Below are 144,179 nucleotides of genomic sequence, written 5' to 3'. Positions count from 1 at the left end.
AGTAGGAAATTATTTTTCCTAGTAATTTTGAGAAAGTCTCTAGAGCAGTCATCGCCAACCAGTGGCTCTTGAGTAGTGATGAGTGAAAATTCCAAAAAATTCACAAACCGCAAAAAATTCGAAAAGCATTGAAGTCAATGGGCATTAAAATTTTTGACGCACATCAATTTTGACGCGAGCGTCAATTTTTATATGTGCGACTATTTTGTCCAAGTGCATTAAAGTCAATGGACGTCTGAATAATTTTGACCCGCGACAATTTTATGCGCACTACAATTTTGACTCTGTTTGAAAGAAAAAATTGTTGCGGCAGATTTTTAGACAGCTAATTTCTGCTGCAGTTTCGCAAATTTATTTCCGGGCGGAGAAACGCAGAAATTCGTGCAAATTTATTTGCCCATCACTACTCTTGATCAACATGTTACTCACCATGCTGCTCTCACTGGCCTTAAAGCAGGTGCTTATTTTTAAATTTCAGGCTTGGAGGCACTTTTTAATTGTATAAAAACCAGGTGCATTGCCAAACAGAGTCTCTTGTAGGCTGCCAGTCCACATAGGGGCTACCAAATAGCCAATCACAGCCCTTATATGGAATCCCTAGGAACATTTTTCATGCTTGTGTTGCTCCCCAACTCTTTTTACATTTGAATGTGGCTCATGGGTAAAAAAGGTTGGGGTCCCCTGCTCTAGAGCATGCAGATGGACATATAGGAACCACCTAATCTGCTGGAAAAAAACATGTAGGGCAGTTGCTATAATTTAGTCCATGTTCCTGCACAAATTTGCATTTTTTATACTGAAAGTGTGGAACAGCTACGGGAATGTTTGCACTGACAGCATCTGATGTGAATGGTGTGCTGAAGTAAGTGAATGTTAAAGGAACAGTTCAGTGTGAAAATAAAAACTGTGTAAATAAATAGGCTGTGCAAAATAAAAAAATGTTTCTAATATAGTTAGTTAGCCAAAAATGTACTGTATAAACGCTGGAGTGAACAGATGTCTAATAAAACAGCCAGAATCCAACTTCCTGCTTTTCAGCTCTATAACTCTGAGTTAGTCAGCGACTTGAAGGGGGGCCACATGGGACATTTCTGTTCAGTGAGTTTGTAATTGACCCTCAGCATTCAGCTCAGATTCAAAAGCAACAATTATGACCCAAGTTTCTGATTGGTTACTGCTTGGTAACCAGGGTAACCAGTCAGTGTAAACCAAGAGAGCTGAAAAGCAGGAAGTAGTGTTCTGGCTATTATGTTACACATCCAGTCACTCCAGTCTTTATACATTACATTTTTGGCTAACTAACTATATTAGATACATTTTTCATTTTTCACAGCCTATCTATTTACCCAGTTTTTATTTTTACACTGAACAATTCCTTTAATTCCATCTGTATGAACTTATTGGATCCTGGCTGCTCTTATAGTATAAATAGAAATAATAATAATTGTATAAAACAAAGTCTTATTTAGTATCATGCTGTGGTTTTACTTTGTAGAAAACCTGTAGTATCTGTATGATGCTGCTTCCTAATCCGTGCAGTTATCACTGCCACCAGAGGATTCACCAGCACAAATCACCTTACACTTGTCCCGAGTGTGGCGCAATATGCCGATCCGCCCACGTCGCAAAGAACTGCCTGCACTATACTCGCCGAGTCGGCTACAGGTAAATGCTAATGATGTTATATGCTAGTTCCCAGTAATCCGTATTTTTTTTTTCTAAAATATAATTTAATGGTAAAGTCATATTTCAGACAGTGGTACCTGTGAATGAGGTAATTTTGCAGTGATAGGTGCTGTATTTTGGGTACTGGATTATCTCTGATGTGGCACTTTACACCTCTGGTGGTTTAGTTGTAGGCACTGTTAGTAACGTGATTGCTTTGGGATGTCTGGGATACAAAGGCAGTGCTATCATTGTCCATCCCAGGGACTGTGTATACAATAGTTCAAAGAACATAGATGATCAAGCACACCAGGTTTTTTCACCATCTGCTATTTGCTGTGCCTGGTCTTATGTTTTCCTAAATAGTCGTGGCTGCACAGTGAAACTGGACACTGGGGATAGATTATTACATCATACAGTATGTACAAAGGAGCAGCTAACTCCTTGTTTGTGTGCTGGTTCCCTTTGTACATTTATACATAATAGTATTTAATGTAGAGGTTAGAAGAATACTGATGCACCCTGAAGCTTCTCCTAGGACACATTTTCATTCAAGATATTGTCATCTTGCTTAGACTTCTGTAACTTACTGCTGTGGACCCCCCCTCCCCGTCTAAACTGACCCCACTCCAATCCATCATGAACACTGTGACCAGACTTATACCTCTCCTCCTGGTCCACAAGCATGGTCAGACTGGGCCCAGATCCATTCCCTGCTGAATCTTCTTGCAGAATCTCCCTGCCACGACCTCCCTTTATTGGGCAGGTTGCGGCAAATACAAAGTGCGCGCATGTGTGGTGCGCCAGGGCGCCCAGCTCAGCAGGGAACCCGGAGGGGGGGCTCTGCAACAGCAGCCCGGTGGGCCCAGGCCCCCCAGTCCGACCCTGTCTACAAGTGCCAGTTCCTGCACTGGCTGCCTGTCATGTACAGGATTCAATTCAAGATTCTAGTAAGATTTTGTACTATACAAAGTGCTCATCAGTGCTGCACCATTATATATATATATATATATATACACCCTGAAAAAATAGTCCACCCCCAGATGTATCCTTTGGTCTCCACATGAGCTTCTTTCTCTCCACCTCACCTCCTCTATTACTGTATCCAGGACTTTTCACTTGCTGCACCCATCCTATAGAAATGCTTTGCTCCATCCCATTAGACAAGTGATCCCCAACCAATGGTTTGCGAGCAGCATGTTGTTAACCAACCCCATTGATGTTGCTTCCAGTGGCCTCAAAGCAGGTGCATATTTTTGGATTACTGAGTTGGAGGCAAGTTTTAGCTGTGTAAAAACCAAGGCTATTGACAAACAGAGCCTCATGTTGTCTGTCAATTATTACCCAGCCCTTATTTGGCACCCAGAAACTTTTTTCATGCTTGTGTTGCTCCCCAGCTCTTTTTACTTTGAATGTGGCTTAAGGGTGAAAAAGTCTAGGCAAATCTGCATTAGACACTCTCAGAGGCTGTCACGTAAAACGTACCTCATCATCAGTGGCGTAACTAGACACCTAGGGGCCCTGGTGCGAAAATTTGCAACTGGGCCCCCCCCCCCAAAACTCATAGAAGGATGGCATTTCCATGTATAAATACACCAAAACTAATAGAAGGATGGTACAGTTGCAATTCCATGTATAAATACCCCAAAACTCATAGAAGGATGGTGCGGTGGCATTTCCATGTATAAATACTCCAAAACTAATAGAAGGATGGTGCGTTGGCAATTCCATGTATAAATACCCCAAAACTCATATGTAAATGACACAAATGCAACCTTACACATTACATCAAGGAAAGGGTTAAACAACAGAAGTCAGTGCAATACATGTGATTTGTATACTTACCAGGCATTCTTTCTACACTGATAGTCTGAGAGGAGGTAAATCTGTGACTCAGAGTAGAGAAGGACCATCCTTAAATCCTGCCTGTCAGCTGAGTCCAGGACGCATAACTGGCGACTTTTTCCCTGCCTCCCATTACACGTGGCGTGCAGCTGAGGTCACACAGGGCATCTCATGTGCACACGCGCTCTAATCCCCACCCCTCTTAGTCTCCCACTGTTTCCAAGTGCCTGTAAAGAACGGGAAAAAAGACAAAAAGAAAAGACACTTTTGACTGTGTACTTTCCCTCCCTGGACACGGGCCCCATCGGGGGTGCAGAGGCCATGGACCCTGGTGCACCCCTAGTAGTTAGGCCACTGCTTATCATTCAAGTCTATAACTTAAGCAACTTGACCACCCACCAGCCCTCTACTCTTTGCTCATATACTCACTACTGGTATTCATCTCTTACTCTGCACTTACAATCACTCTTACTATCTAACAGAAATCTTACACACTGGCTACCCTCACTGTATGTCTCACTTCTCTTCCTCTCCCTCTCTCTTCCTCTCACGAGCAGAGCCCTCTCCTTACTGTCTCCTGATATTATCCAATTTTATCTGTAAATCGCTTTTCCAAAATGTTTGTTAATATAAATTAACCATTTGGTCTTGTATTTGTATAATGAAAGCTCTATATATATATATATATATATATATATATACTGTAATAATAATAATAATATTAATTTCCTCATTTAGTAAGACAAAGAGAAGGACAAACAAAAGACAGCAGAGTATGTACATTTGCATGTCTAATTAGTGGGTTATAATCTAGTTAATCATTCACTCTGTATTTATAATTATTTTCAGGTGCTTGCACTGCAGTGCTGTATATTCAGAGTTGACTGCATTAAAATGCCATATCCAAGTGTCCCATTGTGAAGTCTTCTGTAAATGTCTGATGGCATTCAAGTCTGTGCCCAGCACACATTCCCACGCCTACACCCAGCACCCTGGTGTGAAGCTAGGAGAGCCCAAGTAAGTACGGCCATTTATATGTTGTTGGGAAATGGGGAATCTAATAAAAGGATTTACTGTATTGCAAGACCTTTGCTCCCAAATTGCATTTTGTTTTCATCTGCTGAACAGGCACTGAATAATGACAAGGGTCTATTTACTTACACCCAGCAAAGAAGTTCCATAACACTAGGGGGCACATTTACTATTGGTCGAATATCAAGGGTTAATTAACCCTCGATATTCGACCATCTAAGTAAAATCCTTCGACTTCGAATATTGAAGTCGAAGGATTTACCGCATTTACTTCGATCGAAGGAAAAATCGTTCGATTAAATCCTTCGAATCGAACGTTTCGAAGGATTTGAATCCATCGATCGAACGATTTTCCTTAGATCAGAAATTACTTAGAAAGCTTATGGGGAAGGTCCCCATAGGCTAACATTGGTGCTCGGTAGGTTTTAGGTGGTGAAGTAGGTGCTCAAAGTTTGAAATTCGAATAAAATTTATTAAGAAAATCTAAGTTTTTTTTCCGGGCCGAATAGGCCGTTTTCGTCGAATCGTACAAATCAAAGTAACATCCCATTCGATCGAATTCAATTCAAAGTTTTTCCTAAAAAAAACTTTGATTTTTCAAAGTCCAGCAATTGACTCCTAATGGGTTCTAGGAGGTCCCCCATAGGCTAAAACAGCAATTCGGCAGGTTTTAGATGGTGAATGGTCGAAGTCGAATTTTGTAAAAAGACAGTACAATTTTTTCAAGTTCGAATCGAATTGGGACTATTCCCTAGTCGAAGTACACAAAAAATAGCTCGAAATTCGAATTTTTTTTCAGACTTAGGGGACAATCCCCTCTGCTGATTTGATGCTCGTTGTGCCTGCACCCAAATAAATAGTCTTGACTTGGGTGAAGACAGATACGGCAGAGTTTTTTTAGTAGACTTAAGGTGTGGAGATACAAATTATGGAAAGATCCCTGATCCGGAAAACCTCAGGTCCCGTGCATTCTGGATAACAGAACAGAATTTATAGAACTGAGCAGAGAAGCATCAGGAGATGCTTCCTGCATCAGTTACTTAACCTTCTTTCTGTGACTGCCAGGATAGAACAGCTTACGTTGCAGACTTGGGAAATAATCAGTGTAAAACTGCTCATATAATGGAAATAAAATTAATGTTAATGCAAATGCTCAAAAGAGCACTCTTTTACAATTTTATTTATTTTTTTACAATTTTCTACAATTTTACAGTGAGGGGCAGATTTACATAGGGTCGAATATCGAGGGTTAATTAACCCTCGATATTGGACTGCCGAATTGAAATCCTTCGTCCTTGATTATCGAAGTCGAAGGATTTAACGCTATTTCTACGATCGAAGGAATAATCGTTCGAACGATTCGAAGGATTTCAATCCATCGATGGAAGGATTTTCCTTCGATCAGAAAATTGTTAGGAAGCCTATGGGGACCTTCCCCATAGGCTAACATTGGCCTCAGTAGGTTTTAGGTGGTGAACTAGGGGGTCGAAGTATTTTTTAAAGAGACAGTACTTCTACTATCGAATGGTCGAATAGTCAAACGATTTTTAGTTTGAATCGTTCGATTCGAAGTCGAAGTCGTAGTCGAAGGTCGAAGTAGCCTATTCGATGGTCGAAGTAGCCATATTCGACCATTCGAAATTCAAAGTATTTTTTCTTCTAATCCTTCACTCGAGCTAAGTAAATGGGCCCCTGCTTGGGTCCTATATATTCTTAATCTATTCTATTTTATTCTCTTTTTCTTTTCATTTTTCTATCTATTTATATCTATGGTATTGTATTATTTTTGTAAAATTTGTTTAAAAATAAAAAAAAAGTAAATGGGCCCCTGAGTGTTGTGTGTGGGTATATGTCCTGTTAAAACAATCACTTCATTTTAACTGTTTTTCTATAATAGCAATAATTCCTCTTGAATAAATACCCAGTTTCTGGAGTTAGTACCATTCCTTATCAGAGCTGGTGAGCAGTGCAGTCTGTTGTTTAACCACAGCAGAAAGATAATATGACCCCTTGGCATTTTGTGGGGCCATAGCTATTTCCTTATTACAACCTTTATATCAAAACCGTTGGAGGCAAAAACAACATTCAGAAGAATTAATTTTACACTGACGTGGTAAATGTTTATCTTTCTTCCCTCCGTTTGCAATTTAAGTTTGCTGAGGGCAAAAAGGCCATCTTAGCCATCTGTCTTTAATTGTTTCTTACGTTATAAGGGTGTTGTTCTCTCCATAATGTCCCTGATATGGAGCATGTGGAAGATGGGAGCTTTGGGAAATAGAATTAAATATATCTATATGCAATTAAGATATAAGGAAACGGTACCCGCCCTTCACAACAACACAGACACTGTCCCCTCACCATATCACGGGCACATGTCCCCAAGAAATAAAGTAACACACAAGCCCTATAGGGCTACAATACTGGCCACTCACAGTATATAAGGCACTGGCTATTGATAATACTATAAGCGCACTTTTATTAGAATAGATATCTGTCCCTTTAAGTAGTTTCACAAATTGGTTCTATACTAATAAAAGAGGCACTTCTTTTTCTTTTTTTGGACAACACAGATTTGTCCTACACAAAGCAGTAGCACATTTTTTATTTATTTATTTTTTTTTAGGATAAAGAAACACTAACACTACCCCTCACAACAACTGACACTTGCCCCACATAATATCACTAATACTATTCTTAGAGGAGTATAGGCACATGCCGCCTACATTAAAAGAACACCAAGAACTATTATAGGTACCACAGGTTTTCTGTTTTCCTCCGACCAATGTGTACAATAATGTGGATATTATCTATTTGTTATAATAATGAAGCCACGCTGGCGAAAATTAGTCACTTCGCCCTTTAGTAAATTTGCCCCTATGGGAGATAGCCTTTCCGTAATTCAGAACTTTCTGGATAATGGGATCCGGATAACGGATCCCATACCTGTACTTCTTTTCTATAGCTCTTTATTGTTTTAACATTCAGTAGAGCCATGGGCTTCTCTCTCAACGTGATGATTGTTTCCCTTGTGTTGGTTCTGTCACACAGTGTAGAGCTAATAAAACGATTCATAGGAAGAACTGCCAGGCATGCGGTGAATTAAATTGTATCTTTCTCTTTAAATAACTATTATACATCAAGATCCTGTTAGAAGAAAATGAGAATATTCATTTCCCCCAGCTTTACTGTGAGGAGAGAAATTACCAAGAAGCAAAGAACCTTCCTTTATCCTTTTGTTTCGAAGAGGAAACTTGTTCCTAATTCCCATTTAAGTGAACAGGAGGTGTACTGTGTTGCCATTATCCTTATAGCTAAATTAGACAAAAAGGCCAGACGCAGTCAAATAATTAATATAAATAAGTCTTGCAAATAACACAGTTAGGGGCCGATTCACTAACGTCGAGTGAAGGATTCGAAGGTAAAAAACTTCGAATTTCAAAGTTTTTTTTGGGCTACTTCGACCATTGAATGGGCTACTTCGACCTTCGACTTCGAATCGAAGGATTTGAAGTAAAAATCGTTCGACTATTCGACCATTCGATAGTCGAAGTACTGTCTCTTTAAAAAAAACTTTGACCCCCTAGTTCGCCATCTAAAAGCTACTGAAGTCAATGTTAGCCTATGGGGAAGGTCCCCATAGGCTTGGCTAACTTTTTTTGGATATTCCTTCGATCGTTGGATTAAAATCCTTTGAATCGTTCGATTTGAAGGATTTTATCGTTCGATCGAAGGAATTATCCTTCGATCGTTCGATCAAACTATCTGCGCTAAATCCTTCGACTTCGATATTCGAAGTCGAAGGATTTTAATTCCTAATCGAATATTGAGGGTTAATTAACCCTTGATATTCGACCCTTAGTGAATCGGCCCCTTAATCTATACTATTCTGACTCTATTTAGAGGCTATCAAAACCAGAATATAAATTATAGTTTATTAATATATTATTACATCATATGTAATAGCCTTACGCGTTTTTAGCACTTACGGACACTAAGGGGGTTATTTATTAAAGTCCGAATGGCAAAAACTCCAAAAATTTCGGGATTTATTATACCCCGAGGAAGAAAAAGGTCAGAATCCGAAAATCCTTCATCTCAGACCTGCCGAGGTTGTATATAAGTCAATGGGAGAAGTCTCGAAGATATGCTGATCTGTGCTGAGTTTCGTGCATAAATCGGAAGATTTTGTGGTATTTGGGCAACAATCTGAAAAGAAATCAGATTTTTCAGGTGAAAAATCCGAAAAACAGTATGATTCAAAAAATTGTTATGATTTGCACGATTTTTTCAAGTTATTTTCGGAACTGGAATTTTTTGGGAAAATGGATTAATAAATAAGGGGAAATACTCTGAATAGGTCGGAGTATATTTTAAAAGATAAATTCGGATTTTGATAAATAACCACCTTAATCATTAACTAAAATCATAGGTTTAGCCTATGATTAAGTGCCCGCAAGTGCAGGGGTGATCCTTACCCCAAGGCCGCCTCACGTGGCTTTCGACCTGCCGGCTACCTCTCCCCCCACTCATTTATTTATTTTTTGATGGGGGGATCCAGCACAGCAATTGCCCCTCGCCACCCCTCCCTTACTTATCAGTATGAAGGCAACAGAAGACACAAGCGTTAAACATTAAGTGCCCCCCTACAAGTTAATAAAATAAGAACTTTGGTGCCCAGGGCTCCCCTACAAGTTTTGATGGTCAGGGCCTCCTACAAATTAAAGAAAAAAATTGGCGGCCAAGGACCCCCTACAAGTTTAAGAAAAAATATTGGTGGCCAGGGCCCCTACAAGTTATTGAAAAAAAAAACATATTTGGCCAGGGCCCCTACAAGTTTTTTAAAAAAAACATTACTGGCCAGGGCCCCTACAAGTTATCAAAAAAAACACATTTGGCCAGGGCCCCTACAAGTTAGAAAAAAAGAAAACTGCACTTACCTTAGCCAGGGAGTTCAGATGCCGGTGCTCTGATTCGCCAGTGAAATGTAAGTCCCGGTAAAGCAGCGATTGAATATAGTAGAGGGGAGGTTCAAACTTCACCCATCCAATCCCCATGCAGCTTTGCTGGGACTTCACTTCATGGCGAATCAGAGCACAGGAAGCAAGATGCAGTTATCAGAGCTCCAGCCCGCCCCTTCCGAAATCTGCAGAGCACTGATGGCAGAGGTCCGGCTCTGCAAGTAAGTGCAGCGCTGTCCCCCCTGTCGGCGGCCCTCCCAACACCTTTAATGCTAAGCTTGTAAGGGGGTGAAATGTGAATTGTTTAGTAATGGTTAATATATAATTAGTTTGGCCACTAGGTGACAGTGAGTCATAAGTTAAACTGTGAAGTGTGAGATTGTTTGTAATGAAAAGTGATTAAAGTATACAGGACCAGGAAATACTGAATAGTGAATGACGATGTCCCTGCGGATTGGATCTCTGGCGAAAATTCGCTAGCGTTAGCCACTTCGCCCTTTAGTGTATTAAGTTTACAAGCTTATACCCTATTCCTAAATCTCACTGGAAATGATCCATATGTCTATACTGTATGTCTATTTACAGAGATTAACAATGCCCTAAACTGCTAATTGTAAAGCTTTTTAAAAAGGCAATTTACCCTGATTACAAAAAGAAAGATTGAGAAATAAAGGGGTGGGTGCCATACAATATTGTATTGTCATAAAACTGCAAAATTGTGCATAGTGTTGTTTTTCTGCAGCAAATAGAAAAGAGAAGCCTCGTACTACCTGTAAACTGTTATATTCAACATTTACACTCAAAATAAAAAAAAAAAGTCAATCCAGGATTGCGCCCAGTGGGCTGTGTTCTGTTTGACACCGCTATCATGAAACCTAAATGAACTGCCAAAGGCACGAAGACTTCTAAGTTCAGCTTTTTCACACAATTTCGATTTCCCAATTTTGTTTTAGCCCAGCAACAGGTAAAGATGAAACAACAACAACAATACGGAGGTTATTTATCAAAGTCCGAATTTATCTCAATATTTTCTGAAAAAAACTCCGACCAAATCCACATGGGTTTTTTGGGCTTATTTATTAATACAGTTTCCCGATAATTTTGTTTGCTGGAAAAAATCCAAAAAATCGTAAAAAAAAAAATAGTTTCTCAAGATTTTTTCGTATTTTTCATCCGTTTTTCACGATTTTTTCAGATTTTTCACTCGAAAACTTTGGGATACTGCCAAAAACCCAGCGCACATCAAAAAATCATTGGGACTTCTCCCATTGACTTATATGCAACCTCGACAGGTCTGAGATGCCGGATTTTCAGATTCAGACTTTTCCATCCTTGGTGATTTTTTTAAAAGTCAGATTTTATAACAAAAAAAAAAATCACAAATTTTTTGTGATTTTTGCACAGGAGTTTAGTATATAACCCCCTTAAATTGTAAAGATCCAAATTATGGAAAGTTCCGTTATCCGGAAAGCCCCAGGTCCCATTCAATCTGGATAACAGGTCCCATACCTGTACTAAACTAACTGTGAATGTTGGCCTTGGATATTACGCTTGGTCAAGAAATCATCCAAGCCATCGTTAATAGTATTTATAAAACAACTTGACCCCACAGAACAATCCACAACCTCCCTGTCCTCCCTGTTAAGAACCATTTTTGCTTCTTCCAATGAAATTTCAGTTATTCAAATCTAAAGGGGGGCATCTCTGATCTTTAATATTTCCTATGTGAAAAAGATCCCTTGCTATCCGTCTGTATCCCTTGCTATATGTCCTCTATTGCATAATTCCTATATACAGTATATTATTCCAACTATGTATTCCCCAGAAACCAAGTTGCAAAACTTTGTTTTGTTTTCCAGAATTATCTACAAGTGTTCTAAGTGTGACACAGTATTCACCATGCAGCATTTGCTGTTCCGCCATTTTGATCAACATCTAGAACACCAGAAAGGGTCTGTATTCAAGTGTCCGGACTTCTCGCTGATTTATGCACAGAAACAGTTGATGATGGACCACATCAAGGTAAGGTGAAGTTGGTCTGGTGTGACTCAGTTTGGAAGATGAGTTTAATTACTTTTAGGGACGGATTTATTAAGGGTCGAATTTAAAATTCTAATTCACATTCGAATTATGACATTTTTGTTCATGGTCAAAACTGTCAAAGTCTATGGGAGAGATCCAGTGACCAATTTGGAGATGTTTGTAGCCTTCCTGATATTTAAAACATTTTTTTGGAGAAAAAACTTGAAACAAGTTTGGTCGAATTCGATTTATTACATGATCCTGAAGGATTTCGAAGTATAGGAGTAGCTGGAAGTTGCTTCAGCATTAGGAAAACCACCAGTCATATTATATTGTAGTGCTGTGGGGGTACCCTGTTCTTCCCCCTTCATCAATAAAGTATAGTTTTGGAATCCCATTACTAAAACCTCTTAGAATTAATTCTCTATTCATAAACCCTCTAGGAAACCCTGCTCACCTTTTCTCCTACACCAACCCCCCCCCCCTTCATTTGCCTTTACCTACAGGTACACCCTTGAGAAAACTCCCAACCATAAATATTTGGGTTGAAGGTTTCAGAAAGATTTTTCAGGTTGGGGAAAGATCAATCAGTGTTTTGTTTTTGAATCTAATGAAGTGTCAAGGCAAGGCAAGGTATATTTCAATTAGACTATTATTAGACAATATTTTTCTGCACTATAATTGTTATATTTCAATCCCAGTATGGGTTATTTTTAAAAAAAATTACTGTTCAATCAAACTTTTGAATTGTGTGGTTTCATCCCTTTCTTTGCAGTCCATGCATGGGACACTGAAGAGTGTTGAAGGTCCTCCAAAACTTGGTGTAAACTGGCCTCTGAGCACTAAGCCCACCACCCAAAATTCAACTAGTCCAAGTAAGGCAGATCCCAAACAAGTGAATCAGACGGAGAAGCCAGAGGAAAAAAACATCTCCTTTTCTAGAAATGTTGACTCGACAGCGGTCAAGAAAACCTCAAATACAGGATGGACCTGCTGGCACTGTGAAAAGTTGTTCAACCAGCGAGATGTCTATATATCACACATGAAGAGAGAACACTGGAAGGTATGGGAATAACATTATCTTTTATAGTAAAAATACTGTTTCCCTGTGAACTCCACTCATTGCTTCAAGTCCCTGCCTGTGCTTCTCATTCATTGGACTGAGCTGTGCTCCAATTGAGTAGTTGACTAGGGCAGGCTAACTTCGCCTTCAAAGCAAGCATATGAATAGGTATCAGATAGTTTTGTGTTATTAAAGGAGAAGGAAAGTCATGGTCCACTTGGGGATGCCAAATGTTAGCGAGCACCACTGAGAGATCCTCTTCCGGCTTCGTCTTTCTTCTCAAAGCTGCGCATGCGCATTAGAGCGAAAAGCTGAACTTTAACGAAAAAGTTGGTTATTTCGTTCTACTGTGCATGCGTCTGCCCCGGGAAATTTGAAGAAAGAAGAAGCCAGAAGAGGATCGCTTTGTGGTGCTCAATGGAATAACCCCGGCCGGTGCAGTTTTCAGGTTTCAGGTAAATAAATACATTCATTGGGGCTGCCAAAAATTTGGCAACCCCAAGTGGGCTATGACTTTCCTTCTCCTTTAAACGTTTGTCTTAAAGGAGAAGGAAAGGTTAAAACTAAGTAAGCTTTATCAGAAAGGTCTATATAAATACACCAGTAAACCCTCAAAGTAATGCTGATCTGAGTCCTCTTTCAAAAGAAACACCACATTTCTTTCCTTCTATTGTAAGGTGACCAGATTTTCAGAGTGAAATCTGGGGACATAGCGGAAAATGGCGGCGCACGTAGTGCACGGCGGCAATTTTTTTAGGCCATGCCCACTGTGCAAGACACGCCCCCGCTAACCACGCCCATCTTACAAATACACCGTATGTCAATATATAAATGAACGCAGTGGCAATTCTGTGTATAATACCCCAGAACTCATAGTAGCTTGGCACAGAGATTATTTCATGTATAACTACCCTCAGAACTCATAGTAAATTGGCACAGAGATTATTTCATGTATAACTACCCCAGAACTCATAGTAAATTGGCACAGAGATTATTTCATGTATAACTACCCCAGAACTCTTAGTAAATTGGCACAGAGATTATTTCATGTATAACTACCCCAGAACTCTTAGTAAATTGGCACAGAGATTATTTCATGTATAACTACCCTCAGAACTCATAGTAAATTGGCACAGAGATTATTTCATGTATAACTACCCTCAGAACTCATAGTAAATTGGCACAGAGATTATTTCATGAATAACTACCCTCAGAACTCATAGTAAATTGGCACAGAGATTATTTCATGTATAACTACCCTCAGAACTCATAGTAAATTGGCACAGAGATTATTTCATGTATAACTACCCCAGAACTCTTAGTAAATTGGCACAGAGATTATTTCATGTATAACTACCCCAGAACTCTTAGTAAATTGGCACAGAGATTATTTCATGTATAACTACCACCAGAATTCATAGTAAACTCACACAGAGATTATATCTTTGATCCCTGCACTTCACGTGGAATTCTCTAATGCCAGCCAGCTTTGTGAGCAGTGCTGCTGCTGTGTCTTGCCACATTCCTTTCCTCCGTCCGTATCTGAAAGCAGTTCTGTGCAGCAGGAGGGGGCAGAGAGGAATTGAATTACACCACAGGAGACACGCAAGTGAAAATAATCATGCCTCAGTCCTTCGTCACAGCTTTCTCTGTGGTGGTGCTTCCGGATTGGCCAATTTGCATAGTGCAGTCTTCTGCTAGAAGGACCTGCAAAGCTGGCTGCCTGAATGCCTGGCGATCCAGGGATTTCACGGGGTCTTTTTTACCACACGGGGACGGCCAACGGGGACAATTTGCACGGGGACAGCAGCTCTGAAACGGGGCAGATCCCCGGCAAACGGGGACGAATGGTTTGTGTACTCATGGGCTTCTGTATCAGACTTCCTGTTTTCATCTTAAACCTCCAGGGCTAGGGCTTGAGCATGCTCAGTTTGCTCCTCTCTCGCTCCCTGCTGTAATCTGAGCCCAGAGCTATGAGTGAGCAGGGAGAGACTCGGGCAGGAAGTGATGTCACACCAAGCTAATATGGCAGCTGCTATCCTAAACAAACAGAGAACACTTCAAGAGCTGTTTATTCAAGTATGGTAAAGCATTATGCAGAATAAATATAGTGTTATAGCTTGTACTATTGTGGCTAATCTATTGGCAATAAACTGCTTCAGTAGCATTCCTTCTCCTTTAAAGTGTACACAACCATTAAATTAACTGAAGTATCTATGTGTTTTGGGAGCGTTTGGAAGTCTTTTTTAAGTATCGCTGAAAGTGCTAACATTTTGGACCAGATTCAGTTCAATAAGAGAAAGAGAATAATATCATGTGAAAATTCTATTAAAGTCTATGCAGATATTTGCAACTAAATCAGATGTTTTTCCTCATGAAATAAATTGAATGTGAGCCTTTATGGTTAGGGGCGTAACTACCGAGTAAGTAGACCCAGCGGCTGCAGGGGGCCCAGGAGGTATAGGGGCTCCATGAGGCCATGATTCATATACAAATTTCAATATATATTGGTAAAACCAGCCAAACTCTAAACATTTTGGGGGGCCTGAAAATTAATTTGCTGTGGGACCCAGTTATATCTAGTTACGCCACTGTTTATGTTATTTGTTCCAATATGCCAGCCACCCAATGAAATGAGTGAAAAGTTCCCCTTGTATATCAAAGGGGACATTGTATTACATATAATATGTTAACATGCTTGGTAACTTTACTGTAAATAAATCAGACAGGCCAGAATTTCAGCACAATTTTCTTTTATTTGAAAGTGCTCTGCTCATTTAAGGCAAAGTTGCCAAGGACCCATTATGCCCCTTTTAATGCTGTGACATTTTTTTCTGACATCTTACAAACTACGAAGTGCTCACATTTTCCTTTTTCCAGTAATTTGAAGCTATGAATATTTAAAAGAAAAGCCGAAATTAAGAGCTGGCTGACACTTTGATTACAAGCTTGCGGGCACATGTGGAATAAACCCGGAGAGCTCTGTCTCTCTGGATATCGCACAATATTTTACACAAATTTATAAAAAAAACTGTGCAGTTTGGCAGCAGCTCACAGCAATAAGGGCGCTATAACTCTCATATATATATAACACATGATAATACTGTATATATAAATTCATGCAAAAAGAAAGCACATTCCACTTTTGCCAATGAATTTGCATTGCCCTAAACATTGTTTCTGACACACAGGGCCGCCATCAGGGGGGGACAGGGGGGACAAGCGTACCGGGCCCGGGCATGAAGGGGGGCCCGGCAGCGCTGCATTTTTTTGAAGATCCGGGCCCCCCTTACGAGCGCCCGAGCCGTACGTCTTGCCTCTTCAGTGCCGAATGCGGAAGTGCCGAAAAGCCGAAGCCGATGCGATGAAAAGACCCGAAGTCACGGAAAAAGCCGAAGTCCCGAAGTCACGAAGCGCCGAAAAGACCCGAAGTCACGAAAACAGCCGAAGCCGAAGTCCTGAAGCAGCGCAAAGACCCGAAGTCACGAAAACAGCCGAAGCCGAAGTCCTGAAGCGGTGAAAAGACCCGAAGTCACGAAAGGAGGCGAAGTTGAAGTACTGAAGCCATGAGTTCAATTCTACTGAACACCAGTTTGTGTTTTTTTTTAATCCCCTGGCCACCAATGTATTATTTTAATATTCTATAGGCCCCTGCCACCAATCTTTTTTTTAAAACTTTTGTTTTTGGGGCCCCAATTTTTTTTTTAACTCGTAAGGGGCCCCTTGCCACCATTGTTTTTTTTTGGGTTTTTTTTTTAAAAAAAAATTAATTTTCTTTTTGGTGGCCCCAAATTTTTTTAACTTGTAAGGGGGCCCCTGCCACCAGTTTTTTTTTTTTTTCAAAAAAAAATTATTTTTTTTTTAAATTTTTTTTGGGGCCCCAATTTGTTTTTAACTTGTAAGGGGGCCCCTGCCACCATTTTTTTTTTTTTCAAAAAAATTTTTTTTTCTCCAAATTTTTTTTTTGGGGCCCCAATTTGTTTTTAACTTATAAGGGGGCCCCTGCCGCCAATGTTTTGTTTTTTTTTCAAAAAAAAATTAATTTTTTTTCAAATTTTTTTTTGGGGCCCCAATTTGTTTTTAACTTATAAGGGGGCCCCTGCCGCCAATGTTTTTTTTTTTTTTCAAAAAAAAATTAATTTTTTTTCAAATTTTTTTTTGGGGCCCCAATTTGTTTTTAACTTAGAAGGGGGCCCCTGCCACCAATGTTTGTTTATTTTTTAGTTTTTTTTACATTTTTTTTTGTTGGGGCCCCAAGTTTTTTTTAACAGGGGGCCCCTGCCACCAATGTTTTTAAAAAAAAAAAATTTAAATTTTTTTTTTTGGGGCCCCAATTTTTTTTATAAGGGGGCCCTGACCATCAATAGCTTTTTACAACTTGTGTGGGGGGGGGGGTTACTTTTTTAGCGCTGATGTCTGTGTGGTCTTTTAACTGCGATGTGGGCGGGATATGGGGCGGAGCTTGGTCGTCAGTGTGGGCGGGGCCCAGGGGGCCCCAAAAATTTTGTTGTACGGGGCCCCGTGATTTCTAATGGCGGCCCTGCTGACACCTGTCCAGGCAACTTTTACAATATGTATATTGTGTTCTGATCAGTGTCGGACTGGCCCACTGGGATACCAGGAAAACTCCAGGTGGGCCCAGGTGTCAGTGGGCCTCATGCTGCTAAACATTTGGCCTATTTCATGGTCATTCCCTATTTCTGAAGAGGCTAAATAGATGGAATAATAAATTATAGTATGAAAAGAAAAGAGAAAAGCCTGAATGCAAAAAACCTGAAAATTTTTAGTATAGAATCCAAATTTTTTATGGAAAAAAAACACACAAATTTTATTATATTTATTATTATTTATTATACCCCGAGGATGGAAATGTCAGAATCTGAAAATCCTGCATCTCAGACCTGCCGAGGTCAATGGGAGAAGTCCCAAAGATATATTTTGTGCTGGGTTTCATGTAATAATCTGAAAATGTCATGGTTTTTGGGCAAAAATCCGAGTTTTCGGGTGAAAAATCTGAAAATTTTGAACGATATGATTTTTTTCCCGCAAATAAAATTTTCCAGAAAGTGAAAAAAACCTGTGCGGATTTGATCGGTGGTGTTTTGGGAAAATATTGAGATAAATTCAGACTTTGATAATTGTATCTCCCCGAGAATAGAGGGTGATTGAGGAGAGGAAAAATAATATTATTGAGAGTGGGCCCCAGGTTTTTTGGTAGTCCTCTAATCTAAGGTTTTTTGGTGATAAATTTGTGTTTTTTTAGTATAAAATCTGAATTTTTAGTGGAAAAAAAAAGAATTTTTCAGGAAATATACCCCAGGATGGAAAAGGTCAGAATCCGAAAATCCAACATCTCAGACCTGCCGAGGTTGCAAATAAATCATTGGAGAAGACCCAAAGATATCTTGATCTGTGCTGGGTTTCAAGCATTAATCTTAAAATGTCATGGTTTTTGGGCAAAAATCGGAAAAAAAATCGAAAGTTTTCGGGTGGAAAATCTGAAAAATTAGTATGATTCGTTTTTTTCCCATGATTTTTTGGGTTTTTTTTCCACAAGCAAAATTTTCAGGAAAGTGTATTGATAAATAAGGAGGAAAAAAAACCCGTATTGGATTTGGTCGTAGTTGTTTTCAGAATATATTGAGATAAATTCGGACTTTGATAAATGGGCCTCCCCAAGAATAGAGGGTGATTGAGGAGAGGAAGCATAATAGTACTCAGAGTGGGCCCCTGGACTAAGGTTTTTTTGGTGGGTCCCTGATCTAAGGGTTTTTGGTGAGCCCCTGATCTAAGGCTTTTTGGTGAGCCCCTGATCTAAGGGTTTTGGTGAGCCCCTGATCTAAGGTTTTTTGGTGAGCCCCTGATCTAAGGTTTTTTTGGTGAGCCCCTGATCTAAGGTTTTTTTGGTGAGCCCCTGATCTAAGGTTTTTTTGTGGGCCCCTGATCTAAGTTTTTTTGGTGAGCCCCTGATCTAAGGTTTTTTTTGGTGAACCCCTGATCTAAGTTTTTTTTGGTGAGCCCCTGATCTAAGGTTTTTTGTGGGCCCCTGATCTAAGGTTTTTTTGTGGGCCCCTGATCTAAGTTTTTTTGGTGAGCCCCTGATCTAAGGGTTTTTGGTGAGCCCTTGATCTAAGGGTTTTTGGTGAGTCCCTGATCTAAGGGGTTTTGGTGAGCCCCCTGATTTAAGGGTTTTTGGTGGGCCCCTGATATAAGGGTTTCGGTAGGCCCCTGATCTGAGTTTTTTTTGGTGAGCCCCTGCTCTAAGGGCTTTTGGTGGGCCCCTGATCTAAAGTTTTTTTGGTGAGCCCCTTATCTAAGGGTTTCTGGTGAGCCCCTGGTCTGAGTTTTTTTGGTGAGCCCCTGATCTAAGGGTTTTTGGTGAACCCCTGGTATCCCAGTCCCAACTCTGATTTCGATGCTTGTGGCCTCGCTGCTTTCTTGATCTCTACCAGAAACGCACTGAAATTGTACATTTCTAACAACAAGTACATAGTTTACTAGATAAATGTGTATGAGTAGATCTTATTAATTAATAACATTGCCATTTTGCTGGAAGTCTGGCACACAGGCATAACTGGCACCCTATAACCCTGCTCTTTGTTAGTTTGTTTATTCTTTGATGCATTTCGACCGTTCAAGATGACATTACAAGTTTACTTCAGTTTGGAATATCTGATATCTCTCTCTGATATCTCTATGTTCCCTAGCGAATGAGGAATCACCCGTGTCCTCAGTGCTACAAGTCTTTCCGTTCTTCTCACAATCTGTCCCGGCACGACCGTATCAAACACAAAGGCATCAAGAAAGTCTATACCTGCACGTAAGTTCTGTATAAATATTAGCACATATGCCAATCAAAGGGGTTGTTTACCTTTGAGTAAATTTGTAGTATGATACAGAGAGAGAAATTCTGAGACAATTGGCAATTGGTTTTAATTTTTTATTATTTATGGTTTTTGAGTTATTTAGCTTTTTATTCAGCCACTAGCCATTTCAGCCATCTGGTTTCTAGGGTACAAATTCCCCTAGCAACCATGCATTGATTTGTATAAGAGACTGGAATATGAATAGGAGAGGCCTGAATAGAAAGAGGAGTAATAAAAAGTAGCAATAACAAGACATTTGTAGCCACACAGAGTATTTGTTTTTTAGATAGGGTCTAATTTAAAATACTATATAAAATAAATAATGAAGACCAATTTAAAAGTTGGCCATTCTATAACATACTTTATGTTAACTTAAAGGTAAACCACCCCTTTAACTTCTCATCCCATCACTCGGGTACTCAGTAACGTATTACCATGACCCGCTTGCCAGCTGTCAAACACTGTCAATATACAAACACCATTTCACCAATGACAAGTATATCAACAAAATCAAACCCAAAAATAAACATCTAAATAAATTTCCAATATACATTAAAGGAGAACTAAAGCCAAACTAAAGGCAGGGGCGTAACTACAGAGGAAGCAGACCCTGCGGCTGCAGGGGGCCCAGGAGGTACAGGGGGCCCCATGAGGCTCTCATTGATGAGCAATTTGAACATATATTAGTAAAACAGGACAAACACTGGATATGTTGGGGGCCCTAAAATTAATTTGCTGTGGGGCCCAGCAACATCAAGTTACGCCACTGACTAAAGAAGTAGCTAGAAATGTTGTATGTTATGTTTTGGGCTTCTGTACCTGCCCAAGGCAACCACAGCCCTTTAGCAGTAAAGATCTGTGTCTCCAAAGATGCCCCAGTAGCTCCCCATCTTCTTTTCTGCTGATTCACTGCACATGCTCTGTGCTGCTGTCACTTACTGAGCTTAGGGAGCCACTCACAATATACAGTACACATAAAATATTAATGTCACAATATAAGGCTGATTAGTAATTAATACAGATAATTACTACATGGCAGCACAGAAACCAGTGCAATTAGCATCAGAATTGAATAATCAGCAAACCTGTAGCATCAGCTTATATTACAGCCAGGGAAGCTCATTTTCTGCTGGATAATTAGTGACGAGCCCTAAGCTTAGCTTCTCAACAGCCAATCAGAGTCCACTGAGCATGTGAGTGTCACAGACTAGGGATGTAGCGAACGTCGGAAAAAAAGTTCGCGAACATATTCGCGAACTTGCGCAAAAATGCGAGCGGTTCGCGAACGGTTCGCGAACCCCATAGACTTCAATGGGAAGGCGAACTTTAACATCTAGAAAAGACATTTCTGGCCAGAAAAATGATTTTAAAGTTGTTTAAAGGGTGCAACGACCTGGACAGTGGCATGCCAGAGGGGGATCAAGGGCAAAAATGTATCTGAAAAATCTGCCTGTGTGTGCTTGGAAGAGATAGTGTAGGGGGAGAGCTGTTAGTGATTTCAGGGACAGATGATAGTAAGTTTGCTGGCTAGTAATCTGCTTGATACTGCTCTGTATTGGAGGGACAGAAGTCTGCAGGGATTTGAGGGACATTTTAGCTTAGGTAGCTTTGCTGGCTAGTAATCTACTGTTCTCTTTAAACAACTGCCATACGTTGACCTTGTAGGCATTGTTTGCCCAGTTTTTTTGGACGCAGCCACTGAAGCACAGTTGCCAGAAAAAATATGCCATATAAATGCTGAAAATAGTCATTTTTCGCCATACGTTGACCTTGTAGACATTGTTTGCCCAGTTTTTTTGGACGCAGCCACTGAAGCACAGTTGCCAGAAAAAATATGCCATATAAATGCTGAAAATAGTAATTTTTCGCCATACGTTGACCTTGTAGACATTGTTTGCCCAGTTTTTTTGGTTGCAGCCACTGAAGCACAGTTGCCAGAAAAATATGCCACATAAATGCTGAAAATAGTCATTTTTTGCCATATACGTTGAGTCAACGTATGGCAAAAAATGACTATTTTCAGCATTTATATGGCATATTTTTTCTGGCCTCTGTGCTTCAGTGGCTGTGGCCAAAAAAACTGGGCAAACAATGCCTACAAGGTCAACGTATACACTACTACAGCGGTGGATACGGATTACGTAAAATATATGAATGCTGCTTGAAAAAAGTGACTCCGGTGTTTTTTCTGGAGACGGTAATATTATGGATATTTAGACAGAATGGGAACAAGGTCACACAGCTCGATGGCGGGTTGAAGAAAACAGTGTGCAAATAATGCCTACAAGGCCAACGTATACACTACTACAGCGGTGGATACGGATTACGTAAAATATATGAATGCTGCTTGAAAAAAGTGACTCCGGTGTTTTTTCTGGAGACGGTAATATTATGGATATTTAGACAGAATGGGAACAAGGTCACACAGCTCGATGGCGGGTTGAAGAAAACAGTGTGCAAATAATGCCTACAAGGCCAACGTATACACTACTACAGCGGTGGATACGGATTACGTAAAATATATTATGGCTGCTTGAAAAAAGTGACTCCGGTGTTTTTTCTGGAGACGGTAATATTATGGATATTTAGACAGAATGTGAACAAGGTCACACAGCTCGATGGCGGGTTGAAGAAAACAGTGTGCAAATAATGCCTACAGGGCAAATAATGCCTAAAAGGTCAACTTATACACTACTACAGCGGTAGTAAAAAAAAAAAAAGGAAAATAAAAAAAAAATGAATATTAAAAAAAAAAAATTAAAGTTGGTGCTGCTGAACTACTAGGAGCAGCAGATTAGCACACCAGTCCCACTCCCCAACACTGCTAGACTAATAGCACTGGGCTCTTATAGTAGTAGTAGTAGTAGTAGTAAAACAACAAAAAAATAAATAAAAGCAGTCCTTACAAGGACTACTGTTATTGCAGCAGTCAGCAGATGAGATCAGAAGCAGGACAGCTGCCCACTGCAGCTACATACAGAGCACTGCAGTAGAAGGTAGATTACTAGCCAGCAAAGCTACCTAAGCTTAAATGTCCCTCAAACCCCTGCAGACTTCTGTCCCTCCAATAACAGAGCAGTATCAAAACGATTACTAGCCAGCAAACTTTCAACTGTCCCTGAAATCACTAACAGGCAGCAGCTCTCTCCCTACACTATCTCTTCAGCACACACAGGCAGAGTGAAAAAACGCTGCAGGGCTTCGGTTTTTATAGGGAAGGGGAGTGGTCCAGGGGAGAGCTTCCTGATTGGCTGCCATGTACCTGCTGGTCTGGGGTGAGAGGGCAAAAAAAAGCGCCAACAATGGCGAACCCAAAATGGCGAACGTCGCGCGACGTTCGCGAACTTCCGGCGAGCGCGAACACCCGATGTTCGCGCGAACAAGTTCGCCGGCGAACAGTTCGCGACATCTCTATCACAGACACAGGCATGGATCATTGCTGCTATTGACAAGCTGAAACTTTAGCCTCGTGCAATAAGTTCACTATATAAAATATGGTATTTTTATCATTATTCATTTTTAGGGTTTAGTTCTCCTTTAATTAAATACAGATATGGGACATGTTATCCAGAATGCTTGGGACCTGGGGTTTTCTGAATAAAGCAGCTTTCTGCAATTTGGATAGTCATACATTGTCTATTGGAAAATCATGTAAACATTAAATACCCTACAACAATAGGCTGGTTTTGCCTCCAATAAGGATTAATTATATCTTAGTTGGGATCAAGTACAAGGTATTGTTTTATTATTACAGAGAAATTTCAAAATTTGTATTATTTGGATGAAATGGAGTCTATGGAAGATGGCCTTTCTATAATTCGGAGTATTATGGATAGTGGGATTCTGTATAATGAATCCCATACCTGTATTATGATTTTGGTTTTAGGGCTCTCTGCTGAAACCCAGTATCTGTTTATTCATTTCTGATCTCTGGATCTTAAAACAGTCGAGCAGAAACCAGTTCTCCTCCAGATCTGTTAGTCGGCTGGCTTGTGCTCGATTGTTTCGGGGGTCAGAACCACGAGTGCAGAGAATATATACAGTCAGATATTGATACTGCTGATTATAGCAATTACACTTACAAATAACCTTAAAACCATTGCAGATTTGCACATAATGGGGGTTATTAAAGTAAATCAAAAAAAAATTTTTTTTGCTATAAAATATGAATTTTTAGTGGGAAAAAAAACCCTTACATTTTTCGAGATTTATTATACCCCAGAATGGAAAAAGTCAGACTCTGAAAATCCTCCATTTTAGACTTGCTGAAGTTGTATATAAATCAATGGGAAATTTAGCCCAATTTCCACGATTGGACCTTATTTATTATCAAAAAATCACGATTTAATCAGATCGGGGACAAACTCAATAAAAACGAGTGAAAATTCGAATCAGGATTTTTTTCCCCCTGAATTGCTCTATCTTTTCGGGCTTTTTCCCGAAAAGTCTGAATTTTTCGGATTTTTGCCAGAAAAAAACTGGCGATTTGGGGGGGGGAAATCACAATTCGTATTTTAGTCCCCAATCCAATTAAATCATGCTTTTTAATAATAAATAAGTTGCAATCATGGATTTTAGTTTGGTCAGATTCCCATTTTATAGATACGGCAACTTCAGCAATGTCTCTGAACTTTTGGGTCCGATTTAAGCTTTTCAAAGTTCTTTGTCAACTGGAAAAAGGCCCCGGGAAGGTCCGAAACATTGCTGAAGTTGCCGTATGTGATTTATTTCTAGTAAATGGGAGTGCTGCTACTTTTCCACTTTGAGAAGAAGGTATGTCAAGGTGAATACATTTCTGAGTGCACCCCTTGGAAGAAAATACAAAAAGTATTGTGTGTATTGGAAAGTGATTTAGAATTGCATTCATTTCATTATGTAGAATAATTTGTGCTGCGCAAAGCGCCACATTTTATGATTGTCAGTATTTACAAGTCTGTGTCTCCTTTTAGCCATTGCCCTGACTCAAATCAAGTGTTTGCCAAACAGATTTTGTTAGAAAAGCATATCCAGTTAATGCATGGTATCAAGCACCTCCATGATAAAGAAACCCCAGAGCCTGCTACAGAGCCTGGAAGGAACCAAAGGACAGGAAGGAACCAAAGGTACATTTCATATACAAATAATCATGTATTAGTTCAACTGGAATTACTGATATAGTATCACTGTATTATTGAGTGTGATGTATAAATACAAAGGTGTATGTCAATATATATACACACACACACACACACACACAGAGGTATGGGACCCATTATCCAGAAAGCTCCGATTTAGGGAAAGGCCATCTCACATAGACCTGATTATCTTTTTCTCTGTAATAATAAAACAGTAGCTAGTACTTGATCCCAACTAAGATATAATTAATCCTTATTGGAGGCAAAACCAGCCTATTGGGTTTATATGGGGGCAGATTTATCAAGGGTCGAAGTGAATTCGAGGGAATTGTCGAAGTAAAAAAATTCAAAATTCAAAGTAATTTTTTTTGATATTTCGACCATCCAATAGGATACTACGACTTCGACTTCAATTCGAAGTAAAGTAGTTCGAATATTCGACCATTCGATAATCGAAGTACTGACTCTTTAAAAAAACTTCGACTTCAATACTTCGCCAAATTAAACCTGCCGAAGTGCTTTGTTAGCCTATGGGGACCTAAGTTTTCTAAGTTTTTGGAAGTCGAAGAAAATCGTTCGATCAATGGATGAAATGATTTTACTTTGAACGCAAAACGGTCAAATTTGGTGAAAAATTACAACAGTGTCGAAGTAAAGCCATTCAATGGTCGAATTTCGAAGTATTTATCACATCGAAATTCGACCCTTGATAAATCTGCCCCTTAATGTTTATATGATTTTTTTGTAGACGTAAGGCATAAGGATCCAAATTACAGAAAGATCCATTATCCGGAAAACCCAAGGTCCCGAGTATTCGGGATAACAGGTCCCATACCTGTATATCATTAATTAAGAATTCCCTAAAGGAATATGTTCTTATTGTGTCAGTTTCATGCAGTCAACCTCTTTCATGTATTATTTAGGGGTTGTCTTACTTTCATTACTTCATGTTTTATTAAGTCAATTAGGTTGCCTCTGTTTGCTAAATGAAATTCTGTTATCCAAAGAAAAAATACAATAGAAATAAATAATACCCCTTAGTTACTGAAATTAAAAATGGGTGAAAGCATTTTATACACTGATAGAGCTACCACAGTCAGGTACTAAATAAAAAGTATTTGAAGTGGTTTTTGATATATAACCGTTTTTAATTCTGGGGCCTCATTTATTAATGACCTGGGTGCAAGTACTAGAGCTCCTTAATGCCCATTCAGACATGCTTCTGGGGCATAAAAAAAAATTCAAGGCGAAGAGTGCAATGCTGGCTGACTGACGCTTTACCAACTGTCAGAGGTGAGTTCTTAAAAGAGAACTAAACTCTAAAATTGAAACTGGCTAAACTGGCATATTTTATATACTGAAGTTATTGCACCAGCCTAAAGTTTGAGCTTGTCAATAGCAGCAATGATCCAGGACTTCAAACTTGTCACAGAGGGTCACCATCTTGGAAAGTGTCTGTGACACTCACATGCTCAGTGGGCTCTGATTGGCTGTTGAGAAGCTAAGCTTAGGGCTCGTCACTAATTATCCATCAGAAAATGAGCTTCCCTGGCTGTAATATAAGCTGATGCTACAGGTTTGCTGATTATTAAATTCCGATGCTAATTGCACTGGTTTCTGTGCTGCCATGTAGTAATTATCTGTATTAATTACTAATCAGCCTTATATTGTGACATTTCTATTCTATGTGTACTGTATATTGTGAGTGGCTCCCTAAGTTCAGTAAGTGACAGCAGCACAGAGCATGTGCAGTGAATCAGCAGAAAAGAAGATGGGGAGCTACTGGGGCATCTTTGGAGACACAGATCTTTACTGCTAAAGGGCTGTGGTTAATCAATTTCACAATTTTCACAGTCAGCACCCTCACCTCCAAAGTACTTTAATGTGATGCACGTCCAACGGTTCCCAACCTCAATCCGTTCATCAATTCAAATTGTAGTAATAGACGGCACCAGTCATTGGTTTGTTGTCTTAAAATGCCTTTATTGGGACATAGGCTCTGACCCCACACACCCGGCAACGTTTCAGACCTCTCACGGTCTTTTCTCAAGCTTGAGCTGAAACGTTGCCGGGTGTGTGGGGTCAGAGCCTATGTCCCAATAAAGGCATTATAACACAACAAACCAATGACTGGTGCCGTCTATTACTACAATTTAAAGGGCTGTGGTTGCCTTGGGCTGGTACAGAGGCACAAAACATAATGTACAACATTTCTAGCTACTTCTTTAGTAAGGCTTTGGTTCTCCTTTAAATACATAGGTTCTTTGCACCTTGCACACAGTGGTGCTCCCTAACTTGCTCATCAGGGGATGGGTGTGGGAAGGGAGAGGGGATGCCTATGGTGGTGCGGTAGAGGAGGGCTGTATTCTAGTCCTGTGCCACCCTAGGCATCGGCCTCTTTGCACCCATGCACAAATGACAAAAGTGACTACAAAACTTTACCCTCCATGACCTGCACCTGATTCCCCCAAAGCCCACAGGAATAAATCCAGTGGCAGGGGGAGAGGTGTTTGTTTTTTAACAAAAAATATATTTACCATATAGGCATCCGAAGGCTGTCTCCTTAAAGTTGCTGCCTGAGGGACAGGCCATCAAGTGTCTATACAGTAAATATGGCTCTGGGGTACAGCAAAAACATGGTGACCTTGCACCTGTTTTTTGCTTTCAGCACCTTGCCCCACTCCTATTTTGTACAGGTATGTTCTGTTCTAGATCTGTTATCCAGAAATCCGTTATCCAGAAAGCTCCGAATTACAGAAAGGTCATATCCCATAGACTTGATTTTATCCAAATAATCCAAATTTGATTTCCTTTTTCTCTGTAACAATAAAAACAGTAGCTTGTACTTGATCCCAACTAAGATATAATTAATCCTTATTGGAGGCAAAACCAGCCTATTGGGTTTATTAAATGTTTATGATTTTCTAGTAGACTAAGGGCCGGATTTACATAGTGGGCGCCCCTAGGCCCACTACTGTTCGTCGGCGTCGCCCCTGTCCCCTCCAGGGGGACAGGAGCAATGGGGATTGGCGCAAGGGAAATTAAAAAAATTATTGTGTCTCCAGCACATCCCCAGTGTTTTTGAACCAATGTGGGTGTGGTTGGACAGCATGCCGCCCCCCTAAAATCCTGCCGCCCTAGGCCCGGGCCTAGGTGGACTTCCCACAAATCCGGGCCTGAGTAGACTTATGGTATAAAGATCTAAATTACAGAAAGATACATTGTCTGGGAAAAATCCAGATACCGAGCATTCTGAATAACAGGTCCTATACCTGTAATATAAGGAGAGGAGAAGTCAGCTGGGAGTCTTGTAACCCAGGAGTGCCCATACTACATTTATTTTACATTTAGCGATGTCCCATTATGATCTTCATCCATTATATCACTTTTAGCATTCTGTTCCATGGAAAATATTTCTTAAATATTGGAATGTAATTAAAGTCGCAAAGAGAAAAATAATTCGCACCAATAAGAATAAAAATACACCTCTCGCAATGTAATATTGTTCCTTAAACTGTTATTGCATTGCAAATTTTAATTGCGCACTCTTAAGAAGTGTTTGAAGGTGTCGTAATCTTTTGGAGCAAACATCGCAACTTTTTCAGTAAGAAGTTTTATTACATTTACTGCACACACTATAAAATTCGCAAACAGTCTTCCACTGTCGGACGTGGTCGATAAACAGTTTCCGGGTTCGCAAAAGCTATATTAAATTCGCGCAAAGCAAAATTTGTTCGCGCAAAGGCATAACTTTTCGCATTGCGAATAGTTTTTCCGTTAACGACTTTTATTACATTCCCCCAATATTGTTTTATAAGAGAATTTATATAATGAATAAAGTACCCCCTTTTGTAAAATATAAGGATATTATAAGTTACCGAGGAGTTTCATGACCATATAAAAGTACGAGGCCGAAGGCCAAGTGTTTTTATACAGGTCATGGAACTCCGAGGTAACTTCTAATATCCTCATATTTCACAACTAGTGGTACTTTATTTATTATAATACACAAGTTTCAGTGAGTCATGTGACAGAAATGACATCAGAACTCACCGTTTATAACTGATGACATCAGAACTCACCGTTTATAAGGATATAATTAACAAGATATTCATGGCTTTTGTGTATTATATTACTATAATTAGGGATGCACCGAATCCAGGATCCGGTTCGGGATTCGGCCAGGATTCGGCCTTTTTCAGCAGGATTTGGATTCAGCCGTATCCTTGTGCGTGGCCGAACCGAATCCTAATTTGCATATGTAAATTAGGGGTGGTAGACAAATCACTTCAATTTTCATCACAAAAGAAGAAATTTTTGCACTTTTTCCTTTGCTGCCCCTAATTTACATTTGCAAATTAGGATTCGGATTCGGTTCGGTATTCGGCCGAATCTTTCACCAAGGAATCGTGGGTTTCGGGCGAATCCCAAATAGTGGATTCGGTGCATCCCTAATTATAGTAATATAATACACAAAAGCCATGAATATCTTGTAAATGATATCCTTATAAACGGTGACTAGTGATGTCATCAGTTATAAATGGTGAGTAGTGATGTCATTTCTGTCGCATGACTCACTAAAACTTGTATTATAATAAAAAGTACCCCTTGTTAAAAAATATGAGGATATTAGAAGTAACCTCGGAGTTCCATGATCTGTATACAAGCTCTCGGCCTTCGGCCTCGTGTTTTTATATGGTCATGGAACTCCTCGGTAACTTATAATATCCTTATATTTTACAATAGGGGGTACTTTATTCACTATATATTTAAAAACAACTATTTACCTTTACTCTTATGTAACCTTAACAGAATAAATATCTGAATGAAAAGAATAAAACGGAATGGTAATTTAGTCAAGCTGTTTGTTGTCTTGAGATCTAAATAAAGGTCTACTGGTAGATCCCAATCTACATTTTGGACACCCCTGTTGTAACCCATCCCTGCAGCCTTGTGCTTGTGGTTAGATAAATCCCTGTTGGCTTCTAATACCCTTATACCTACAAACAATATGTTAAGAATTGTGTGTCTGTGGCAGTGATCGCCAACCAGTAGCTCATGAGCAACATTTTGCTCCCCAACCGCTTGGCTGTTGCTCCCCAGTTGCCTCAAAACGTTCTTATTTTTGAGTTCCAGGCTTGGAGGCAAGTTTTGGTTGCATAAAAACCAGATGTACTGCCAAACAGAGCATTTTGTAGGCTACCAGTCCTCATATGGGCTACCACAGCCCTAATTTGGCACCATCCAGGAACATTTTTCATGCTTGTGTTGCTCCCCAACTCTTTTGAAAAAGGTTGGGGACCCCTGGTCTATGGAATGTAGGTAACAGGGCCATAATCTTATTCAACTCAGTCTTGCTTTAAATTTATTTTTGTAACTAATAAATTATGTTCTCTGATGATTAGGTTCCCACTGCGAAGCGCAAGTTAGAAGAGGTGGAATTCAGACCCCCGAGGGGAGCCATCACTCAACCTCTCAAGAAGTTAAAAATTAATGTCTTCAAAGTGCACAAATGTGCTGTCTGTGGTTTCACAACAGAAAACCTTTTCCAGTTCTACAAACACATACCCTAACACAAATCCAACGGCTCCTCGTACCAGTGCAGAGAATGCGGCCTTTGTTATACGTCGCATGTCTCACTCACAAGGCATCTCTTTATTGTTCATAAGTTAAAGGAGCCTCAACCTTTGTGGAAGCAGAATGGCTCTGGAGAGAACAAACCAAATGCAGAAAAAGATGCAGCAGACCCCATCACCTCTGACAGAACATGCAAAGTCTGCAGGAAAACATTTGAAACTGATGCTGCCTTAAACACTCACATGCGGACTCACGGCATGGCTTTCATTAAGTCCAAACGAATGAGTTCAGTCGAGAAGTGAAATGAAACGGGGAACGACATTAGAACTGATATATAATTGTACATTTCGGAAACCTTTTTGGAAAAACTCAAGTTTGTACTGTTTAACCAAACAGGGAAGGTAAAGATTCAGCGAGGCCCGAACTCGTGATTGGTGGCAATATGTAGTTTAATAGTATATCATCTTCTACATAGGACGCCTAATTGTATTCAATGGGAAATACGATGTACAACACAAGTGTAAATGTTACTTAATTTTGATACTCTTTGTAAGGCGCTTGTATGGATGTATATAAAAAAAAAATTTGTTTCATTTATATAATATATATATATGTAACACCTATTTGGGCTGCATAGCACACAAATAGTTAAACTGTCCAGCTAGCAGTAGAAGCATGGGTTACACTGCGACTCACACAACAGGGTCAGGGCCTTCGCCATGTGGAAGTGTTCCCTCTATGGTGTAGTGCAACTACATCCCCCCAGGCTACTGTGCACACAACAAAAGATGGGCGCCAGGAGGTTCTTGCAGTAAAACAGAAACGGTTTATTTAACTATGCACAAGGCAAGTGACCACAGGTTTAGTAGTCACACAGGAGCTGAGGCAATAGCACATTTCTCACACAGAGCTGCAGCCATTAGGCATTTCTCACAGAGGAAAGGTCTCCATTAGGCATTTGCAGTATTCACACACATTCCCTCCTGGAAGTTGTCAGGAAAGCAGCTTCTACCCTACAGTCCCTCCTCACTGAGGTCCCTGACTGGAGGCAACACACAGAGCCTCTGGGAAGCTCCTCCCTTTCTGCAAATCCTTGTTGGAGCTTCAGCTGCTCTTTCTCTCTCACCTCTCTGCCTTTCTCTCCTAGAGAGACTATGACAAGTCTGCCCTAGTGTATCTGTTCCTCATTCACGGGGTTACCTGGTCCCCGACTTCTTCTCCAAAGCACATGGGCCTTTCTGGGCCTAACTGTACCCAGGCTCCCCTGAGCACACCCAGCTGGATCACCATCCACAGGCCAAAGAGGAAGTGGCCACTCCCTACACTCACTATATAGCAGTGTAGCAGGGGAGTGTCATTCTCTCCTGGCAGATCACTCGAAGAAAAAGGTGGGGGCCTTAAAGCTGCACGACAGATTACCCAGTAGGGGCCCCTACATATATATATATGTGTGTGAAATTTCCATGGCCATGTTGCACCTTTGCTAGTCTGATTTTCTGAGACTAAAAATAAACACACTCAAAGGCAGTTTCGGGGTGATAGAATAGTTAAAGGGGAACTAAGATTAAGATTTAATACAGTATAAACTTCAGCATACTGAAATAAGAAACTTTGTAAATAAAATCAATTGAATATTCTGCATAGTTTTTGAAATAATCAAGTTTATCTTCACTATTCCTCTCTCATCATCTGTTTCTCTTCATTCTCTCTTCATGCAGCAGTTGGGTGTCAGATATTCATTGACTGTTAGATCCAATATATCTTATAGGGGGGCTAATTTTCCTGGCAAATGTGCGTTTGAATCCTATATTAAGCATTGCTGCCATAGTGACCATAGAGACCAAGAAAAGTGCACAAACTACAGCTGGCTGACTCCTTATTTCCACCATTGCTAGTTAGTAAAAGCCTAATCGTGTTTTTTCATGATTTTGTTTAATATCATGTAAAAGGAGACTGTCCTATGGACCCTGGGACAACAGTGGGTCAGTCTGACTTGGCCCAGTCTGATTTGGTCCAGCTTGAGGGCAGCCAAATGTGGCAAAGATTGTTTTATTTGGATATTTTGATCTTGCTCACAGTTAATTATGTCAGACCAGGCAGAAGCACAGTAAATGTTCCCAACAACCCTTGATTTTCAGTGCCATTCTCAGACTCTGTTTAAAATATTCAGCCACTGATAACACCATTAGAAAAGGTGAGGCCTTAATAGGGTAAGGGAGATAAAGACTGAATCTGTGTTGGGCAAAATATAACTCTATAACTCTAGCATGTGTTAACTGTCAAACAGCATTAGGACTATGTGATGGTAGTTTCCCTTAAATCAAATCGATTTATTTTATTTGAAAACCCTCAATTTTTGCTATGACGTTTCTAATTTAATTTATTGTCATAAAAATAGGAATGTTGACAATCTTCTGTTAACTGAAATGCTTTTATAATCGAAAGAAAGAAAGAAAGAAAGAAAGACCCATCTATCAAAGCAAATAAAATACTTTCAGAAGGAAGAGAAAGAAAGAAAGGAAGAAAAAGAGATGGAAGGAAGGAAGAAGTAATAACGAAAGATGAAGGAAGAAAAAAAAAGTCCAAACCATGCCTTCCATGAGTAGAAGAATTTAATAAGGGTAACATATATGTGTGAGTGTATATATTGATTGTATAGAGGTATATCATGGAAACCGTAATAGAATGTTGTATGTTGTACATTGTAAATGTTTTGTTTATTTGCCATAGAATTAAGCTTTCCTTTGCACACCTTCATGCATTGTTCCTTAGTGTTCTCTATGCAGCTTCCTGCTCAAAGATTGAGCTCAAATGCACAAAGTAATGGATAGCACTCCCAATATCAAAAAAATAATAAAAAAATGTATTACAAAAAATACAAAAAAATTATACAAAAATAATGAAACAAGGAGCCCAACGCGTTTCGACCTTAAGGGTCTTCCTCAGGGGCACAAAATAGACAAGATAACTGGGGGATGCTTGGGAAATACAATTTTTTTACAATTTCCTGTGTGCTAATCCCCAGTTCTCCAGACCTGCTTAAAATTTGCATATGTGCATGAATAAAGGAAAGGGGGCGGGCAACGAACGACAGCAGGCCTAGGGGCACCCATTATGTAAATCTGGCCATGCCCCTGACGATCACTTGTGGTACATTCCAAATGCATATATACATATAAATATGTCCAGTCCAGTGGATTCCAGAACCATTCCAGTATCCATGTTTTCAAAGGCTAGCCGGCACATTGACTGAATTGTACAACAACTGGTACACACCACATATGATACACAACCTGCATTATGGCCCAGTTATATTTTGCCAATATTACTGAAGGCTGTGGACAATATAATGTTGTATAAAACCAAGTGAAGTAATAATTATAAAATATGCTGCCTATTAAATTAAAATGCATTTTAGAATCTCTGTTACTAGCTGTTAGCCATCACCAAATATACAAATTAGGACAGGACAAATTTTCCATCAGTGTAGTACAGTCGAGGCTTCACCTTTTGTAGGTTTATGTTGTACCATAGCACAGGGGCTCAAAGCTATATAAACTCCAGCTACATTATAACAGAGGCTCCATATCCTTTGCACATTTCTTGTGAAATTAGCTCTTCTGTTACTTAATTAACCTGCATAATTCGGAAGATGAAGAGGTACAGTATTGTTATTGGATACATCTATTTCTCTGTGAGAGTTCTAGGGTTTCTTTTTCTTTTTTTTAACCCATTTTATACCTCTTATATATATATATATATATATATATATATATATATATATATATATATATATGTATATAGCTTGAAAAACGTTTTTGTAATTTTTTAATATATATATATATAATACACAAAAGCCATGAATATCCTGTAAATTATATCCTTATAAACGGTGAGTTCTGATGTCATCAGTTAGAAACGGTGAGTTCTGATGTCATTTCTGTCACATGACTCACTGAAATTTGTGTATTATAATAAATAAAGTACCCCCAGTTGTAAAATATGAGGATATTAGAAGTCACCTCGGAGTTCCATGACCATGAAACTCCTCGGTAACTTATAATATCCTTATATTTTACAAGAGGTGCAAAAATGGTTGCTTAAGCTGCAGTTTAATTTAATCAAGGGCTGCCTTATTCTTAACGCGTTTTGTTTCAGGTCATTTTATTTGCACATCCAAGTTGTATTAAATTATGTGGAAAACAGGAAACCAGAGACGAGCCTTATTCAGTGGAAAGCTAGTGTATAAATTGTTTTACTGCCTTTTCTTTTAGGCTTTCCAGCTGTCTGGGTTAACAGGTAGTACGAATGTAGTGGATCATTTGCCTAATACCTCTCTCTCTTTATGGGGGTTATTTACTAAGCTCCAAATACCCGAAATTCCCAGAAATCCGAAAAATTCACGATTTCTTTTTATAAAATCAGACTTTTAAAAAAATCACGAATTTTTCGGAATTTATTAAACCCTGAGGGCTAAAAAGCCCGAATATAAAACCACGGCATCTCAAACGTGTCGAGGTTGCATAAAAGTCAATGGGAACTGTCCCATTGCTTTTTGGTTGTGTCGGGGGTTTTGGGCAATTTCACAATGTTTTCAGAGCTTTTGGGTGAAAACTCACGAAAAAATCGTGAAAATCTGAGCTTTTCCCGCAAAGCAAATTTTCGGGAAAATGTAATTAAAAAAATGTAATTAATCGGGTTAGATCGGAGTTTGTAGCAGCCGATATTGAGATTTCGGACCTTTATAAATAAACCCCTATAAATCACACTGCCATGCTTCTGGATTCACCCAATGAGTTAGTAAGGAGTAGCATACAAATCAATGGCGGGATTAGGCTGCTGGTATTGCTGCTGTGTGATTTCCCATCTCTGTGTTTTTAGCCAATGTTTTCTTAAAATGTTCGAAAGACACAATGGAGTACCTGTCCCATTCTGAGTAAGTCATCTCTACTATATTATTGTCAACACTTCTTTGGTTGTCATATAATTCAAAGAGCTTTTCGTATTTATGTTTTGAAATACACAAGGGGTTCTCTACAATACCACGGGTTGCAAGTGCTAGAGCACTACTTATTCAATAAACCAGGCAATAATTAATAGTTTTAATTAATAATTACAAAATGGAGAACTGCTGAAAAAAAAAGTTAAATACTTAAAAAAAAAACACAAAAAACAAAACATTGACAATTGTCTCAGAATATCACTCTCTTCATCATACTAAGGGGCGTATTTATTAAGCCTCAAATTTTTCTGGTCGAGTTTTTAAGGGAAAAAAATCCACATTTTGAAAGGAAGATAAAACCCCAAATTTTTAAAGGAAGATAAATTATGCTCCAAACCTGCTAAAAATCCAAAAATAATCCAGCTAAAACTTCTTAAGGTCATGTAGAAGTCAATGGCAGCTGTATCTTTTATAATTATATTGTCATTCAGTGGCATAACTAGATATTACCGGGCCCCACAGCAAATTATTTTTCAGGCCCAGAAATGTTTAGAGGTTGACTTGTTTTACCAATATTTATTGAAATTGTATATGAATTAGGGCCTCATCATGAAGCCCCTATATCTCCTGGTAGTGATGTGTGGGTCAGGGTTTTCCTGATCCCCATTCGACCCTAACCCGCCCTGCTGCAGCCCGCACCTGGGCTTCCGGGTTCCTTTTATATACCCGCCCCCCAATGATGTCACAATGACGACACAAAAGGGGCGGGGCGAGCAGACGCGAGACAATAAAACCGGAAGTCGGGTGCCAGCATTTGAAGGTGGCGGGTGGGGGGAGCAGGAGAGTGAGTAGCAGTGCGAGGTTGACCCGAACCCTCCCGGCTGCGGGCCTCCCTGCAGCCGCAGGGTCTGCTTCCTCTATAGTTGTTGTCATTCCTTTCTCTTTTTTTGTGTTACTGTTCCTTTAATCCTTATCGGAGGCAAAACCAGCCTATTGGGTTTATTTAATATTTACATGATTTTCTAGCAGACTTAAGGTATGTAGATCCAAATTAAAAGATAGCTTATCCAGAAAACCCAGGTGCTGGGTATTCTGGATAACAGGTCCCATACCTGTATAACGGCACATGGTGTACACTGGCTGAGACACATGAAAACCTTGGCAGCAAACCCTCTAAAACTTTGGACTTTTACTAGTCAGAAAAGACTTCTTGGCAGCAGACAAAGAAAGGGTTAATAACAACTGTTCCCTTGACATTAACAGTATAATTAGCCTTTTTTTGTTTGTGCAATTTAATATTTGTAAGATTAGCATTTTCTGTTGAAGGCTGTTATCCAATTTGCATTGATTTACTCCCAGTGCATAACATGGCAGTACGTTTAATGTATTAAAAAAAAAAAAATCTACTATAATTGACTGATATGATTTTTAATAGAACGGCAATGTGGCTTCCATTCCAAACTTTTTATCTGCAAAGCAATCTGTCTTTAATGCTTCAATCCATCGACTTCTTTAGCGTCTGTCTACAAGTGAGATAAGTGAGATCCATGAGAAAACAAAACAAGTTCATTTTATAGCTTTTATTATTGCTGAATTTATGTGGACACCTGCCTGCCCAACGTTTCATTTCAAAACCAAGGTTATTAATATGCAGTTGCTCCTCTTTGCTGTGATAACTCTACTCCTCTGCTTTCTGCTACATTTTGGAATTGGAATCGTTTGGGCACTGATGTTGGGCCTGACTTGCACTAGGTGTTCAGTTGGGTTGAAGTCAGGGCCAGTCAAGTTATTAAACTGCCATCTTAGCAAGTCAATCCTTTATGGGCTTTACATGGAGTGCATGGAGTTACTCTTCTACTGAAAAAGACAAAGGGACTTCCCGAAAGAAGGAAACACTGAAATATCATAGAATGTCATTGTATGATGTAGTGACACCTGTGTCACGTATGGTGGGTGTGGCTTAAAAAACCAATACAGGTTATCTGAAAAGCCATTATCCAGAAAGCTCCGAATTATGGAAAGGTTGTCTCCCGTAGTCTCCAAAATAATCCAATTTTTTTTTTTTTAGAAATTATTAACTTTTTTCACTGTAATAATGAAACAGTAGCTTGAACTTGATCCCAACTAAGATATAATTAATCTTGATTGGAGGCAAACAATTGTGTTGGGTTGGTTTATTTCATGTTTACATTATTTTCTAGTAGACTTAAAGGAGAAACAAATGTGCTGTTCTCCTCATAGTTAATTGCTTACATTATTATTAATCCTTTTTTATCTATGTTATTTTCTGTGCATTGTTGTACTGCTGCCTTCTGCTGGACAAAATTTGCATGCTGCACGCCTCTGTTCTTGTTAGTAAAGTTTTTCCTCTCAGGGGCGTGGTTTTCTGCAGCTCAGTCCTTCTCACTTCCGGCAGCCATTTTCAGTGCCTCATTACTGTGTGACTGGACATTCAGACATTTTGGGCTTGTGAAGGCATCAGTTTTTGACCAGCAGTTAGCCTCAGGAAAGTCATATACAGGACAGTATTGATACCACTACTACAGAACAGTATTGTATCACCGTCTATTGCTGTATTCTGGATCAAATAAACCCAGGCTGATTTCATCCCTGTGTCTAAGTTGAATCCATCCAACCTGAGCGTCTGCCGGTCTGCCCCACTGCTTGGATACGAAGGTAGGAAGTCACACAGCTATTGTTAGTTATACCTTCATTCGCCTTCATGTGGGAACAGAACAGTCAAAAACTGCCTTAATGCCCATACCCTGGCCACAGATTACCTCACAGTTCAGTACCACACTCAGGAATCTCCCTGGCAACAGGCCCACCTGCAGCAAATCTGCCCAGATACAGTGCACGTCACAGAAGCCAAAGAGCAAGCACCACGTGTCTGCAGTATCTATACTCTCACCTGAAAGTCCTCCACAACCCATCAAGCCATTTTCTACATCCTGTATTAACCTTTGTTCGCATAGTACAAGAACTGTTAATGCACGTGGGGTCCCCCTCCATCCAAACCCCACAATTCACTGAAAACACTTTAGGAACCTTGTCAGGGTGCCTCGGCGGAGCTGCACTGCTATTTACAGCCCCCAATTCAAAAGTTTATTTTCTTAAAGAGACAGCGCACCTTAAATCAAAATGGCCGAAAAAGACCTCGCACAGTTTCCCAGTGATGAAACAATGCTAATGCAACCTGATACTGATCATTATGAAGAACAGGAAGCAGATTCCACACTTCCAGCAGACCAAGTCGTGCGACCAAGACGCTCTCTCAAACCTACAATAAAGGTCAGAGAAAACCATCAAACCAAGAAAGAGGAGCTATGCGATAGCCTGGAAGAGCTATGGGAACGAGTCTCTTCCATCATGTCAGGACTTAAATCCTCAGGTGATGCCACAAGTTTACAAGTTGCTATAGGGCGGCTGAATACAGCTCATGAAAGATATAAGAGACTGTCCACAAGGTATATAACCTTTCTAAAAGATGCTAATAATGATGAAGCCCCGTCAGAACTAAGCAAGGCAGAATTAATAGACGGACAAAGAGACGCCATGGTGCTGCGCGCTAAAGATAAAGCGGAACTCCGTATCTCCCATCTGCAAGAAACTAGATCCCACAGATCAAATTCATCTAAACATTCCTCTCGGTCATACAGATCATCGTGCTCAAGAAGCTCAGCCCTAAGCGACCGACTACTAGAGGCCCGCATAAATGCAGAGCAATCCAAGGTGAGACGTTCCTTCACTGAAAAAGAAGCTCTCGCAAGGGCAGAAGCAGAGACAAAAAGAGTAGACGCAGAGGCTAAGAGGGCAGAAGCAGAGGCGGAGGCTAAAAGGGCCATAGCAGAAGCAGAGGCGGAGGCTAAGAGGGCCACAGCAGACGCAGAGGCTAAGAGGGCAGAAGCAGAGGCTCGAATAAAGATTCTTGAATCAGAGATGGAAGAGGAAATTGCATTAGCTAAAGTAAGACTACTTGAGCAAGCATTGAGCCAAGGCCTTGACCCAGTCTGCTTGCCACCACAGGAGATAGATGATCCAGCTGATCGCACCAGTGACTATGTACTGAAACAGTTACCTGTACCACCCCCAGTTTGCAGTCCTGTCCAAGCCGACAACACTGAAACGCTCAAGTCGACTCTACCTACAGTGCCAGTGCCACTCACAGCACCTGAGCAACTTGATGACGTTCACCCAGAGGTGCCCTCTCAAGGACAGGTGTTACAGCAAAAAGGCTACCCGGCATTTCCCGGCCTACCGCCACAGCTCAAGCAGCAGTCATCACAATCTACAGAGGCTAGACCACAGCTCAACCCTGCAGCAACATCATTCTACCCGGAAGCATCTCACCCTTTCACGCCACGCAGCCCACACGCCCTGGGGGCATCACAAGTTGTCATGGCAACAAGCAGTGAGAAATCGGATATGTCCGAGTTTGCCAGGTTTATGGTGAGCAGAGAGCTAATTAACACAAGTCTCTCAAAATTTGATGACCGTGCAGAGAGCTACAGAGCCTGGAAAGCAACCTTCGAAGCCGCCATTGCCAACCTCAACCTGACCGCAGAGCAGGAGCTCGACCTCTTGATCAAATGGCTGGGCCCAGGCTCCACAAGTCGTATTAAGAGCCTCAGAACTGTCTATGTGGGACAAGCAGAAGCAGGTCTCGCTGCCGCCTGGCAGAGACTCGAACGTACATTCGGCAGTGCAGAAGCAATAGAGAAAGCCCTATTCAAGAGACTGCAGAACGTCCCAAAGATCAATCTCAAGGATGTCCATAAGCTTCAGGATTTGAGTGATCTCCTCATGGAATTAGAGCTTGCCAAAAGAGACCCTCGCTTGACCGGCCTGTGCTACCTGGATACAGCCCATGGAGTGAACCCAATTGTCGTGAAGTTACCCTACAGTCTGCAAGAAAAGTGGGCGGCATCAGTCTCAAGGTACAAAAGAGGGCATAACGTCACCTTTCCCCCATTTATTCATTTCTGCAGATTCATCGATGAACAGTCCCAGATGAGGAATGACCCCAGCCTCGATTTCCTGGAGTTCAACACTACAGCTTCAGCGACACCATCTTCAAGGTATGAAAGTGTCTTGCATAAAAACAGAGACTTTAAGAGCAGCGTGAGTGTCAGAAAGACTAACCTACCACCACCTGCAGCACCCACGGGTAAACAGTACAATACCTCATCAGTAGACAAGTCCTTCAATCGTGAATGTCCCATTCATAAAAAACCACACTCACTGAACAAATGCAGAGGGTTTAGATCTAAAACCATGCAGGAGCGGAAGAAAGTTCTCAGCGAGCTTGGGGTATGTTTCAGATGCTGCGCTTCATTGGAGCACATGGCTAAGGACTGTAAATCCATCATCAAGTGTGAGGAGTGTCATAGTGAAAGACATGCCTCAGCTATGCACCCAATTCCGCTCACCAGAGACTCATCAGCTGTCTTCACCACCAGTCCTGCTCCAAGTCATGGCGGGGAGCCTCAGAATCACGCTAACACAGCCACTGCCGTTTCCTGCTCATGTTTGGAAGTATGTGGCGACAGCCAGAGTGAGAAATGTTGTGCCCGAATATGCCTAATCAAGGTCTATCCAGAGGGACTACCAGAAAAGGCAGTAAAAATGTATGCTATCATTGATGACCAAAGCAACCGGTCCCTAGCAGGACCTAAATTCTTCGATGCCTTTGGAATAGAGGGACCATCAGAACCCTACATCTTAAACACCTGCTCGGGCCGCATAGAGACTAGTGGAAGGAGGGCACAAGGATTCATTGCTTCTCCCATCAATGGGAATACAGAAATACCCCTACCAACACTGATCGAATGCGATCAAATACCTAACCATAGGGATGAGATCCCTACCCCAGAAGCTGCATTTCACCAGCCACACCTAAGGCACCTTGCCAACGTTATCCCACCTATGGACAACAACGCAGAGATTCTACTCCTGCTCGGCAGAGACAATCTAAGAGTGCACAAGGTGCGCCAACAATGTAATGGTCCCGACTACGCGCCATTTGCCCAGAGACTGGACTTGGGATGGGTAGTCATAGGAAATGTATGCTTGGATCAACCAAGAATTAACTCCTTCAAAACGTACGTGCGTGGAGATGGACGCACAACTTGCATTAAGCCGTGTCCTCATCACTATGAAGTGAAAGAGAAGTCTCCAGACCTCATACAACCACCTGACATAATTTCTCCTCTCTTTGCTGACAACTTGGGGAGATCGGTCTTTCGCACAACCAAAGATGACGATAAAGTAGCCTTGAGTTTGTCAAGATAATGGACAGTGAGTTCTTTAAAGACAAAACCAATCACTGGGTCTCTCCATTACCCTTCCGAGCCACCAGGGTAAGACTCCCGAACAATCGAGAGCAAGCGCTATCCAGATTTAACTCTCTTCAGTGTACCATGAACAGCAAACCTGAAAAATGGCACTATGTACCATCCAAACTCAATCCAGCAGATCATGCCACTAGGCCTATGTCTATAGGTTCTTTTACTAACTCTTCTTGGCTTACAGGTCCAGAGTTTCTGCTACGAGAGGCGGATGAACGTGTACAGGAAGACTTCAGCATCCAGGATCCGGATAATGATCCAGAAATCCGCGCTGAAGTTAGTGCATTAGTCACTGAAGCAAGGCAAGCCTCCAGCCTCCATTGTCATCGCTTTGAACGTTTCTCCAGTTGGATGAGACTCATCAGAACTATTGCAAGGTTAGTGCACATCGCTAGATGTTATCACAATACCCAGGAAGATAAAGATTGTCATGGTTGGCATGTCTGCCATAAACCCTTCTCTGCTGAGGACATTTCTCATAGCGAGTCTCTCATAATACGTCACGTCCAGCAGGGAGAATTTAACGTAGAATGGAAGTGCTTGTACAACAGACAGCAGATTACCATAAAAAGTCCTCTTGCCAACCTAAATCCATTTATAGACAGTTTTGGCCTGCTCAGAGTTGGTGGTCGTTTGAATCAAGCCCACCTAGGAGTTGCAGAACAAAATCCTCAAATTATTCCCAGCAAACATCATATCACCGTGTTGCTGATCCGATATTACCACAAAAAGGCTGAACACCAGGGCAGACAAATCACCGAAGGCAAATTAAGGTCTGCAGGTCTTTGGATTATAGGTATGAAAAAACTTGTAGCCCGAATACTGCATGACTGTGTGCACTGTCGCAAAGCAAGAGGGAAATTGCTACACCAACAAATGGCTGATTTGCCTGCGGATAGACTATGTTCAGAACCGCCCTTCACCTATACTGGCCTGGACGTCTTTGGGCCATGGATGGTGTCCGCACGCAGAACCCGTGGCGGTCACGCAAACAGTAAACGTTGGGCTGTGCTATTTACTTGCATGAGTGTGCGAGCCGTTCACATAGAGGTGATAGAATCCATGGACACATCCAGTCTCATTAATGCCTTAAGACGGTTCTTCGCAATCAGAGGACCAGTGAAACAGTTGAGGTCAGACCAAGGAAGTAACTTCATTGGAGCCTGTAGAGAACTGAACATCGACACTAAGCCCATTCAAGATCAGTTGGCAGGGAAAGGTTGCACCTGGATCTTCAATCCTCCTCATAGTTCCCATATGGGGGGTTCCTGGGAGAGAATGATCGGGATCTCACGCAACATCTTAAATTCTATGTTGATGGATGTAAACTCTTCAAGACTCACACATGAGACTCTTGTCACCCTTCTTGCCGAAGTTTCGGCTATTATCAATTCAAGACCCCTTGTGCCAGCGTCTATGGATCCTGAAACACCAGCCATACTGACTCCAGCTACTCTACTTACCCAAAAAACCGAGAATATACTAATGCCTAGTGAAGAATTTACTCACGCAAATATCTACCAAAAACACTGGAAACGTGTACAATACCTGGCGGATTACTTCTGGAACAGATGGCGAAAGGAGTATCTCAATATTCTTCAAGGAAGAAGAAAATGGCAACACCAAAAACCAAACTTGAAAGAAGGAGACCTTGTATTGATGAAGGAGCAACAAACCGAAAGGATTGCTTGGCCTATGGGACTAATTACAAAGGTTTTCCCTAGCAAGGATGGCAAAGTCCGAAAAGTGGAGTTGAAGATCTTCAGGAAGGGCGAGCTTAAAACGTTCGCAAGGCCAATTAACGAACTCATTTTAATATTACCAATTGAGAACGTTCCTGCAGGATGAACAGGACTGAAGTTGAACTATAGACATCTTCTCCATTACAAGCCAAGAAAGCCAACTATATTGTTATGTTTATTGCATTCTAACATGTTTTTGTTGCAGGTTTGTGTTATATTTCATGGACATTCGTCATAGTGAAATCTCCAAAGTAAATTTCAGACGGGGAGTGTGCTGTTCTCCTCATAGTTAATTGCTTACATTATTATTAATCCTTTTTTATCTATGTTATTTTCTGTGCATTGTTGTACTGCTGCCTTCTGCTGGACAAAATTTGCATGCTGCACACCTCTGTTCTTGTTAGTAAAGTTTTTCCTCTCAGGGGCGTGGTTTTCTGCAGCTCAGTCCTTCTCACTTCCGGCAGCCATTTTCAGTGCCTCATTACTGTGTGACTGGACATTCAGACATTTTGGGCTTGTGAAGGCATCAGTTTTTGACCAGCAGTTAGCCTCAGGAAAGTCATATACAGGACAGTATTGATACCACTACTACAGAACAGTATTGTATCACCGTCTATTGCTGTATTCTGGATCAAATAAACCCAGGCTGATTTCATCCCTGTGTCTAAGTTGAATCCATCCAACCTGAGCGTCTGCCGGTCCGGTCTGCCCCACTGCTTGGATACGAAGGTAGGAAGTCACACAGCTATTGTTAGTTATACCTTCATTCGCCTTCATGTGGGAACAGAACAACAAACCCTTAATAAAAAAAACCCTACCCTACATAGAGCCCCCTCCCTCCACCCCCCATCCTAGTTGCTACCCCAGACAAAAGCCCTAAGATTCTTTCCTGCGGAGTTCACGGGCGCCATCTTCAGCCGCTTCGGAGATCTTCGGAATGAGACCGGTGCTTCTGCAATTTTCGTGAGTTTCGGCTCATGCGCAGTTGTCGCAAAACAGAAAATTGATCCAACTGTGAATGCGCTGATATGCCCATCTCATTTAGGGTTGGACTGGGTCCAGATCCACAAACTGTTTTCCTTCCTGCCGCAACTGTGATTGTACGCGCATGCTTGCGTGCTCTCGCTGTGACGCATGTGTGCGCTTGCGCACATGCGTGGCGGGGGATTGCTGGACAGGAGGCCCTGAGGCAGTAGCCCTGGTGGGCCTGGGCCCCTCAGTTTGACCCTGGTCTCATTCCGAAGAGAAGAAGATGGCTGCCGTGAACTCTACTGGACAGAATCTGCCAGGAGGGGTTAGGAGTAAAGAGTTAGGGGCATTTGCCCGGGGTAGGAGCTAGACTGGGGGGAGGAGGGTGGGGGTTTATGTAGAATAGGAGTATAGGGTTTGTTTTTCCTTTAGGATCTTAAGATCCAAATTACGGAAAGATCCATTATTCGGACAAACCCAGGTCATGAGCATTCTGGATAACAGGTCCTATACCTGTACCAATAATTAGAAGGGGTGTCCAAGTACTTTTGTCCATTTAGTGTTCGAGGGAGGTCCTATTGTGGCATAAAATGTTGCTACTGCTCAGATCACAGCCCCATTTTTTTCTATAATAAAGCTCTTTTAAACTTTACATGGTGCAGTCTATCCCGTTAAGCATTTACTGGTCATCTATTTAAAAACAGACATATGTTTGGTTGGCATGGGTCAACACCTGGGTAAACTTTGAGCCTTTTCTTACAAAGCCCTTTGCTAGGATTTTACAATCCAGGGCCTTGTCATCATTTGCACACTGCAAGAATGTAACGTTGTACAAGAATAGAGAGACAAACTCTATCCAGGATAAATCTTAAAATCTTAATTGAGAGGCGAGGAAAAGAGGGACAAAGACAAAAAGGCAAAAAGTAAATTCCCACAGGTAGAATCTAGGGAGTCCTTGTTCTAAGTGCCTGATTGGTTTGCCACCTAATGCTTGATGTAAAACATTGTGATAAAACTCTTTCTAGAACCCTAGTGCCTGTAGCTTGTGTGCAAGAAGTGTCTACCTATGACTCTTAAGTAAAATACCATTTTTGGGCAATGCTAAAACTAGCCATAGGTTTGGCCACATTCCGTTTGATCATCTAGGCATATATTGCCAGTTGGAGAATGATTTAGACCAATAATCCTATGATCCTGGTGGTCCAAGGATTATGGTTCCTGATGCAAAATTTCCATCTGTTGGCCAAAATTGAGTGAAGAGGAGCTGCATGTCTACTGCTTTCTGTTGATCGATCAGGCTGAACAAATGGAATAATGCAAACGCAAAGAACAGCAAAAGAAGGATGCTGGCAATCGTAGCTCATTAAAAAACAGGGTTTAGTATAAAAAAGTATAAATCAGATAATTGATAAAATAGTCTGTGTAAATAACAGAAACAGCTTCTTCCCAAGGGAATCATTAATAAATAATACATATTAATTGCTGGCGTTTTGATGCAATTGAAAATAGTCATACGATAACATTAATGAGCATATGTGATTAACAGAGCAAAAGAAAAGGGCAAAGGTTATTCAATTACCATCAGTTATTCATGAACACATATTTGGCCTTTGTGACACACACCAAATCATCTGGACACAGATCATTATGGGTAAAGCTAAGATGGTTCTGGTATAGATGAAGGAAGAAACTATACTGCCAGTACATGGGGAGTTGCACACATTTGGCCATGTCACCAACTGAGTAGATCTTTGGTTGCTTTGGCTAAGCAAGTGGTGGATTTAATTATTCATAATGGACAATCCAGCCAAATGGAAGGCCCAAGGCTCTAACCATGGACCCCAGCCAATGTTTGAAAGGTTTTCTGCCCCACCTGATCTATATTTGAATGAAAGCGGATTGTAGTAGGCCATCATGCCAAGCAAGAGGTCATTACCTGCCCAAGTCAACACCTTGGGCCTCAGGCACATCTAGAGACACATTTATTAAGGTTCGAACTGTAAATTTGAATTCAGAGTTGGGAAAAATCTCACAAATTCGAGTTGGGAAAAATCCAAACTCAAATTTAAGATTTATCATATCTCGACCCTGGAAGTAACACAAATTTGATAGGTTGTCACCTAAAACCTGCCGAGTTCATGTAGAAGTCAATGGCAGAGATCCGTTGACCCATTTGAAGATGTTAATAGCCTTCCTGACATTCAAGTTATATTTCAGAAAAAAACTATTTGAATTTGATTCAAGTTTTTGGGACTTTAGACGTTCAACTTTTTTCTTAAATAAGATACTGTCAAGGATTAGGTAGGGAGGGACTGGCTGTGCTCACAAGGAACTGAACGACAGCACAGTAACAGGGTGATGAGGACGTAGAATCAGAACTGGACCGGATGAAGAGGGTGATGAGTCAGACTAGACAGGATAAAGAGGAGTCAGAACACAGGAGCAGACTGGTTAGGAGCAGGATGGAGCAGGCATAGACAGGAGCAGACTGGATAGGACAGGACAGTGCATGCATAGATCGGAAGCAGACTGGATAGGAACAAGGACAGTGTGGGCGAAGAGTCAGATCAGGATGGGGACTGGATTGCAAGAGGAATGGATAACAGGGGGTCTAGATAGCAAGGGAAATATAAGGATCAGGCTAGGTAGACGAGATTCAGACAGGAGAAGGAAAGAAAGGGCAAGGTGCAAGATAAGGTCAAGGTCAGGATTAGAGCGAGGAGCAAAGCAAGATTCAGAATAGCAAGAAAGACAAGGCAGGGTAAGGTCAAGGCAAGGACTGGAACAGGAGTAGGAACAGGCAAGGCAAGGTCAAAGCAAGGCAGATCAAGGTCAAAGCAGGGCAGAAACAGAAGTAGGAACAGGCAAGGCAAGGTTTAAAGCAAGACAGGATCAGAACAAGGTAAAGTAAACAAGCCAAGGTTCAGGGTAAGGCAGGACAAGGCAGAGAAAGGTTCAGACAAGACAATGCAGAATAAGGAAGTTGGCTAGAGCAGGAACCTTAGTTAGGGGCAATGCCACAGTGCTAGTGTAGCTCAATGCTCAGGGAAGGAGGTTGAGGAGGGCTGGCCTTATATAGGGTAGGATCAGCCCTGATTGGCTGACCTCAACCCACCAATCAGACTGTTGCTGGGATAAGGCGGTAAAGGCCAGTTAATAGATCAACAACCCTGCAGGCTGTTCACCTGGCCCAATGGTTAAGCCACAGAGCCCAAAACCCAGCAGAGCCCTTTACTGTAGGAGTAAGATCAGTATTTAGGCTCCCATTTATCCCAGCTGGTTGAAGTAAGAAAATGTTTGGGTCTTCCTCTGTGCACCCCTTTACTGCCATCTGCAAGTGACGGCTGTATCTGGTGTACCAGGCTTACTCAACTGCCATGTGCACAGCATCCTTTAAGGTACTTTACATTTGTTAAGATTACGCTAATTGTAACTAATTTGCTACTTATTTGGTATGTGGATGTGCTGAATCTCGTTGATCTTAAAGCCTTTAGTATTAATTAATGACACAGACATTTTTATATTCCCATCTTACCTTGATGTCTTAAACATGTTGAAAATACAAATGTTAATGCATGTTAATTATGTGCATTTGTTACAAAGATTTCATGGACCATCTTTTGAAGTGTTTTTGCTTGCAAGAAAATATTCCTGCTGTCATATTAGTGAAGTCCGACGTGCGTGAAATATCCGACATTGGATGGAATCAGAGTTCTGAGTCTCCTCTGGATCATATCGGGTCATACTTGCCAACTTGCCTTTGTGTTCAACATAGGTAATTCCTTTTTCTCTTCTAAAGGGGCATTTGTTCAAGCGAGTGATGCTGAATATGAGGGTGCTTGCCATATTTTGCCTTATTAATAGCCACAGTACTAATATCTCCAAATGTAAATGTTATCATGGGACCCTGGCATATGAAGCTATGATTTGGCCAGTATGAATCTCATTGTATCTCCAAAGAACTATCAAGCCATTGGTGGTGTTATATCATTATGAGGGTCTACCTCTGTAAGATCTGATATTCTTGTTGATGTCTCTCCTATGGTGTTTTCCTGTGTTAGTGAGAAAAGGAACTGCTTCCATGATGCATTCTGCCATTATACCCAATATTTATATATAAATTCCATAAATTCTCATGTATTCTATAATAATTGTTACTGAAGTACACCTCTAATCTTCAGAACACACTGTAAATGGCCCATTTAATAAAGGGGAGCAAAAAAAAAATTCTAACCACAATGCAGCATTCTTTCCAACACTTTGAGCATGTCTGAAGCCACTGCAATCAGGTGCAACATTTTGCACAACATAACCAAGGTGCAAAGTTTGCCCAGGTTAGCAATTGTGTTGGAATGGGTGCAAACTGCGAGGTTGGAAAGGGTGGCACATCTGCAAGACAAGGTGCAGCACCTATATTCCTATCAACTGAATGCAACCCAAGTGGAACAACATGAAGCTCCTACAGACACAACCCTTCCCTGCAAAAGTAAGCAAACCAAGGAAACATAGGGTAGTCAGTGTAGTAGGCACAATATGGCATTGAAATTAAGGTGGCCATACACGGGCAGATTAAAGATGATGATATCAGTCCTTTGGACCGATTCAGAAGCTCATCTGTCTGTGTTTGAGACTTCTAGGCTTCCAAGGAGTCTCCCCGATTGATCTCTGGCCAAAAATTGGCCAGAGATCGATCGGGTAGGTTTGATTTTTCTATGTGATCTAGTACCGCATTGGCTAGTTAATGCGTCCTCATCCGGTTGGCACACATTTGCTTCATTATAATCGTTTCACCCTAGGACCAAACCTCTCGAGCGGATCTTATCATGTATGGCCACTTTTAGTGAAATTCGGTGGCTACCTTTGAGTCATTTTACCAAACAACTGCACAGTGCATATTTCCAATAAGACACAGGCTACATTCCTAATAGAATCTGTACAGCAATGCTCCACTGGATCTTGAATTCTGTTAAAAGGGCTGATCAGACTAGCTCAGTTGTGGAAGTATCTAACATTGCTTTGGCCTAAACATTCAGTAGGCCACCATGTCCCCAAATGTTACCCATCATCCTGTGACATATATATATATATACACAAATTTACTGTGAATTTAATGAATAAAGTTTTATTTTTGCTTTCAGACAATTCATTTGAATGGAGAGCAAAAGTGCTGGAAAGTCCCATGCATTTCTACACACTAAGTGGGCCTGTGTATTTGGGAGTTCCCACTGGGAAACCAGGAAAACTCCCGGTGGGCCCAGGTGTCAGTGGCCCTCCTGCTTCTAAACATTTGGCTTATTTCATGGCCATTCCCTATTTCTATGAGAATAAAGAGGGTAAATAGATGGAATAATAGGTTATAGTATGTAAAGAATAGAGACTAGGAGAATAGAGGTTGTGTGAGCAGAGGAAGAAAATAATACTTAGAGTGGGCCACTGGTCTAAAGGTTTTTGGGTGGGCCCCTGGTCTAAGGGTTTTTGGTGGGCCCCTGGTGTCCAAGTCCGACACTGGAGTTGATTCCTTCTTTCTTTTAAGGTAAAAATGAATACTTGGGGGGGGGCACATATTATAATGTATACTCCATTTATTTATTGAAAGTTTTGCTTACATATCCTCAGAAAGCCGGCCCATCCATACGTCTTGCAAAGTCAAATTTGGGAACTTGATATGAAACATTTAAAGCAAATTCGACAGTTAAAGACAATTATTTGCCTGATCAGCCAAAATTCACCGTCCTCCTGGCACCTATTCAATGTTGCGCATGCCATTGGGCCACAATAAATAAAAAGAAAAACTAAATGGAGAAATAATTTCAAATAAAATACAGATGTAAACACTGATGTGATAGAAGTACTCGGTTCTTTAACTAGGGTTTCTGCTGCCTAATTAAAAGCTGCTTCTGAAAGCTGTGAGGACATTTAGCAAGTAAAGTGGCATCATTATCAAGTATTTGACCTGCACATTTTAATAATTGTCTCCTGTCACGATTTGTCATTTAACTATCTGCTCCATGTGGCACGGCTTGCGATGGAGGTGTCATTTATGCGATGAAGTGCAAACCGTGGGTGGGTAAAGTCTGGTTTATCAGCTGTTCAGTAGAAACATTATAGAGTGAACCAACATGGATTTGGAGTTGAGGTACTAAGGGCTGAATTCCACGGTGCGGCATGCTCCGATGCGATGAGAGGAAGCGGATGAAACTAGATGGATGCGCCAATTATAATGTAATAGGAATGTCGGACCTACAAGCTGCGTGCATGCGACATGACAAGACTGTCGGATGAAGATGCAACGTGCGGCGTTCGCATCGAACAGTCGTGTCGTGTCGGATGCATGCAGCTTGTAGGTCCGACATGCCTATTACTTACATAATATTAGACGCATCCGTCTCGTTGCATCCGCTTCCTCTCATCCCGTCGGATTGGAACAAGCTCCACCGTGGAGTTCAGCCCTAGGCTCAACCTTATGCCACAAGCAGGGGGTGATTTTTACCTTGATGAGGAAAACATCTCCATTACTTTGATAGGGAAAGCTCAGGCATCACTGGATCCAAAGTGATCAAGGCCTGCAGCAAATTACACAAATGTGGGAAGCAGTACAAAATAAAGGTAAATTGAGGTCTATTTTTGCACAAATGACCCCTAACGTCTGTGGCAGATGCAACTTCTCCAAGACCGTAGGCCAAGACTTACTAGGTCCCCGGCAGTTGTATCAACCACAGACAATTATTTTTCTAATTCAAGTAAATGGGAAGCAGGTGGTGGGTATTATGGACAGGATAGGACCAGTCATACATGGAAGGTTGGTAGGAAAGATATTCAGTAAGGAAAATACTATTACTGGAGTACTACTGACCTGACAATCTACAACCAGACCTGGTCTGGATACTGACCAACCTATTTGTAGAAGTGCAATTCCAATAACACCCCCCCCAAGATCTAGGGATGTAGCGAACGTCGGAAAAAAAGTTCGCGAACATATTCGCGAACTTGCGCAAAAACGCGAGCGGTTCGCGAACGGTTCGCGAACCCCATAGACTTCAATGGGAAGGCGAACTTTAACATCTAAAAAAAAAATTTCTGGCCAGAAAAATGATTTTAAAGTTGTTTAAAGGGTGCAACGACCTGGACAGTGGCATGCCAGAGGGGGATCAAGGGCAAAAATGTATCTGAAAAATCTGCCTGTGTGTGCTTGGAAGAGATAGTGTAGGGGGAGAGCTGTTAGTGATTTCAGGGACAGATGATAGTAAGTTTGCTGGCTAGTAATCTGCTTGATACTGCTCTGTATTGGAGGGACAGAAGTCTGCAGGGATTTGAGGGACATTTTAGCTTAGGTAGCTTTGCTGGCTAGTAATCTACTGTTCTCTTTAAACAACTGCCATACGTTGACCTTGTAGGCATTGTTTGCCCAGTTTTTTGGACGCAGCCACTGAAGCACAGTTGCCAGAAAAAATATGCCATATAAATGCTGAAAATAGTCATTTTTCGCCATACGTTGACCTTGTAGACATTGTTTGCCCAGTTTTTTTGGTTGCAGCCACTGAAGCACAGTTGCCAGAAAAAATATGCCATATAAATGCTGAAAATAGTCATTTTTTGCCATACGTTGACCTTGTAGGCATTGTTGCCCAGTTTTTTTTGGTCGCAGCCACTGAAGCACAGTTGCCAGAAAAAATATGCCATATAAATGCTGAAAATAGTCATTTTTTGCCATATACGTTGAGTCAACGTATGGCAAAAAATGACTATTTTCAGCATTTATATGGCATATTTTTTCTGGCCTCTGTGCTTCAGTGGCTGCGGCCAAAAAAACTGGGCAAACAATGCCTACAAGGTCAACGTCGTTGACCTTGTAGGCATTGTTTGCCCAGTTTTTTTGGCCGCAGCCACTGAAGCACAGAGGCCAGAAAAATATGCCATATAAATGCTGAAAATAGTCATTTTTTGCCATACGTTGACTCAACGTATATGGCAAAAAATGACTATTTTCAGCATTTATATGGCATATTTTTTCTGGCCTCTGTGCTTCAGTGGCTGCGGCCAAAAAAACTGGGCAAACAATGACCTTGTAGGCATTGTTTGCCCAGTTTTTTTGGCCGCAGCCACTGAAGCACAGAGGCCAGAAAAAATATGCCATATAAATGCTGAAAATAGTCATTTTTTTGGTCGCAGCCACTGAAGCACAGTTGCCAGAAAAATTATGCCATATAAATGCTGAAAATATGCATTTTTTTGGTTTGCAGCCACTGAAGCACAGAGGCCAGAAAAATTATGCCATATAAATGCTGAAAATATAAATTTTTTTGGTTGCAGCCACTGAAGCACAGAGGCCAGAAAAATTATGCCATATAAATGCTGAAAATATGCATTTTTTTGGTTGCAGCCACTGAAGCACAGAGGCCAGAAAAATTATGCCATATAAATGCAGGAAAATATGCATTTTTTTGGACGCAGCCACTGAAGCACAGTTGCCAGAAAAAATATGCCATATAAATGCTGAAAATAGTCATTTTTTGCCATACGTTGACCTTGTAGACATTGTTTGCCCAGTTTTTTTGGTTGCAGCCACTGAAGCACAGAGGCCAGAAAAAATTAAACCAGTAGGGTTTGCACCCTAGTTTGTAACGGTGGCGGAGGGAGGAGGAGGACGCTAAAGGACAGCTGTGTGTGGAGTCATGAGGCTTGAAGAGAAGGACAGCTGCATAGAAGTCAGAACAAGTCTTCCGGCGTGCAGTAACCCTCCGAGATCCACCCCTCATTCATTTTAATAAAGGTCAGGTAATCGTCACTTTTGTGACCTAGGCGAGTTCTCTTCTCAGTTACAATCCCTCCTGCTGCACTGAAGGTCCTTTCTGAGAGCACACTTGAGGCTGGGCAAGACAAGAGGTTCATGGCAAATTGTGACAGCTCTGGCCACAGATCAAGCCTGCGCACCCAGTAGTCCAGGGGTTCATCGCTCCTCAGAGTGTCGATATCTGCAGTTAATGCCAGGTAGTCCGCTACCTGCCGGTCGAGGCGTTCTTTGAGGGTGGATCCAGAAGGGTTGTGGCGCTGCCTTGGACAGAAAAACATTTGCATGTCTGACGTTACAGACTGGCCAAAGGGCTTTGTCCTTGCAGGTGTGCTCGTGGGCAGGATTACTGGCACCTCTGCCCCTGGAATGTTGATGAGTTCCTGAAGTGACATCACCCTTAAAAGCATTGTACAACATGTTTTGCAGGCTGGTTTGTAAATGCCGCATCTTTTCGGACTTGTGGTATGTTGGTAACATTTCTGACACTTTATGCTTGTACCGAGGGTCTAGTAGCGTTGCGACCCAGTACAGGTCCTTCTCCTTAAGCCTCTTGATACGGGGAGTCCTTCAACAGGCATGACAGCATGAAAGACCCCATTCTCACAAGGTTGGATGCAGAGCTATCCATCTCCGCTTCCTCATTATCAAGGACTGCATCATCCACGGTCTCCTCCCCCCAGCCACGTACAAGACCAGGGGTCCCCAAAAGGTCACCACTAGCCCCCTGGGAAGCCTGCTCCTGTTGGTCCTCCTCCTCCTCCTCCACAAAGCCACCTTCCTCCTCTGACTCCACTTCTGGCACCTCTCCCTGCGTTGCAGCAGGTGCCTGGGTTCGTTCTGGTGATTCCGACCAGAAATCGTGCGCTTCCAGCTCCTCGTCACGCTGGTCTACAGCCTCATCTGTCACTCGTCGCACGGCACGCTCCAGGAATAAAGCGAAGGGTATTAGGTCGCTGATGGTGCCTTCGGTGCGACTGACCATATTTGTCACCTCTTCAAAAGGTCGCATGAGCCTGCAGGCATCGCGCATAAGCACCCAGTAACGGGGGAAAAAATCCCCAGCTGTGCAGATCCAGTCCTACCACCCAGTTCAAAAAGGTACTCGTTGACGGCCCTTTGTTGTTGCAGCAGACGTTCCAACATAAGGAGCGTTGAATTCCAGCGAGTCTGGCTGTCAGAAATCAAACGCCTGACTGGCATGTTGTAGCGCTGCTGAATGTCAGCAAGGCGTGCCATGGCTGTGTAGGAACGTCTGAAATGGGCCGACACCTTTCTGGACTGGGTGAGAACGTCCTGGAATCCTGGGTACTTGGAGACAAAACGTTGGACTATTAAATTTAACACATGTGCCATGCAGGGCACATGTGTTAAATTGCCTAGTCTCAACGCTGCCAACAGATTGCTTCCATTGTCACACACCACTTTTCCGATCTGCAGTTGGTGTGGGGTCAGCCACCGATCGGCCTGTGACTGCAGAGATGACAGGAGTACAGATCCGGTATGGTTTTTGCTTTCCAGGCACGTCATCCCCAAGACAGCGTGACAACGGCGTACCTGGCACGTCGAATAGCCTAGGGGAGCTGGGGGTGCACAGGTGTGGAGGAGGAGAAGGAGGACCCAGCAGCAGAGTAAGAAGAAGAAGAAGACGAGGTAGAGAGCGATGGAGGAGTAGAGGTGGTGGCAGAACCGCGTGCAATCCGTGGCGGTGACACCAACTCCACTGTTGTTGTTGAGCTACCCATTCCCTGCTTCCCAGCCATTACCAAGTTCACCCAGTGGGCAGTGTAGGTGACATACCTGCCCTGACCATGCTTGGAGGACCATGCGTCAGTAGTCATATGGACCTTTGGCCCAACACTAAGTGACAGAGATGCGGTAACTTGGCTCTGCACATGTTGGTACAGGTGTGGTATTCCCTTTTAGAAAAAAAATTGCGGCTGGGTACCTCCACTGCGGTGTCCCCAATTGCTACAAATTTGCGGAAGGCCTCAGAGTCCACCAGCTGGTATGGTAAAAGCTGGCGGGCTAAGAGTGCAGACAAGCCAGCTGTCAGACGCCGGGCAAGGGGGTGACAGTCAGACATTGGCTTCTTACGCTCAAACATGGCCTTCACAGAAACTTGGCTGGTGGCAGATGACTGGGAATGGGAACAGGTGGTCAAGGTGGAAGGCGGAGTGGAGGGTGGTTCAGACGGGTCAAGGAGAGCAGAGGTAGAGCAGTAAGATGCTGGACCAGAAGGAGTGTGGCTTTTAGTTTGCCTGTTGCCTTTGAGGTGTTGCTCCCAAGTGCTTTGTGCTTGCCGCTCATGTGCCTTCGCATAGAAGTTGTACCTATGTGGCTGTTGGGCTTACCAAGGCTCAGTTTCTGACTGCACTCATTGCAAATTACAATGCTTTTGTCAGAGGCACACACATTAAAAAAATCCCACACTGCTGACTTTTTGGAAGTGTGCGATCTGGCGGTAACAGTAGAAGTTGGCGGCATTGGCGGCAATGGCGGGTGCGTTGGCCGGCTGAACACAGGTGCCGATACATGTTGTTGCCCTACTGATCCCTGCGGGCTGTCCTCCCTGCTTCTTCTAAGTCTTATTCTCCTACTGCCTCTCTGACTCTCCGTCTCTCCATCTGAACTACCCTCCTCTTGCTCTCTTCTACTAGGCACCCACAAAACATCAATCTCCTCATCATCATTCTCCTCAGATGCATCAATTTCTTCTGACACATCACAGAAGGAAGCAGCAGCGGGGACCTCCTCCTCATCACTCATTATGTCCATCTCTGTCGTGTTCTCTGCCAGAATTAAATCTGGTGTAAGGTCCTCATCTCCTTCATCTTCTTCTGGCAATAATGGTTGCGCATTACTCAGTTCAAGAAACTCATGGGAAAATAACTCCTCTGACCCCAGTGAAGAAGGGGCACCGGTGGTGGAGGAAGTGTTACGTGGGGTGGCCATAGCAGTGGAGGATGAGGAGGATGTTGTGGTAAAGTTAGAAACGGTAGAGGATGGGGTGTGCTGTGTAAGCCAGTCAACTACCTCTTCAGCATTTTGGGAGTTCAGGGTCATTGGCTTTTTAAAACTGGGCAATTTGCTAGGGCCACAGGATTGCATAGCAGCACGGCCCCTAGCACGGCCTCTGCGTGGCGGCCTGCCTTTGCCTGGCATTATTTTTTAAAAAACAACAACAACAACAAAAACTCAGTTGGTTTTTCTGGAAACGATAATACACACAGCTAGATGGCGGGTTGAAGAAAACAGTGTGCAAATAATGCCTACAAGGTCAACGTATACACTACTACAGCGGTGGATACGGATTACGTAAAATATATTATGGCTGCTTGAAAAAAGTCACTCCGGTGTTTTTTCTGGAGACGGTAATATTATGGATATTTAGACAGAATGTGAACAAGGTCACACAGCTAGATGGCGGGTTGAAGAAAACACTGTGCAAATAATGCCTACAAGGTCAACGTATACACTACTACAGCGGTGGATACGGATTACGTAAAATATATTATGGCTGCTTGAAAAAAGTCACTCCGGTGTTTTTTCTGGAGACGGTAATATTATGGATATTTAGACAGAATGTGAACAAGGTCACACAGGTAGATGGCGGGTTGAAGAAAACACTGTGCAAATAATGCCTACAAGGTCAACGTATACACTACTACAGCGGTGGATACGGATTACGTAAAATATATTATGGCTGCTTGAAAAAAGTCACTCCGGTGTTTTTTCTGGAGACGGTAATATTATGGATATTTAGACAGAATGTGAACAAGGTCACACAGCTAGATGGCGGGTTGAAGAAAACACTGTGCAAATAATGCCTACAAGGTCAACGTATACACTACTACAGCGGTGGATACGGATTACGTAAAATATATTATGGCTGCTTGAAAAAGTCACTCCGGTGTTTTTTCTGGAGACGGTAATATTATGGATATTTAGACAGAATGTGAACAAGGTCACACAGCTAGATGGCGGGTTGAAGAAAACACTGTGCAAATAATGCCTACAAGGTCAACGTATACACTACTACAGCGGTGGATACGGATTACGTAAAATATATTATGGCTGCTTGAAAAAAGTCACTCCGGTGTTTTTTCTGGAGACGGTAATATTATGGATATTTAGACAGAATGTGAACAAGGTCACACAGCTAGATGGCGGGTTGAAGAAAACAGTGTGCAAATAATGCCTACAAGGTCAACGTATACACTACTACAGCGGTGGATACGGATTACGTAAAATATATTATGGCTGCTTGAAAAAAGTCACTCCGGTGTTTTTTCTGGAGACGGTAATATTATGGATATTTAGACAGAATGTGAACAAGGTCACACAGCTAGATGGCGGGTTGAAGAAAACACTGTGCAAATAATGCCTACAGGGCAAATAATGCCTAAAAGGTCAACTTATACACTACTACAGCGGTAGTAAAATAAAAAAAGTAAAATAAAAAAAAATGAATATTAAAAAAAAAAAATTAAAGTTGGTGCTGCTGAACTACTAGGAGCAGCAGATTAGCACACCAGTCCCACTCCCCAACACTGCTAGACTAATAGCACTGGGCTCTTATAGTAGTAGTAGTAGTAGTAGTAAAACAACAAAAAAATAAATAAAAGCAGTCCTTACAAGGACTACTGTTATTGCAGCAGTCAGCAGATGAGATCAGAAGCAGGACAGCTGCCCACTGCAGCTACATACAGAGCACTGCAGTAGAAGGTAGATTACTAGCCAACAAAGCTACCTAAGCTAAAATGTCCCTCAAACCCCTGCAGACTTCTGTCCCTCCAATAACAGAGCAGTATCAAAACGATTACTAGCCAGCAAACTTTCAACTGTCCCTGAAATCACTAACAGGCAGCAGCTCTCTCCCTACACTATCTCTTCAGCACACACAGGCAGAGTGAAAAAACGCTGCAGGGCTTCGGTTTTTATAGGGAAGGGGAGTGGTCCAGGGGAGAGCTTCCTGATTGGCTGCCATGTACCTGCTGGTCTGGGGTGAGAGGGCAAAAAAAAGCGCCAACAATGGCGAACCCAAAATGGCGAACGTCGCGCGACGTTCGCGAACTTCCGGCGAGCGCGAACACCCGATGTTCGCGCGAACAAGTTCGCCGGCGAACAGTTCGCGACATCTCTACCAAGATCTTGGGGTCTGTGAATGTTGTAGTTTAACAATATAGCAAATAAAGTTCTGTCTTGCATAAAAAAGGACATTAACTCAAGAGATGAAAACATAATTCTGCCTCTTTTTAGGTCCCTGGTGAGGCCTCATCTGGAGTATGCAGTGCAGTTTTGGACTCCAGTCCTTAAGAGGGATATAAATGAGCTGGAGAGAGTGCAGAGACTAAGGGGTATTTTATCAAAGAGTGAAGTTAATAGTGAAGTTCTGCCACTAGAGTGAAATTCCGCCACTCTCCATTCATTTCTATGGGGTTTTTATAGGCGTATTTATCAAAGGGTGAACTTTCACTTTCACCCATTGATAAATACGCCTTTCAAATCCCATAGAAATGAATTGAGAGCTGCGGAATTTCACTCTAGTGGCGGAACTTCACTCTTTGATAAATTTACCCCTAAGTGCAACTAAACTGGTTAGAGGGAGGGAAGAGTTAAATTATGAGGGTAGACTGTCAAGGTTGGGGTTGTTTTCTCTGGAAAAAAGGCGCTTGCGAGGGGACATGATTACACTTTACAAGTACATTAGAGGACATTATAGACAAATAGCAGGGGACCTTTTTACCCATAAAGTGGATCACCGTACCAGAGGCCTCCCCTTTAGACTAGAGGAAAAGATCTTTCATTTGAAGCAACGTAGAGGGTTCTTCACAGTCAGGACAGTGAGGTTGTGGAATGCACTGCCGGGTGATGTTGTGATGCTGATTCAGTTAATGACTATAAGAGGGACTTGGATGATTTCTTGGACAGACATAATATCAAAGGCTATTGTGATACTAAACTCTATAGTTAGTATAGATATGGGTATATAGAATTTAATTAAAAGTAGGGAGGGGTGTGTGTATGGATGCTGGGTTTTCATTTGGAGGGGTTGGACTTGATGGACTTTGTCTTTTTTCAACCCAATTTAATTATGTAACTATGTAATAGCTAAAGAGTAAAAAGTAGGACAGTCCAACCTTATGTAAATAATTGGGCTCACAAAGTATTTTTTACACTCATCCCTACAGAAGGCCCTAGAGACCTTTTCAGAAACTAAAAACGAAATGGAAGATAATCAAATTATCCAGAATGTAAACAGCGTTTGTTCCTCAATGGCTGCTGGCTGCTCTCTGCAGACCCTTTAAAACAATAAGTGACAATTTACATTTTCCGTTCTGTGAATCCTCTGCCCACCGACACCTTGGAGTCCAGTATAACCGCCCGTTAATTGCTCCTGTTAAGCAGAGTGAAGCGTTGTTCCTTTGCAGATAGGAAGATCAAATAAACATTTATTGCGTCCCACTGTTTCATAGAGGAATGATTATGTACATTATGATAATGTCTAACCTGAAATGTCAGCCAACTGCCAGCCTCATAGGGGTTATAAGGGCTGGAAGGCAATTGTACAGAACCGTCTGATTTCATTATAATAATGACTTAATTGCTGCTCTGTCCCAGAAAACATTGGCGAGGCTCCTTCTGAAATTCAAGATGGCATTTTGATAAATGGAATACAGCAGCTGAGACAGTAAATGCAGTCCCAAGACACACTAATTAAATTGTAATAACTTTCCCTGGTGCTGCTGGATTGTTTTTTACAGCTGGGATATCCTACTGCAAGTCAAGATTCACTTTAGCTTTAAGTAGGACAAATATATCCACCAGGTCACCACCGAAACAGACTAATCTGTGTCACGACCGGCACCCAATACCAGAACAAGTGCCAAGCACCCTGGTCTCGGCTTCACCAGTAGTGTGACCACCGTTGGGCTTCGGGAGGAGCCCTCAGCTTACTTGGGTGCCACCTGGACTTAACGAGGGGTGCAAGGCGAGATGTTCTGGCTGGCAAAGGGGCACGGCTTTTAGCAGAATCTTTTGGGCCGAAGGTCACGGTACAAATGGAGCAGGCAAGAGAATCGTCAGACAAGCAGGGTCAAGGCAGGCAGATATCTAGAATCGTCAGGCAGGCAAGGGTATCAAACAGATGGGATCAGGCAGAAAGAGTAGTCGAGATGCAGGCAAAGGTCAGGATTCGGATATCAGAATTGTCAGGAACAGGCAGGGATCAAAACCGGAATGGAACAGACAGCACAAGGCTTCAGGAACCACTAGAATCAAGATTCTATCACGGGCACTGGCTGGGGGTCAGAATGGGCCTTAAATACAGTCAAAGTTCGCGCCAAAACGGGCGCCAATGCACGCTGGCGCAATTACGCCAGCGGGCCTGTACCTTTAAGAGGCGCGCAGGTGCCACACGCGCGCCCTAATAATCAATATGGCGCCTAGGAAACACGCGGTGGGAGTCCCCGCCGGTGGACCGGCGGGTATCCCGCCGCGCAGGTAATTTTATTACAATCTGATTGTTCAGCCCTCATGGCAATTGTAGCCTTCAGACATAGACCATGTCCATAGTCGATCTTGTTCCTTGACCAACATGTCATGTTTGATCAACGTCTAAACTAGCCCTAGATATCATTCAAAACTATTTGGACGCCCTTTGACTTTAATGCATTTGGACAAAATAGTCGCGCGTATAAAAATTGTCGCTTGCCTCAAAGTTGTCCCGTGTCAAAATTATTTTGACGCTCGTTGACTTCAATGTGTTTTTCGGCAAACCGAAACGGCACAGATTCCCACATCACTAGCCATTACAGGTTATTAGGAATCTCTGGGTGCTCTTGAGGAACAATCACCTGAAATCCATAGATTATTTCCCAGCTGGAGCACTTTGGAAGGGGAGAGCACAGACACCTTCTGCAGAGCAACTAAACTGTGAATATTAGAAATGACTCACTGGTTTCCAATTTTATTTCTCCAGTGGATTTCTCAGTGCAGTGTCCTTTTGGAATCAAAGTGAAAAGACAGGAAATAACATAACTCCTAGCACAATGCTAAAGTATCTCTACTGGAGGCTGATAAGGTAGGCTTGCCTTGTGTCATTATCTGTTATCTACTGTGTAGCCTGTGCTTGAATGGCTGCCCCCATGGCTACACAGCAGCTTGTTTATATAAACTATAGTAGTACTTATCTATTATCTACTGTGTATGCTGTGCTTGAATGGCTGCCCCCATGGCTACACAACAGCTTGTTTATATAAACTATAGTAGTACTTATCTGTCATCTACTGTGTATCCTGTGCTTGAATGGCTGCTCCCATGGCTACACTGCAGCTTGTTTATATAAACTATAGTAGTACTTATCTGTCATCTACTGTGTATCCTGTGCTTGAATGGCTGCCCCCATGGCTACACTGCAGCTTGTTTATATAAACTATAGTAGTACTTATCTGTCATCTACTGTGTATCCTGTGCTTGAATGGCTGCCCCCATGGCTACACTGCAGCTTGTTTATATAAACTATAGTAGTACTTATCTGTTATCTACTGTGTATCCTGTGCTTGAATGGCTGCCCCCATGGCTACACTGCAGCTTGTTTATATAAACTATAGTGGTGTTTCTGAAGCAAACACATCAGTTGTACAGGTATGGGACCTGTTATCCAGAATGCTCGGGACCTGGAGTTTTCCTGATAATGGATCTTTCCATAATTTCTTTCTTCATACCTTAAGTCTACTAGAAAACCATGTAAACATTAAATAAACCCAATAGGCTGGTTTTGCTTTCAGTAAAGATTAATTATATCTTAGTTGGGATCAAGTAAAAAGCTACTGTTTTAGTATTACAGAGAAAAGGGAAATCATTTTCAAAAATTTTGATTATTTGCATAAAATGGAGTCAATGGGAGACTAGTCAGAGCTTTCTGGATATTGGGTTTCTGGATAACGGATCCCATACCTGTACTAGGGCAGGGAAACCGTACAATATATTGTAACAATTTCATTTATTGGTGTTACTGTTATTTTAGGTAAATGATTAATCTTGTAGCTGCGCCTTCTTTTCTTTGTTACAAAAACTTAGCAGTGGTGCTGACTCTCTAGACCAGTGATCCCCAGCCAGTGGTTTGTTAGTAACATGTTCCTCACTAATACATTGGACATTGCTCCCAGGGGCCTCGAAGCAGGTGGTCATTTTTAGATTCCAGGCAAGTTTTTGGGGCATATTGACTATGTGCACTATGGAACGGAGTTTACACGGTGCTACCAAACAGCCAAGCAATTCCCTTATTGTGCACTGCCTATTAGTTTTTTTTCATACTTGTGTTGCTCCCCAATTTTTTTTATACATTTGAATGTGGCTCACCCATAAAAAAAAGTTGGGGATCCTGCTCTATACATAAGGCAATAATAAATACACTTGAGTCAAAAGCAAATATGAGTTGCACCATCGATGTTTCCACCAATGTACCATCAAGGTTTAGGGAGGGATATACCTTCACTCCAGAAAAATGATAAAGCACAAAAAATATGAATATTAAAAAAAAAAATGCTGGCAAATTTATGTACAAGTTGTAGGGAGTTGTATTTGCAAAATTCCAGCTATTCCAGGTTTTCAAGAGTAATTTTAAATTTGCAAGACTTGTTGAAAATAAAGGGTAGAATTTGATATGACGGCAACTGAGTTTTTCACATCTTTAATTCATCAAGTTTTTTTTACTAAATGAGAACACATTCAAATTAAAAAAAAAAAAATTCAAATTAGATTAGATTCACTAGCAAAAAGAGCTCAGTACTAACTACGCTTCACGTCCTTTCGCCAGGTGAAATTTTGCTCAGGCGAAATATCATTACTCCACAAATGCGAATTTTCCATTACGTTTCCCCTTTCGAACTAAGGATGAAGCGACAGCCTCCTCAATGTGATGTCAGTGACATCATATCCTTGTAGAGACCCTGAGATTTGGGTGTATTTATCTCAGGCATTCCTCTTTAGTATTTGGACACCTAAGGGTCCTTTAGTTAACTAAAGGCAGCTATGTCCCTTGCTGGGTCCAAATAAGTTCATGGAGATTGTCCACTAGATGGCACTGTTTGTCAAAATAAAAGGGTTTAGCACCATGAGGTCTGGGTCTGTCCTGGGACTTTGCCTCAGTGTGAGGTACTACAGGTCCAGGTCTGCCGGAAAAGTTAGTGAAGCATGAGATAGGGATAGTACTACAGTAATAGTCGCTCTAGGAGTGAAAGTTAGCCCAGGGTAGCTAGAGAGCAGACGTGGCTCCAACGAGGAGAAATAGTGGGGTTAGGACCCCGTGGTATTTGAACCACTAGTGCAGGGACTACAGTGGGTGAGTTGAGGACCAGATAGGATACCAAGACCCAAGATCCCAGGCTGAATACAGTGGGTGAGGTGAGGATCAAGTCCGGTGCCAAGATACAAGACCCCAGGCTGAGAAACCCATGCCTTAGTGTTCAACCATAAGGATAGTGCCAGTGAGAGTGGTAACTATTTCCCAAGTCTATTGTTACTGATCTATATTGATTTCTACTCCGTCTGTTGCATCTTCTACCCCCTGGAGGGAATATTGTTGTTGGAGGCTACGCTATAACTGCCGTGAACATCAAAGTGCTGTAACTTATGATCTTGCCGGTGCTCTGTTAATAAACCAGTTATAATTTACTGCAAAGGACTTGTCTGGCTGAATATCCTGCTGCATTGATCTACTCCAGGTACCGGGAGTTGCAGGGAGTTGCACGGGTACACTGGGGGTCTGGAGCACACTACAAGAAGTGTTAGCCTGGTCACACACAGCCTTAATACACAGCAAAAGTACACTCAAGGGTGTGCTACATTTGGTCCGGGATCATCTTTATTGAACTCATTGCTGTGTGAGAGAAAGTGTGACAGGTGCTGCAGTGCCGGACCAGAGAGGAAAAAGGCATCTTGGCCTAGCGCAGTTAGCAGCCTGAGTTCCGACCGCCATAAATTTACTGTTGCCTGAAGGAGAGGGCTGACTGGAAAGTTTTGTGCCCACCTTTCCAGATTGGTGGGGAGAACCAATCAGGATCGTGTAAATTGGCGCCAGAGAAAGGCGCGAAACAAGTGTGAGTGACGTGGCCCTAATTGTCTGCAGTACCACCCTGTTTAGCCCAACCCCCTCTGACACCAGGAGGTGGGGTATTAGCCAATCTGACGTGCAGAATTCGGCGCCAAAAGGGAGCAGGGAGGAGCCCCTGTGATACTGACGTCATGGCGGCCATTTTGCGAATGAGTGCGAGAGTAGCTGGCCAGAGGAGAAGACGTATGCAGCGAGCCTTGCAGTTGAAACTTCAACGAGCGTCAGAAGGGTCCAGTATGTCTGACAGTGACCAGGGTAGCTTTCGATCTACCTCAGCAATGATGTCGCTTGGCGTGCTGAAAGACACGAGCCGCCGCTATACCTGGGGTGGAGTGTTTGCTCAAAAGGTGAGCGACTCGGGTGATTCGGTGATGGTCCCCGTCTGCGGCCGATGTCGACGTGAAGCTTACGCAGCCTTCCATGATGTTAGGGTCGATGTCCACATTGCCAACAAAGCTGCTGGATCGGACCTTATGTGGATGACAAGGTTCAAGGATCACCCCAGGCTGTTCTTGGACTGATCGCCCTCATGGCCAATGAGGAGCGCTACTTTACGGAGGGTGCCAGTCAGTCCGAATCGACAGATCCAGAGGCGGCTAACCCTCACCGAGAGCTAGCAGTGAGAACCGCCCTCCTGACGATTACCGACCGTCCAGAGGAAGAGACCCCCCTGGAGGGCAGCACCCCGCATGTTCGTGCAGTGACGGAGGCCTCCGTCCCACCTGAAACAGCACCAGTTCTGCCCGCGGCTGCGGAGAGCATTATGGTGCCAGTGCAAAGCAAGCCGGAGGAAGGGCCCAAGCAGGGGATCCACTCCAGAGGTTCCCAGGAAGCGGAGGATGCCACCCGCGAGGAACGACGCCCACCTTCCCGCCGCTCCAACCGCCCAGAGGGGGTAAGTGTTAATATCCCCAGCCAGGGCCCCCAAGAGCCACCCGTGAGGGAAGAACCCCCCCCATACCCCGAGGCTAGCAGCAAAGAGGGATGGGCCCGCAAGGGAGCAGTTATGCCCAGCAGAGGGGTCACTCAGGGTGCGTCAAGCGGCAAGGAGGGAACAGTGGATGAGGCGGAAGATGATGGAGCCACCGACCGGCCTCTGTTCAAATTGCCCCATAGTTTCTGGGCCCCTAAGAAAATTACCCGGGCTGAAGAGAAACACTTCTGGGTAGTACCCGGCCGAGCCAATCCTGAGATTTTCTGCAGGGTTTCCCGGTACAGCGGGTCATAAACTTCCGTGTGTACAGGAAATGGGGGTATTATATGCCCTACGCACCGCTGTGGGTTTACGAGCAGGTGGAGGAAAATCTGGATGAGTGGGTGGTGGAGGAGATTGTGGCGAAAGAGAAGACAATTGGAAATACTCTCTCCCACCCTGATCAAGCCAGGCGTGCAGCTGCCTGGAGCTTTGTGCGGTCGCTGGAGAATGAGTGGTGGTGGGGACTCACCATTTTGCGCCATGCTGTCCACAGCTGTGGGAAGAAAAACCCTACTCCACGTTATTTCAGCGTGGATGTTCCAGTTCCAGAAGGGGGCACTGTGGAGAAGCCGCACCCCAAATATTATATCAGTTACGAGGACACTAAGATGCGGTTCACCTACATGATTTAAGCCGGCATCTGTGGGACTTATCATTTGTAGCCTCGTGCTAGGAGTTACACCCAGGAGGGTGCTGTTTTCTGTTGTGGGGGGCAGGGTGAAGTAACCACCCACAGTAAAAAAGTTAAAGTTGACCACTGGAGGTCTTTTGTTGCATTTCTATTTTTTTCCCAAGTGACTTCAAGGAATGGAGTTTTATTTTTGTTATTCATCTCTGGTTTGAGACTCTTCAAGTTGGGGAGGCTTCCCCTGGAGTCAGGACACATAAAGAACAGAGACTCAGGTTTGACCTGCAGCATGACTGAAACCATGTTGGACTCTGTAGTGGGTTCTTTATTTTAGCCACTCTAGGGGTGAATCGCACCCACCTGGAAGGAGGATTTTGGCAAACAACCCAGAGACTGTAAATAGTTAAGGGACACTTGTCCCAAAATCCCAATTCCCTTTTTCCCTCCTAAGTGCATAAATAAAAGAAATGTGAATACATGATTTAAGTACAGTGTTGGTAATAGTAGGGTTAATCCCGAGGTAATAGGATCTAGGGCCACGGCCGTGGACCCAGTATGAGGTTGCATTTTAAGTATTGATACAGTGCTCAGGAAAAATGCATGTTTGCAATATTTTGTTTAAAGGATCCATTGTATCATGGGCAGTCCTCTGGAGAGGTTGTTGAAGCGTGAAGTACAAATGGTAAATGTTATTTAAAATGTGATTTATTGTGCACTTGAGAGTAACTGTTTAGTTTGTCAACGGGGACGTTGACGTTTCTAAGTGGGGGGAGAATGTAGAGACCCTGAGATTTGGGTGTATTTATCTCAGGCATTCCTCTTTAGTATTTGGACACCTAAGGGTCCTTTAGTTAACTAAAGGCAGCTATGTCCCTTGCTGGGTCCAAATAAGTTCATGGAGATTGTCCACTAGATGGCACTGTTGTCAAAATAAAAGGGTTTCGCACCATGAGGTCTGGGTCTGTCCTGGGACTTTGCCTCAGTGTGAGGTACTACAGGTCCAGGTCTGCCGGAAAAGTTAGTGAAGCATGAGATAGGGATAGTACTACAGTAATAGTCGCTCTAGGAGTGAAAGTTAGCCCAGGGTAGCTAGAGAGCAGACGTGGCTCCAACGAGGAGAAATAGTGGGGTTAGGACCCCGTGGTATTTGAACCACTAGTGCAGGGACTACAGTGGGTGAGTTGAGGACCAGATAGGATACCAAGACCCAAGATCCCAGGCTGAATACAGTGGGTGAGGTGAGGATCAAGTCCGGTGCCAAGATACAAGACCCCAGGCTGAGAAACCCATGCCTTAGTGTTCAACCATAAGGATAGTGCCAGTGAGAGTGGTAACTATTTCCCAAGTCTATTGTTACTGATCTATATTGATTTCTACTCCGTCTGTTGCATCTTCTACCCCCTGGAGGGAATATTGTTGTTGGAGGCTACGCTATAACTGCCGTAAACATCAAAGTGCTGTAACTTATGATCTTGCCGGTGCTCTGTTAATAAACCAGTTATAATTTACTGCAAAGGACTTGTCTGGCTGAATATCCTGCTGCATTGATCTACTCCAGGTACCGGGAGTTGCAGGGAGTTGCACGGGTACACTGGGGGTCTGGAGCACACTACAAGAAGTGTTAGCCTGGTCACACACAGCCTTAATACACAGCAAAAGTACACTCAAGGGTGTGCTACATCCTGTATGCTGATAAGTCATTAAAAAAAGACAAAACGCTGGGATTATGTAACCTTGTAACTGTCACAGTCCCCTGACTTGAATATCATGGAAATTCTATGGGATGATTTGAAGCAGACTGTCCATGCTCGGCAGCCATCAAATTTAACTGAACTGGAGAGATTTTGTATGGACGAATGGTCAAAAATAGCGACATCCAGAATCCAGACACTCATCAAAGGCTATAGGAGGCGTCTAGAGGCTGTTACATTTGCAAAAGGAGCTCAACTAAGTATTGATGTAATATCTCTGTTGGGGTGTCCAAATTTATGCACCTGTCTAATTTTGTTATGATACATTATTGCAGATTTTCTGTTAGTCCAATAAACGTTATGTCACTGCTGAAATACTACTGTTTCCATAAGGCATGTTATATATTACAATCCAGTTGCTACTTTGAAAGCTCAGCCAATGATAAACAAAACTCCAAAGAATTAAGAGGGGTTCCTAAACTTTTTCACATGACTGTAAAGGAAATGAATAGGCAGATATAAAGTATAAAGGTTTATAACACGTTTATATCCCTAAGGCAATACTAAGCTATGAAGGTGTTTATGAGTATTCATGGAATGCAAAAGCATTCACACAAACGTATGTTAGTGCAGAGATCCTATGGGGAATTAACATGGTGTTTTGGAGAAAGACATGCAAACAGACACTGTCAATCAATTGAACACTCACGTGCATTGATTTTCATTAGCAGTAAGTGAATCAGGACAGAGCAATTTTGATGGAATTAATGCTGCACCTCAACCCTAGGGGAAATCAATTCATTTCAGAGTTCATGGAAAACAATTAAATGCAGAGGCATAAAATATAATGTAGCGTTTCACTAGGAATCTTTATTTTCCTTGGAAAGAACATTCAGGGAAACCTAGATTTTAAGTACCCTAATTTTAGAGGGGAACTATTGCAAAAATAAACAATTAATATAAGCGTCATCATACTGAAATAAGAAACATTCTTAATACAATCGATCAAATATTTTGCATCATTTCAAAAATAATCAAGTTTCTGTTCACTGTCCCTCTCTCAGGATCTGTTTCTCCTCATTCTGTCTTCATTCAGCAGTTGGGTGTCAGATATTCATTGACAGGTACATCCCTTATATCTTATAGGGGGGCTCCTTTTGTCTAGCAGATGAATTAGAGCTCACTCAAATAACTGATTCCAGTACAGATAAAATCTAACAAAATAACTGCCTTTTGCACAAATCCTGCATGTAGAGAGACATGATGTCTGGTGATTTTAATAGAGCGAGCTCTAATACATCTTCTAGGCAAAAGGAGCCCCCCTATTAGATATATTGGATCTAACTGTCAATGAATATCTGACACCCAACTGCTGCATGAAGACAGAATGAAGAGAAACAGATGCTGAGAGAGGGATAGTGAAGATAAACTTGATTATTTCAGAAACGTTACAGAATATTTAATTGATTGTATTTAGAAAGTTTCTTATTTCAGTATGCTGAAGCTTATATTAAATTTTCATTTTCGCAATAGTTCCCCTTTAAGTTTTCCCGCATTTTACATTTTTTATTTGTGGTCCCACCAATTTATATTGCATTTCAGTGGGTGCATTTCCCTGGTTTTAAGTCATGTTTTCCGGATTTTACATAAAAATGTTGCCCGATGGTCCCCAAAATTGCCATAATCTGCCATGGTTCTGCCTGTAAGTAGTAAATTCCGATTAGTCTGCCCCTCACACAGTCCTGCACCAATCACTTGGTTTAGGTTGTGCATGTGACTAACAGAGAGGTCTTGCACATGCCCCCCATAATGTAAAATGAATGTTGCAATATAATGCTTTGTTATTAACCAGTAAATATTGTATCTCAAAGTAAAACTGGCTCCTGTGCTTATATCCTTTCAGAACTTGGAGAAAAAGTTGCTTTAACAAATTTCCCTGATTTTACAGTTTCCTAGATTTTACATCAATTTTTCCTGGTCCCCTGAAAAACATAAAATGTAGGTCCTACTGTATATAGCACAATAAACATTGCTTTTGGCTGACCTCTTGGTATTTTCATTTGTTTCAGTGCAGCGGATGGTCCTGGTATCTCTCTAATGACTTCCAGTTCCATCTTACGACTCCTCTTCTCATCTTCTTGTATGTCAACTAAGTGTTTCTTCAAGTTCAGTAATTATTACGCCTTCGATGCTTCTTTGGGGCAAAATGGATTGGAAATCCCTGGAGGCTTCTGTTATTAAAAATATAGATCATTGGAAGAAGGACATCACGCAAAAAATGTCATCGCTGTTCGGACGTATTGTCTATAAAACAGACATAAGATTTATTCCCTTAAGAAAAAGAAAAAAACATTGAATCTATTGACATCCAGAGGACGATGACTAATTGATATCCCTGTAAACTCATAACCTGAGCAATTACCTAAATGTATAAATGTTACAGCCTACGTGCAGTTTGCAGATTGTTCGCAATCATAACCTTTCAACGCTGCTGATATTTAAAACAAAAAAAACCTTGCGATGAATCAGCCTGGGTTCCACATTTCCACTGATAACAGAGTGGCCTCAAGTAGGAAAAAAAGTAATTTGTTGTTCATTTACTTTGGGAACATGGGAACCAATTGATTTGTATCTCTTCTTTTCATGTGTATGAGGTCAAGTTTCAAGTTTGGACAATCATCACTTGTGACAGATGAGTTTTCAGTTTCATTCATTTATGGCTTTAAGATGAAGGGGGATCTATCAAGTGTGTAAATAAGGTCCATCTGAATACTAATAAAGGCAGGCACAAAAACAGAAATGGGAAAATACAAAGACCAAATGCAAAGTGGCTTCGATTATAGGGCTCATTTGCAAGCACAGCAGCAATTTCGTTTACACAAATCTTTAAAAATCTCATTGATACCATTTATTGAAGGTATTTGTGCCTAAACATGCTCCTTACACGTATTTGCATCAAGCGCCATTGCATCTTACTTTATTTAAATGCTAAGGGGTGGTGAAAAGTGTTTTAGGCACTTAATGAGTTGCACAGCCTCTATGTGCCTCTTAAATTAATCTGTAAATTTGCCCCCTTCTTCCCCATCAGGAGTAGAAGAAACTTCTCTGCAGATGACTCCCCCAGTTCAGATATGCACCCTGGCTAAATAAGAAACTTGGTCAGCACATGGCATATTATACAAATCCTGCAGTGCCCCTAAATCATTTGTGGTATGTGGCTATACCCATAGAGACCTTTTCATTTGTTGGATCAGCATCCAAGTGGTCAGCCCAGTCTGACTTGAGTTTCTTCCAGGTGTCTTCAAAATCTAAACAAACCTGTCACGATCGGCACACTAAATCCAGAACCAATGCTAAGCACCCTGTTCTCGGCTCTTGCTTCCGCCTTCAACAGCCGCCTTTCACCTCGGGAGGAGACCTCAGCTAATCTGATGCCACCAGGTCTTATTAAGAGAGGTGCCAAGTGAAGGGTTCTGGACGAGCAAAGGGGCACGATGGTAAAGCAAAGTCTCTGGGCAGAAGGTCGCAGTAAAAGGCGTAGACAAAAGGTGTAGTCAATCAGGCTGGGCCGAGGCAGGCAGAGTACAAGCGGAGTCAGACAGGCAAGGGTCAAACCAGGAGATCAATCCGAGGGGATACGGATACAGAAGAGTCGGTTACCAGGCAGGGTCAGGATTCCAGAAGTCAGGATAGTCTTTAGAACAGGCAGGGGTCACAACAGGTAGTCAGATCACAGAATTCAGAAGCTTTAAACAGCACAGAGGCACCAGGAACTCACAATGAGGAAACCTATAACGGGCAATGATCTACAGTCTGAATGCACCTTTTAAACCATTTGAATCACGCGCCATTGTGAACACGCCAGCTTCAATGCGCATACAAATTGCAGAAATGCGCGCATCGCACCCTAAGAGACTGGCAGTGTGGATGAAGAGGAGCGGCATGGTGGGCAACCCCGCCGATAGCACGGCGGCCATCCCCACCGAACCACTAGACCACCAGGGTGAGTACTGATTGTTACAAAACCCCAATAACCTATCAGACAGAAAGACTTTGTTTTAGTTCCATGGGGGCAAATTCCCTAACTTCGGGAAATTCGCCAGTGACGGCTTCGCTCTCATCGCCACACTTCACCAGGCGAAAATTCGCCAGGACAACGCTAATTCACTAAAATGTGAAGTTGCGTCCAGGACGCTGAATGATGGCGAAGTTTCGCTAGCGTTAATTCGGCAAGCAAAGTTGCGCTAGCATTGGCTAATTTGCATACGGCGGGAAGTTAAATTTCAATGGACGTATATGTAGCAGCAAATACATTACACTACACAAGCCCAGGGAAGCTTAATAAAATAAAATACAGTTGTTATATTGCCCTTCACATGAGCCCAGTGTATAGTTTATGTGCCATATGTAAGGAAATGTAGGGGGGAAGCTGGGTACCCTAAAAAAATGTACATTCCTTTGCAGCCTATCATCCTGAAAAGCGGAAAAGTCGCCCATCGTTTTTTGGGACTTTTTTTTTTGAGGAACTCCTATCTACTCTATTGCACTTTGCCTGGTCTGAGGTGGCAAAGGCAAGTCTGGCGCAGTGAATTTACGTAGTTACGTCCATTCACCACAGCGAAAATTCGCCTGGCGTTAGAGTGCAAAGTAGCGCTAGAGTCTATCTCTTTTTCGCTAGCGAATTTTTGCACAGTGTTAGTCACTTCGCCCTTTAGTAAATTTGCCCCATGGTGTCTCAAACCATGATCTAAACAGGTGCTAGAGCTTAACAGCACCAGCTTCAGCTCCACCATCTCTTGGATGCCTCTCAGGCTTGAAGGTAGATGGTGGATCTCAAGAGCCAATCTGGTGCTGTTAGGGCAGCTCTAGCACTTGGAACAAAGTAATAAAAAGCAAAGACATTGAAAAAAGTATATAAGGAAGCTTACCGCTTTCCATATGGGGTCCGGGTGCTCATGCTCCAAACCCTCAGCAAGGGGAGAAAATACATACAATACCAGAAAAATAGAGCTGGCACTACTCCGATACCCCAAAAATATGATCAAATTAAGTAGAATCCAGGAGTCTCAAAATATTTGTAAAGTAGTACAAAAAAGTTTTATTGCATCTTGTATAAAAAATAAAAGCAGATGCGTTTCGTGTCCACACAGGACACTTAATCATCCTGTGTGGACACGAAACGCGGCAGGCTTTTATTTTTTATACAAGATGCAATAAAACTTTTTTGTACTACTTTACAAATATTTTGAGACTCCTGGATTCTACTTAATTTGATCATATTTTCAGCTCTAGCACTTGTCTAGATCACATTTGGAGACACCATGAATGGAACTAAAACAAATGCCTTTCTGACACCAGTAGGTGTACCTGCTGACCCTGAATGCAAATAGGGGCTCCATTCTAATATGGTGAATTAACAGACATGAACACACACAACAAAAATAAACTGATTAGTTACTTTTGCCTGTTAAGTGTCTACATTTTCATTGTTAATTAACAGTTGTTTAAATAGTCACAGGTTTATGATCATACAGTTGCTAAGCCTTCAACACCCATGCCAAGATCATATTTTTATATTCATATATTCCTAGGCTATGACCTACCTGCCTGTTTGCAATATACTGGGAAAAGTGTCTCCTGTTCAAAGCATTTGGTCAACAGGCTGATACAACATTTCTGTCATTTTTTTTTGCGCCTTCCCATTGTCAGGTATTACTGGGATTCAAGCCATGGACCTTTGGGTTTCGGCTCAATACCTTAACTATTTAGCCAGGTGAGTAGCCTGTAGGGTTGCTTGTTATGTGTTGTCTGGCCTCTACAGCCCCAGCCCAGCTGCAGCCTGATTAGTTGCAATCAGCCAATAAGGGCTGACTCTGCCCTATTAAAAGACAGCCCTCCAAGCACACCTGGCCAGAGCATTGTTTCCCAGACTAGCAGTGTGGCATTGTCCCTAGCTAAGGGTTTTAGTTTTAGCCTCCTTTCCTTGTCTTGTCTGAACTCTTCCCTGTCTTGTCCTGCCTGGCTCTGAACCTTGTCTTGTTTTGCTTTACCTTCCCTTTCTAGTTCTGCTCCGGTCCACCTTTAAGCCTTGATCTCTCCTTGCTTTAACCTTGTCTTAACTTTGCCCTGCCCAGCTTTCCTTGCTATTCCGAATCTTGCTCTGTTCCTCATTCCAAACCTGATCTTGCCTTAACTTTATTCTACCTTGACCTGACCCCAGCCTTGCCTGTTCCTGATTTCTGCTTCCTGTTCTACCTTGTACCTTCCCCTGACTTCACCTTGTACTGACCTTGCCTCGCCTGTTCCTGATTCTTGCTTCCTGACCCTACCTTGTGCCCCCTCATCTTGCTCTGCATCTTGCCCTGCCTTTTCCTGCTATCCTGCTCTCCAGTCCTCTCCTGCTATCTGCGTAAGTCTCCTTCTGCACTCTATCCCCAGTTTGATCTGATCTACGCCCGCACCATCCTGTCCATCCAGTCTGTTCCTGTTCCACTCCTGCTCCATTCAGTCTGTTCCTGTCCTAAGTCATCACCCTCTTCATCCTGCCTAGTCCAGTCCTGATCTTCACCCTCTCCGTCCTGTTCTGCACCTGATCCAGTCTGACTCTTCGCCCTCATCAACCTGTTCCTGCATTCCCTTTACGTGTTCCCTGGGCACATACAGCTCCTGCCTCAAGGACTCACCCTTTCCCCATGAGTCTCCACAGCACCCCCTACCTAATCCTTGACAGACATAAGGTATCAAACAGGTGTGCTCATTAGTTATTATATTTTGCCAGCACATAATACAGGTGCCTTTTTCAGCTCAAGCCTCTCTTTGAGATCCAACATTAAAGGAAAAGTAACACCAAAAAATGTAAGTGTTTTAAAGAAAAGACAATATAATGTACTGGTGCCCTGCACTGGTAAAACTTGTGTGTTTGCTTCAGAAACTCTACTATAGTTTATATAAACAAGCTGCTGTGTAGCCATGGGGGCAGCCATTCAAGCACAGGATACACAGTAGATAACAGATAAGTACTACTATAGTTTATATAAACAAGCTGCTGTGTAGCCATGGGGGCAGCCATTCAAGCACAGGATACACAGTAGATAACAGATAAGTACTACTATAGTTTATATAAACAAGCTGCTGTGTAGCCATGGGGGCAGCCATTCAAGCACAGGATACACAGTAGATAACAGATAAGTACTACTATAGTTTATATAAACAAGCTGCTGTGTAGCCATGGGGGCAGCCATTCAAGCACAGAATACACAGTAGATAACAGATAAGTACTACTATAGTTTATATAAACAAGCTGCTGTGTAGCCATGGGGGCAGCCATTCAAGCACAGGATACACAGTAGATAACAGATAAGTACTACTATAGTTTATATAAACAAGCTGCTGTGTAGCCATGGGGGCAGCCATTCAAGCACAGGATACACAGTAGATAACAGATAAGTACTACTATAGTTTATATAAACAAGCTGCTGTGTAGCCATGGGGGCAGCCATTCAAGCACAGAATACACAGTAGATAACAGATAAGTACTACTATAGTTTATATAAACAAGCTGCTGTGTAGCCATGGGGGCAGCCATTCAAGCACAGAATACACAGTAGATAACAGATAAGTACTACTATAGTTTATATAAACAAGCTGCTGTGTAGCCATGGGGGCAGCCATTCAAGCACAGGATACACAGTAGATAACAGATAAGTACTTTTATAGTTTATATAAACTATAAGAAAATCTTATCTCACTGTTTATTGAAGTTTGGGCCAGATTCAATTCAGTGAGAAAAAGATTTATCACGTGAAAACTCATGGAGGAGAATAAATCTGAGATGAAATTGAAATTCAGAAAATCTTATCTCCGTAGCGCAGTTTCGCGTCCTAACTCCAAAAATTCTCTGCAAAAGTAAATTTTACAGAACGTTACCTCTTTCGCCATAGTTTCCTTCGCCACTATAGACCTGGTGAACTGATAAGATGAAGCTACAGCCTCCTCAATCTTATGTCAGTGACATCATATCCTGTCTGCAGAAAGTCATATTTTAAAAAAGGCTGGCGTTTTTCCATATTTAAAAATTGGGATTGCCTTCCAAAAGTCCTAACTATTAAATATTTTTGTGTTAACATTTTTTTTTAACCATTTGAGGGTTATGCCACATTTGTTTGAGGGTGGGCTGATGTCTAGGACATTAAAGAATCTCTTTTCTCTTTATTTTGGACATGTGTAATAATAAGTGACCACTTCAAGTATTTGCGCCACCAACATCTCTAATAAAGACAATTATATGACATACACTAACTTCGTTAGTACTCTTACACTTAGGTCAATTTGAATAGGCAAATTGATCTAAGCCTAAGAGTATTAACAAAGTTTCGCTAGGCAGAAATGAACACTACTGAAACTTTGCTATGAAATGCTCAGGCTGATGAATAAACGCTAGTGAAACTTCACCAGCGTTCGTCTACGGAGACGCAACTTCGCATTTTAGTGAATTAGCATAGTGGTAGCGAATTTACGCCTGACGAAGTGGTGCGAAGTGTGGCAGACCCTGCGCTGGAAAAAATTCGCCCTGAATTCTTCCCTAAAAAGGTTGAGTGAGGAGTGGAGGAATAATAGTTTGGAAAGTGGACCCACAGTCTAAGGGGTTCTGGCAGGCCACTGGCATCCCAGTCAGACATTTCTGTACTTTTTTGCCAAATTTTGCCTTTCCGTCTTCTCTAACCCTGGTCCCTAAACGAAAAGACAATCCCAATCCTAAGAATAACGAGAAAATTGAAAAAAAAAAAATCAGAACTTTAATAAAACCTCATTTTGCACAAAGGTTACCTCTCCAGGCTGCTTTTCATACAAACCAAACTATTTTCACTTCAAACTTTCTCCTTGTCCACATATTATCCAAAGACCATCTAAATGTTATGTTTCTGCTTGCGCCTATCGATATATCCCGCCGTGAATTCTGTGCGTTGGGAATCCGTGAGAAAAATGACCGTGTTATCTCTGTGACCTTTCCCTTTTAATAGCTAAAAACACACAGAGGGTTTATTGCAATATCCAGTGTTGCCTCTTCCTAAAACCTTGTCAAACACGCCAAGTGCATAAAATATCCACTCAGTCTGGAGCCATTTAACCTTTCAATGTATCAGACAGATGTAGTCAATGGAAAAATCATTTCACAGATCTAATTTGTGGGCTGTGAACTTTATATACAGTATGTTCTCTGCAAAGTGGTCGCCACTCCACGGTAATATTAAAGGCATTACTTTGCTAGACAGTATGGGTGCTCAGGTCCGTTGGGATAGGTAAAAAGATGGCTTTATTAGCAGTAGCAGCACAGAGTGGGTTAATATAGGGAATAATGTACCCTCATGGAATTTCAAGTTGATTTCTAATATCCTCACAATTTACTACAGGGGGTACATTATTTGTTACTGTATGTGCATGTGACAGAAATGACATCACTAAGCACCAAATATAATTAATGACATCACTATGCACCATTCATAAGGTCATAATTTACAGGATGTTCATGGCTCGTGTATTATAAAAGAATGATGCGCAATGCATCCCCCAGGGGCCCCCACACCCCTCTAGGGGCCCCACCACCCACCCACACACACCAACAGCCTCTCCCCCACCCACCTTAATTTCTGGGCATCACTTTAAGGGCAGAGACACACGCTGTGATTCGGCGAGATTAGCCGCCCGGCGACAAGGTTCAATTTACATTCTAGCCGTCAGGAGAGAGTTTGGGGAGATTAGTCGCCCCGAAAAAGAGATTTGTCGCTGGGTGACTAATCCCCCCCCCCGAATCGCAGCGTGTGTCTCTGCCCTTAAGCTGTTAAAAGTTTCTTTGTATCTTTATTCAGAAAATCTGTCTCAAATGAAATTCCAACATATAATGAAATAGGTCAATACAGGTATGGGATCTGCTATACGGAAACCCATTATCCAGAAATTACAGCAGGGCCCTCTTGCGGAGACACCATTATAATTAAATAATCCAATTTTTAAAAATGATTTCCTTTTTCTCTGTAATAATAAATCAGTGATTTAAATCAGTACCTTGCAATTGTTCCAAACTAAAATATAATTAATCCTTATTGGAAGAAATGCCAAGCTATTGGGTTTATTTAATATTTAAATTATTTTCTAGTAGAGCTGCCAGAGGCACAGATCTTCTCGGCTACAGGGCCTTATTATTTGTTAAACTTTTAGCTCGGACTGGCCCGGCGCGACAATGGGAAAAAACCCACCGGGCCTGACCCTCGTGAGTCCCCGCTGAGCCAGAACCCCTCTCCGGATCTCCTGGGCCTGAAAAATTTTTTTTGCAAAGCCGCACAGTGCTCTGTGGCTCCGTGCACTGAAGTGCGGCTCCATGTGCGCCTTCTTGTGCGCATGTGCGGCGTCAAGTATGGAGGCCAGGGGGTCCGGAGGGGGGCCTTGGACAGCAGTCCCTGTGGGCCCTAGGCCCCCCCAGTCCGACCCTGTGAATACAGGTATGGGATCTGTTATCCGGAAACCTGTTATCGAGAGAGCTCCGAATTACGTAAAGGCAGTCTCCCATGGGGCAAATTTACTAAAGGACGAGGTGACGAACGCGGTCGAAAATACGCCAGCGTGACATTTCGGTACTTCGGTACTACTAGTGAAAGAGATAGACTCTAGCGGTACTTCGCTCCATAATGCCTGGTGAATTTGCATTCTGGCGAATGGACGTAACTCCGCAAATTCACTAAGATGCGGATTTTACTGAACGTTACCACTACTCAGACCAGGCGAAGTGCAATAGAGGATATTCTTTTCCTTTTCATGGTGATAGGCTGAAAAAGAGTATAACATTTTTTTGTTATACTCCACCCTACATTTCCTAACAGAAATATACCAACCAGGTTGGTTGCCAGAGTAGGCATGGCTGGGAAAACTTTACCGACTGAAGGCAGCATGGCAGAAGGGAGACTGATATGAAGCAGTTGGATTGGAACATTCAGTTGGGCATGTTTGCAGCTTTCATATAACTCACACTATATACTATATACAGCGGCTTCTTCACCAGCTTGAATAATTATTAAAGGTTTTTTTAGGTCTTTTTTTTTTTTGCTCCATTTCTTGTGCCAGGACCCACTGTCTCCCACTGAGTATAATTTGGCAGGACCCACTGTCTCCCACTGAGTATAATGTGCCAGGACCCACTGTCTCCCACTGAGTATAATGTGCCAGGACCCACTGTCTCCCACTGAGTATAATGTGCCAGGACCCACTGTCTCCGACTGAGTATAATGTGCCAGGACCCACTGTCTCCGACTGAGTATAATGTGCCAGGACCCACTGTCTCCGACTGAGTATAATGTGCCAGGACCCACTGTCTCCGACTGAGTATAATGTGCCAGGACCCACTGTCTCCGACTGAGTATAATGTGCCAGGACCCACTGTCTCCGACTGAGTATAATGTGCCAGGACCCACTGTCTCCGACTGAGTATAATGTGCCAGGACCCACTGTCTCCCACTGAGTATAATGTGCCAGGACCCACTGTCTCTCACTGAGTATAATGTGCCAGGACCCACTGTCTCCCACTGAGTATAATGTGCCAGGACCCACTGTCTCCCACTGAGTATAATGTGCCAGGACCCACTGTCTCCCACTGTGTATAATGTGCCAGGACCCACTGTCTCCCACTGAGTATAATGTGCCAGGACCCACTGTCTCCAATACATTTAATATATTTTGAAAAAAAAAACCTACTGTTTAACCCAACCGGTGTGCAAGCTGGGGTGACTGGTTCCCTTTAAATTAGCTAGAATATGGTCAACTTTAGCCTCTCCAAATAAAAACATCACCCTCCGCCTATGGATCCAGATATATAAATATTGCAATGCAATGTCATAAACATATATGAACAACTTCATAATTTTTGGCCAATTATGAAATCATAAATGTATAATTTGGTACATGAAAATATTTCACCTTCCACTATACAACTTTAAAGGGGAGCTATCACAGAAATAAAAATGTAATATTAGCTTCATCATACATAAATAAAAAACTTTATAAATACAAAATTCTGTAATCTAAAATAATCAAGTTTGTTAACTATCCCTCTCTCAGCATCTGTTTCTCTTCATTCTGTATTCAGGAGCCCATACAGTCACAGATATTTTCTAAATTGCCTCTGTATTTTTTTCATTTATCTCGAATTCACCGTAATGGTTTAGTGCTGTATCACTTATCTGTAACGAACAACATCATTTTTCTAGAGCTGAACCCAAACGGATTTTGAAATTAAACAGAGAAAACCATTTGATACTAATGCAAATTATTTATGTTAAACTAATAAATGCATATTTTTATCAAGATTATGTGCCATGGTGGGATTTGTAATATACTTGTCAAAGGTGAGATATTTTGCTACTTTTATAAATGGGGGAAACTGTCAGAAGTCCTGACTGTCAGCAGACACAGCTTGGATGGAGGTTGCTGCAATGGTAAGCAGCCAATGAAACGCCTACATGACTTATTCTCCTTACAGACGGAGAAACCCGTAAAAGGCCTGTTGATAAAAATTCAAATTTATTTAGTTTTAAAGGTCTTTTTACAACCAACAACTAAACTCAAATTAAAAAAAAAAGCACAAACAAATAGAAACACAGAAAAATTCTAAATATGAACACGAAAACTTCAAAATCCTAATTTTTGTTACAATATTCCTGAGATTGCAAACAAAGAAAACCCAAAAACCTTTAATAGCTTAAAGCAAAGAAAGATTTTACAGTTTGCTCCCATTGACTTCTACATGAGCCCTCACCAGCTTTTAGATGGAGAAGTTTTGTATTAGTGTTGCTTGTGGTATTTACACGTGGAGGCCCATTAGAAGTATTTGAGCTTCTTGAAAATCATTTTCTTTAAAAAAAAAAAAGTGCCATGAAAGTTATTAAAGGAACAGTAACACGAAAAAATTCAAGTGTCAAATTCAAGAAAATATAATGTACTGTTGTGCTCCGCAGATACAATTGGTATTTTTGCTTCAGAAACTCTGCTATAGTTTATATAAACAAGCTGCTGTGTAGCCATGGGGGCAGCCATTCAAGCACAGGATACACAGTAGATAACAGATAAGTACTACCATAGTTTATATAAACAAGCTGCTGTGTAGCTATGGGTGCAACCATTCAAGCACAGGATACACAGTAGATAACAGATAAGTACTACTATAGTTTATATAAACAAGCTGCTGTGTAGCCACGGGGGCAGCCATTCAAGCACAGGATACACAGTAGATAACAGATAAGTACTACTATAGTTTATATAAACAAGCTGCTGTGTAGCCATGGGGGCAGCCATTCAAGCACAGGATACACAGTAGATAACAGATAAGTACTACTATAGTTTATATACACAAGCTGCTGTGTAGCCATGGGGGCAGCCATTCAAAACTGAAAAGGGAAAAAAGGCTCAGGTTAAACAGCAGTTAATAGATATAGATAATGGCTCTATAGCCATAGTATATAGTCTATAGTATCTGTTATCTACTGTGTATCCTGTGCTTGAATGGCTGCCCCCATGGCTACACAGCAGCTTGTTTATATGAACTATAGTAGTACATATCTGTTATCTACTGTATATCCTGTGCTTGAATGGCTGCCCCCATGGCTACACAGCAGCTTGTTTATATAAACTACAGTATATCACTGTATGTTCCTGGTAAGTTCTCTGCTCCTCTCAGAGCCACCTTCTCTTCACACCATTCCACATCCACTGCCCCCTCTTGTCTCATTCTATCTTGTTGCTCGTTACCTCTGGAACTCCATCCCTGAATTCCTCTGTAAGGAGTGCTCTCTTAATCTCTTCAAGAAAAAAAATAAAAGTCTACCTTTTGGAGCGATCATTATTCTAGTCCTGGTAGCCAATGGACAATGCCTTCACCTTGTGCCCTTTTCCCCTCCAATTTGTGCCTGTATGTTATCCACTCACCCACTAAGACTGTAAGCTCTACAGGGCAGAGATCTCCTTTCCACTGTGTCTCTTACCACATAGCACTTAAAGGGCACCTGTTGGCTAAATATATTACATAGTAACATAGTAAGTAAGGTTGAAAAAATACATGTCCATCGAGTTCAACCTTTTTTTTTTTTTAACTACCTATCTGCCAGTTGATCCAGAGGAAGGCAAAAAACCCATCTGAAGCCTCTCCAATTTGCCTTAGAGGGGGAAAAATTCCTTCCTGACTCCAAGATGGCAATGGGACCAGTCCCTGGATCAACTTGTACTATGAGCTATCTCCCATATCCCTGTATTCCCTCACTTGCTAAACACCATCCAACCCCTTCTTATACCTATCTAATGTATCAGCCTGTACCACTGATTCAGGGAGACAATTCCACATCTTCACAGCTCTCACTGTTAAAAACCCCTTCCCAATATTTAGGCGGAACCTCTTTTCTTCTAATCGAAATGGGTGACCTCGTGTCAGCTGGAAAGACCTACTGGTAAATAAAGCATTAGAGAGATTATTATATGATCCCTTTATATATTTATACATAGATATTATTCCCAATCAAAGGTAGGGGCTAATAGAGCCCACACTCTGGTTGGGGGAAAATTGCCCCCTGTCAGCACTAGTACACTCCCTCCTGGTGCAGTTGGCCTAGCGCTGGCAGGGGACAATCAGAGTGTGAGCTCTATTAGCTGCACCTTTGGTTGGGGAAAATATTTAGCCAACAGGTGCCTGGAGAGTTGCTGAATAAAAAGCTAAATAACTCAAAAGCCACAAATAATAAAACATGAAAACCCATTGCAAATTGTCTCAGAATATCACTCTCTACATCATACTAAAAGTTAACTCAACGGTGAAGAACACCTTTAAGTAATATTGATTTTTTTTTTTTTTGTGGTTTACAGAAATTTGTTGAAAACACAATTTTTAGCTCTAAAACGGTAAATTCAGGGGTATTAAAAAAATATGAACATGAGAAATCCGAAAAGGGGTGAGTTCAGTGGAAAAAACACCAGCAAAACATGAAGAAGTAGAATACTACAGCAGGGATATTATGCAGCAATTGAGCCAAGGAAAGAAGCTCAGACGAGACAAGATTAGAACTTACCCTTTACATGGTCTGCACATAACAATGGCACTACACAACCACAAAGCTAAGGAACAGGGGTTGTTATAGTTACAAGGCACTTTATCCTTAACCTTAGTGGGCCTCTAGATTTTATATGACAAACATTCAGACTTTACTGGAGCTTTCAGCACTATGACTGAAACACATATAGAGAATGAGTGGTGGCAGTTGCAGGTGGCTCTCTCCAAAACTACAGGGATTACAATGACTGGCACAGCTGGCACATATGAAATAATGAAACCAATTAAATTCTTATTGATAAATCAATCACACCCAAGATGTTCCTTTTAGCCCTGGAGAACAGACAGATGTCTCAGCTCAGCAACACGACACTCACTTCTCTACCATGTGCCCCGTGTCACGCGTTACCTGTGTGGGACGACATTATACAAACCTGCTTCATCTTTCAGTCTTGGGGGGAATGTAGGTAATGTTCCTCCTAATAGTGACAGCAGCCGCTACACAACCAGAGCCTGTGAATCTGGTTACGGTGCCCCTGGCCTTGCAGGAAGGACCCACGGATAATTAATTTTCCCTGTTCTCTAACCCTGGATGGACACTTGGGACTCACTTCTCCCTTTCTGTACCACCGGGTCACTATAATAATATTATAATAATCATTAGTGTAAGGCAGCTGCTAAATTCAGCCTCGGGATATTTCTAGGGCTCGCCAGGCCAGGGTTGCCAGGTATAATTTTCAAAACCAGCCAAAGTCGGCTACAAAACCCGCCAAAACTATCCGAGAGGCACTTGAAAAGTAGCCCAAAAAAATAGCACAATATCTGCAGTGAAAAAAAAGTCTTAAATGTAAATAAATAAATGTGAAAATACACCATTTTCACTGTTTCATATTTTTTTCCATGAAGCAAAATTGGAGAGATTTGCCCGTCACTAGGGGCGTAACTACAGAGGGGGCCCAGGAGGTATAGGGGTCCCATGAGACCCTAATTCAGATACGATTTCAATAAATATTGGTATAACAGGTCAACCTCTAGACTTTTTGGTGGCCAGCAGATTTTTGGCCCAAAATTGTCTGAAATTGAGGAGTCACCAGAAAACGCAAGAATGTTTAAGAGGGATGGGAGACTGAGGTTAGGGTTGCCACCTGGCTGGTAAAAATGATAGTTGATCCCAATGTTATTAATAGGGGAAAAATGATAAATCTATAGGAAGGACGTATTTTTTTTCCAGAAAGGTGGCAAACGTAGTTAGGGTTGTCATCTTTTCCATAAAAAAAATACTGGTCTTCCCATAAATGTATCTTTTTTCACTATTAATGACATTGGGATCAACCATCGTTTTTACCAGCCAGGCCTGTAAAATACGGACCAGGTGCATACCTCCCAACATTTTGGAAGTAAAAAGAGGGACAAAAAATTTTTTTCCGCACGTAGCGCAGCATTTTTTTGGCCACACCCTTTTCTGTGGCCACACCCCCTAATTACCGTGTTGTTTTACAAAATTTGCACCTGTTAGCTGTTCTGGGCTCTCTGCTAAAAGCCAATTAAGTGAGAAACGTTGTTTCTTTCTCTGGCTGTTCAGGGCAGAGAAAAGAGGGACTTTCCAGTACAAATGGAGGGACTGCAGGTTGAGCTGTCAAAAGAGGGACTGTCCCTCCGAAAAAGGGACAGTTGGGAGGCATGCAGGTGGCAAACCTAGATACAGAGCCCCAAATGTGGCAACTGCCGACTTCTACACAAATCAGTCCCATTGCATGCTGGGTACTGTAGTCTTACATTAAACTTGGCATTCAGCAAATTGTTGAACAAAAACAACATTACCCAAAATGCATTGGGAGACACAGGCTCGGCATATTAGGGCAAGAAAAGACTTTGGCTGGTTTTGAAAGTACAAACAGTTGCCCAAATCCGTACCTTGGCTAGTTTGTACTTTCAAAACCAGACAGGGCTTTAAATTAGTAGCCCAATTTGACTAGACACCCGCCAACCTGACAACCCTGCGCCAGGCTCTCGCTGTGTTTATTCCCCGCCTCCACCCGGAACACATCAGGTCTCCTGGGGACAAAGCAGGCGCTCCTCAGAGACACAACACAACGTGCAAAACTCTATTCAGCGCGGGACCCGCGGTGCATGACGGGACTGGTAGTCTCAAACGGCCAGATTTTCGGCGTAAAGCGGCGGCTCGGAACTACACGACCCAGGCTGCTTTGCGGGCGCCCTATGAAAAAGAACCACATGGATGAAGCGAAAAGCCAGAAGGGAGGGCTGAATGTTGGCGGCGGGCAGGCACCTCCCATTCCCCTGACGTTGTGTAGTGGCAGCAGCTGCCGCCCAGTCTCGGGTCCCCCTCGGAAGCCCCCGTATGCCCAGCGCCAACATGGACCTGTTCGGGGACCTGCGGAGGATGAACAAGAGGCAGGTGAGTAAATCCGCGGGCAGCGGACTGTCCCTAAGCAGTAGAAACAGCCTGTAATGAATGTTCCGTGTCCTCTCCTTATCCCTCTCTAATTAATCAGCAGCCACTGATTGACAGCTCCCTCGTTCATTCACTGCCCTTCATTAATTAGCACTTTATTATCCCACCAGAACCACCGCAGCTTCTCATTGGCTGAAGCCCCTCAATAGCTGCCCCCTCATTGGCTATTCCTCCTGCTCCACTAACTTCATAACTTTCTTATTAGAATAATAATGGACATTTAGTTCTAAGCTTTATTATAATACTGCCACAATCATTTGCTCAAGTGCTCATTCCAGCATGTCGGGCATCCCTCCAGCCTCTGACAGGTTCAGCCCTCCAGCCTCTGACAGGTGCAGCCCTCCAGCCTCTGACAGGTGCAGCCCTGCTGGTGATACTGCCATAAATAGCTCAGAGATGGTTTTACTTGCTTGGCATTGTCTGTGTGTAGTAAAAGAGGGAAATATGTGTTATCCCTCCCAGTTCCAAGCTGTCTTACTTATGGTTTTACTTTATATTATTTGAAAAATAAGAAATTATACAGTTACATGTTTGTATTGTATATAAAAACAAAGTAAAATACTTCTGCATGTGTTCCTGTATCCTAAACCACTCTACATTCAACAAATATCCACTTTAATCCATTTTAGGTTACCATATGGCACTACTAGACAATGTATTACATTGTTTTACAGTAAGCTTGTGCTCCTCAACTGTCCTGTCACAGGGTAACTGAAATGATGATAAAAAGTCAGCAGTAAGAAAATCATGTGACAGCTTTTATAGTAGAGAGAAATGGTGTCTTCAGTAGCAATGGGATAATAGTCTCTGGGAAGGGAGTGTGACTGTGGGATAGCAGGTATAGTAGGGAGAGATGGTGTCTATAGTAACAGTGGGATAATAGTCTCTGGGAAGGGAGTGTGACTGTGGGATAGCAGGTATAGTAGAGAGAGATGGTGTCTATAGTAACAGTGGATAATAGTCTCTGGGAAGGGAGTGTGACTGTGGGATAGCAGGTATAGTAGGGAGAGATGGTGTCTATAGTAACAGTGGATAATAATCTCTGGGAAGGGAGTGTGACTGTGGGATAGCAGGTATAGTAGGGAGAGATGGTGCCTATAGTAACAGTGGGATAATAGTCTCTGGGAAGGGAGTGTGACTGTGGGATAGCAGGTATAGTAGGGAGAGATGGTGCCTATAGTAACAGTGGGATAATAGTCTCTGGGAAGGGATTGTGACTGTGGGATAGCAGGTATAGTAGGGAGAGATGGTGCCTATAGTAACAGTGGATAATAGTCTCTGGGAAGGAAGTGTGACTGTGGGATAGCAGGTATAGTAGGGAGAAATGGTGCCTATAGTAACAGTGGGATAATAGTCTCTGGGAAGGGAGTGTGACTGTGGGATAGCAGGTATAGTAGGGGGAGATGGTGTCTATAGTAACAGTGGATAATAGTCTCTGGGAAGGGAGTGTGACTGTGGGATAGCAGGTATAGTAGGGAGAGATGGTGCCTATAGTAACAGTGGGATAATAGTCTCTGGGAAGGGAGTGTGACTGTGGGATAGCAGGTATAGTAGGGAGAGATGGTGCCTATAGTAGCAGTGGATAATAGTCTCTGGGAAGGGAGTGTGACTGTGGGATAGCAGGTATAGTAGGGAGAGATGGTGTCTATAGTAACAGTGGGATAATAGTCTCTGGGAAGGGAGTGTGACTGTGGGATAGCAGGTATAGTAGGGAGAGATGGTGTCTATAGTAACAGTGGGATAATAGTCTCTGGGAAGTGAGTGTGACTGTGGGATAGCAGGTATAGTAGGGAGAGATGGTGCCTGTAGTTGTGGAATGTGGGGTACTCTGGGAACAGCCTTTGGATAGCAGGCTGATATGATACAGGGTATTTTTGCTACAGCTGGACCAGCACTGGGCAAGCAGACACTGATGTAGAATGTCACTGTGTTAATTAGCATTTTGACAACATATTGCGAGAACACATTTCAGTGCAGAACTGCTGGTGCCAACAATATGCCTTCCCCCATGCCCAGCATTAGATTGATTTAACAACCGAGAGTTAAAATGGCATGAAACGACGGAAAGGAGTGTCTTTATATCAGCAATGATCTCCTTAATGTAGCCATATATGGGCCTCCCCCGCACCGTATACAACTGACTGGCCCAGTGGACAGATATATAGAACGAGGGGACATATATGTGCTTGGCCACATTTGCACCTGTGTAGGTTTGGCCCAAATACTTAGAACAGAAGGTAGAGAAAATGCTCTTTCCAAGATGCAGCTCTTCTTCACTTCCAACCAACATATATTTTCCATCCTGACTGATCATCCTCAGTCCACGACTGGTCATTCATGCCAGATATATAGAAAACTGCCCAATCTTATATGGCCATCTTAAGTCTAAATCCATGCTATTTGGGTTGGCCCAGTATATATCTGAGAATCGGCTGTATGAACCAAAAATTGGCTTGGAATCCGGTATGCACCTTATTTTATAGAAAGAAGTAGTGATGTGTAGTAGTAGTGATACCCGTGGGTTCGGGCTGACCTCGCACCCCCTTTCCGGGTTGCGAGCAGGAGCTTGTTGAGCTCTTCTGACTGCTCTCCCTGCCCGTGACCTCACAAATGGAGGCTTCCGACTTCCGGGTTAAACTTTTATAGACGCACGCATGCTTGACCTGCCTCTTTTGTGGGGCAGGGCGGCGCAAGTCTATAAAAGGAGCCAGGAAGTCGCGCGGGTGGAGTGAGGGCGGGTGGCGGACGGTTGCGGGTCAGGAAAAACCAGACCTGCACATCACTAGAAGGAAGATCTTTATTTCATAATTAAAGATAATGGTGACCTATCATAAGCAGCATGGGGACCCATTTTGGAATATGATCCGTTAAGAATCCCTAGTCCAAGGGCTCTCTGGTTCTTTTCATTGGTTATTTTGTAGCCTGCAAATATGATCATTGGACATTCCCTGGCCCCATGTTTTACCAGTCATTAAATTATTGCCATGGGCATTCCCTTCTGGTTTCATTTATACTTTTTAGCCTGTGGTTGATATTCTTGGAAAGGTACTTAAATATATATAGTCAAAAAGAGCAAGTTAAAGGAGAAGGAAAGCTTCAGTAGATTAGTCACAATAGGGCAAGCTATAACACTTTGTTTATTTTGCAGAATGCTTTACCATACCTGAGTAAACAGCTCTAGAAGCTCTCTGTTTGTTTAGGATATGCAGCTGCCATATTAGCTTGGTGTGACATTACATCCTGCCTGAGTCTCTCCATGCTTACTCATAGCTCCATATTACAGCAGAGATTAGAGGGAGAGAGGAGCAAACTGAGCATGCTCAAGCCCAAGCCCTGGAGGTTTAAGCTGAAAACAGGAAGTCTGATACAGAAGTCCATGAGTACACAATAGAAGGAAAAAATGCAGTGTTTCTTTTGACAGAGGACTCAGAGCAGCATTACTTTGAGGGTTTACTGGTGTATTTAAATAAAGCTTACTTAGTTTTAACCTTTTCTTTTCCCTTAAATGAACATTTTAACTGAGCAATGAGGTAGAAGCCAATAAATGTGTTTTTAAACTAAAGGAGTTAACCAATGTAACTCACATAGTGACAGAGCCTTGAGCCCTGATGAGGAGTTCGTGATGAAGCTAATGTATGAGGATCTGGCCTAGCTGAGGCGGTGCCAGAACATGGACCAGGTCAGATTTGCTGGTGTGTAAGAGCCAAGGTGAACATGGCTAGTGGGCTCATGAGAACCTAAAAACATAGTAACATAGTAAGGTTGAAAAAAGACACGTCTATCAAGTTCAACCTTTTTTTTTTTATCTGCCTAACTGCCAGTTGATCCAGAGGAAGGCAAAAAAAAAAAAACCATCTGAAGCCTCTCCAATTTGCCTCAGAGGGGGAAAAATTCCTTCCTGACTCCAAAATGGCAATCAGACTTGTCTGTGGATCAACTTGTACTATGAGCTATCTCCCATATCCCTGTATTCCCTCACTTGCTAAACACCATCCAACCCCTTCTTATACCTGTCTAATGTATCAGCCTGTACCACTGATTCAGGGAGAGAATTCCACATCTTCACAGCTCTCACTGTAACAAACCCCTTCCCAATATTTAGCTGGAACCTGTTTTCTTCTAATCGGAATGGGTGACCTTGTGTCAGCTGGAAAGACCTACTAGTAAATAAATCATTAGAGAGAATATTATATGATCCCCTTATATATTTATACATCGTTATCATATCACCCCTTAAGCGCCTCTTCTCCAGCGTGAACATCCCCAATTTGGCCAGTCTTTCCTCATAGCTAAGATTTTCCCTTTACCAGCTTAGTTGCCCTTCTCTGTACCCTCTCTAATACAATAATGTCCTGTTTGAGTGATGGAGACCAAAACTGTACGGCATATTCTAGATGGGGCCTTACAAGTGCTCTATACAGTGGAAGAATGACCCCCTCCTCCCGTGACTCTATGCCCCTTTTAATACAACTCAAGACCTTATTTGCCCTTGATGCTGCTGACTGGCATTGCTTGCTACAGCCAAGTTTATCATCTACAAGGACTCCCAAGGTCCTTTTCCATAATGGATTTGCCTAGTGCAGTCCCATTAAGGGTATAAGTGGGTATTGTTACATCCCAGGTGCATGACTTTACATTTATTAAAATTGAGTCTCATTTGCCACTTAGCTGCCCAGATTGCCAGTTTGTCAAGATCGTGTTGCAAGTGCCACATCCTGGATGGAATTAATTGGGCTGATAATTTTGTGTCATCTGCAAACACTGATAAAAAAAACAAATGCAGATTTTAATAATAATGACATTAATTAAAGGGGTCAGAATGTAAGAATTGGTTTTGTTGAGAAGAATTTGCACAAAAATTCCAGCAAAACGCTTTATTTAATAGGGAAAAAGATTTATCATTGATGATTCCATTCATGCAGTGTAAGTCAGGTTACAGAGTGCAAACTTCCTAGCTATCGCTTTATCAGCTCTATAATAATCCCCAATAGCTGTACGGCTAAATATGATGTTTGTTGTACAGTAAGACGATGTAATTCATTTCACGCCGTTAGCCGTGCGTCTGACAGACACAGAGGGGGCACTGCTGGAAGTCAATGAGTGACTATATAATTCAATGTGTTGGCTCGTTGCCTGTTTCAGTCTCTTGGCATAGCTCGCTACTCCGTGGCTTCATTCTTCATTCATAGTTCCCGATATATATATATATATATATATATATATATATATATATATATATATATATATATATATATATATATATATATATATATATATATATATATATATAATTAATATTTTCAGGCTCTTTAAACAGCAGTTGTGGAATTGTACCTTGTCCCAGAGCAATTTGCCGGTACCGTATAATCCGTCACAGCCTTCTTAGCAGGTCGCCGTATCTCCGAAGGCCTGACTTCTAGTTACTATGCATTCTGCTGCGTTACAGTGACGATTGGTAACTACAATAATGTTTTTTCTTATCTCTTTTAAAGGGATGAAAAACGTGCTTGGTGGAAAGAGGGGCAAAATAAAACCACAATATTGTGTGAAAGTGAGCCCAGCTCTTATTCAATTAAAGAAGAACTATCACAAAAATTAAAATTTAATATAAGCTTCAGCATACTGAAATAAGAAACTTTCTAAATACAATCCGTAATATTCTGTTCTGTTTCTGAAATAATCAAGTTTATCTTCACTATTCCTCTCTCAGCATCTGTTTCTCTTCATTCTCTCTTCATGCAGCAGTTGGGTGTCGGATAATCATTGACAGTTAGATCCAATATATCTTATAGGGGGGCTCCTTTCCTAGCAGATGAATTAGAGCTCACTCAAATAACTGATTCCAGTACAAACAAAATCTAACAAAATAACTGCCTTTTGCACAAATTCTGCATGTAGAGAGACATGATGTCTGGTGAGTTTAATAGAGTGAGCTCTAATACATCTTCTAGGCAAAAGAAGCCCCATATAAGATTATATTGGATCTAACTGTCAATGAATATCTGACACCCAACTTCTGTATGAAGAGAAACAGATGCTGAGAGAGGAATAATGAAGATAAACTTGATTATTTAAGAAATGATGCATAATATTGATTGTATTTAGAAAGTTTCTTATTTCAGTCTAGGGATGCATCACATCCACTATTTTGGATTCGGCTTAATCCTTCGCGAAAGATTCAGCCGAATCCTGCTGAAAAAGGCAGCATCCTGGCCGAATCCCGAACCGAATCCTGGATTCAGTGCATCCCTATTTCAGTCTGATGAAGGTTATATTACATTGTTTTTCGCGATAGTTCCCCTATTTAAGGCTTGTTGGTTTCAGTTGGAGCATGTTGAATCTTTATTTGTCCTTGCTGTATTTTTATGAAGGTCCCAGATCCCCCAGCACATCCCATACACCCCTGCAAGACGCCATCATGACAACCTGCCTGGTATTTTGGGCCAGTAACAAGGCAGGTGAACACGATGATATCCGTTGCAGAGCAAATGACCTAGATTTGCCATTGATACTGCAGAGCTTTGGGGGATTTATTAGACAGAGCCAGCCGCTGTTCCTTTGGTTGTCTGCTACTGATTCTCTATTATTGAGTGACCAATATATCAGAAAAAACAAATTGTAGTTTGAAGTTTCAGATTCCGAGGCTTTCATACTCCATTGTTTGATCCAGACCCCCATAACAAGGGTGTGATGAAAATATTGCTACTGTATATCTGATTCAGCATAGATCCAAGAATATTATAAACAGCAATTAAGGTTTGAAAACAAATCTTACCTTCATGAACCCCCCACCCAAACTGGAGTTATGGCTGCAGGTATTGTTTACAAATATAATGTTAACTGGCTTTCAGAGTGCTCCCACTCCCACAGTTTGGCAACCATTTGTCATGGAATTTCAGGAATCGGCGACCCCTTGAGGTAAAAGACAAAGTTTATTTGGCACAAGCTCTATGGATTCTGAACTCACAAAGAGTCAGAACCCTGAACAAAGAGATCACACTTGTAAAAAGGGAGTTACCAGTGGGAGATCATAAAGTTATTGCTAAACAGCACATAAAAACAAAGAACTGCTCTTACAGACAAACAGGTGGCTCTGCCCTAAAGGCCAGGGTACTAGTAATCAAGTCTAGCTTTGAGATAAGAATCCATCCAAGTCATGGGAATCTGCATATACAGAATTGTATTCTCTTTCACACTGTACTAGGCTTAGCATAACTATATAGAACTTTCTACACCCTTATCTCACTTTTCCCTAAATTGTCTACAGCTTATGTATCACCTTTATCTAAAAAGAACTGCACATAAAACACTCCATTTATCTCATTTCTATTTCTCTCTTTATATTTCTATCTATAACCTTTTTGCCGTTGTTTGTGTCTGTGCAGCTCTACTACCAGGTTCTGAATTTTGCCATGATAGTATCTTCAGCTCTAATGATATGGAAAGGTCTTATTGTGGTGACTGGAAGCGAGAGTCCAATTGTCGTCGTGCTAAGGTACGTGCCGTGAAATATATATAACTTTTATTTACTAGGAACTGGGCTGCACTTCTAGGTCTAGGTTCAAGCTGGAGACCCTGGTTGGAACCCCAGTTCATCATCCATAGCAAGCAATCAAACCTTGGCTTAGCTCATGTCTAATAGTCTGTGTAAATCTAAATCATTTCAACTTTGTCACAGAAATATGTAAGCTTTTCGATTGGATAGGATGAAAAATCCATTTGGCTAAACTTTGTGGCCCACAGAGGCATCCCAACACTGTGATCGTCGCTTTTCACTTTGTAACTCATGTCCAACCCTACCTTTTGTGACTTGTTTTCCCCCGCAGTGGTAGCATGGAGCCAGCTTTCCATCGGGGGGATCTGCTGTTCCTGACAAACTTCCAGGAAGACCCCATTCGCGCAGGAGAAATTGTAGTGTTTAAAGTGGAAGGCAGAGACATCCCCATCGTTCACAGAGTCATCAAAGTGCATGAAAAGTAAGATGTTTGTTAACTTTTCATGACATTTTTAAGGTCTGTGTACAGTATTTATGAGATTTTATTTGCTTAAATAAATTCATTACCTCTATATATTTATTTTTATGGGGGGCTCCACATACAATCTAAGTGGCAGCTCTAGGCTAGCCCTGCAACTTATGCACAAAATCCTGACTGGAGGCGTTTTGTTTAGTCCCCTTTACATTAAAGTCATTTATGGTTATTTTTATGCTCAGCAAATGTAATATTACTGTCTTTGTTAAGCACAAGTCTCCATCCAAGCTTTTTTCAGCATAGCAGAAGAAGGCAGTTATTTGCTTGTAGAACACTCCTTTGGTTTCTAAAGTGCACCAGCCACTCCACTGGTCTCTGTGATCATGAGTCGGAATATTATGTGAAAAGGGCTGCCTTTGGGCTCAAAGCATTTCCATGAAATACAGTTCAGGGTCTTGTGTTTTAAGACTTCTGTTGCAAAAAAAAGCCACCAAGTTGTTGTGGATGCTTTCATATTGGCATCAGTAGAATGAGCTGTGCCACCTCAATTAAGCTCTGGTGAATCAGAGACCCTCCAGTTTATGCCAGTGGGAATCATCCTGCGGGAAGCAGCAAGCATTTTGGCTGCACATGGGAGCTTCTTCAGAACACCCACTGTGACATAAGCCTTGTGCTCAGACTTCATCCTGTGGAATTTATTGTTGTCTTTTTGTACTGATTGCATAGTTATGGGGAAAATTATGTAGTTCTGCATGCTGGATAACAGGAATTAACATTTGAATGTGTGGGTGGAACAATAAGTGGTAATTGTTGAATCGAAGATATTTTTTACTTGAAGGATCTATAATGTTTGAATTGTTGCTTTATTCCAATAGCAGCGGGGTATTCTACAAATAGCTTGTATGGTTACTGTGGTTTGATAGAAGCAATAAAAATAGGCTAAAACTGTAATTTTTGCAGTTAAGTTATAGTTTATAGCAGGGGTCCCGTGAGCCACATTCAGATGTAAAAAGAGTTGGGGAGCAAAACAAGCATAAATAAAAGTACCTGGAGGTGCCAAATAAGGGCTGTGATTGGCTAATTGGTAGCCTCTATGTGGACTGGCAGCCTACAGCAGGCTTTACTTGGCAGTACATCTGGTTTTTATGCAGCTAAAACTTGCCTCCAAGCCTGGGATTCAAAAGTAAGCATCTGAGAGCAACATCCAAGGGGTTGGTGAGTTAACATATTGCTTCTGAGCCACTGGTTGGGTATCACTGGTTTATAGTGACCACAAAGGAGTTTGCCGAGGGAATCGTGAGGGACACAAAAGAGTTTATGTATAGAAGAATTGTCGGATTTGGGTAATGTTGCATTGGTCAGACCACCAAAACTTCCCAGTGGAAGTGGAGATTTCCAAGTCTGGGTGGTTAAAGCAGAAGGTAGAATTGATAGCAGTAAATGTAAGATACTCCAATTTGGTGAAGTATTAACAGGAAAATGAATTCCAAAACAGAACCATGGGATTTAATGGAGCGATTAATTAAGTGATTTGATGGATTGTGCCAAAAGCTGCTATGGGGAAAATGTGACTTTTGCGTTTAGTGAGTTGACTGCTAAATTGGGAAGATACTCTCATAAGAGCAGTTCCAGCTGAGTTATTTAAGGGAAGACAGATTATCAGATCCTCCTGAGCAGGGATCCCCAACCTTTTTTACCCCTGAGCCACATTCAAATGTAAGGAGTTGGGGAGCAACACAAGCATGAAAAATGTTCCTGGGGATGCCAAATAAGGCCTGATTGGCTTTTTGGTAGCCCTTATGTGGACCTTCAACCTTCTAGAAACTCATTTTGGTAGTACACCTGGTTTCTATGCAACTAAACTTGCCTCAAAGCAAGTAATTAAAAAATAAGCACCTGTTTTGAGGCCACTGGGAGCAACACCCAAGGAGTCGGAGAGCAGCATGTTGCTTACTAGCCACTGGTTGGGGATCACTGCTCCAGACGATCAAATGTGTAGTCCGTATAGATATCCTATATAGGGTTGTCTTAAGATGGCAACTCACAGGCAGATAAAAGATTGACCTCTCCAGAAGAAATTGGCAGCTTATAGACCCATGTCAATAATGGCCTGTCTTACTGATTTCTGGCTGAAAATGGACTAGATTTGTGTTGATGGTCTCCTTAGACCCCATTCTGATTCTTTCCTGGTTTGTCCCAGAGAATAAGCAGCCATATTAGATAAAGATCTGTCCATTTGGCAACCTCACCAAGGAAGAAAGGATCAACTTGTTTGCTGGAATGTGTAGTTTCCACAGCAGGGATAGCACAAAATTCAAATCCTAATGTAAGATTGGTAACCTAAATACAAGGTATCCTTCTAGTTATGTTGGGCATGGCTGGATTAAATGATAGAGGAGTAAATATTCACTCCACTTCCCTTTTAATTTTTATTTCAGTACTTCTTTATTCTTCTAACGAGTACAGAAATTTGTAATGTTGTTCTTGTTTTTTCAGGGAAAATGGAGATATCAAATTCCTCACTAAAGGAGACAACAATGAAGTCGATGACCGAGGCTTATATAAGGAAGGGCAAAGTTGGCTGGAAAAGAAAGATGTTGTGGGGAGAGCGAGGGGGTAAGTCTCCATCAGCGGAATGGGTTTTAGGCTATTGGTTAATGAGAACGTTTCATTTATATCTGGAAGCAGAGGCAGTGATTAGCTTAGGGCTGCATTTACAGTCCCCTCTTGTGCCCCAAACAGCTGCCATCAGTCTGGAGTCTGTGAGTAGAGACTAGTCTATTCCAGGTCTGGATACAGTCACTACTGTTTGTACTGAGTCAATTCTCCCACATTCTGGCATTTCAGCAAAATACAGAATTATATTGTAACGTTCACGTATTTGTAACTTTGGCTCTGGATGAATCAGGTAGATAAATGTAGCGGTTCTTGGACTTACTGCAGGGATCGGCAACTGTATTCCATGGATTGCAAAGTGTTAGAAAGAATAAATGGCCGTTCAAAGGCAGCCACTGTGTAACTAATGTCATGTTCCCTGTTAAAGAGCCTTAAGTATATTGTTCTGGCACCCGAGACCCATTGTTAATTACAAAGAAATTGCTGCACTGTGTATTCCATGGCACATTATTAGCGGATTGGATGTAGCTTTAACAATGCCATTTATGATATGGATTGCAGTTCATTTAACCCAGCATGCAGGCATTATTAACCCGTATTCAGATTTCCTTTATACAAAAACCTCTTTCTAGCATATATGATAGATATATAAGGATATTATAAGTTACCGAGGAGTTTCATGACCATATTTTCATGTATTTTTATACAAGTCATGGAACTCCGAGGTAACTTCTAATATCCTCATATTTTACAACTGGGGGTACTTTATTTAATATAATACACAAGTTTCAGTGAGTCATGTGACAGAAATGACATCAGAACTCACAGTTTATAACTGATAACATCAGAACTCACCGTTTATAAGGATATAATTTACAAGATATTCATGGCTTTTGTGTATCATATATATATATATATATATATATATATATATATATATATATATATATATATATATATATATATTTATATATATATATATATATATATTTATATATATATATATATTTATATATTTATATATATATATATTTATATATATATATATATATATATATATATATATATATATATATATATATATATATAATCAAAACAGGGAGGTTGTGGGAGCACTCTAAAGGCTTTAAACTTTAAAGTATATATATATAAGTATAATAAATGCTATTGCATATGTACCCAAAACAGGGGTTATTTTGTTACAAAGTTATGATCATAAAATTGATAAGCCACCATACCACGTCAAGGTAAACCCCGAATGGCGGTCCCTAACTTGTTTTATTTTTATGTGCATTCTAGCATTACCTGTAATCAATGTCCGTTGAACGCTGTTTTTTCACTGAGGGCTAAATCCTCCCCAGTCAGCAATCAGGCTTTTAAAGGAGAGATATTCCCCAAACAAACAAACAATTTTAAAAGCATAGGATCACCACTAGTTTAAAGGGGGGGTATGGGGTGCTACAACCACTGAAGCTATGCCACAGCTTCCGGCTAAATATACAAAATCAAAACACGGAGGTTGTGGGAGCACTCTAAAGGCTTTAAAGTATATATATAAGTATAATAAATGCTATTGCATATGTACCCAAAATATATATATATATATATATATATATATATATATATATATATATATATATATATATATATATATAGAATTTTTTTTTTTTTCATTTAATTAAGGACGGTACAGCATGACCAAAGGAAATTATTTCACTTTGCACCTCATTCAACAAAGTGAAATTATTTCACTTTGTTGAATGAGGTGCAATATGCAGGACCCACCTGCCTTAAAAGAAAACTAAAGCTTAACTAAAGAAGAAGCTAGAAATGTTGTACATTATGTTTTGTGCTTCTGTACCAGCCCAAGGCAACCACAGCCCTTTAGCAGTAAAGATCTGTGTCTCCAAAGATGCCCCAGTAGCTCCCCATCTTCTTTTCTGCTGATTCACTGCACATGCTCTGTGCTGCTGTCACTTACTGAGCTTAGGGACCCACTCACAATATACAGTACACATAGAATAGAAATGTCACAATATAAGGCTGATTAGTAATTAATACACATAATTACTACATGACAGCACAGAAACCAGTGCAATTAGCATCAGAATTTTATAATCAGCAAACCTGTAGCATCATCTTATATTACAGGGGAAGCTCATTTTCTGCTGGATAATTAGTGACGAGCCCTAAGCTTAGCTTCTCAACAGCCAATCAGAGCCCACTGAGTATGTGAGTGTCACAGACACTTTCCAAGATGGTGACCCCCTGTGACAAGTTTGAAGTCCTGGATCATTGCTGCTATTGACAAGCTGAAACGCCTCGTGCAATAAGTTCACTATATAAAATATGGCTTTTTTAGCCATATTAAAAGTTTAGTTCTCCTTTAAGGAGAATATATATCTTCAGGGTTCTTTAAGGCTAATGTCATACTTGTCACTTTCTGCAGGAATAAGTTTTTCCATTTGTGACATCCATCTGTCACTCTATGAGGGGAAGATTTTGGCCTGAAGAAGGGTGCATGATATTAATTCTTAATTCTGGGGAAGGAACACTTTGCATTGCAAGTAAATAATATCACATATGATCTGCAGGGACCCCAGGTGCAAGTGCAACTAAGGGGAGAAAAAGCTCACCTCGTTGCTTATTCTAAAAAGTGTCCTGGGTCTGATTATCCTCTGCAAGTTGCGTTGAAAATCCAACGTGCAGCACCAACAGGCTCAGGGGGCAGTCTTGTTATTATCACCTGCCATAGCTCACTCCCTAAATTAGGGGGTGGGTGCTGGGATTGTCCCGAAACCAACAGTGACCCGTGGGTTGACCACCGGTTGGGCAGGTCTGAAATCTGGCCAACTTGTGCAGCTTAGGGTTGGGTGTGGATCAGACCCGTGAAACCTGTAGCGCACACAAAAGAAGCATATACAGCAAAATGACGCTATCGAACTATGGATCAGATGCGGGTCTTACAGTAGCAACATTTTATGGGGTGGGGTTGGGTGCGGTTTAAAGGGATTCCGTCATGATTTTTTATGGTTTACTTTTTAATTCACTCTGCCATTTAGAATTTTATTTTTGAACCAACAAATTAATTTTTTTAGCTTTAATATTGGGGTGGAAGCGCCATCTCAGTGCATTTTGCCTGATTCTGAGAAGGAGCCAGCACTGCAGGATGGAACCGCTTTGAGGCAGTGATTGTTTCTCCCCTTCCCATTGTATTTTAACACAACCTAGGTCCTGCTCCCTAGTCTAGCCTAGTGGCAGACATGAAAATAGCACCCAAGCAGTAGAAAAATATGGTTTTTATTGCTTGAGTGCTATCCTCATGTCCACCACTAGGTTGGGCTAGGGAGCACCTTTAGCAATGCAAATCTTAAGCAGAGGTGTATCTGGTTAGCTGCCCGTTGTTCTTTTGATTGGCTGCTGGGAATGGAGCAGGTGATATCACTCCAACTTGCAGTAAAGCAGAGGTCTCCAACCTTTTGTTGTTTTTTTTACCTGTGAGCCACATTTAAATGTATAAAGAGTTGGGGAGAAACAAAAAGCACCAAAAAGTCCCTGGGGTGCCAAATAAGTGCCTGTGATTGGCAATGTAGTAGCCATATGTGGACTGACAGCCTACAGGAGGTTCTGTTTGGCAGTACACCTGTTTTTTATACAACCAAAACTTGCCTCCAAGCCTGGAATTCAAAAATAAGCACCTTTGTGGCCACGAAAAGCAACATCCAAGGGGCTGGTGATCAACATGTTGCTCGCGAGCCACTGGTTGGGGATCCCCGAGTAAAGAGTGACTGAAGTTTATCAGAGCACAAGTCACATGACCTGCTGGCACCTGGGAAACTGATGTGTTTAGCCCCATGCCAAAAAACGGATTATAGTGCAGAAGTCTGCTGGAGTAACACTATTAACATGTTTTCCCCTGACAGTATCCCTTTAAGGTTTTCCTGACCCACTCACCATTATTGGGTGCCTCCCCCCGCCCATCACACATGAATACAGTGCTGCAGATTTCAGGCACTACTGTATTCATGGGAGGGATGAATGCAAGATAAAGTGCAAGCAGATTTTGCCAATTGTTTGCACTTTGCAAACAATTGGCCCTGCTGAATTTTCCTTGCGTTTTTGTGTCTAGGACATTTCTTTTGCATTCATAGCATAGGATTCATTCATTTGCTTAGCATAGGAATCCCAGTGCTGCCCCTTCTCGTCTCCCATTGGTCTCAGTGTCCGGTACTAAATTGCTTTCAACACTCTCTGCGTCCTATTAAACACATAACAACTAGATCTCTCAGATAAAGCTCTTGTATCATTGCGGGTCTTTGATTTCGAAGCACAGACGGATCAATAATATGGATGAGAAGCTTCTGGGGGTAAAGTGGTAGAAACTGCTGGCCCTAGGAAAACGGCCCTAGGAAAACGATTCAAGTCATTTGCTGCCTCGGCTTCCTGGCTCAGTTGAGATTCCAACGGAATAAAAAGGCAGTCTCTCTCCTCTCACAACTTGATAGTTGGGAGTCACAAAAAGATATGTTTCAGAAAAGGGCAAAAAGGAGAATTAATAGCGTGTAACTCGGCCAACCTCAGCACAAACTTCGGAGAAAGCTCTTTAATCACTTTTATTAACCACTTTACTGCTCAGTGAATATTCGTGTAGAGACCCCATGTTCCCAGCGCTCAGCAGTCTGATCTGAAGAGAGACAGTATATTTAGTATGCCGGCCATGAAACATTGATCAGCACCCAGCAAGCACTATAGCGCCGGGGCAGGTCGGAAGCTGCTGTGTATTCTCCACATCAGTAATCATAACATCACGTTACATGGAAAATTCCAGGCAGAAATGGAGCATATATTTTCGGTTCAGTACCTAATGCAGAGGGAGGTGAAGACAGTTGCTCAGGGATACTCGGATACTGCTTTTTGTGCCTCTTAAATTTGCTTAAAATACCAAAAAAAAAAAGGAAACTTCTTCTTAAATGCTTTCTGGCCATTCAAGCAGAAAAGATTTACCTTCATATCTATCTGAATGCATTTCCAGATACTTAAAGGGCCCTTCAGAACTACAACAGCCGACCTGCAATTGTGTTAGTTGTGATGCAAATGTGCAAGGTCCCTGTTATGACTTTGCATGTGTAAGCATGTGAGTGTATGCAAGGGTAATGTTTTAAAGGAATGTGGAGTATCACTCAGGTATCATGTACCCCCTACTGTAAATGATAAGGATATTAGAAGTCATTGAGGGGTTCTGTGACTATATAAAGGCACAAGGCTGCAGGCTGAGTTATACAGGGAACTCTGAGTATCACTCATGTATTATAAGGGATAATGTACCCCCTACTGTAAATGATAAGGATATTAGAAGTCACTGAGGGGTTCTGTGACCATATAAAGGCACAAGGCTGCAGGCTGAGTTATACAGGGAACTCTGAGTATTACTCATGTATTATAAGGGATAATGTACCCCCTACTGTAAATGATAAGGATATAAGAAGTCACTGAGGGGTTGTTCTGTGACCATATAAAGACACAAGGCTGCAGGCTGAGTTATACAGGGAACGCTGAGTATCACTCATGTATTATAAGGGATAATGTACCCCCTACTGTAAATGATAAGGATATTAGAAGTCATTGAGGGGTTCTGTGACTATATAAAGGCACAAGGCTGCAGGCTGAGTTATACAGGGAACTCTGAGTATCACTCATGTATTATAAGGGATAATGTACCCCCTACTGTAAATGATAAGGATATTAGAAGTCACTGAGGGGTTCTGTGACCATATAAAGGCACAAGGCTGCAGGCTGAGTTATACAGGGAACTCTGAGTATTACTCATGTATTATAAGGGATAATGTACCCCCTACTGTAAATGATAAGGATATAAGAAGTCACTGAGGGGTTGTTCTGTGACCATATAAAGACACAAGGCTGCAGGCTGAGTTATACAGGGAACGCTGAGTATCACTCATGTATTATAAGGGATAATGTACCCCCTACTGTAAATGATAAGGATATTAGAAGTCACTGAGAGGTTGTTCTGTGACCATATAAAGACACAAGGCTGCAGGCTGAGTTATACAGGGAACGCTGAGTATCACTCATGTATTATAAGGGATAATGTACCCCCTACTGTAAATGATAAGGATATTAGAAGTCACTGAGGGGTTGTTCTGTGACCATATAAAGGCACAAGGCTGCAGGCTGAGTTATACAGGGAACTCTGAGTATTACTCATGTATTATAAGGGATAATGTACCCCCTACTGTAAATGATAAGGATATAAGAAGTCACTGAGGGGTTGTTCTGTGACCATATAAAGACACAAGGCTGCAGGCTGAGTTATACAGGGAACGCTGAGTATCACTCATGTATTATAAGGGATAATGTACCCCCTACTGTAAATGATAAGGATATTAGAAGTCACTGAGGGGTTGTTCTGTGACCATATAAAGGCACAAGGCTGCAGGCTGAGTTATACAGGGAACTCTGAGTATCACTCATGTATTATAAGGGATAATGTACCCCCTACTGTAAATGATAAGGATATTAGAAGTCACTGAGGGGTTTTTCTGTGACCATATAAAGGCACAAGGCTGCAGGCTGAGTTATACAGGGAACTCTCAGTGCCACTCATGTATTATAAGGGATAATGTACCCCCTACTGTAAATAAGGATATTAGAAGTCACTGAGCAGTTCTGAGAGCATAAATCACTTATCTATGTATAAATATATATATATATATAGATATATATCTATATATATCTATATATATATATATAGTGAATAAAGTACCCCCTCTTGTAAAATATAAGGATATTATAAGTTACCGAGGAGTTTCATGACCATATAAAAACACGAGGCCGAAGGCCGAGTGTTTTTATACAGGTCATGGAACTCCAAGGTAACTTATAATATCCTCATATTTTACAACTGGGGGTACTTTATTTATTATAATACACAAGTTTTAGTGAGTCATGTGACAGAAATTACATCACTACTCACTGTTTATAACTGATGGCATCACTATTCACCGTTTATAAGGATATAATTTACAAGATATTCATGGCTTTTGTGTATTATATATATATATTGTACCGCCTACTGTAAGATACTAGATGGAACCGCCCGTATGAGAATATTATGTATTTTGTGTATTGTATTTCGAACAAAAGGAAATTTCACGTTTGTATATTCTTTCTTACATATCTCTTTATAATATTTTTGATGTTCTCTCTATTGGTTCAGTGTATCCATTAATAAAACTCTTTTTATGAAAAATGAGAAATTAAATATCCATTAGTTTTCATTTAAAGGATATAGAAGCCTCTGAGTTGCAGGAACAGCAGCCTCGTGCATTTATATAGTCACCAAACCTTTCTGTGACATCTACAGACATTAAGTGGAGTTCCAGTATAATCTGTATCATTGACAGTACAGGCTACAGTAATATTCGTATATTATATCCAACAGTACAGGAAATGAAGGTTTCCTGACATTCCAGGAGATAACAACATCAAATATTGCTGTTCCTTTTACCTTGTTCTGTCCATTCATTAAGGGAACCGCAGCGAGAAGGAAAGAGTAATTCCATGTAGCTGAGATGTGGCTGTGTCGCAGGTTTAATGAGACATAAAATTCTAAACTCTTGTTTGTGCTTCTGCTTGTCAGGTGTTCCAGCTCAGGGACCACGTTACATTATATTTGGAGAAGGAATCTCTGGGCTACTCACTGAATTTAAATAAGTATCAAGCCATGTATTATGTATGTGAGACAAGAGGTGCTACTGTCATTGGCTTGGGTCAATGTCCTAATGAAGGGAGAATTATATACCCAAAATAGTCCATAAGGCTATAGTAACCTAAAATATTACCTCAGCCGCAGTCGCCTTGGTATAGTGTCCCGAGAGTCCAGCAAAGTAGCACTTGGCTCAGATTTTATTCTGATGTTCAGCCCATCTGTTGCCTTGGGTTCCGTAGGGGGCCCATTCTACAGTTGGAAGAGCCTTTGTTAATGGACTGAATATAATCTCAATGCTGTGCATCTAAACAGGGAAGGACACCTCTTTCCAACCATTGAAAAGTTCAACCTTGTAATTATTTGATAGTGTATAGGTTATGCACTTTGGCAAAAATAATATAAATGCAAGTTATACACTTAATAGCAGTGTGTTGGGAGTTTCCTTAAATGAGAAGGATCTAGGGGTTTTTGTAGATAACAAGTTGTCTAATTCTGGGCAGTGTCATTCTGTGGCTACTAAAGCAAATAAAGTTCTGTCTTGTATAAAAAAGGGCATTAACTCAAGGGATGAAAACATAATTCTGCCTCTTTATAGGTCCCTGGTGAGGCCTTATCTGGAGTATGGGGGCAGTTTTGGACTCCAGTCCTTAAGAGGGATATAAATGAGCTGGAGAGAGTGCAGAGACTAAGTGCAACTAAATTGGTTAGAGGGAGGGAAGAGTTAAATTATGAGGGGAGACTGTCAAGGTTGGGGTTGTTTTCTCTGGAAAAAAGGCGCTTGTGAGGGGACATGATTACACTTTACAAGTACATTAGAGGACATTATAGACAAATAGCAGGGGACCTTTTTACCCATAAAGTGGATCACCGTACCAGAGGCCTCCCCTTTAGACTAGAAGAAAAGAACTTTCATTTGAAGCAACGTAGGGGGTTCTTCACAGTCAGGACAGTGAGGTTGTGGAATGCACTGCCGGGTGATGTTGTGATGCTGATTCAGTTAATGACTATAAGAGGGACTTGGATGATTTCTTGGACAGACATAATATCAAAGGCTATTGTGATACTAAACTCTATAGTTAGTATAGGTATGGGTATATAGAATCTAATTAAAAGTAGGGAGGGGTGTGTGTATGGATGCTGGGTTTTCATTTGGAGGGGTTGAACTTGATGGACTTTGTCTGTTTTCAACCCAATTTAACTATGTAACTATGGTATCCCAGTTCTTATCACTGGGTAGAATTCCAGTGCTCCCATTGTTGCAACCTGCTTTGGGGACTATGAAGTTTGCTGTAATTCCAGAGTGGCTGTTGCGTCAGGGTTCCCCAGTACCAATTAGCGCAGTAGTGCACAATTTATCAGATGAGGGAGAATTGATGCATGGGCAACCTTGTGGAAGTGCACGAACATGTTCACTCACAAGTACCTTTATGAATTGCATCAATATTCTCTCTCCATTAGGACCATTTTCGGCATTTGTTATTAACCTTTCCTTATACTGTCCCTTTATTAATCCAATTTAAACAGCAAAAGTGCATTTACCAATATACAGTATTGCTACAGTTATGTTCTGAAATACTAACACACTTTATCTTGTTTCATTCCAGGTTTTTACCATATGTTGGTATGGTTACTATCGTCATGAACGATTACCCAAAATTTAAGGTAGGAAGCAAAACCAACTTCAAAAACCTTTATCTGCAACTACGATTCCAATCTTTTTAAATCCTGCCCATTGTTACATCATCACTGAAGGATTTTCTACTAAATCCGCTTCAAATGTATACACTTAAGCCTTTGTAATCGATTTTACCGGTATTTCCTAGTACCAATATTTGGAAAGAGCAATAATAGAAATTTCAGGGTATAGGTGTGTAAGCCATGGCCCTACAGATAGGATTGCCACCTGGCCAGTATTTTACCGGCCTGGCCGGTAAAAATGATGGTTGATCCCAATGTTATTAATAGGGAAAAAAGATAAATACATAGGAAGCCCGATATTTCTTTCCAGAAAAGGTGGCAACCCTACCTACAGATGTAGTTACAATTCGGCTCTTAGAGCCATTTTTACCCTGGAACCATCTTTGATGGGATCCTCTAGCTATATTTGTAAAATATAGCAGTGGGAGCTCGATATCTAGATATGCTTCTTTAGGTCTAGAAGGTTGTAGGACAATGCAATTGTGGAAGGGGAATGAAATCCATAGTGTCTGCTTATTTAGATATGCTTCATGTTTCATGTTTGGATGCTGAAGGGCATTAGAAAAGCTCTGAGCATCAGGGATCTATAGCATCTAACTTTGCAGAGGTCTGGAACATTAAAGGAGAAGGAAATGCTGCATTTACTTGGGGGTGGCAAAAGTTAGGTAGGCCCAAGTGATGTATATATTTACCTGAAACCCAGGGCCGGTGCTCCTATCAGCAGAAATCTGCATCGGTCCAGTGGTTCTTCCAGCGAGCACCATGGAGCGATCGGCTTCTGGCTTCTTCTTTCATCGCACGGGTAGCGTGAAAAGCTGAACTTATGAAGAAGTCGGCTATTTCATTCTACTGCACATGTGTCTGCCCCGGGGAATTTGAAGAAAGTCGAAGAAGGAAGCCGAGCAATCCGTGGTGCTCACTAGAGGAATCACTGGACCAGTGCAGTTTTCTGCTAATAGGAGCACCGGCCCGGGGTTTCAGGTAAGTAAATACGATCACTTGGGGTGCCTTACTTTTGACACCCCTAAGTAAATAGGCCTTTCCTTCTCCTTTAACCTATGAGAGTAATTTCAAACTTTTAGGTGTGGGAGGATTTAAAGAGGAAGCTTTTTTTTACCTATGGAAGTGGATGGGAACATTACTTGTGAAAGATGTTTGGTATGGACTTAATATTGCAGGAATCTGGAACGTTTAGGCATGAGAGTATTCTAGAACAACTAATATTTTGTGTGATGAGTAACAATTGGTTGTTGGGAGTATTTAGGAACAGGGGCAGAGAAATTCTTCTGTCCATATTTTGCATTTATAAAGTTAAAGGCATTTGAAAGTTAAAGCCCATTTGCTGGTATTTGTGTCCTGCAGATTTTATCCAACACCTTCTGGAATCACGTGTTGAGCAGATGGGAATATGACATTATTTTACACCCATGCACAGACCAGTGTCACAACACATGACTGAAAATGGTGCGACTGACTCATAATAGTGGTTGTGTATGGTTTAAAATGATAGGCTAAACTAGGTACCTACAAAGGAATATTTCTCCAAAGTCAGGACAACCAGACCATTGACCATGTAGGCAACAAACATGCTGAAGCCCAAGTCAAATCTCCATGGCAGATATTCAGGGTGTAGTGATTTCCTTTTCACCGTGTTGGATTTTTCTGTCCTATTTCCTAAAATAACCTTGTTTTTTTTCTTTCTTTCTTTTTTTTTTTAGTATGCGGTTTTGGCCATTATGGGCGCCTTTGTACTTTTAAAGCGTGAATCCTAACACTGGAGAAAGGCGTGAGAATAATCAAGGCATCATTCAGACTAATATAACTAATATATATTGCATTTTCTTCCCTTTAATAACGTAACAAATAGCTGGGAACGGTTCTGGAAATAAAAAAAACTCATGTTTTAGGTATTTATTCAGATAACGGTTTCATTGTACATGAACTCGGTCGACATTTTATAAAACAATGTAAAATGTTTTTCTTACGATATGACCTAATAAAACAACAAATAACAGCTGCCTCTTATTATTATTATTATTATTATTATTATTATTATAGTGCACTTATTTGTTATATTAATAAATTCCATCCCTTCCAAATTGGTTGATACAGAGAAAGAATACAAAACCTCAGGGGACCATCTGCAAACAAGTTGTATAGGAAAACTCCGTGCTAAATCTGAATTATAAAGTGAAGCAGCGACAATTAAAAAAAAAAAAAAAAGCGGACCCTCTTATCCAGGTGTAAATTATAGCAAAAGACAGGTTCGGTGCGCTAGTGTTAAAGTGCCTCCGTTCCTAAGGAAAAAGTATACGCTATATAGTGTGTTAACTTCTCAAAGTGCAGTTATATGGAGAATTGGCTCTACTCACAGGAGAGGTAATTATTCAAGCGTGTAGCATGAAGGTACTCTATGGTGAAGTACCGTCAGGATGTTGTTCCAAGAGCAAATGATCCAGCGGTCTCCGAAGAGGAATTCGCTGCTGCCGGTTCTTCCTATGCCGCTGGCGGGGCCTATGTGGAGCTTCCGGTGCATTTTCCGTTCCTGGTGGCAGACGCTACTTCTCCGATCATCTGATAGTATAGTGCTTCACTTGTATAAAAGATATTCGTTTGGCTAAATGGTTTTTGTTTAAAGCAATACTTTTATGCAACAATTAGTAGCCCAACGCGTTTTGTATGCTTGATACTTGATCAAAAGTAAAATTGATAGCAGTTGGCCCAGCCAGCCCATAATTTACAGCTGACCAGTTGGTATTCGTAATATATGGCTATTATTTACACACAAACACACACGTGTAAAGGTGCCATTACACTGTCCAACTTCAGTCTCCCAGGCCCCCAAAACAGTCGCATATTATGTCCATTGGACCCAAGGATAGGTCTGAATGCCCCATCCACCAACCAGAAGTGTGCGCTGACAGTTGAGATCTTCAATTTGTAGAGTTGGTTAGAATACCCACTGTTGTACCTTATAAGTCTACTATTTTGGACAGTGATGTTAAAATTGGCCAAACTGCTCAACCATATTTGGCCTTGTATGTCCTCCTTTAGTCCACGTAGAACAATGTTTGGAATAATATGGTGTAGAGTGCAGAGGGATTATATCCATGGACTGAAAGTGAGGTATAGTGGCTATTTTTGCGAATGTCCTAAAAAAATAGATTTTATTTTCAGCCAGTTCCTGCCCTATGACAAGTTGGTAAGTTTTATAGTTTATATAAACAAGCTGCTGTGTAGCCATGGGGGCAGCCATTCAAGCACAGGATACACAGTAGATAACAGATAAGTACTACTATAGTTTATATAAACAAGCTGCTGTGTAGCCATGGGGGCAGCCATTCAAGCACAGGATACACAGTAGATAACAGATAAGTACTACTATAGTTTATATAAACAAGCTGCTGTGTAGCCATGGGGGCAGCCATTCAAGCACAGGATACACAGTAGATAACAGATAAGTACTACTATAGTTTATATAAACAAGCTGCTGTGTAGCCATGGGGGCAGCCATTCAAGCACAGGATACACAGTAGATAACAGATAAGTACTACTATAGTTTATATAAACAAACTGCTGTGTAGCCATGGGGGCAGCCATTCAAGCACAGGATACACAGTAGATAACAGATAAGTTCTACTATAGTTTATATAAACAAACTGCTGTGTAGCCATGGGGGCAGCCATTCAAGCACAGGATACACAGTATATAACAGATAAGTACTACTATAGTTTATAGAAACAAACTGCTGTGTAGCCATGGGGGCAGCCATTCAAGCACAGGATACACAGTAGATAACAGATAAGTACTACTATAGTTATTTTAAACAAGCTGCTGTGTAGCCATGGGGGCAGCCATTCAAGCACAGGATACACAGTAGATAACAGATAAGTACTACTATAGTTTATATAAACAAGCTGCTGTGTAGCCATGGGGGCAGTCATTCAAGCACAGGATACACAGAAGAAAACAGATAAGTTCTAATGAATCCCATTGTGTACTACAGCTTATCTGTTGTCTGCTGTGTAATCTGAGCCTTTTCATCTTTAAATGGCTGCCCCCATGGCTACACAGCAGCTTGTTTAAATAAACTATAGTAGAGTTTCTGAAACAACACACCAGTTTTACCAGTGCAGGGCAATAGTATATTATATTCATGTTACTTTAGGACACTCATTCTTTGGTGTTACTGTTCCTTTAAGGTAACAGTGAATTTGCAGTACAATTGTTGTCTGCTATTGTATTGTATTTAGCATAAGAAAACTCCAAAACCATTTATTTTACATAACTTTATATGTTATCTGCTCGCAATAGGGCAGTTTGAATACGTGTGCTGGATTTATTTATTTTTTTTTGTGCTAGAGGAGGACAATGACAAATTCCAAACCTAAAAAGCTGGGGAACACTGAGAATGGTGAAAATATGCTGCGGAGACTCTTAAATTTAAATACCACTAAGGACTACATAGATATATGTGTATAGCCATGGTTAATTACCAGCTAAATGAAAATATTCATACAGTTAGACATAGTGACATTGCCTAGACCTGACATTGGATTCGGATCCTCTTAAGAAAGGCAGCCAAGCCTTGGCTTTGGGTGGAAATTGTTCTTCAAGCCACTAATCAGATCTGGCACTGACACTGTCAGCTTATATATAGGGGCAAATTCACTAACCTCCGAAATTTCACCAGCGACGGCTTCGCTCACAGCGCAACACTTTGCCAGCCGTAGATTCGCCAGGACAGCGCTAATTCACTAAAATCTGAAGTTGTGTCCAGGAGGCTGAATGCTGGCGAAGTTGCGCTATCGTTACTGCAGCAAGCGAAGTGAAGTTACGCTAGCGTTGGCTAATTTGCATATGGCGGGAAGATAAAGTTGAATGGACGTATATGTTGCAGCAAATACATTAAACATGTCCAGGGAACCTTAATAAAATAAAATAAAGTTGTTATATTGCCCTACACATGAGCCCAGTGTATAGTTTATGTGCCATATGTTAGGAAATGTAGGGGGAAGCTGGTTACCCCAAAAAAATGTTATGCTCTTTTGCAGCCTATCACCCTGAAAACACGAAAAGTCGCCAGCGACAACTATTTTTTTAGGAATTCCTATCTACTCTATTGCTCTTCACCTGGTCTGAGGTGGCGAAGGCAAGTCTGGCGCAAGAGATAACGTTCAGTAAAATCCGCATCTTAGTGAATTTGCAGAGTTACGTCCATTCGCCAGAATGCAAATTCGCCTGGTGTTAGGGAGCGAAGTACCGCTAGAGTCTATCTCCTTCACTAGCGAAGTTACACCATCGACCTTTAGTAAATCGGTGAATTTTCAGCGTTAGTCACTTCGCCCTGTAGTGAATTTGCCCCGTAGAGACAAGACCTGAAGGAATTGTGAAGCAACAAAAAACATGGAGAACCCAGTGATTTGTCTCTGGTCACAGACACTTTTTAATCATGAGTTAAAATTGTACAAGAGAATGTGTCAGCCCCTACGTTCTCTGAGGCCATTGCTGCTATTATTACATATATTGACTTCATAATGAGTATTGACTGGTCTGGTACCTTTACAAATCAAATTTGTTCTATTTATGAAAACATTCCCAAACAATATACAGAATAATGTGTAACTGGTGATTGGCAGACATCCATTGCCTATGATGTACCCCAACTGGATTACAAACGGCATTGACTAATCCCAGGGTGTAAAGGTTGGGGGTAGGGATGAGCAAAATCTTTCACTGCCCATGTATAGTAAAAATAATGTTGCATGGTTTGAAAATTGTCGCACGAGAAAACACCCATTGACTTTAATGCATTTTTCGGCAAAATGGATAGGATTCACCCATCACTCATTGGGGATTCTTTAAACTTGACGTCGGCTGGTAGTGTTTTTAAGGCTGAATGGTACACAAAGGTTTTAAGGGGTGGTTCACCTTTAATTTTAACTTTTAGTATGTTATAGAATGGACAATTCTAAGCAACTTTTCTATTGGTCTTCATTATTTTTTATAGTTTATACTTTATTCACCTTCTTCCTCTGACTCTTTCGAGCTTTCAAATGGGGTTCACTGACTCCATCTAAAAACAAATGCTCTGTAAGGCTACAAATATATTGTTATTGCTACTTTTTATTACTCGTCTTTCTATTCAGGCCTCTCCTATTCACATTCTAGTGTCTTATTCAAATCAATTTAATTAATTTAAATTGGTAATTAGGACCCTAGCAACCAGACTGCAGAAACGGCAAACTGAAGAGCTGCTGCATAAAAAGCAAAATAACTCAAAAACCACAAATAATAAAAAATGAAAAGCGATTTCAAAATGTCTCAAAATATCGTTCTCTATATTATGCTAAAAGTCAGTTTAAAGGTCAGCAACCCCTTTAAATAAATGTGCACCAGTCATCTCTCTTTAGAGACTTTAGGGGTCATAAACAATGGGGGAAGTGGGGAAAAAAACAAACACAGTCTATCTATTAAGTGCTTTGCACTAGTGATGTGCGGGTCAGGAAAAACTCAGCCTGCACCCAACCTTAACCCAGAAAACATTAACCCGCACCTGGCCCTAACCCACAAAATATTGCCATTGTAGTACTCACACATGACCTGTACCTGTTCTTACTCTGTACTCTACTTCTGTGCACCCCTCTGGCTCTAAGACTCGGAATCTTCCCCAGTTTTCCCTGCACCCAACCCTAACCTGCAGTGGTTGACCACATTTCCACCCAAACCCACCCAACGCTAGTCAACCTGCTCATCACTACTTTGCACCCTGCCTTCCAGCCTAGTCGAAGTGTTGTAGCCACCAGTGAATAGTTTAACCCCACAAAAGGAATGGTCCAAGTCACTAAGGCACATTTCATGGGAACTGACCTTTCCAGACAAGGCCGTATACTACTGTGTAAATCTTGGGGCCCAATTTTGTTGACTTGTATTATCTTTCAGGCAAAATGACCATCTATCACTGTTAAATAGCGATGGGCGAATTTATTCACCAGGAGCGAATTTGCGAGATTCACCGCCGGCGAATACATTCGTGAAACGGCCGCGAAAATTCCCCGGCGTCAAAAAAAAAATGGACGCCGGCGCAAATTTGCCCATCAAAACTGTTAAACTATGTGAGCAGAAATGGAGAACAAGTAGTTGCCAGTCTTAAAGGAGTCATAAAAGATACATTTAAAAAACCCTAATTTTGTAGGCAATTAAAAGTAATATAAGGTGTTGCTTTTACATGGTGCTAAAAATTAACATTACCTTTAAAAATAGCCAGTTTATTGGGGCTCCCTATAGATGTTCTCTGGTCCCTGTCTGGGTTTCAAATGAGGGGTGGGCGTGTCCTGCCAGAAGCACAGTAGGAGGGGGACAGCCAATCACAGCCCTGCAGTCAAACAAGCACAGACAGGCTTCAGTTCCTTATCAGGTCCTGCTAGCTGCTGATTGGTTCCTGTCCTACAGTGCAGTGAGCTGAGTGCACAGCCTGGGAATTCAGGGAGCAGGAAGTGGAAGAGAAGGGAGGGATTATTAGGGGTTTTGCAGAAATATTCAACACTAATTCTTCTATATCTAAATGAGTATAATACACTGGTACATTCTTATTTTTTACACAAAATGTCTCCTTTAAACTCTAATTGAACGGAGAAAGTCTCACTTTGTAAAGAAATAAAGTTACCATTACCATGGTAACCAATTTACTCCAAGGTGAAATTTCCTCTCTACCACCTGCCGTCTTTTTCTTAATCATATTACCTCCTACTAATTCACTTACTAATGGCTGGTTTGAGAAAATGCACTTCATCAACTCCTCTAATTTAAAGTGAATTATTTTATAGCTGAGAGCAGCTAATACAGTATTTGTTATCTGGTTATGAAAAGACTGATAATTGTGTGGCTGATGGTTTTTTTTCACTAGGAGTTTAGGGAGAGGTGTCAGCAATAACATGTTTTACCTTCATTCACAAAATTATTTTTATCATTGGATCCTTAGCTACTGGGGCCATTAGGCGGCAGTTTGGTGCCCGGAGTTGACATTTGCTGTCATTGATGGACTTTGTGTGCCAAAAGCCTGTTTCCTCTTTACTATTTAACTTGCTGAAACCATCAGTCTCTCATCCATGTGACTTGTTTGTCTTTCTGCTCTGTATTGTCAAGAACTGGCCTTGGGTTCTAGATACTTGAACCAGGTGTCACAACAATACAATGGTTATCACTTGAGCCTTACTAAGGCCAGTCTGTAAATCATTTATAACTTGGTGCTAAATATGGAAAGAATGCCATGAATCTATCTAGAGCCAACAGATGTTTCATATCTCTGTTCTGTACATTAGAAAGTCTATAGTTAATAAGCAACTTTCTTTACTCAAAGGATCCACAAGGATCAGCAAAACCCTTTTTCATTTGTAGAAGGACCTTGTAGACCAGTGATCCCCAACCAGTGGCTTGAGAACAACAAGCTCAATTGAATGTTCCTCATTTGAAAAGAATTTGCCTGCAAACATAAATCACTGGTCAAGTACTGATTGGGGCTGGAGAGAAGGAGTTAGAGTTGGTAATGAAGAAAGGCTGAGAAAAGTGCATTAAAAATGCACTCTGGTATTGTATACCCTTTATACTTTTTACGGTAAGCCTTATGTCATGTCTTGGGCATGACACATTCTGCAAACAGGGGTCTTCAACCTTTTTTTACTTGTAAGGCAACTTCAAATGTAAAAAGAGTTGGGGAGCAACACAAGCATGAAAGAAATTCCTGGGGGTGCCAGATGAGGGCTGTGATTGGCTGTTTGGTAATCCTTAAATGGACGGGCAGACTACAGAATAATCTGTTTGTCAGTACCCATGGTTTTTATGCAACTAAAACTTGCCTCCAAGCCTGGAATTCAAAAATAAACACCTGCTTTGAGGCTACTGAGAGCAACATCCAAGGGGTTGGAGAGTAACATGTTGCTATTAAGCCACTGATTGAGGATCACTGCTCTAGGCACTTGCAGTCATAAATGACCCTTAACATTTTTGGGTTCAGGAGCAAAGAGGGCCCAATGAGGGAACAGAGTTCCTGAATAAGGGGCAGTTGCTGTGAAACAGATTGTTTTGGGCAAAGTTTGGGGACAAAATGATTAGTTAGTGAGTTAGGGAGACAGACAGACAAGAAGATCAATAGAGAGGCATTTATTTACCTATAGTTAGAGATACCGGAAGAATTGTACATCTGCATTTTTTTACATCCTAGGACTGCTTTCATTGGTCAGGTGTATTGTTTTTTGTACTATTGCCCAGTTGCTGCATATGCACTCTTTGTACTATTGTATAGTTAGAGACAGACAGAGAGACAGAGAGAGAGAGAGAGAGAGAGAGAGAGAGAGAGAGAGAGAGAGAGAGAGAGAGAGAGATGATAGATAGATAGATAGATAGATAGATAGATAGATAGATAGATAGATAGATAGATAGATAGATAGATAGATAGATAGGGATAGATGATGATGATAGATAGACAGACAGACAGACAGACAGACAGACAGATAGATAGATTGATATAAAATAGACAATATTGCTTTTTTCTCTTTGTGATGTATACAGTACAGGTATAGGACCTGGGTTTTACAGATAACGGATCTTCTTTCCGTAATTTGGATCTTCATACCTTAAATCTACAAGAAAATCATGTAAACATTCAATAAACCCAATAGGCTGGTTTTGATTCCAATAAGGATTAATTATATCTTAGTTGGGATCAAGTACAAGCTACTGTTTTATTATTACAGAGAAAAAGGAAATCATTCTTTTTAAAATTTCGATTATTTGATTATAATGGAGTCTATGGGAGATGGGCTTTCCATAATTCGGAGCTTTCTGAGTGACGGGTTTCCGGATACAGATCCCATACCTGTATATGTAACACAAAGAGAAACACTGTAGCCAGACTAAGCAGGCAAAGGCAGTGCCCTTATTTAATGGCTGAAGTAATGGAAGGATATAGTTACACACTCCTTTTATTCCCTTTAGAAGAAGATTTGACAAATTATGGAAACATCAGATGGTGGCAAGAGTACTAAGCTGAGTTTTTATTGAGATAAATATTCCTGTTTAACTGCAAATACAATGTGGTTTTAGCTAAGTTGCTATTAACCTACCACTCTGTGGAGCTAAAGTGTCTGATAGATGTGAAATGAAATCAAGTATTTAAAGAGCCATTACAGCCAAGACCCTGGGGTGAGCACAGCGCAGAGTCAAGTCTATCACAGAGGTAATCGAGGCTTGTGAATTCCATCCAACTTCAGACTGCCCAAGGTGCAACTAGGCTACTTACTGAGAATACAACACATCTTATTTAACCTGGCTATTCAATACATCTTGCACCTTTTCAATAAATTCTTACATTTTGGACTAAACAGTGCAGATCAGTTCAATTAGACACAATACATGAAAAACATCATATTAAAGGGGTTATTCACCTTTCAGATAGCTTTTAGTATGATGTAGAGAGTGATATTCTGAGACAATTTGCAATTTGTATTCATTTTTTATTATTTAAGGTTTTTGAGTTATTTAGCAGCTCTTCAATTTCTGATTGATGATCTGGTAGCTAGGGTCCAAATTACCCTAGCAACCATGCACTGGTTTCAATAAGAGACTGGGATATGAATAGGAGAGGCCTGAGTAGAAAGATGAGTAATAAAAAGTAGCAATAACAATACATTTGTAGCCTTACAGAGCATTTGTTTTTTAGATGGGGTCATTTGAAAACTGCAAAGAGTCAGAAGAAAAGAGCAAATAATTCAAAAACTATAAAAAATAAATAATGAAAACCAATTGAAAAGATGCTTCCAGTTGGCCGTTTTATAACGTACTAAAAGTAACCTTTAACGGTGAACCGCCCTTTTAAAGTAATGGACATGCTTATACCATGGGTGTGCCGATTTGTTCTGCACCCCTCAATGTATTAAATAGCAACCTCTATACCATGCCTCCGTTTAACCCTTCTTTCCCAGGAATTCCTTGAGCCTTTATTTAGACTCATGAAAATGCACAAAATCTCATTGTAAGCCTTTTTATTTAGGGCTTTGAGTATTTATGGGCCCCGCGTGAGGCTGTGAAATTTGACATTCTATTGCTATTTTGACTGCTCTACGGTATGAGGCCTATTCGTCAATGTGTCCAAAAAAAATAGCATTTGAATGCACATCACAGTCAGATCAAAGTGTGTTTTCATTTTTCAGCACAGGGGACTTGAAAGTCTAAAAAACTTACTTGTCATCAGAATTTATCCCTAAAACCTGAACTGGTTACTAGTAATGGGCGAATAAATTCGGCAGGCATGAATTTGCGGTAAATAAATTCACTGGCGGAAAATCCGCCATGTCAAATGCATTTGGAGAAAATTTAAAAAAAAATTACACCCATTGATTTCAATACGTTACTTCGCCATTTCGCGAATGGGACAATTTCACCGATCACTACTCGTTACTCCATAAAACTAACAGTGAAAATAATGGCATTAGATACAGTGATCCTTTAATTTTATATAAATGAAAGACTGGTTTGTTATTAAAAGGATGGGATCCGTTATCCAGAAAGCTCTAAATTATGGGAAGGCCATCTCCCATAGACTCCATTTTAATCAAGTAATTCAGAAACTGATTCCTTTTTTCTCTGTAATAATAAAACAGTAGCTTGTACTTGATCCCAACTAAGATATAATTAATCCTTATTGGAGGCAAATGTATTGTTTAATTTAATTTTAAGTAAAAAAGTAGACTTTTTTTAAGTAAAAAAGTAGACTTAATTACAGAAACATTCCTTATCCAGAAAACCACAGGTCCTGGAATGGATAACAGGTCCCATACATATTGATAACTACAAAGTAGCAATTTATGTCCTGATTCCAGGTGGAAAAAAGATGGAGGAATACAGGTGTCGGATCTGTTATCCGGAAACTCATTATCCAGAAAGCTCCAAATTGCAGAAAGGGTGTCTCCCATAGACTTCATTTATCCAAATAATCCAAATTTTTGGAAAAAATTGTTTCCTTTTTCTCTGTAATAATAAAACAGTAGCTTGTACTTGATCCCAACTAAAATATAATTAATCCTTATTGGAAGCAAAACCGGCCTATTGGGTTTATTTAATGTTTATATGATTTTCTAGTAGACCTAAGGTATGAAGATCCAAATTACAGAAAGATCTGTTATCCTGAAAACCCCAGGTCCTGAGCATTCTGGATAAAAGGTCCCAAATATGCAACAATATGACAATTATCCATTTAATAAAATATATGCTCAATTAAGAGAACTGGTAAAATACATCTCAGTTCACTGTGTGTTGTGACGCACATGAACTCTTGTCCAAATATTTAAGAGTGAAAGTTAAATCATCACAGAATAAGAAAATAATAGGAATGTTGAGAAAAAGCTTCTGAAATGTAGGGCTCAATGACACAGGAGTTTGCTGCTACAGAGGGTACAAATCTGCATCTAGAATTAACACCTAAAATCCACAGGGTGTTGAAGTAGAGTGTAACTGCTGGAGGTGAGCCATGATCAGGAGGAAGGGAGAGGGTCTCAAATATAACGTGTTCTGGTGGGTGTCTCCGATGTAAAGTCGATTTTGGAACAGTGGAACAGAGGAAGGCAGTGATATATAATTCCCAGGCGTTAAGAGGCTTTGGTGTGATCTGAAGGCAGTGTTTGGAGGGTGAAGGCACAATCTTTTCAGGCTCATAGGTCTTCAATTATGCACCCATTTATATTGAAGAAGAACTAAAGCCTAACTAAAGAAGTAGGTAGAAATGTTGTACATGATGTTTTGTGCCTCTGTACCAGCCCAAGGCAACTACATCCCTTTAGCAGTAAAGATCTGTGTCTCCAAAGATGCCCCAGTAGCTCCCCATCTTCTTTTCTGCTGATTCACTGCACATGCTCTGTGCTGCTGTCACTTACTGAGCTTAGGGACCCACTCACAATATACAGTACACATAGAATAGAAATGTCACAATATAAGGCTGATTAGTAATTAATACAGATAATTACTACATGGCAGCACAGAAACCAGTGCAATTAGCATCAGAATTTAATAATCAGCAAACCTGTAGCATCAGCTTATATTACAGCCAGGGAAGCTCATTTTCTGCTGGATAATTAGTGACGAGCCCTAAGCTTAGCTTCTCAACAGCCAATCAGAGCCCACTGAGCATGTGAGTGTCACAGACACTTTCCAAGATGGTGACCCCCTGTGACAAGTTTGAAGTCCTGGATCATTGCTGCTATTGACAAGCTGAAACTTTAGCCTCGTGCAATAAATTCACTATATAAAATATGTAATTTTTAGCCACATTCATTTTTAGGGTTTAGATCTCCTTTAAGCATTTATCCTTCTTATTTCCAAGATTCTTTTTTTAAGACAAGACAGAAATAACTTGACAATTTTGTAGTGCAACATAGATTGTCACCTTCACTTCCAACTAGTTAATCTGTAATCCAACGAGCAGGGGCACTACAGTTATTTTCTCCAAGTTGATTCAATTGCATCGGATCATATTGATTCGTCCAAGTGTCAGATCTTTGGAAACCAGTTTTAGCTTCTTAGTTTTTCAATCAAGCTCTAACTCGGATCAATACTGGTTCATTGCAATATACCAGCTGCAGAGGCTTGTCTTTTGGTATTATGCACTTATGTTTGTACCTTGTCAATTAGCAAATAATAACAAGTTCTTTATTTACCCCAAAATAGATGTTGGTGCCACCTGTTTTTATACGAATGCAAGAAATATATCCTGTTCTCAACAATTGTATAAAGTAGATTTTACCACTTTCACAACAATCAAAGGGCAAAAAGTTTTTTAATGGACTCTTTGCTCAAACTTGCCAAAATCTGTAAAATCTTGTGCCAGTGCACAGTCCTCTTTACTTGTTCCTTGTATTCTAAAACAGGTTTATTGAGCTTTGTCGAATAATGTAAGAGTACGGGGCATATGCACGCAAGGGATCCCTGGAATTAACAATTAGGGGTCCGATTCACTAAATTTGAGTGAAGGATTCGAAGTAAAAAAACTTCGAATTTCGAAGTATTTTTTGGGCTACTTCGACAATCGAATGGGCTACTTCGACCATCGACTACGACTACGACTTCGAATCGAAGGATTCGAAGTAAAAATCGTTCGACTATTCGACCATTCGATAGTCGAAGTACTGTCTCTTTAAAAAAAACTTCGACCCCCTAGTTCGGCATCTAAAAGCTACCGAAGTCAATGTTAGCCTATGGGGAAGGTCCCCATAGGCTTTCCTAAGTTTTTTTGATCGAAGGATATTCCTTCGATCGTTGGATTAAAATCCTTCGAATAGTTCGATTCGAAGGATTTAATCGTTCGATCGAAGGAATAATCCTTCGATCGTACGATCGCAGAATTTGCGCTAAATCCTGCCACTTCGATATTCGAAGTCGAAGGATTTCAATTCCTAGTCGAATATCGAGGGTTAATTAACCCTCGATATTCGACCCTTAATGAATCAGCCCCTTATTGTAACAATAATAACCACTGCATATTGTTTTTCAGTTGCTCCCTAAGTCCAGAGCAGTGAATCAGCAGAAACGAAGATGGGGAGCTACTGGGGCATCTTCAGAAGGCACAGATCTTTACTGCTAAAGGGCTCTGATCACATTGATCAGAACATTTATATAATGTAAAACATTAAATAAATATAACTATTTACATTATATCTTGAAATAATGTAAAACATTTATATAATGTATTCTGACCTGGCAATAATGGAACCAGAATGCATGCAGAATCGTTAGGGAATACAAACTGTCTCCCATAGACTCCATTTTAAACAAATAATTACAATGTTTTAAAACGATTCCCGTTTCTCTATAATAATAAAACAGTACCTTGTTCTTAATCTCAACTAAGATATAATTAATCCTTATTGGAAGCAAAACAGCCCAATGGGGTTTAATTAATGTTGAAATAATGTTTTAGCAGACTTAAAGGAGAACTAAAACCCCCAAATAAGAAAAACCCCTACCCACTACCCAACATAGTCCCCCTCCCTGCTTCCCCCCTGCATAAGTGATTACCACTGAAAGTGCCCCTAATTCATTACTCGGTATAGGTGCAGAGCAAGCGCAGCGGAGCTCATGGGCGCCATCTTGGACTCTTGGAATACTCTTCAGTATTCTTCGGGTCCTCTTCCTTCCCTTCAGCAACTTTTGGTGCCGGTACAGAGTTCACTTCCCGAAGAAAACAGAAGAGTCGAAAGTTGGTGCCCATGAGCTCTGCACCTATACGTGAGTAAGGAATTAGGGGCACTTTCAGGGGTAATCACCTATGTGGGGGGAAGCAGGGAGGCGACTATGTAGGGCAGTGGACTAATCGCCTAGTTTTTGCGGCGACCAATCTCCCCAAACGCCTTCCCTCTTGTCAGTGACTTTCAGCCTAATCCTTCGATTCAACTCTCCTATTCTTGTTGGTAAAATTTGGTGGTCAAAAAGAGGTTTTCATAGGCCACAAAGAATAACATAAAGCACATTTAAACTCACAAAGCTTTATACTGGGACATCAGAGCTATGGCGTTTATACTGGTGACTCCAGGCAACTCACTATATGAAGAGGATCCATTAGCAGAACAATTCTGTCTGGGAAATGAATTGCATCTTCGCTGTATGCCACTATGCAATAGAAATGAGGAGAACACATCTAAGGAAACTTCCAAAGGGAAAGAAAAGAAAATCATCAACAGGAAAGATATATAAATTTAATATAAAGATATATAACACTAATTTGGTTACTGTCTCTTTAAAAAGCAATTTACCCTTGGCAATCCAGGGGCCCTGAGTCCCTTTTGCGTATGAAAAGTACTGGGAACTGGGAATTACAGCGCAGTGCCCAGCCAATCAGATCATTCTCCAGCCTGTAGCTGGGCTGGATGATGTCACAGACAGAAAAACAGAGAAAGGATTCCTCTTGTCCTCTACAGATATAGAAAAATATTTGCAGGGTGTGCAGATCTGTAGGCTGAATGTTGCCCACAAGGCATATTGATGGGCTCTTGCCTGCTGAAAGGGATCCTCAGATTTAATTGTATGATTTTATTATAATCAGTCCCACGATCATGTTCAGTATGGGTAATTAGCCTATTACTTGGGTTGTACGCTGATAACATTGGAAACTAGGGTTGCCACCTTTTCTGGAAAAAAAATACCGGCCTTCCTCTATTCTTGCCGTTTTTTCCTATTAATAACATTGAAATCAAGCATGATTTTTACCGGCCAGGTGGCAACCCTATTGGAAACCCCCGACTGATATATGTATATAGATAAACAGGATAAAGACTCACAGTGTTAATGCACCTGAATGGCAGCAGTGATGCAGCAACAGAAATAATACTAATTATTCATTGGTCATATACTACATATACATCCTCCCTCATCCCACAGTCCTTGCAAAACCTTTTTATACTCCATATATACAGTATATATATATATTTTGTATCATGCAGTATTGAAATATATAAAATGTCCACACACACAATCAGTCCAGTATGAAAAATGGTACATGGTCAATACTGATACAGGTATGGGATCTGTTATCTGGAAACCCATTATCCAGAAATATCTGAATTACAAAAAGGCCATCTCCCATAGACTCCATTTTATCCTTTTTAAAAATGACTTTGTGTCTTTTTCGGCTTTAGCGATTCGGGATTTCTGATCTACCGGACTTCAGATCTACAGCTCATCGGGACTGCTGTGGTACAGCGCTGTCAAGGGGGACCCTTGTGCCCCCCTGTGGCAACCCTACATAAATCGAGTTCAGTATGTTCAACTTCTGGCTCCCCAGCTGTTGTAGAACTACTAGTTACATTAGTGTGTATTCTCTCTCAGTACAAGTGAGAGTGGGATTCCTTTAACCTTTATCCACCATCCAGAAAACTCAGAATTAGAGAAAGGCCGTCTCCCATAGACTTCAATTTTTATTCAATTCAGATATTTTTTTTCTCAGCAATAATAAAACAGTACCTTGTACTTGTTCCCAACTAAGATATAATTAATCCTTATTGGAAGCAAAACCAGCCTATTGGGTTTATTTAATGTTTACATGATTTTCTAGTAGACTTAAAGTATGAAGATCCAAATTATGGAAAGATCCGTTATCCAGAAAACCTCAGGCCCAAGCATTCTAGATAACAGGTCCCATACCTGTAATTGTTTCTGTTGAAGGACTCACTAATACTTCTTACTAGTGCTAGCCCTTAGTCAGTAATACAGTGTATATAGATATAGATATATATATATCTATATATATATATATATATATATATATATATATATATATATATATACAGTTCGGTCCATAAATATTTGGACAGAGACAACTTTTTTCTAATTTTGGTTCTGTACATGACCACAATGAATTTTAAATGAAACAACTCAGATCCAGTTGAACTGCAGACTTTAATTCAGTGGGTTGAACAAAAAGATTGCATAAAAATGTGAGCCTTTTTTTTTAACACAATCACTTCATTTCAGGGGCTCAAAAGCAATTGGGGATTCCTGGCAAGCCCAGCCAAATAGAATTTACAGTGCAGTGGAATATACTGTACAATGCAGCTGCAGCTGTGCACCTGAAATTGAATTGCAGAGACATTAACCAACCTGAATGTGTTTTTGCACATGCCCTTTTACAGGGTCGGAATGGCCCAGCAGGACACCGGGAAAAAACCTGGTGGGCCCCGCCAGCCCTGACCCACAATTATTGCTTCTCCCTGAACTCCCTTTCAGCCCCCAGTTGCTGCTGCGAGCAGGAAAGAAAGGTAGGCGCAGAGGGCCGGTGGGGAATTGTGGCGCGGGGGTGTGAGGTGTCTTCGCAGCTGGGGCACCAGCCCCAATGGGCCCCGGGCCCCCCAGTCTGACCCTGCCCTTTTATCTCAATAGCACACAGTGTGGTCTGCTGACCGATATGCGCTTACCATGCCCCCTGCTCCTCCCTATGCTAGGGGTTTAAATATGGGTGAATGCCAAAAAAATATGGGAGCTGCCTTAGCCCAGATGGATGGAATGAGTTAATTGTAGTTGGTACAGCTATTTGGTACTTTTAAAACTCAAGGTGCATATCCATCAAAGGCTTCTTATTACTGGACAGATCAATTAAATATCTTTTTAAGGTGTGAACACAGCATTAGCACAGCAGTAGCAAATGCCCCTTTTGCCCATTTTTTAAAGCGGCTCTCCAAGTACTACCCCCTCAGAAGCCATGTGAATAATTCCTGTAAGAAGACTTTACCCTTTATTACTTGATGGTGTCTCTGTCTGGCTAATAACTAGGGTAATAGACACTACAAATCCTCATTCTTGTGGCTGTCTGGTTGCACAATTAAAGGGTCACCAGGATATGAAAGTGCATTAAAAGCTTTTCCAATGTTCACTTAGTCTGAATTGTTGGAAATTCAGAAACAGCTCCAAAAAGTGCAATATTTTCAGATCCTTGGGTAGTCTCTTGAATGTGGCCCTGTCCTGTCCTTATGTTCCGCAAGCATGGCTGTATAAAAGCAGGTACAAACATACGTTATGGAAGATGATTCCCTTTCAGAGATATTTAAACAAGCCCCCCAGACAGAAATATGCAGAGCACAGTAGATAAATCACTTCTGTCATTGGTTGATTAAATTATTTTAAGTGTTGCTTGCATGGAGTGATGTATTGAGGTTATAGTGAGCGCTTGAAAGAGAGGCATTGCCTACACTTGCATAAAACATCCACAGATGCCTTCAAACACCAGTGTACACTGTAAGTAGATTTATTATGCTAGAATATGAGTTGCCAATCAATAGCCACAAGATGACGGTTGTCTCCTAATCACAGAGAGAGGGAAAAATCCACATTAGCTGCTAAAGGCACCCCCTCCTCTTCCTTGGAATTCATTAGTCCTGCACTCTTAGCTTCTGGGATATCTGTTGTATAACCCTAATTTGGTTACTGTCTCTTTAAATAGCAATTAACACTTTGCAATCCAGGGCCCTAAATCCCTTTTGCATATGAAAAGTACTGAGAACTGGGATTTACAGCACAGTGCCTCCACTTAGGGAACACTGAGAAGCACACCTCAGGGGGGTTCCACTAGGAAAAATAAAACACATAGGTTTGCAATTAAACAAATATATCTTTATGTAAAACTGTAGTCAAAGAACGTGGGCAATCTAATGCACAATGCACTTCTGCACTAGGGACATGTGGGACCTACTTCTCTATTAGGTATTACTCTGTCTCTCCAACACAGTCCTTGTTATTATCACAGTCCCAATCCTCTGGAAGGAGTTAATGACTATACAGTTCAGTTCCATTGAAATGTTCCTTCCGCAGAGCTCTTATACTACAGATAGCGCTACCTCTCCTAAAAGTACCCCTCCCATTGGAACTTAACAGCCACTCCCACAAAGCAGGTAAATGCAAAAGACCTGTCCTCAAATTGTGGCCCCACGTTTGTATCCTTGCCAGTATCCTCCGTTGGGTGGGTCAGTCACTAGGGTGCTCTCAGAGGCAGTCACACTGGAGATTACAGGCAGCTCTGCAGCAGGATCAATCTCACCAGTGGCACCTTTCTCCTCCTGAGTCTCTAGCAGCTTGGCAGGGAACAGGAGGGGCTCTCTCTGTACATCTAGAGATGCAGAACTCTCAACCAAAACTGCACAGCATGAAACAGCAGCTTCTCTGCACTCCTGGACATTCTCATGCACACTGGTTCTGGCTGAATGCTGCAGCAGGGGCGCTTTTATAACCTCTCTCTGATAACCCCTTGCAATTGGCTCCAAATCCAGGCTCCTCCTGGATCCTCCTCTTTTTCCCAGATGGCCTCTAGGGCTTCCAGCCACTCGGTCACTCCCCTGCCTGTAACCGGGCTCAGTGATGTCATAGACAGAACAGGGGGAAGGCGTGTCTGATCCCCTACAGTTGTTTAAGAATACAGATCAAGGGAGGGAACTCCATTAATAAAAATATATGAAAAAATGCTGCATGAGGTGCAAGCACCACAAAAGTACTCCCCACACAGAGTAACCAAACAGCACAATATTTCAAATTCTGAGTTTAAATACTACAAACTACAAACACAAGGTGGTATCACAAAAAAGAAAGTCTTCATATATACACACAGTACATTATGGGGGTTATCTATTAAAGTCCAAATGCCAAAAACTCGAAAAACTTTTTTTTTACTATAAAATCTGAACTTTTAGTGGGAAAAAAAATATCAAAAATATCAAATTTTTAAAAATTTCCCGCATCTCGGACATGCCAATGATGTATATTAGTCAATGGGAGATGTCCCTATCCTAAATGGAAGTTTCTGTGGTCTGTCCTAGAATTTGCCTGAAAATCCAACTGTTTGTGACTTTTCAGGCGAAAATCCATAAAATTCTGGCTTTTCAGGCAAAAATCAAAAAAAAATTGGCTTTTTGGAAAAAAACTTGTACGATTCGGGCAACAGTACATGATTTTTTCATTACTTTAAAATACATTTTTTGGGGTTACTGTTCCTTTAATTATACCCTGAACATTCCCAAAACTAAAAATAGTCTACTGTTCTTCAGAAGAAGGGATCTTGGGGTTAATCTGTATGACCAAGGTCGGACTGGACCATTGGAGGCCCACTGGGTTGCATACTTCCTGGGGCCCCCCATGCACGGACGCCGGGACACATTTCGTTTTTTATGGAGCCAGCCGACACAATCCTTACTTGCAATGATATCAGCCTAAAAAAAAATGCAATTGCAGTGGATGCAAGTATGGGAAGAAACACTGCAATGCAAGTTAAAAAATTGCAATTTGTGTCCACAATTGCATGTTGCACTTTTGTTTTTAAACAATGGGACCCTGTATGTAACACCTCACTATGGCAGGCAGTAAGGACAGAGCTGCCCTAAATTTTCAGCTGCTGTGCTCTGCATCGAATGGGGAGCAGAATATTGACTCTGTCACAAATAATTAATGAGCGCTAAGGAGCACGCTGTGCGTTTTTTGGCTCTCCTTCTCTTGCAGGAGTTTGTCATCCCTCATTTCTTTGAATTGTTCTGAATAGTATTGATACACCATTATTACACCATTAGAACCAGCATCATCTGTGAGTGAGTAAATATAAACAGGTACAGGTATGGGATCCGTTATCCAGCAACCCATTATCCAGAAAGCACTGAATTACAGAAAGGCTGTCTGCCATAGACTCTATTTTATCCAAGTAATCCAGATTTGTAAAAAAATATTTCCTTTTTCTCTGTAATAATAAAACAGTAGCTTGTACTTTATCCCGAATAAGATAAAATCAATCCTTATTTGAAGCAAAACCAGCCTATTGGGTTTATTTAATGTCTAAATGATTTTCTAGTAGATTTAACGTACCCATTATCTGGAAAAATCCCAAGAATTCTGGATAACAAGTCCCATACCTGTATATATATATAAGGCATTTTTCAGTAGCAGTATGCACAAAATGTCTCTGTCTTAAATATATCGATAATGGGTTGAGTGCAGAGGACTCTTGTAGTTGACTATATGTATTTTGTGGTCACACCCTCATTGCTCCCCCGCCTAATGGTTTTAAAAATTAGTGGTGAGCACAACTTTCCCTTGTTTGTTATAGTTTATACAAGAGCAGTGACCAGCTCCATGTTGTAGCTCCCACCCTTCCCAACTATAGTCAGGTGATCCCACTGGTGTCTAATAAAAGGGCAGCCAAGTTTGGGAGTTTTACTTTGAGAGCAGCAAGTAAGTTGCAGGTAAAACTTAGTCCCTTTGTAAAATGTATAATGAAGCAATAGAATTCTTAATGAATCAGATGAAAATTGAGTGTAGGACTGGCCATATATGGGATGACATTGACGTAGTTGGCCAGCTTAAATATATTGCAATATATGGACAAACAATCCCTGTTTTGTTTAAAGGGTAAGGCATTTTTTTAGTAGCAGTAGCACAAAATGTCTCTGTCTTAAATATATTGATAATGGGTTGAGTGCAGAGGACTCTTGTATTTCTCTATATGTATATTTTCTATTGACTTGTATTATTTATGGGTATCATTTAAAGGGGAAAGAAACTTTCTAAACACAATTAATTAAATATTCTGCATTGTTTCTGAAATAATCGAGTTTATCTTCACTATCCCTCTCTCAGCATCTGTTTCTCTTCATTCAGCAGTTGGGTGTCAGATATTCATTGACAGTTAGATCCAATATATCTTATAGGGGGGCTTCCTTTCCTAGCAGATGAATTAGAGCTCACTCAAATAACTGATTCCAGTACAAACAAAATCTAACAAAATAACTGCCTTTTGCACAAATTCTGCATGTAGAGAGACATGATGTCTGGTTATTTTAATAGAGTGAGCTCTAATATATCTTCTAGGCAAAAGGAGCCCCCCTATAAGATATATTGGATCCTTAATCTGACACCCAACTCCTGCAAAAAGACAGAATAAAGAGAAACAGGTGCTGAGAGTGGAATAGTGAACACAAATGTGATTATTTCAGAAAAGGTACCGAATTTGTAATTAATTATATTTAGAAAACTTCTTATTAAATCTACATTTTGTTAAATTTAAATTTTTGGTATAGTTCCCCTTTAATCAAATGACTCGGTTCTGCTCTTTGATTCCACTGTTTAATGTTCTTGTATCTCCCCCTGCTCTGATGCTGTTCCTGGGTGCTACCGACCCTAGGCACTGGTTAAATATGGCGGTTGGCAGATGGATTTGCTTGGGGCAAACACCGGAGAAAAAGCTGATGAACAGTTGCTGAAAGGTGTCAGACCCTAGCACGTGTGATTACACCTCTAATATAGTTTGTAGCATGGATAGGGAGCTGGTAATAGGTGTTTATTATTGAAAACAAATAGTAATAAGATTTGAGTGACATGTGACTCAGTCCCAGTGCTGGAGATATCAGTTAGCTCCTGAGGTCAGGAAGGATCTAGTGGGGGAGGCTCCAGCCTAATAAATTCTGACACCAGACATTCCCTTCTTCACTTTCTCTATAAATGCTGCTGAGAGGCAGGGAGCTCCAGGAAAGCAAAAGGAACTGCTAAGTTCTCTTTCAGCACCACGGACAGCTCCTCTCCTGCAGTAGCAGTAGCAGCAGCACAGGCAGTTCTCACTGCAGACACACAATGATGAAGAGAGCCCTCGTCTTCTGGAAGTATCGCACCCTCTTCTCCCTCATTCTCTGTACACTGGTTCTCTTCAAGGTCCACTTAACCCATGCAGCCCCTACCTCCCAACAACATACAGAGCAATTGTCCCGCTCCAACATCAATACCAGAGGGAGCCACTGGGCTGTAGGTGAGTATCTGACTCTATTACTACAGTGGGTGATTACTTACTATTGGTGGGTGGGATTGGTGGTAATAAAAGACATTTATTTCTTTAAAAAGGCAGGGCTGAAAATGATGTGTTATCTAGAACAAACATAAATATTATCATGAAAAGGACTGTGTAAATCAGGGTTACATAGTTACATAGTTAAATTGGGTTGAAAAAAGACAAAGTCCATCAAGTTCAACCCCTCCAAATGAAAACCCAGCATCCATACACACACCCCTCCATACACTCACATAAATTATATATACCCATATCTATACTAACTATAGAGCTTAGTATCACAATAGCCTTTGATATTATGTCTGTCCAAGAAATCATCCAAGTCCCTCTTATAGTCATTAACTGAATCAGCATCACAACATCACCCGGCAGTGCATTCCACAACCTCACTGTCCTGACTGTGAAGAACCCCCTACGTTGCTTCAAATGAAAGTTCTTTTCTTCTAGTCTAAAGGGGAGGCCTCTGGTACGTGATCCACTTTATGGGTAAAAAGGTCCCCTGCTATTTGTCTATAATGTCCTCTAATGTACTTGTAAATTGAGGGTTATTTGAATGGGACCCAGATAAAGTTTGGGATTAAACTTTAGGACCCAAGATTCAGTTTAGATAAAATTACCTATATCCTTTTAATTACTATTGCCTATATATAGCCGAAGCAATCTACACTGTATTAAAGGGGATCATAGAATCCCACCCTAAAGAGTTCTGAAATCCAATTCTGAGTACTGTAGGTTAAGAATCACTGATATAAATCATGAGTTCAAGTGAATAGATCTGCTGGGTTTTATCTCTGTTACTATAAACACCGATCACCCTGAGCCCGGCTGTACCGGCAGCTCAACTCTCGTCTTTCTTTTCTACGCAGAATCCTTCTCCCATTGATTTTATGCTTTCATATATACATTTATTTGAGTTAGCTGTAGCTGTACCACCCTCAAAAATATGAACCTCTGTCAGCTAAATGGCGACTGTAACACTTTTAAGCCATAAAAAAGTACCTTGTTGATTTACTGAATTCCTCTACACAAAGCCAGGCTGAGTGATACATGGATAAAGTCTATACTAATAGACAGGCAGAGTGATACACAATGATAATAATGATATATCTATGGATGCTTTGTAGAAGTGAAAGAGAACTGACCAATAGGTATTATCCTATATAATAAAGTTGAAGTGTCTCTGCGTCCAGTCCCTGTGTCCGTGGGATGCGCCCGTTAATTTAACGGGCTTAATGTCTAGTATTACATATAAATTACAAATATATATATATATATAATATATATATATATATATATATATATATATATATATATATATATATATATATACACACATATGGGGAGAGGCATTTAGTTTTATGTTTAGACAAAGAGAGGGATCTCACAGTGAAATGAAGTGAATCCATAGTGATATACAGATGGACAATACATATATGATTAATGGGTAGATAAACAGCAACACAGTAGAGGAAGGTGAAAAAACACACTAGTTCACCAAATTCAAAACTTTATTCAAATTTTTAGTTTCTATCCTAGATGATCCAGAAAAATTAGAAAACAAATCTACTGGAAGGTAGTTAGATAGATTGACAGACCGACAGATAGATAGATAGACAGACAGATAGATATATATAGATAGACAGACAGAGCGACAGACAGACAGACAGACAGATAGATGATAGATAGATAGATAGATAGATAGATAGATAGAGACAGACAGACAGATAGAAAGAAAGAGACAGATAGATGATAGATAGATAGATAGATAGATAGATAGATAGATAGATAGATAGATAGATAATATAGTGAATAAAGTACCCCCTCTTGTAAAATATAAGGATATTATAAGTTACCATATAAAAACACGAGGCCGATAGATAGATAGACAGACAGACAGACAGATAGATATATATAGATAGACAGACAGAGCGACAGACAGACAGATAGTTAGATAGATAGATAGATAGATAGATAGATACAGACAGACAGACAGACAGACAGATAGATAGATAATTAGATAGATAGATAGATAATATAGTGAATAAAGTACCCCCTCTTGTAAAATATAAGGATATTATAAATTACCATATAAAAACACGAGGCCGTTTATAAGGATATAATTTACAAGATATTCACGGCTTTTGTGTATTATAGATAGATATATAGATAGATAGATAGATAGATAGATAGATAGACAGATAGATAGATAGATAGATAGATAGATAGATAGATAGATAGATAGATAGACAGATAGATAGACATATAGATACTGTAACATCATAGAAGAACTCATATCATTTCTACGAATGTTCTATTTAACTGTTAAAAGGAGACCTAAAGCAGACAAGTTATTTCTACCATGTGAGGCAGAGAGAGGTACAATTGCGGAATTAGAGAAATAAGTTTTAATAAGTAAAAGGGAGCAAGTCTTTAATTCAGATCCCCATAGTAAGGATCAGGCACCTTGTCATAACTATATTTGCACTCTCTTATTATAGGAAGCATAGTTCTCCTGTGATTCCATTAAATCATACAGCCCATTGTATCTCTATCCTGTATTCATCAGTTTAGAGTTGATGCTGGATGTGTTTGCAATTATATTGCACATCGTGAACTTGCTTCTTTCTTTCCGTAAGGCCATCTAATGGGGAAGAAAAGTATAGAGGAAAACCCCTATGTATTTGATGGAGGGGAGCGAGCCCCGGCTAATGTCTATACAGAGGGAGAGAAGCCGGTGGAGCTGTACCAGCAGTGGAGGGAGGCGCTTCTCAACTTGCTGCAGATGTTAGAGATCAGCGACAACAGAAACACCCAGGCAATGAGAGAAGCCACACTGTACAAGAAACTCTGGGATATGGAAGATAACAGCAAAGTCAAGGAGGTGGGTAGATCAGCTGCACTGGGGTAAAAACTCATGGGATGGAAGCCAGAAGGGCAAACTTTTAGTAATTGGGTATTATGTTTGGATTTTGGGAGATATTTTTTTGCAGATATAGGTACCTTGCTAGAGGTCAGACAGTTGCCTACAAAAGGAATGGCAGATGAGATGTATTTATAGATGGCAGTAACATTGAATTATATGAAAGCAACTAAATGTGCAGCAATGCAAAGGGCTCTACAATGGAACTTTCCAGTACAATCAGCTGGGATATACTTTCCATTAGTGCCCTCTAAAGAGATTTGAACTCACTTTAAATGACCAACATTTTTTAGGCTGGAAATTAGTGCTTTAAGCAGTTGAAGGAGGTTGAGCCACAAAGAACTTAAAATTGTCATTTAGGATTCAAGAAAGACACCCCTAGAATGTTTGAGGCAGCAGCATTGTCAAGAACAGAAGTTAGTCTGGGTTAGTCTGGGTTCACTTGGAGCCCTGGATGTTACTATTGTTGAGGGAGTTCAGGAACGTCAGGTAAAAGACACAAGCTCCGTGGATTCTGAACTCACTTGGAGGGTTATTTATTAAAGTCCGGATGCCAAAAAGTCGTTTTTTTTACTATAAAATTCAAATTTTTAGTCGAAAGCAAACCCTCAAATTTTTGAGATTTATTATATCCCGAGTATGGAAAAAGTCCAAATCCAAAAATCCAGCATCTCAGACCTGCCGAGGTTGTATACAAGTCAGTGGGAGAGATCCCTATCCTATTTTGTCTGTGGCCTGTGCTGAAATTAGCCCAAAAACCTGACTATTTTGGACTTTTTGAACAAAAATCAAAAAAAGTCTGCCTTTTTAGGAAAAAGCTAGAAAAATCGAACAATTCAGAAAAAACTCTTACAATTCAGATTTTTATCGTTTTTATCGAGTTTGTCCCCGATCCGATTAAATCATGCTTTTTTAATAAATAAGGTACAATTCTAGTTTGGTCTGACTTTTTTTATTTAAATATTCCAAAAAATTCGGATTTTGATAAATAAGGCCCAAAGAGTCAGAACCCTGAACAAAGAGATCACAGAGATTTTAATAGACTTGGGAATGTATGACATAAGAACATATGTGTACAACCACGGGAGTAAAAGGAAATTACCAGAGAGAGAGCACAGAGATATCGTTCCACAGCAGAAAAAAAATCAATGAACTGCTCTTACAGCCAAATAGGTGGTTCTGCCCTAAAGGCCAAGGTGCTAGTAACCAAGTAGCTTGAGAACAGAGTTCATTCAAGTCAGGGGGCTCGAGAGGGAATCTTCATTCAGTTTTATTCTCTTTCACTATATTAAAATTCTACGCCTGCTGCCCCTTTTATTTATTACATTTTATTGGAAACATATAATGGTATACTATAGCTCCAGCTGCTGTGGATTCTGCCTCCTGGATCTGTGATGGCTTTAGGCAACAGATATCAATTTTTATGGCGTATTCCATCATGTCTTCTAGAAAGAGAAAGCACAGGAGAGGATGCACTACTCTGATTGTACTTCCATATAATGAAACAGATATATATGTTCTCCAGTCTCTCTTCATTCAGCCTAATACTTTTGCTTTACCCCTTCAGCACTACTTGGATCTAGTTCCAAGGCCATTCTCTAAGTAGAGTCTGACTCCCCCTGTTAGTTCTTCTCTAGTCAGGAAGGTCCCCTTTTCAAGCTACTGTTTTATTATTAATGGTTCACACGGCATCTATATTAAATATCCAGGGAAGGGTTAAAAGAAACATTCTTTGGGTTCCCAAACTCAGAGAGGAAAGGAAATTTTCCTCCTACAAGTGTAAAAATCCATCACATTTTGCAATAACTGCTAGAAATTAGTATTTCTATTGAATATGCTTCCCTCCATCTGCTGATGATCTGTGACACCCAGGATCCAATCACAATAAGGGGCCCCACTCTTTCCTCTTCAACTCAGGCTTTACACGTTAGTCATTGTGCAAGTCATCTATATAGCAATACAAATCTATAATTCAGATCAAATGTTCCGAGTTTTTTGCATTCAATGTTCTGAAGATTTTATAGCTCATCTGATATTATCAGAAGAATGGAATTTGCCAGTATTATTTGTTGTTCAGGGGCCACAGCTCATACAGTGTTAGGGAATTGAAATGAAATTGAAATGTTGTTAACTAAAGAGCAAAGAGAACTTTACAACAACCTTCTACGAGGTGTGATGGTGCCCAAGACTTAAACAGGTGGCATGAAAAGCTGTTGCACTGTGAAGGGAATCCAAAAAATCTATAAAACCTCCAAGGGCTGTTGCACCTTCACACCGTCCTGCAGAACTGTGTTAAGTAAAGGGAATTAGTAGAAGATACTTTATGAACTATGACAAAGCCCATGAAGTTGTTTTTGTTATGGAAAGGGCCATATATGATAATGGTCAGCTGGCCATGCCCTCAAAGATGCCATACCAAGCCCCAGGGCCATCTTGGCGAACACACTAATTCTTGGGAAGCCGACCTGCTTGCAACTAAACCACTCTAATCACTCAGACTATTACATCCGACTGTGCCCTTCTCAGGGTCGGACTGGCACATTTGTGGCCCACCGGGTTCCAAACCTTAGGGGCCCTGTGCGCATGCAAAAAAGCTGGCATGCCACGTGCATGCGCAAAAACCAGCACATTGCATGCATGCACGAAATCAGCGCGCTGCACGGATTTATTTTTACTTTCGTCCAATTGGGTAGTGGATCTGGGCCGGCGGCCACCGGGTTTTTTCCCGGTGTCCTACCAGTCCAGTCCAACGTTGGCCCTTCTGCCCCCAGCAGTGGCGTAACTACCAGGGGTGCAAGGGGTGCGATGGCACCTGGGTCCGCACCCTCTTGGGGCCCACCGCAGCCACAATAATGGATATCGTGGGTGGTTGGGCAGGGGGAGATTTTACAGTGCACGAGATTCATAGGGGGGAGGGCCCGACAGGGGGGCCCAGGTGCTCATCCTATACCAGAGCCTGCTGGTGAGTAGTTACGCCACTGGCCCCCAGCATTAGGCTGAAGTGTCACCAGTGTGTGTGTTGTAACTGGAGGAGCATCAGGTTTCCCTGGGGCAGATTTACTAACGGGTAATGTGGCCGTCCCTAGCGAAAATTTGCAAGAAATCCCATCCACATGCACATCGACAATTTACTAACAGGCGTAGAGGACAAGTCGCTAGTGAAAGAGACCGTCGCTGGTGCAGTTTCCGGCCTTATAGCTAGGCGAATTTTCACTCAGGGGAACAATCGTTAATCCGCAAATTCACTAAAGTGCAAATTTTAAAGAACGTTACCTCTTTCGCTAGTGTTTCCTTCACCACCTTAGACCTGGTGAACTGATAAGATGAAGCTTCATCCTCCCCAATCTTATGTCAGTGACATCATATCCTGTATGCCGGAAAGTCATAAAAGTTGTAAAAAACGCTGGCGTTTTTTCATATTTTGAAGCTGGATTGTCTTTAAAAGTTGTTACTATTAAAATTTTTTGTTTTACCATTTTTTTTGACCATTTCAATGTCATGCCTCTTTTGTCTTTATTTTGCTTCCTTGGACATGTGTAATAATAAGTGGCCACTTCAAGCATTTGCACCAACATCTCTAATAAAGACGTATATATGACCTGTATGTACCCGCCCTATTCAAATTGACCTAAGCGTAAGAGTACTAAAAAGGTTTCGCTAATCAGAAACGAACGTTAGCTAAAGTCGCTATGAAATGCTCGCACTCATGAATTAACGCTAGCGAAACTTCGCCAGCATTCGGCTGCAGAGATGCAACTTTGCATTTTAGTGAATTATCGTAGTGGTAGTGAATTTGCACCTGGCGAATTGGCGTGAAGTGTGGCAAAGCCATAGCAGGCGAAAATTTGCCCTTTAGTGAATTTGCCCCCTGTCTCTCTACACACCAGCTGCAGCCTGACAGCTTCGTTCTGGGAATTCTGTAATGAGCGAAGTTTTTTGCAGAGTTTCACCTATAGAAAAAAAATTGTTGCAGGAAAAAAAAGCCTCCCATTGACCAAGCCTCCCAAAGCCTCCCATTGCTTGAATGCATTTTGGCAAAGCGAAAAGGGTCAGATTCGCCCATCGCTAGTTCTGTGGCTTAAATTTGTGAAAATCCAACTTTACAGGTAAAAACTCTTAATTTGTCTGTCGGCCACAAGAGGGAGACAAACACATCAATTCTCCATTATAAGAAGGTTTATTTGAAACGTATTTGCCTGTGTAATATAAATCAATCACATGTATTTTTGGGAAATAAACAGCAGTTTCGCAGCTCTTTTAACACCATAAATAACATTTCCTTATTTTCCTTTCCTCTTTTCCAAATATTGTATATTTATAATGTCATTTCTCAAACTCTTTCAGCCGTGATCGCTCCACAATTTGATTTCCTCTTAAGGCATTACATTGTCTCTTTTAATAAATTATCAATTTTTACACTTCTAAAAAAAAAAGGAATTTGAAACGTCAGTGCTACCTGCTGTTCAGTGTAGCCAAATGACTGCAGTCAGCAGAAAGATATGTTAGTGAGCAGAGGAATGTCCTGTGATGCTGATCTTCATACAACTGAGCAGACAAACTTAAGATGACTCTTCCCTTCTCACCAACTTTATTTTCTGAATAGGGCAAAATCAAAAGACTTAATTTTCTACTGAACTGAACAGCAGGTGGCACTGTTGTTTGAAATCCATTATATTAGCAGCGTAACATGGCTAATATTTAAAACAGGAGTGATGGGCGAATCTGTCCTTCGCAAAATGGCAAAAAAATTTGCAAAGCAGCAAAAATTCACGAAAAGCATTGAAGTCGATAGGCGTCAAAATAATTTTGATGCAAGACAGTTTTAGCGTGAGCAACAATTTTTACACGCGCGACTATTTCGTCCAAATGCATTAGAGTCATTGGGTGTCCGAATAATTTTGACGTGCGACAATTTTTATGCGCGACAATTTTGCAGAGCGATAATTTTTTTTGTTGTGGCTAATTTTCCGCCTGTGAATTTTCACATCAGTTTGGAGAATTTATTCGCAGCCAGCGAAATACGGAAATTCGCCGTGAATCCATGCCTGTAGAATTTATTTATTCACCCATCAATAGTGCCCATACTTAACTAATGCGAGGTCTACTTGTAGTGATGATGTCCTATTAGGGTCTACAGCCATAAAAGCATTGTTAGTATTCTGTTCCATGGAAAATAATACTGAAATATTGATTTATGAGAAAATTTATATAAAATGTATATTCCTGACAAAACAATTTTTTATGCAAACTTAAATATCAGAATAAAAAGCATGAAACAGGCGGACAATTTAAACAAGCTGTTTGTTGACAGTCTCTTGAGATCTACTGATCACCAGCTAAAGGTCTACTTGTACATCCCGATCCACATTTTGGGCACCCCTGAACTAAATTAAAATGTAACTTATTATTAAATTTCCCGCAAAATTCTCGAAATATTGGAAAATTTGCGAAATGTGAATTTTCACGCCAATGAAAATTTTGCAGCAATATCGTGGATTCATTCACCGGTGGCAAAACGCGGAAATTCGCCGCAAATCTCCACCTGCCGAATACCTTTTGGAACTAATGGAGGAATGTAATAAAATTCGGTAACGGAAAAACTATTCGCAATACGAAAAGTTATGCCTTTGTGCAAACAAACGAGCAGATCTCTACGTCTATGGTCAATAGTGATGGGCGAATTTCTCCCTTTTTGATTCGCCAAAAAATTCTTGAATTTCTCCCGTTTCGAATTCACGCATTTCCCACAAAATTTGGAAACCGGGAATTTTGACGCCGGCGAAAATTCACAGGCGAATTCTCGGAGCAATTTAGTGGATTTATTTGTTGGTGGCGAAACGCAGAAATTCGTCGCGAATTTCCACCTGCCGAATAAATTTGCCCATCACTAATGGCCACTTTTAGGAATTAACGTGGGAATGTAGTAAAATTCGGTAACGGAAAAACTATGCAATGCGAACAGTTATAAATTTTGCTTTGCACGAATTTAATAAAGCTTTTGCGAACCCAGAAACTGTTTAGTGACCACTTCCGACAGTGGAAGACTGTTTGGGAATTTTATCGTTTGCGCCAATGCGCAGTCAATGTAATAAAACTTCTTACTGACAAAGTCGCTATGTTTGCTCCAAAAGATCACGACACCTTCAAGGCCATAACAGTTTAAGGAACAATATTACATTGTAAGATGTGGATTTTTAGTCTTATTGGTGTCAATTGTTTTTCTCTTTGCGACTTTAATTACATTCCCTCCAAAGATTTTTGGCAATCTGCTCCTGGTACACACAGTGTGGTTTCAGCCCATGGTATAGCCATAGTTACAGCCCAGTACTACTTATTGAGTATATGGGGCAAATTCACTAAAGGACGAAGCGCCTAACGCTAGCGTTAATTCGTAGCGTAGCGCATTTTCGTTAATTCGCTGATTCACTAACGGACACTGGCGTAAATTCGCTAGTGTTACTTCGCACCCTTACGCCTGGCAAATTTGCGCAACGGACGTAACTACGCAAATTCACTAACGCGCGCATTTTTCTGAACGCTACCTTATACGCCAGACTTTCTTCGCCACCTCAGACCAGGCGAAGTGCAATAGAGTAGCTAACGATGGCGTTTTTTTCATTTTTTATGGGTGATAGGCTGAAAAAGATCGAAATTTTTTTTAGGGCTCCCCTCCTTCCCCCCTACATTTCCTAACTCATGGCACCTTAACTATACAGTGGGCACATGTGTAGGGCAAAATAAGAATTGTATTTGCTGTTTTGAAGGTTTCCCAGCCTTATGTAGTGCTGCTACATATTCCTCCATTGTAACTTCAATTTGGCGCCGTATACAAATTAACCATCGCTAGCGTAACTTCGCTTTGCTTGGCAAATTAACGCTAGTGCAACTTCGCAACCTTACGCTTCCACTGAATGCAACTTCGCATTTTAGTGAATTTGCGTAGCGATGGCGAAAATACGACTGGCGAATCTTAGTGAATTTGCCCCTATGTGTCTCTCAATCTATAGGTGTGTGCCAAATGCAGCTGAAATTAGTGATGGGCGAATTTATTAGCCAGGCGCGAATTTGCGGCGAATTTGCGCAATCCGCCGCCAGCGAATAAATTCGCGAAACGCCCACGAAAAATGGGCGCTGGCGTCAAAAACGAGACGCCGACGCCGTTTCACGAATTTTTTGGTGAAGCGAAATGGCGCAAATTCGCCCATCACTAGCTGAAATCAGTCTGCTGGAATACGTAGGCCAAAATCAGCATTAGCCTCATCTCCTATGTCAATGTCTGTATTATTATGAGATTGATCTCTAGGGTTCCAACCTTATATGTTCTTATTCATTTCCAGATGTTGGATTTTTTCTACCGGATGATGAATTTAAAAGAAAACGCCTCGAGCTGAGCCGCGTGCCATCGCTTGGGAAGGAAAGACATAAATTCTATCTGGCGGAGGTTCCGTTCCACCGACACTCGATCGCTCCGATCACCGAGATTTTATTTATGTCCCCAGTTCCGCTTTGGTGTAAACGAAATTCTGTAGGTTCCCTCATTCCGACCGCCCCCGACATCCCATTGTTTCCCAAGAGGCGACTGGTTGGATCTGTCTCACTGTAAATATCGAGGAAGGGTCTTCCAAGTACAGGATTCTATTTTAGCACTTCTACTGGTTTCATCTCTTTAGTTTGTAGGCACAGAATATTTTAACATTCACAATAAAAACTCAGAAAAAAAGTTCAATGGATTATTATTTAGTTTTATGTGTGTGTAATTTGTCAGTCGGTAAAAGAAGAATAAAGTAAGTGTGTAGTGTGTTCCAATGACACTCCTAGAGAAACTGCGCATATAAGTGACTGACTGGTGAGAAGCATAAGCACATTCCCTAATTAGTAAGCAAACTATTTATAGTACAGGTATGAGACCTGTTATCCAGAATGCTCGGGACCTAGGGTTTCCCGGATAATAGGGATGCACCGAATCCACCGTTTTGGATTCGGCCAAACCCCTGAATCCTTTGCAAAAGATTTGGCCGGACCGAATCTGAATAATAATTTGCATATGCAAATTAGGGGTAAGTAGAGGAAAACATTTTTTACTTCCTTGATTTGTGCCAAAAAGTCACTCGATTTCCCTCCCAGTCCCTAATTTGCATATACAAATTAGGGTTCGAATTTAGTTCGGTCAGGCAGAAGGCCGAATCCGAATCCTGCTGAAAAAGCCCGAATCCTGGCCAAATCCCGAACCAAATCCTGGATTCGTTGGATAGCTAGAAAAGGGATCTTTCCGTAATTTAGATCTTCATACTAGTGATGGGCAATTTATTTGGCAGGTATCGCCACCTGCAAAATTTTTTCGCTAAACTGCTGCAAAAATTTGCCCTGAAAATATATTCTGCGACAAAATGCTTTGACTTTAATGCTTTTGGACAAAAAAGTCTCGAGTGTAAAATTTGTTGCGAGCTTAGAATTTGTTGCATGTCAAAATTATTTTGACACTCATTGACTTCAATGTGTTTTGAAAATGTTTCAGCGATTCGCAAATTTTTTCGGCGTTTCGCGAATTATTTCGTTTTTCGGGACAGATTCGCCCATACCTTAAGTCTACTAGTAAATCATGTCAATATTAAATAATCCTAATAGGCCGGTTTTGCTTCCAATAAGGATTAATTATATCTTAGTTGGGATCAAGTACAAGCGACTGTTTTATTATTACACAGAAAAAGGAAATCATTTTTAAACATTTGGATTATTTGGATATAATGGAGTCTATGGGAGACGGCCTTTCCTTAATTCGTAGCTTTCTGGATAATGGATCCCATACCTGTATTTATTCAAGTAATTCATTGGCTCCATGAGCCACAAGTCCTAAGTCACCACCTAATGAGAGTCAATTGCTTCAGTTAGCAGGAATAAACAAATTAATATCATATATTTAGCTGATCCTTGTAGGGGAACTATCCCGACAATGAAAATTTAATATTAGCTTCGTCATACTGAAATAAGTTTTCTAAATATAATGAATTAAATATTCTGCTTTGTTACTGAAATAATCAAGTGTATCTTCACTATTCCTCTCTCATCATCTGTTTCTCTTCATTCTCTCTTCATGCAGCAGTTGGGTGTCAGATATTCATTGACAGTTAGATCCAATATATCTTATAGGGGGGCTCCTTTTGCCTAGAAGATGTATTAGAGCTCACTCTATTAAACTCACCAGACATCATGTCTCTCTACATGCAGGATTTGTGCAAAAGGCAGTTATTTTGTTAGATTTTGTTAAACAGGGTAAAGCAGTTCATGAGAATGTTTTTATAGGCGCATTAAACAGTTCATTAATACATTAAACTGGAAAGAAAAGGAAGAACACTGTGTATGGTTCATTGTGAATAACTGGTTTCCCAGACATTTATTTATTGCCAGTGTCGGACTGGGACACCAGGAATCACAAAGTGTCCTGAAACTTCATGGGCCCCAGGCCTCTTGCCTCTCCGAGAGAAGTGATTTACCAGCAGCTGCCAATTGACAGCACCTTGTAGGAGCAGCAAGAAGTGGGACACAAAGGGAGTGGTTGTGAACCGTTGGGGTCCATGGTGGGCCCCACAAAACACAGTCTGACATTGTTTGTCCCTCTACATTAACAGGGAGAAATCACACACATAAGTAGTGATGGGCGAATTTGCGCCATTTCGCTTCGCCGAAAAATTCGCGAATTTCGCGCGAAATTCGTGAAACGGCGAAAAATTCGCGAAACGTCGCCGGCGTCTCGTTTTTGACGCCGGCGCCCGTGTTTGACGCCGGCGCACGTTTTCCGACGCCGGCGCCCGTTTTTGACGCAGGCGTCCGTTTTTCCGAAAAAAAATTTGACGCCGAAGTTTCGCGGGCGTTTCGCGAATTTATTCGCCTGCCGCGAATCGCGCAAATTCGCCACGAATTCGCGCCTGGCGAATGAATTCGCCCATCACTACACATAAGTGCTGAGAGGCATAAGCAACTCCTTTAGTTCTGTAACGTTACAAGAAAGCAAATAGTCCATGCAAGTAATTAGTCGTTCCAATTGCCATGTGGCTGACTAGCGAGAAGTAGTTCCTTCATTTAGCAAGTTTGTGAGGAAATAAATGTAGTTCATATACAGTATTTAGCTGATCCTTATGAACAATCTGCAGCAGTTCATAAAATGTTTGATAGGAAGCATAAAACAGTTCATTATTGCAGGATAAGCTCAGTGTTAGACCCTAAAAGTGGCCATACACGGAGAGATCCGCTCGTTTGGTGATATCGGGCTCATCCGATCGTGGGACCTAGGGCCCATCAATCAGATCATAAAGATGGGTAAACCGCTGGTCGGATCGCGGGACTTCATCAATGAACAGATGTGGCCCACGATCCGACAGGATTTTTACTCCCAGTAGGATCGAGATCTGGGTGACTTTTGCCAGATATTGATCGGGGAAGCCCATTAGAGGGCCCCATACATGGGCCAATAGCTTGCAGACTCTGTCTGTTGGCAGCTTTTATCGGCCCCTGTATGGCCACCTTTATGCATAGGTTAAAGCCGGCCATAGATGTGCAGATACGAATATTCTTATGTCCGATGAACAATCGTGCGGTGAAATCTCCAGACCCACAACAAATCATTCAGATTAAATAAAGTACAGATAGGGGATCAATTATCCAAAAACCTGTTATCCAGAAAGTTCCGAATAAAGGCATGGCCGTGAAATCTCCAGACCCACAACAAATCATTCCCATTAAACAAAGTACAGATAGGGGATCAATTATCCAGAAACCCGTTATCCAGAAAGTTCCGAATAAAGGCATGGCCGTGAAATCTCCAGACCCACAACAAATCATTCAGATTAAATAAAGTACAGATAGGGGATCAATTATCCAGAAACCCGTTATCCAGAAAGTTCCGAATAAAGGCATGGCCGTGAAATCTCCAGACCCACAACAAATCATTCAGATTAAATAAAGTACAGATAGGGGATTAATTATCCAAAAACCTGTTATCCAGAAAGTTCCGAATAAAGGCATGGCCGTGAAATCTCCAGACCCACAACAAATCATTCAGATTAAACAAAGCACAGATAGGGGATCAATTATCCAGAAACCCGTTATCCAGAAAGTTCCGAAAAAAGCCATGGCCGTGAAATCTCCAGACCCACAACAAATCATTCAGATTAAATAAAGTACAGATAGGGGATCAATTACCCAGAAACAATAACGGAATGGCCATTTCCACTTTATCCAAATAATCCAAATCTTTAGCCACAGGCGTCTCCAGAGTAGTCACAGAGATATGTGCAGCACTGCTCATAATTATCAGGCAAGGCAAAGCAATAGGGTAATGGGTAGTGATGGGTGAATCGGACCCATTCCGACCCAAAAATTTGCGAAATGGTGAAAATTCGCTAAACCTGCATTGAAATCTATGGGCATCAGAATTTTTTTTGTCTGGCAACATTTTTTTCACCCATTGAAGTCTATGGGCATAATTTTTACTGCCAAACAAAAAAATTTCGGTCATCACTACTAGTGGGTAGTCAGCAGAATGGGGGATACCAGTCTACCCCCTATGAATACAGTGTCACTGAACCACATAAACTCTGTATTCATGAGCAAAGACCAGTGTCCGTGGTACAAAGTTCAGAGCAGGGAGCAAACATGTCAATAATATGGTGGTCTGAGCCTGTTATTTGCACTTTGCTGCCTGTCCTGAACTTTGTTCATGACCCCTCCAGAGTTTCAGAATGATTGCATTAAGCACATTCAGGTATGGGACCTGTTATCCAGAATGCTCTGGGGTTTTCCAGATAACTGATCTTTCCTTAATTTAGATCTCCATACCTTAAGTCTACTAAAAATAAATTTAGACATTAAATAAACCCAATAGGCTGGTTTTGCTTCCAATAAGTATTGACAATACAGTATCTTAGTTGGGATCAAGTACAAGGTTTTATTATTATTACAGACAGGAAGGAAATCAGGAAATCGTTTTTTAAAATTTTAAATATTTGATCAAAATTGAGTCTATGGGAGACGGCCTTCTCATAATTCAAAGCTTTCTGAATAATGGGTTTCTGGATAACAGAGCCCATAACTCATATACTGATTCTTTCTTTCTTTCTTTTTTTTTGTAGATCTGGAAATTCACCACCTGAGGGAGCCGCTTCACTATTGGGAGAAAACAAACAGCTTATTTGGTTGCAGGCCGATTTTATTAATAGTGAACTTGGGATTCAGAAGAAATGATGTCAGATGTCATGATTATTTTTAAAGATAAAGATCCTTTTTAGCCCAGATTGAAGTATATTATTCATTATTGCCTACATGATGGTGGGGGAGTAGATCTAACAAGTTTGATGTCCCCTTTAATAAGTGTAGGGACCCATAGAGTTAAATGTGTCTCTATGGCTTTAAGTCCATAACTTCCCGATCTTCATAGTTACTGGGTAGATGCCCATGTATCTAGTTTGAGTATTTGCATATCCCAGTTATTGGCCAGGAGGCGCTGTGACCACTTCCTGCCTCACTAAAGGAGTGGCACTTCCTCTTTGCCTTCCACCTGAGGAACAGGGTGGATGTGTGCTCTGAGCCTGGACATGGGTCCAGTAAAGTCGGGGTACAGGACCCCGTGAATGAGGCATTAGATAGTGGCAGGTGTAGCTCCAGTAATAGTACACTCTAGGGGGCAAATTCACTAAGCGCCGAAGCGCCGAACGCTAGCGTTACTTCGCTAGCGTTACTTCGCTAGCGTTACTTCGCTAGCGTTACTTCACTAGCGTTTGTCATTTTCGTTACTGCGCAAATTCACTAACGAACGCTGGCGTAGTTTCGCTAGTGTTACTTCGCACCCTTACGCCTGGCGAAGTTTCACTAGCGACGTAACTACGCAAATTCACTAACGCGCCCAGTGTACTGAACGCTACCTTTTACGCTAGACTTCCTTCGCTACCTCAGACCTGGCGAAGCGCAATAGAGTAAATAGGGATTGTTTCAAAAAAAGTCAAAAAAT

General features: G+C 41.2%; 2 protein-coding genes and 1 pseudogene across 2 annotated transcripts; all 3 read left to right on the top strand.

The window, feature by feature from the left end:
- The window catches only part of LOC108705449, a 33,979-nt pseudogene extending 3,425 nt beyond the window's left edge, over positions 1–30,554 (top strand).
- Positions 30,555–84,727: 54,173 nt separating this feature from the next.
- On the top strand, positions 84,728–106,926 carry sec11c.S (SEC11 homolog C, signal peptidase complex subunit S homeolog). The gene is given in 6 exon segments (NM_001096286.1): positions 84,728–84,842; positions 92,285–92,394; positions 92,726–92,875; positions 95,366–95,485; positions 104,819–104,876; positions 106,631–106,926. Coding segments are annotated over 6 exon segments (534 nt in total). The 5' UTR covers positions 84,728–84,800; the 3' UTR covers positions 106,685–106,926.
- A 20,989-nt stretch (positions 106,927–127,915) lies between these two features.
- grp.S (gastrin releasing peptide S homeolog) lies at positions 127,916–138,917 on the top strand. The gene is made up of 3 exons (XM_018242915.2): positions 127,916–128,220; positions 130,896–131,140; positions 138,517–138,917. Exons 1-3 carry the CDS (start codon positions 128,049–128,051, stop codon positions 138,568–138,570), a joined length of 471 nt encoding a protein of 156 aa, XP_018098404.1. The 5' UTR covers positions 127,916–128,048; the 3' UTR covers positions 138,571–138,917.
- The last annotated feature ends 5,262 nt before the right edge of the window (positions 138,918–144,179 follow it).

The sequence above is a fragment of the Xenopus laevis genome, chromosome 1S (assembly GCF_017654675.1).
Source record: "Xenopus laevis strain J_2021 chromosome 1S, Xenopus_laevis_v10.1, whole genome shotgun sequence".
In the NCBI taxonomy this organism is placed as follows: Eukaryota; Metazoa; Chordata; class Amphibia; order Anura; family Pipidae; genus Xenopus; species Xenopus laevis.
This window is presented reverse-complemented; position numbering and strand designations above follow the sequence as displayed.

Bases quoted from the DNA above. Each gene is read 5' to 3' on its own strand.
- grp.S (XM_018242915.2), top strand. From the start codon at position 128,049: ATGATGAAGAGAGCCCTCGTCTTCTGGAAGTATCGCACCCTCTTCTCC. The intron at 128,221-130,895 runs GTGAGTATCTGA...TCTTTCCGTAAG, and splicing joins AGGGAGCCACTGGGCTGTAG to GCCATCTAATGGGGAAGAAA. The intron at 131,141-138,516 runs GTGGGTAGATCA...ATTCATTTCCAG, and splicing joins ATAACAGCAAAGTCAAGGAG to ATGTTGGATTTTTTCTACCG.